Source organism: Carassius carassius, chromosome 14, assembly GCF_963082965.1.
Source record: "Carassius carassius chromosome 14, fCarCar2.1, whole genome shotgun sequence".
Taxonomy (NCBI): domain Eukaryota; kingdom Metazoa; phylum Chordata; class Actinopteri; order Cypriniformes; family Cyprinidae; genus Carassius; species Carassius carassius.
The window spans coordinates 3,884,325-4,028,503 of record NC_081768.1 but is presented as its reverse complement, the minus strand read 5'-3'; the positions used below and the strand labels follow the sequence as shown (position 1 = coordinate 4,028,503).

The 144,179-nt window shown below is 35.4% G+C and overlaps 8 protein-coding genes across 14 annotated transcripts; 6 read left to right on the top strand and 2 right to left on the bottom strand.

The window, feature by feature from the left end:
- Positions 1 to 29,262: 29,262 nt before the first annotated feature.
- Positions 29,263 to 32,284, top strand: LOC132156474 (pre-mRNA-splicing factor syf2-like). Of its 2 annotated transcripts, XM_059565459.1 has the most exons (3): positions 29,263 to 29,583; positions 31,037 to 31,135; positions 31,983 to 32,284. In XM_059565459.1, exons 1-3 carry the CDS (start codon positions 29,537 to 29,539, stop codon positions 32,161 to 32,163), a joined length of 327 nt encoding a protein of 108 aa, XP_059421442.1. In that variant the 5' UTR covers positions 29,263 to 29,536; the 3' UTR covers positions 32,164 to 32,284. The 2 variants fall into 2 exon arrangements, 1 of the variants encoding a protein (XP_059421442.1); XR_009437431.1 differs by lacking the exons at positions 29,263 to 29,583; positions 31,037 to 31,135 and adding an exon at positions 31,239 to 31,665 and having other exon boundaries at positions 31,983 to 32,065.
- Positions 32,285 to 41,716: 9,432 nt separating this feature from the next.
- On the bottom strand, positions 41,717 to 47,430 carry LOC132156751 (arginine/serine-rich protein 1-like). Of its 2 annotated transcripts, XM_059565754.1 has the most exons (5): positions 47,143 to 47,430; positions 45,471 to 46,040; positions 44,478 to 44,647; positions 42,496 to 42,576; positions 41,717 to 42,069 (listed from the first exon to the last, which is right to left on the bottom strand). In XM_059565754.1, the coding sequence occupies exons 2-5, from the start codon at positions 46,030 to 46,032 to the stop codon at positions 41,938 to 41,940; spliced, it is 945 nt and encodes a 314-aa protein (XP_059421737.1). In that variant the 5' UTR covers positions 46,033 to 46,040; positions 47,143 to 47,430; the 3' UTR covers positions 41,717 to 41,937. The 2 variants fall into 2 exon arrangements, 1 of the variants encoding a protein (XP_059421737.1); XR_009437494.1 differs by lacking the exons at positions 41,717 to 42,069; positions 42,496 to 42,576 and adding an exon at positions 43,681 to 44,041 and having other exon boundaries at positions 44,202 to 44,647.
- A 338-nt stretch (positions 47,431 to 47,768) lies between these two features.
- LOC132156473 (glutathione S-transferase 3, mitochondrial-like) lies at positions 47,769 to 51,043 on the top strand. The gene is made up of 4 exons (XM_059565458.1): positions 47,769 to 48,058; positions 48,179 to 48,301; positions 48,991 to 49,063; positions 50,929 to 51,043. The coding sequence occupies exons 1-4, from the start codon at positions 47,933 to 47,935 to the stop codon at positions 51,027 to 51,029; spliced, it is 423 nt and encodes a 140-aa protein (XP_059421441.1). The 5' UTR covers positions 47,769 to 47,932; the 3' UTR covers positions 51,030 to 51,043.
- A 1,640-nt stretch (positions 51,044 to 52,683) lies between these two features.
- LOC132156747 (transmembrane protein 50A-like) lies at positions 52,684 to 57,772 on the top strand. Its single transcript, XM_059565745.1, has 7 exons — positions 52,684 to 52,838; positions 53,865 to 53,981; positions 54,054 to 54,166; positions 55,917 to 55,984; positions 56,082 to 56,174; positions 56,287 to 56,353; positions 56,687 to 57,772. The coding sequence occupies exons 2-7, from the start codon at positions 53,880 to 53,882 to the stop codon at positions 56,730 to 56,732; spliced, it is 489 nt and encodes a 162-aa protein (XP_059421728.1). The 5' UTR covers positions 52,684 to 52,838; positions 53,865 to 53,879; the 3' UTR covers positions 56,733 to 57,772.
- A 545-nt stretch (positions 57,773 to 58,317) lies between these two features.
- LOC132156665 (ammonium transporter Rh type B-like) lies at positions 58,318 to 68,120 on the bottom strand. The gene is given in 7 exon segments (XM_059565595.1): positions 58,318 to 58,410; positions 58,676 to 58,738; positions 62,828 to 62,965; positions 63,161 to 63,369; positions 64,678 to 64,835; positions 66,929 to 67,121; positions 68,117 to 68,120. Coding segments are annotated over 7 exon segments (858 nt in total).
- Positions 68,121 to 68,383: 263 nt separating this feature from the next.
- LOC132156746 (macoilin-2) lies at positions 68,384 to 84,495 on the top strand. 3 transcript variants are annotated; one of them, XM_059565743.1, is made up of 11 exons: positions 68,384 to 68,650; positions 72,475 to 72,616; positions 73,862 to 73,988; positions 74,610 to 74,733; positions 75,505 to 75,683; positions 76,450 to 77,029; positions 78,122 to 78,280; positions 78,376 to 78,558; positions 80,792 to 80,912; positions 81,019 to 81,193; positions 82,176 to 84,495. In XM_059565743.1, exons 1-11 carry the CDS (start codon positions 68,571 to 68,573, stop codon positions 82,376 to 82,378), a joined length of 2,073 nt encoding a protein of 690 aa, XP_059421726.1. In that variant the 5' UTR covers positions 68,384 to 68,570; the 3' UTR covers positions 82,379 to 84,495. The 3 variants fall into 3 exon arrangements, with proteins under 3 accessions (XP_059421726.1, XP_059421725.1, XP_059421727.1); XM_059565742.1 differs by having other exon boundaries at positions 76,447 to 77,029; XM_059565744.1 differs by lacking the exon at positions 68,384 to 68,650 and adding an exon at positions 69,085 to 69,275 and having other exon boundaries at positions 76,447 to 77,029.
- A 2,164-nt stretch (positions 84,496 to 86,659) lies between these two features.
- Positions 86,660 to 129,433, top strand: LOC132156744 (low density lipoprotein receptor adapter protein 1-B-like). 3 transcript variants are annotated; one of them, XM_059565741.1, is made up of 10 exons: positions 86,660 to 86,929; positions 114,773 to 114,915; positions 116,342 to 116,454; positions 118,753 to 118,867; positions 119,032 to 119,104; positions 121,718 to 121,813; positions 123,800 to 123,912; positions 124,121 to 124,155; positions 127,789 to 127,820; positions 128,840 to 129,433. In XM_059565741.1, exons 1-10 carry the CDS (start codon positions 86,845 to 86,847, stop codon positions 128,884 to 128,886), a joined length of 852 nt encoding a protein of 283 aa, XP_059421724.1. In that variant the 5' UTR covers positions 86,660 to 86,844; the 3' UTR covers positions 128,887 to 129,433. The 3 variants fall into 3 exon arrangements, with proteins under 3 accessions (XP_059421724.1, XP_059421722.1, XP_059421723.1); XM_059565739.1 differs by lacking the exons at positions 127,789 to 127,820; positions 128,840 to 129,433 and adding exons at positions 124,228 to 124,346; positions 124,507 to 124,744; XM_059565740.1 differs by lacking the exon at positions 127,789 to 127,820.
- A 1,619-nt stretch (positions 129,434 to 131,052) lies between these two features.
- LOC132156743 (uncharacterized) lies at positions 131,053 to 136,762 on the top strand. The gene is made up of 5 exons (XM_059565738.1): positions 131,053 to 131,206; positions 131,575 to 132,425; positions 133,024 to 133,165; positions 134,168 to 134,267; positions 135,846 to 136,762. Exons 2-5 carry the CDS (start codon positions 131,694 to 131,696, stop codon positions 135,970 to 135,972), a joined length of 1,101 nt encoding a protein of 366 aa, XP_059421721.1. The 5' UTR covers positions 131,053 to 131,206; positions 131,575 to 131,693; the 3' UTR covers positions 135,973 to 136,762.
- The last annotated feature ends 7,417 nt before the right edge of the window (positions 136,763 to 144,179 follow it).

The window sequence follows — 144,179 nt, the reverse complement described above, 5'->3', positions numbered from 1 at the left end:
ATAATCATAATCTGTGTGAAAATTAGTTTTAAGTGATTGGTGTTTTACAGCCACTAGAGTTTATTTCAACTGGAAAATACACTGCGTTGTATGTATAGGCAAGTTTTTAGAAATTTGCAAAAACATAGGTAGAGGCATGTTTTTCCAACTAGCCAGGGTTGAAAGAAAAGTCTTCTCTCATTCATTGAGCCTTGCTCTCTCTTGAGGATGGTTTACTCTGTGACTGGGCCGCCACCATACAAGTGTTAAATTCAAACGGCTAATTAGAGGAGATGTGCAGATCGATGAGATGTATTGTAACTGGAATCTGAAATTAATCTGTTTTGGATCAATGTGAAGGAGTGCTGGAAAAATGGGAATAGAGGAGTTGGGAGTTGGGAGTTTGACCTTTTCCATGAGTAAATAAAAAAGAATACACATTTAGTTACTAATAAGTGGCTTAATATATTTTTTAAGATATTGCCATTAGTGAAAACAAGGGTGCCGTCCCAAAACCTAGTTACCTGCCATAGCTTACATAGTCAGCTGCCTTCTTAGGCAGCGTCCAAACTGAAATGGAACTTCGTAAGTGAGCAGAATTAAAATTGACGTCAACATGAAACATTAGCATATTGCCCGCCCACTTGTGGTCTGAATTTACCTTTTGTAAAAGCCTTTTTCACGCAGCACGTCTATGATGCCTTCATGCTTGTGCAGTCAGTTGACTAAATTTTGAAACAGAGAAAATATTCTAATATTATATAAGAACAATCCAAAAAGGCAACATGGAAAACCTGACTGCAAGAGGCCTAATAGCTGCACCATATGCTAGTTATAAGTGTTTCTAATATATTTTTAATGATAGTGAGCCATTTCGTTCTAATTTCCTTGAAATTCCTGTGTACATATCACTTTGATGTCACATATGAGCCTCATGCACACGCCTGCTTCAGTAGAGTTTGTATGTGTGGTTCTCTCTTTTCTTTATAGTTAATAAAATGAGCATATTGAACATGTTAGAGGTCGAACCCTGTTTTCCTCTAGCCTAAAAAAAGGGTAGTTGACAGACCAAAACATATTTTTGAAATTAAGTGCTAATTATGTGGGTCAGTTCAATATGGCTCTTATTTGAATGAGGAGTTTGGGTTTTTTGGTTTTGGTTTATATGAGTGCAGTAATCTCAGCTCCACTTAAATCCACAGTCAAACAGACAAAAATACTTTTATTCAGCAAGGATACATTAAATTCATCAATAGTGACAGTAAATGCACTTCAAATGTTATAAAAGGTTACTATTTCAAATAAAGTTTTTTTTTTGTTTGTTTGTTTTTCTTCTATTCACCAAAGAATCCTGAAAAATAAAATGCACTACAGTTGGTTTCCACAAAAATATTAAGCAACTGTTTTAAACAATGATAATAATAATGTTCCTCGAGCAGCAATCAGTATATTAGAATGATTTCTGAAGGATCATTTGATCTTTGAAAAGATCCTGAAAATTCAGCTTTGCTTCACAGGAATAAATTACATTTTTTTATATGTTAAAACAGAAAACAAACAGTTATGGTCAATTGTAATACTATCTCACAACAGTATGTGTTTTTTGATCAAATCATGTGTGTGTATAAATATATATATATATATATATATATATATATATATATATATATATATATATATATAAATAAATATATATAGTCAATCACTTTTCCTACATCCTGCGCTACAGCACGGCTCAAATCCAAGAGTCAAACGGCCACTGTAACCATAATGAACCCAAACATCAAGATGTGGTAGAGTCGCTTTTTCCCCCTGCATATCCTTTCATGCTTTAGGTTAACCATGATCTCACATCAGGTTATTATTGCAGTCTCAGACTAAAGGCAGGCCAGAAATGAATGGCTCGTTTGAGATGTGGTGCGATAGTTTAATTGGCTCAGGCTGAATTGTGTTAGCAGGCATGTAGACCAGAGTGTGAAAATATATATGAACAAAGACAATAAATGCCCTTGTTAGGAGCCACCGACCACCCAGTGACCACAGACAGGATCCCTTCAGATATGTGGGCACATCTGATGTTGAGATACTGTATATAACAACACAGCTTTGCCATCGATGCACAAGATTATGGGGAAGTCGTGGCTTAGTGGTTAGAGAGTTTGACTTCTAACCCTAAGGTTGTGGGTTCGAGTCTCAGCCTGGCAATAATACTTGCCCTTGAGCAAGGCACCAAACCCCCAACTGCTCCCCGGGCGCCGCAGAATAAATGGCTGTCCACTGCTGTGTGTGTTCACTGCTGTGTGTGTGCACTTTGGATGGGTTAAATGCAGAGCATGAATTCTGAGTATGGGTCACCATACTTGGCTGTATGTCACATCACTTTCACAAGATAATTCTAAAACTACACAGACACATGCACACTAACCTTTGCTTCTCTGTAATATTTCGGTGCAAATGAATACATATTTTATAAGAAACACAAAGTAAACACACATTTTAGAACTGTTGCAGTAAATCAGTTCTTCAGAATATCAGCAACACTCTATAAATGACTTTTCAAAGTTGTCAATAAAACAAAGTTTACTTGAGTATGTAATACTTTTTCAGTTTCTGTACTTCCGAATTTCACTTTAAGCAACTGTATGTAAGTTTACCTTGAGATATCAGTTTCAATATAATTTTGATGACATACTGCTTGTTTCTTTCTAAAACATGTACAAACAAATAAATTATTGTGTAAAAAACTAACATTCTTCAAAATATGTTCTTTTATTTTCCAATGTACTTATGGGGTAGTAAATGCATGACAGAATTTCCATTTTTGAAAAAACTATTTATGTAAAGTAATGCAAATAAACCTTGTAGTAAAATTGATAGCAATGCCACATGTACCCATGTCAAATAAATAAATAAATAAAAGCATATAAAGCATACATTACAATAAAATAAATATCATATAGTCACACGTAAGCACCCCCTTTTATAAATCCACAACAGAAATGAACATTAAACACAAACATGGCTTTATCTTTACTAAAAACCTCTAAAACAATACTTTCCCAATCCAGGCCAGTGCAAAGCACGCAGAGCTTCAGAGGTCAACAAAAATTTGTATTGCCCCAAAAAAAAAAAAAAACTATTAAGTAAACTTCAGCTTTCCAAATGAAGATGAAATTGGGTTGCCCATCTCTTTAACCTGGCTTACACATAACATACTAATATGTTTTTAATATCCAAATCCGTTAAAGGATTTTTAGGCTGCATTAATTAGGTAAACCAGAACCAGGAACACTTCCCATAACACCCTATGTACTTGCTACATCATTAGAAGAATGGCATCTACGCTAATATTTGTCTGTTTCTCTCTTATTCCAAGGTCACCGTAGCCACCAGATCCAGTCTCTATCCAGATCAGAGGGTCACTGCAGTCACCCGGATCCAGTACGTATCCAGACCAGATGGTGGATCAGCACCTAGAAAGGACCTCTACTGCCCTGAAAGACAGCCGAGACCATGACAACTAGAGCCCCAGATACAGATCCCCTGTAAAGACCTTGTCTCAGAGGACCACCAGGACAAGACCACAGGAACCAGATGATTCTTCTGCACAATCTGACTTTGCTGCAGCCTGGAATTGAACTACTGGTTTCGTCTGGTCAGAGGAGAACTGGCCCCCCAACTGAGCCTGGTTTCTCCCAAGATTTTTTTCTCCATTCTGTCACCGATGGAGTTTCGGTTCCTTGCCGCTGTCGCCTCTGGCTTGCTTAGTTGGGGTCACTTCATCTACAGCGATATCATTGACTTGATTGCAAATGAATGCACAGACATTATTTAAACTGAACAGAGATGATATCACTGAATTCAATGATGAACTGCCTTTAACTATCATTTTTGCATTATTGACACTGTTTTCCTAATGAATGTTGTTCAGTTGCTTTGACGCAATGTATTTTGTTTAAAGCGCTATATAAATAAAGGTGACTTGACTTGACTTTAGCTGATTTTAAAACAGTTAACCTGAACAAATGGCAAAAAAAATGCCCTTGATTTTCATGCAAACATCACATGGAAATGCTCAGTATTGCAGTCATTATAATTTAAAGGCTACATAGCATTAACAATTTCCTCCAAATGAGAAATGCTGACTTTTACAGCAAAACATTATGAAAATGACATTGAATATAAAGCCAACCTGGCACACAATAATCTACTTCCATAAGCTCCATTTGTAAGTAAATATCCCTATTTATAACCTTAAATGGTGTTCGTGGAAGCAGACTTTTATAGTATCCAATTTTACTTGTAATGAGATCAACTTGTAATGCTTCCTCCATTTTTCAGATTCACAGATTGAGGCGATTTACGTCTTCTTTGTAATGAAGATACAGTTTTCAAGCTCTAATTTTGCCCATTAATAATTAACCGTCTTTTAGTGTATGTATGTGCGTTTGAAGTATACGGTGACGCTGCACATGGCTGCCTGTCACAGAGGAGAGGGTTCTGGCCCATATTAAGATCCGAGGTGCGGTTGAACCACACGTCGTTCTGTAGACATTTTATCCCGGCCACCTGTAGCCCAGCGAGGGGAGCAACAGTAAATCATGTGACCGCTTCCCCGAGACGAAACCCTAATCCAGAGCCTGAATCGGCCGATCCAGGGATGGAGGGCATGGTGAAACTCGAGGCGACAGCTTCACCAATGAAGAGGCGTAAAAGTGGTCCCTGCGCTCGCCTTGTTGTGTCAGCATGGCCCCATTAATGTCACTTTAGTGCCAGTGGCCCCTCCCGCCGCACGTGCTGTAAGTGTGTGTGAGCGAGAGGACAGGAGCGGGAATGAGCGGGAATATGGGGTGTGTTCCGGCCCCTGTGGATACTCTACACCCTCTTCACGCCTGACGGGCTGTCAGAGGTTATTAGTGTGACCCGGTGGCCATCCTCGGGGAGAATACGAGATCTCGCTGATGCGCTCGGATCTGATCTGTGCTGAAAGAAGCAGGTGAACAACATGGGCACGAATGCATATTTCCCTGCTAATTTACACAATATATTTATATTTCATTAGCTCTATAACCAAAAACTAAAAGATGCATGCATGCATTTAAATGCATCACACGACCCAAAGCCCAGAATGCATTGCACCACGTTCCCAGAATGCACTGCGAGTGAAAAAGAGTAGCATACTACTTTTCAAAAGTTTTTAATAAATTAATAATGTTATCCAGCAAGGATGCATTATATTGATCAATAGTGACTGTAAAGACATTATTTGAAAATATTTCTATTTCAAATAAATGCTGTTATTTTTAACTTATATAAATATATATATATAAATTGTTTCCACAAAAATGTACATTGATAATAATAATAAATGTTTCTTGGGCAGAAAATCTGCATATAAGAATTATTTATGAAGGATCATGTGACTGAAGGCTTGATGTATCTTGATGGCTGCTGAAAATTCAACTTTGCATCACAGGACTAAACTACATTTTAAATTGCTATAGAAAACACTTGTTTTAAATTGCAAAAAAAATTCAGAATATTAGTGTTTTTACTGTATTTTTCAATAAATAAATGCAGCCCTGGTGAGCAAAAAAGAGATTTCTTTCTAAAACATAAAAAAATCTTAATAATTACAAACTATATTTTGAATTTCAATTTAAAAAGTGAATCAAATTATAACATGACTGTAACCTGATATTGAAAATTTTACAAATAATAATTAAATAATTAAATTAAATTTTATTTTTTTAATGTGGATACTGCGTTCAATCACAACTAGATGTCTAATCTAGTTCTTGAAGCAAAATCAGTTGAAAACAACCTTATAACAAAAAAGCATGAATTTCAGATGTGATTTTTATGTGGTCTTGGGTCTCTCAATATGTTCCCAATGTGATAAAGTCCCAGATGTGCAAATTTCAAGCCACAAAACCATTTTCACAAAAACACATGAATTTAACATGCTTCCACAAGTGCTCATATGACTAACGTGTTCACATGTAAAATCCATGTGCATTTTCCATAAGGATGTACCATACAAAATATACATAAACATTTTTGTGAAAGCAAGACTGACAGTAATTCTCTCTTTCGTTGTGTCTGTGTGTTGTTGATGTGTGGCCTGGTCAGATGGTCTACCGAGTGCCCACATTTGCCACAGATCTATACCCTCTCTCCCAGTGCAGAACCACCCTCTCCAGCTGATCTCTGATGTTAACCACCAGTTAAACCCGACTTATCTCATTACTGGGCCAGAATCGCTGGGGTATTTGGGATCTGGTGAATTACAGTTCACACAAGCCATTCCAGTTTATTCTCAACCTCTTACCCTTAAAGTGTCCCTATTATGGGTAATGTATATGGTACATATTTTGGTTTTGGGAGTCCGCAACAACAGGTTGACATGCATGTAAGGTCAACAAATACTTTCATTGTCTTGTGATATAAATTTATTTTTATCTTACTTGCTCTAGGACTCCCAAAATATTTGCTCAACCATTCATTTTTCCAAACCCCTCCTTTGCGTGACGCTAATCTGCGGTAATTTATCCAATTGGTCTCATTTTCATTTCATCATGCCTGTAATGCATGATAAAGCAGCGTTTGTGAGCACAGTGCTGATTTGTGTACAGCGTTACAGGGGAAATCGCTATTTTTCCGCTCCAAAAGCAGCACCTAGTGGCAAAGAATTAATTAGCATTTTTATTTTCAGACCAACCATGAAAAGACCAAAAAGTGGGCGGGTAATTTGCTAATATTTTCATGTTGACATCAACATGAAATGGATTCATCTGTTTTAAAAATGACTCGTTTCAGTGATTCAGAATCAACTCTTTTTTTTTAAAGAGACATTAACTTTATACACGGTGCACTTTCAGATTTAAAACTCTGCAGGATGTTTTCATTAACTTAGAGCTGTTACACAATGCATGAAAGGTCATTAAAAAAATCCATAATGGGGCACTGATATTAAACGTCAGTAATTAATTCAGTCTCAACAGCTTGCAGAGTACATTTAAACTCAACAGATGTTTAAATAGCATCTTTGATTTTTATTGAGCAGCAAAAATGTTGGTAATTGGTAAGATCTATTCATATTTTGTGCATAATATGAAATCATCTTATTAGTAGATTAGATGATCTTTTAAATAACTAATAGATGATCTTAACTTGCATAATGACTGAAAAAGTGATCATAAAAGTGTTAAAACTGTTTTAACTTGTTTATCTTCAATTTAAAAAGCTATTTTAATATATTTTTTAAAATGTAATTTATTCCTTATTAAGCTGAATTTTCTCCAGTCTTCAGTGTCACATGATCCTCCAGAAATCCCTCTAATATGCTGATTTGCTGCTCAAGAAACATTTCTTATTATTATCATCAGTGAAAACAGTTGTGCTGCTTATTTTTTTTGTGGAGACTGTGATTAAATTTTGTATATAAATCTTCTGTAATATTATGAATGTCTTTATTGTCACTTTTGATTAATCTAATGTTTTCTTCCTTACTAAAAGTATAAATTTCTTGAAAAAAAAAGAATCTTACTGACTGAAATTATTTGAAATCATTCTTGTGTTCATTAAGTGAAAACAGTGTGAAAAGTTAAGAGTTTACTGTAATTGAGTTAAATTAAACATCCTGAATCTAATTGGAAGCATTGACTAATTGAAATTGTGGCTCCTAAGAAAAGAAAGTTTAAAGCAAACAAATAAATACTGAGAAAATATTACCATAAGGCTGAAAAATTAGATAATACATTTTTCCCATTGCTGATATTTGCAGCAGTGCCATTACGCCAGATTTTCACTATAAAAAACACATCTACTAACAGTCACACATTTAACACTTATCTATTCATCAGATAAAGCACACTCACATGCAACACAGACAGTTATTCTTGGATACAAAACACTGGAGGACATGCAAAGCCCTTTGAGTCTCTCTGCCTCCCTCAGTGCATCAATAAATAAAGCAAACAACATTAAGCATAACTTGAACTATATGAATGAGGCTCTAATTTAATAGCAATAGTATTAGTGTTTTAAGGTTTGGCCATTTAGGTGAAACTCTAAGCCGATGTGGGAGTAATTTGGCCGTAAGGAAATTGATTCTGACCATCAGGCAGTTTCTCATGTTCAAACAGAGGCTGCAGTTAAACAGGATCATTGCTGTTAAACACATTACCCAGGTATCCCCTCTGCTCACAGCCAATGATTATATGTCCACGCTGAGGGATTGAAATTCTGTGCAAATATAAAAATGATCACGGAGCATGACTGGAAAGGAGAATTAAAGCCGTCCATTACGCCGTAGGAGACTGTGACGCAGATGTTTCTTATGTCAGGGATTATTAATGGATCTATACTGTAACATAAGAGTCAGTTTTGATGTATGTACACACTTGTCAATGGAGACTCACCTGCTGCCTGTTGCTTTAAAGAAATAGAATGAGAAACAGCTACTGACCCCTGACCCTAAAAAACACAAACATAGATCTGAGGCAGAAAACACAAGATTTGTTCTCTATACAAGAGTAGATGGTTATTTATACTGACAAGCTCCAGAAAGAAGATGAAGAAAAGAAAAAAACTAGAAGAAGAAGAAGAAAAACACCTTTTAAATTAGCTCTTAATTGATTCAAGCCCTATATTTTAAGTCTATAAACTAGTTTTTGTGGGAGGAACAGACTACGGCCCATAATCTTCAGCTCTTCAACTGTTAAAAATATAATTTTAAATTTTCCACAAGAAGTGCAGGCTGCTGTAGTTGCTAGATATCAAGTAAAATAATTAAATAAACAATACTGTGATAAATATATGATAAATACTGTATAAATATTTAATAAAAAATAATTATATCAAAATTATTAATTAAATAACAGAAAATAAAACACTAAACACTAAACTGTACATTTGGATTGATAAAAAGAAAAAGACACAAAACTTAAATCAAATATGTCAAGTGACATACAGGGACTGGAAATGTAATTTTACTGTTTCTCACTATAAATTATATGGTAATTATTAGTTAAAAACCATACATTTGACAATATTTTACATGTAAAATTACATGTAATATGATGTACAAACAATTATACATTTTTGCATATAAACTTATTATTAAACTTATTACATATTAACATGCATTTAAACAATTAACAGTTTTTATTGTAGAATTTGTACAGGTTTGTTCTGTAAAAATTGCTAATATTTTCAGATATTAAATTAATTTTAGAGTTTAAAAGGCACCTCTGGATATGTCCTTTTACCATTCTTTACTGTAAATTATATGGTAATTCATAGTGTTTACTTGCAATCACCATAAATTTGACAGTATTTTACAGTAAAATTACATGATGTACAAACGTATGTATGTATATATATATATATATATATATATATATATATATATATATATATATATATATATATTATAATTATTATTATTCTTATTATTACTGTATATAGGGTAACTTGAAACAGGTTTTACTGTATATTTTTTACAGTTTTGTTCTTCAAAAATTACAAACGTTTTTAGATATTTAGATATTGAATCTCAGTTGGTGACATGATGAATTTTGTGAATAACACTGAATTGTTGTATGGCTTCAGAAAGCATAGAATATAGTGCAAGAATCACATGAAAAAGTATATTGTTATGAAACTCACAAAGGATCAAGGGAATGTGCTTTTATCCATTATGCAAGAAAAATCTAAATATCCAATCCAGAACAGAGGCCATTTAGATACATTTAACGTCTTAATAGTATGGCAACAAAAACAGTCAGATTAACGTTGAAACAGAGGGTGAAAAAACTCCATTATGACTGTTTTTGGAGCAAAAAGACATTCTAAATTGAAAAAAATAATGCACTTCAAAAGTATACGATATTACTTTTGCCGGGCATACATACTCTTTTAATGATGCACAACACCCATACACATTCTCAAATGCATCCTCTCTCTAAAACAGATTGAAACACACCTCATCTTGACTTGCACATCTCCAGGGTTTCTGTGGCCAGCGCTCCCTGCAGTGTGGCTGGCCAACAGGAGGCATTTACCGTACACTCCACCCTTCTCTAAGTACAAACAATCACAAAAGCACTGATGGCAGTAAACAGAACCAAAGCCACAAACCCACTTCCAGCTCCTTCAGTAATGCAGCCGACCACAGTCACAGAAATTCAGAGTGCTCCGGCGTCCCGTGCTGTGTCAGGTACATCTGTACACACAATTCACTCCACCAGACTACAGGAAAGTTGTTTTGCTTTTTTTTTACCTCAGTTTTGTTCAAAGTTATGTGTCATTTCAAATGTTTATTCTAAAATTATTTTGGAGAAATAACAACAGACACAAGTGAGCAAATTGTTAACATACAAAGCTGGCACACAAAGGTGGCATTTATTTGATCAAAATGCAGTAAAAAGCAGAAATATAATTGCAATTTAAAATACCTTCAAACAGTCATTTATCCCTGTGATGCAAAGCTGAATTTTCAGCATCATTACTCCAGTCTTTAGTGTCACATGATCCTTCAGAAATCATTCTAATATACTGATTTGCTGCTCGAGAAACATTTATCATCATTATCAATGTTGAAATCGGTTGTGGCTGTAAAAAGATTTTTGTGGAAACTGGATATATATTTTTTTCAGGATTCTTTGCTGAATAGAAGGTTCAAAAGAACAGCATTTATTTCTAATAGAAACCTTAACATTATACTGTATTGTCTTTGCTGTCACTTTCGATCAATTTAATGCATCCTTGCTGAATAAAGGTATTTATTTCTTTTAAAATATCTTACTGACCCCAACTTTTGAATGGTAGAGTAACTGTGAAGAAGTTTTCTCCTGCTCATCTTGTGTGTATTTAGGTCTATATTTGTGCAGCTCTGGTACTCACACACTCCACTTACCCATTTTCTGTCTGTCTCTTTTCCGTTCCTCGAGTCATTCATGGGTAACGTTGGCATCGCTACAGAGGGCTGACATTAAAGTGACTGACTGTAATAAGATATAAAGACTGAAATTATTAGTTTTTACTGAAACCGCAGTTACTGGCGCAGTAACGCAGTGCTATTCAACTGTGAACGCACAAGGAAAGAGCCAAGACGGCAAAAAATGGCCCTGATTATACTGCTCCAATCTACCACAAATACATAACATCCCTACACAGACCTACAGCTTTGCCTTCAAACTGAGAGGTATTAAGATTTCAAATACATAAAGTGAAACCATGCCAAGTACAGGGGTGAGGGTAGGGGGTCTGAGACCACCAAACGTAGTCAAAACAAGAAGTTTGGAGACTTTAATTCTACACATTACATTAGGAATGCATTGCAATAGGCAAGTTAGATATAACCATTCTTTAATTCACAAAAAGTACTAATTAAAACAACTAAATCTCATTTGAAATTGATTATTAAATTAAATTATTGTTCAGTATTTGTGTGTTTTTGCATTTTGGGCAAAAAGACTGTACCCTAAATATCTACAATAATTATATGTTATGATAAAACGTAAGGATATTGGACATATATTTAGTGTTATAGATAAAGCAATGCATTCATCAAATGCACAGTATGTTTAGACTTGACAGACAAGCATTTCAGTGAATGGATGTCCCTGTCTCTTCCTGTGTGTGGTGTGTGTAGACTGTTTCTCCACTACCTCATTGGCTTTGGGTTTCAAACTCAGTGGCCGCAGCAGTGGTCTGCGCGAGACTCCTTTACCCATCTGGTCTGGAGTGATCTGTAGCTGGGCTCATTGTATCTGGGCAGGAAAATACCACACAAGCCGACAGCGGCCGCAGTCATCCAGACCTGCACATGGTCACTGAATTAAAATAACCATGACAGGAGGCCACACATGGATCCTCAGGTGGGTATGAGGTTGGGCTCTGTATAAACTGTAAAAAAAGAAACTGGCTTCTGGATGGTATTGTTTAGCCAATCTGAAGATTTTGAGACACTTTTTCTAGTGGAAATTACTTACAGCACGTTTAAAGCAGCATTTAAAGGAACAGTTCACCCAAAAATAAAATGTGCTGAAAATTTACTCAACCTTAGGCCATCCAATATGTAGATACATTTGTTTCTTAATGAGAACAGATTTAGAGAAATTAAGCATTACATGACTTGCTCACCATTGTATCCTCTGCAATGAATGGGTGCCGTCACAATGAGATTGCTGATAAAAACAACACAACAAATCATCCATGCAACTCCAGTCCATAAGTTAATGTCTTATGAAAAGCTACATATTTGTAAGAAACAAATCTATCATTAGCGCTTTTTGTATTATTTTAAATGATTGCAAATTGTCATTTTTGGGTGAACTATTCCTTTAAATCACTTTAATTTTATGAGGTAAGTTAATTTTATGAGGTAAGGTGAGTTTTTGGATTTCAGATTGTCAGTCTGTCATTTCTATTCCATGTTTCTCTCAACAGCATCCATGGAAAGAGACTGTAAATAAAAGGTCATAAGTTTGTTCCTTGTCTTAATTAATCTGGAACGACAGTAAAAAGAAAAAAGGAGGAAAATACTGGGCAGGGTCTTCTGGATCAGATCACTTTATTAGTGGATTTGGAAAGCATGCTAGTGCAATAATTCTGTCACATCAGCACTATTCTGAAGTTTCCTAAAAGCCGTTCCATTATGTGATTCTACTAAAATGATCCAATTTTGCAGTAAAGATCAATTTTCAACAAATGAAAGATCTGTCGATTGTGGTTATTGTTCAGATTGTGCCATATTTGGCCAGATTCATAATCCAGGAACATATTTTTTTACATGTGCATGCATTACATTTTGTCATCAATTCTGGTTGATGTCAGAGACTCTAGAGCAGTGGTCTCTATCACGGTGCCCGTGGGAACCTGGTTGCCCACATGGAGCCTGTGAGTCCCCCACAGATCATATTCTACAAATAGACTGTAACTGAACTTTAATTTTCTTATTTTAATAATTCTTGCATGAAAGGATGATGGATTCCATACACTCTTTCACATAATATATATGAAACGATATATTAAAATAGTTTTAAAATTGTGTTCAACATTTATAATTATAATACAAAACAAATATTTCTTGAATAAAAAATCAGCATATTACAATGAAGGATCATTTGACACTGAAAACTGGAGTACTGATGCAGAAATTCAGCTTTGCATCACAGGAATAAATTACATTTTAAAATATATTAAAGGAGAAAACCTTATTTTAGATTGTAGATATACTTTAATCTTTTCCGTATTTTTGTGCATGCTGAAGTACTGATCTAAAAAGAAACAAAATAATCACAGAAAATGAGTGATGTACAGTATAACCAGAACCAGTATAACCAGAATAGATCTGTACACCCAACATATGACAGCAAGAGAACATGAGCTGATGAGAAACTAGTGTAGATGATCGCTTCTGATGCACCAATCAATAACTATTGAAATAATAATTAATCTTATGTGAGACGGAATATTAATTACAAGCTTCTAAATCAAAGGATCCTGTCAAAGCTCAAAACCCTGTAATTCTGAACAGGACACACACACAGCACAGGGCAAACACACACTCTTAGTATTGGCTGCAGATGAGAGCTGGTTTGGTTAGCAGGTGTGTGTGAGCCAGACAAAACTCTTCTGGCGCCACTCACGCATTTCCAGTGTGTGACTGCCAACCTCGCTCCTACTTCCTCTGCTGTCAATCATCAACCACCACACACTAGTTCATACTCATAAATAGACACACACACACATTCTCTGATCCAACAAAAATGCTGTGAGCTTGAGTGTGTGTGTGTGTGTGTGTGTGTGTGTGTGTGTGTGTGTGTGTGTGTGTGTGTGTGTGTGTGTGTGTGTGTGTGTGTGTGCGTGTGTGTGTGTGTGTGTGTGTGTGTATAGTCTGTGGAACTAGCAAGGCCAGGTATGCATCAAATGTCAATAACTTAATTAAAACTATCAGCATTATTTTTAAATACTTTTCTATATTCACTGCTGATAGATAGATAGATAGATAGATAGATAGATAGATAGATAGATAGATAGATAGATAGATAGATAGATAGATAGATAGATAGATAGATAGATAGATAGATAGATAGATAGATAGATAGATCTATTCTGAAGCTTGTGCGTGTGTTTGTGTGTGTGTGTGTGTGTGTGTGTGTGTGTGTGTGTGTGTGTGTGTGTGTGTGTGTGTGTGTGTGTGTGTGTGTGTGTGTGTGTGTGTGTGTGTGTGTGTGTGTGTGTGTGTGTGTGTGTGTGTGTGTGTGTGTGTGTGTGTGTGTGTGTGCGAGAGAGAGAGAGAGAGAGAGAGAGAGAGAGAGTTTGGAAATGTACTCTATCAATCCATGTGTTAAAGGAGAACAGGAAAAAAGGGATAGAGGCTGGAGAAGTTTCTGACCGCAGGCAGCCGTCTGGCTTCCTGCTTAGACACAGTGTTTAAACCATCGCTCCATAAAAAACAGAGGCCTGCAAAGTCCCTGGCTTCCCACTGGGCCACAAATCGTCACAACGACCGGTGGCCAATCTAAAACCACTATAACCGAGAAGGGAAGTGAGATCATACGGCACGAGTTGGCACAGGGGCATCCAACTACCCCTCGCCATGCACAATCGAGCCTGTTAAACATGGTAGGCGGGACAGAGTCATTCAGCGAACCACAGAGCTGCTTAATGCGACCCAGAAAGCCCTCGTATATGTAGCCCTTTAAAAACTCCCGTCTCTCTTCGTTACGGCTGCTTACTTACTGCGGTTAAATACTCCCATCAAACTCCAGCAAGCTCTGATTCAGCTCTCAGAAGCTTGATTTTCCGTGCCGCTTCATCCTCCCGGTCAGGCTGATTCGGGATGTTTCCACACAGATGAAAGAGCATCAGCAGAGATGATATAATCGTTTCCAGTCTCTGCTGCAAGGATATCCTATGATCACACACAGACATAATAGAGAGAAGGAAGAAAGACATGACAAGTGAGCATTAAGACAAACAGACGCACGGTTCATTGACAAGCTGAGCTCTTCTCTGGCAGCATGCAGTGAGTTCACTCATTTACATCATCTGTGAAGGTGAACAAAAGTCTTAAGTCAAATTTAGAAATATGATGCACTGGGTCAAAGAGTTTGAGGTGGAGTAAAAGGTCAAATTTGTGTCAGTTTGTCTGACAATGATGCTCTACATAAACAGCAACTGTGTGCTACCCAAGACTTGACTCACAATTGATTTCCTTAGAGTGGGTTTCTAACCTAAATATGTAATGTTCTAAAAGCATAAAAATACATTCACACTGTGTATTGTACATTATATATATATATATATATATATATATATAATTATTGTTTTCAAACAGGTTTCCCAAACACTCATGCCCTTTTTAAGAAATTAACAACTTTATTCAACAATGGTGCATTAAATTGATCACAAGTAACAGTAATATTTAGAATTTTGCAAAAGATTTCCACAAAATATAAAACAGTACTGTTTTCAAAATTGCTAATAACAATAAACGTTTCTTAATGAGCAAATCAGCATACTAGCTTATCATTTTATATATATATATTAGATATATTGATATGTAGCTATTTTTCTATATTTCACTTCACATTATATTACATGTTTGCATGTGTGGCATAAATGTGAATTTACACAGAAGTATAAGTAAAACAGTTTATTTGAATGTTTTGGAGGTTCAATTAATTATAACTGTTAAAATTTACATTAAATATTAAATGATGTACATTTCTTTCACTTCATCAACCAACTTGGACAATCTCATCTTAATGCTCTATGGGATTACAATTAACAAGGAAGATATACAAATAATACACATAATACAAACGTCCAGTGTCTGTTGGAAAATTGTTTATTTTAATTGTTTAATTGTTAGCTACAGTTTGGTTTAGGTGGTTAACCTGGTTGAGATGGTTGTCAAGCAGATTAGTTAGGGGGGTGTCAGCAAAACAAACAGACAAACAAACAGCTGGTATGACATAACTGATTTTATTATTATTCTTTTAAAAGTGTAATCTGTACCCATAAAAAATTACACAAGGCCAGTTTGTTTAATGGGCCCAAGGCGGGATCATAAAAATTGTGTTAAAATGGTCATGCATAAAACTCCAAAAAATAATATCCATTACAGTAAAATGCAGCAACAAGATAAAATGGTTTCTTTCTTCTCTAGAAATATTAATGTGTATAATGTTATTTAGAGCAGTAGATTTAATGCAAACAAAAAAGAATTGGGGCAGAATTTGGGTAAATTCCTTGAGCTACATGTTGGCTCGATAGGGAGGTCTGTTTGCACACAGCTGTGTGTCCAGAGGCTGTCGGCACGACCTGAGAACCCACAGTGACTTACTGTGTAAAAACAGCAGTACAGGAAGGTCAAACGGGAAGGAGCATATGTTCATCATTCTGTCAAGAACATCTTTGCAGCATTTGGAGAAGAACGGGACAGGGTGTTGAGTTCACTTATGGGAAATTCTATAATTACATGCACTTAGAAATCTTGGTAAATTATTCTTTAGCTATTTTATCATGATTAAATTATTTAACAGTCAAATATATTTAACAAAATATTTATAAATGTTAATATAAAATAAATCAACCTTCAAAGCGGGCCGTGCAGAGACCTTTGGAGGGGCAGGTGCTCAAAGCTGTCCTCCTTGCATATACGTGTATTGAAACGGATGCTTCTGTATTGAAGGCAGCAAATGCCGTGACGCAGTTTTGAAAAAGAAACACGGAACAGAAAAGACCATTTTAAGTTTAAAATATAAATAAATTTTTCTTTGCACCTCTTAATCACTCTGGAATTAACAATTATATTAGGCCTTTTATTATTATTATTATTATTGAGTTTACAGGGTGTGGTGTTAGCAGTCAAACAGCAAGAATGAGAGAGAACTGTGTTCCTGTAGCTCAGTTGGTAGATCACTGCACTATCAAGCGCAAGGTTGGGGGTTCCATTCCCCAGGAACGCATGATAGGTAAACATTTTGTTCACATAGAGCTTTCTACATTTAAATTTAAAGAGACAGTATGGATAGTCTGTGCATGACCTGACAATTTCTTCGTATCCAATATCTCATGCAGTGTATGTTCAATTCATATTCGAAGACGAAGGGCGCTCTCGTGCAGAAAAGTCCAAAAAAATTTGAATAAAAAGCAAAAACAACGTGAAGACTTTAAACACACGATTGCGAAAATATAGGTTTATGTGTGTTTTTCAAGTTATCTACAGGTAATAAATAAACTATATTAATAATTCAGTGCTGACTGCTGTATCGTTTAGTGGGCTATAAAAACGACAAAATATGTATTCAAGGAATATATCAGGGAAGACCAATCAACAGAAAATGTTACAAATCTGCCTGTAAGAGGGAGTGAGTCTATATCATCCTGCATGGAGAGGAGGAGACTTTGAGCGGGCAAAGATTCTCCAAGGATCACAGCTGGAGAATTGCAGAGAGTAATTGAGTCTTGAAAAAAAAATTTAAAATTGTTGTTTGGGAGGGTTTCCAAAAACAATTCTCCTTGCTCATCCAAAAACAAACTGCATCATATTCAGACACGACTGGAAATTCAAACAAACATTGAAATCAACACAAAAATGTGTCACTGAACACAGAATGAAGATTCTGCCATGCTGTGCCAGTCCTCTGACCTGAATCCTATAGAAAATGAGTTGGAGAGAGAAGAAGCACCAGCATGGAGCTGGGAATCTGAAGGATCTGGAGAGACTCTGTATGAAGGAATGGACTCTGATCTCTTGACAGATGTTCTCCAATCTTAACAGGCATTGTAGGAGAAGACTCAAGAGCTGTTATCTTGGCAAATGGAGGATGCAAAAAGTGCTGAATAAAGGGTATGATTAATAGTGGCCAATGTGTATTAGAGAAAAATCATTTATTTCATAATAAGATCCCCCCCATTTTAAATTCTTCATTTCCAGTTAAAGGTTGGTCTTTTGTGCAATTTTAAATAAAAGATCAAAAAGATTAATCATGCAGATTTATTTTCACAGCCTTTTTTGATGATATTTACCATAATTTTGAGCACGACTGTATATTTTAGAATTTAGACCTTTAAAAAAACACCCAAAATTATAACATTTTAGTATTAATATTAATAAAAGGTCGTCTGTATAACCAAATCAATACTTTTAAATGGATGTGTGTGTGTGTGTGTGTGTGTGTGTGTGTGTGTGTGTGTGTGTGTGTGTGTGTGTGTGTGTGTGTGTGTGTGTGTGTGTGCGTGCGTGTGTGTGTGTGTATACTGTATATATAAATATATATATATACAGTACAGACCAAAAGTTTGGAAACATTACTATTTTTAATGTTTTTGAAAGAAGTTTCTTCTGCTCATCAAGCCTGCATTTATTTAATCAAAAATACAGAAAAAACAGTAATATTGTGAAATATTATTACAACTTAAAATAATAGTTTTCTGTTTGAATATACTTTAAAAAAATAATTATTCCTGTGATGCAAAGCTGAATTTTCAGCATCATTCCTCCAGCCTTCAGTGTCTCATGTAACATCAGTCTATCACATGATCATTTAGAAATCATTCTAATATTCTGATTTATTATGAGTGTTGGAAACAGTTCTGCTGTCTAATATATTTGATGAATAAAAGGTTAAAAAGAACTGCCTTTATTCAAAATAAAAAAATTCTAATAATCTAATAATATCACTTTTTATCAATTTAACACATCCTTGCTGAATAAAACTATTGATATTATTTAAAAAAAGAAAGAAAAAAAAATCACTGACCCCAAATTACTGACCAGTAGTGTATATTGTTATTACAAAATATTTATATTTTAAAAACATATCTTCTTCTTCTTTTTTTTTTTTTTTTTTTTACTTTTTATTCATCAAAGTATCCTAAAAAAGTATCACATGTTCTGAAAAAATATTAAGCAGCAGAACTGTTTCCAACTTTGATAATGAATCATCATATTAGAATGATTTCTAAAGGATCATGTGATACTAATCCTAAAAATTCAGCTTTGCATCACAGAAATAAATGATAATTTAAAGTATAATACATTTTAAAACAATTATTTTAAATTGTAATAATATATCACAATATTAAAAATGTTTCTGTTTTTTTGATCAAATAAATGCAGGCTTGATGAGCAGGAGAAACTTCTTTCAAAAACATAAAAAAAAGTAATGTTTCCAAACTTTTGGTCTGTACTATATATATATATATGTGTGTGTGTGTGTGTGTGTGTGTGTGTGTGTGTGTGTGTGTGTGTGTGTGTGTGTGTGTGTGTGTGTGTGTGTGTGTGTGTGTGTGTGTGTGTGTGTGTGTGTGTGTGTAATTTATTTTTTTCATTATAAGCTTTTCATATTTACAGCCAAGCTTGCTGATACGGTTGCTAGGAACTACCAGCACTGAGATATTTGGTACTCAAAAGCAAGCATTTATGAACATGCACAAACAGGTAAGTTCACACACCACAATCTTGGCAGGTAGATACATAATTAACTACTGTTTTTACAGGAACTTAAGGAAGGAGACAACGAGGGAGACTGATGATGGAGATCAAAGAAGAAGATCAGGTAAGTAGTTCAGTTCAGTTAAACACACTGTTTGCCTGTTTGTAAAGCTGCTTTGTCACAATTACATATGGCATAAAGCACTATACAAAAATAAATATGAACTGACTTGGCAAGAGGCCCATTGCAATGTTCTCCCATATATATATATATATATATATAGAGAGAGAGAGAGAGAGAGAGAGAGAGAGAGAGAGAGAGAGAGAGAGAGAGAGAGCGCTTTTTTTATTTTTTATTTTTTTATGTATGATGCCAATAAATAGGAATTGACAGCACATTCACACACAATACAGAAACATATACTAGATAGAAATGTTTTATATTTATTTGAATTCATATTTCATTGATGGCCAAAGCCATCAAACCTTCAAATCTATCCTGTGATCAATACCTAAATATATAATAAACATTATAATGTGATAAAAATGGGCTATTAGTTCAGCATCAGTCTGTTAAATGTTAGGACCTGCCAGTATAAGAAACAAAGTGGGAAAAGAATCCAAAAGTGAGTCTGTTTGTCTAAAACTGTTATTGCAATAAGTTCAATCATCAATATCCAGATACTACTCAAATTTGAATCTGATTATCAAGTGATTTTTTCATTAAACCATAATAATTATGAAAGCTAATGATGTAGTTGAATCATAGGTAAAAGTACCATTTATCCTCAAAAGCATAAAAGGTCTATATTATATATTATACAATCGATCTGTGTGTGTGTGTGTGTATTTATATATATATATATATATATATATAATGCCAATAAACTATTTTAAAGTGAGATTGAGAAGCACACACAAGAAAAATAAACTTGTTAGTTAGAATTACATTGTACATTTATTTAAATTCATATTTCATACATATACAGCTCAGTCAGCCTTCCAAATCTTCAAATCGATCCTGTGATCATTACCTAAAATTATAGTAAATATTATGAGATGACAAAAAGATAAGCGGAAACAATGGGCTTCTAGTGGCTTTGAAGCAGCCTTCCATTTGAGAAACGTGTCGTGAGGGATCGTCCCAGATGAAATCGTCAGGTGAAAGGTCATCATCATGTGGATCATTTTATTACATAAAATTAAATATTAAATAAAATAAAAAATGTAAATAAAATTGCATTAACAAAAGGGGAAAGGTGCCCAACGCACCCCACTCTGCACTTGTCTGCTTCAAAGTTTTAAAGTGCATCAGCAAAAAAAACTATTATTTTCAAATACAGTATTTTTCTCAAATACTCGTACCTCAACTGGGCATTTTTTTCAAAGCAAGGATGCATGAAAATGATCAGAAATGACAGTGAAGATATTTATAATGTTACAAAAGATAAATGAGCAAATCAGATTATTGTAAAATGGTTTCTGAAAGAGCATGTGACACTGAAGACTGAAGTAATGATGCTGCAATTTCAGCTTTACATCAAAGGAATAAACATTTTAAAATACTGTATATAAAACTACACTATATTGCTGTTTATATTGCTTTTTGGATTACATAAATGCAGGCTTAATGGGCATAACATTTTAAAAACCTTTTGAAAACACATGGCAACCGCAAACTCCTGAGTAGTAGTGTTCATCTTGTTTTTTTGTTTGTTTGTTTTTACCTAAAGTAGTGTTTTGCAGGCCTTTAGCTAAAGTTAGCTGTATATTTGACTAACACAGCCTCTGCTCCCTCTTGTTCTTTGGCTTTTCTGTTTTGAAATCTAAGACAGAGCCTCATGCCTGTTTCATTAAAGATTAAGGGATCTGAGAATGTAAATATTTCCGGCCGATGAGATGAGATGAATGAAACAGGCTGAAATCAAAGCCCATGGTGATGCCATCACAACTGTCCTTATGAGAGAAAAAACAGCAGTAAACACACACACACACAGAGAGAGAGAGAGAGAGAGAGCGAGAGAAAGAGAGAGAGAGACATGATCAGACATATCAAGTATCAGAAGCTCAGTTTTCTGCATTATTCAAAGACAGTTGCTATTGGTGTTACATGGTGCCCCCTATTGACAAGCAGCTTGAGTTCCACTTGTTTTCGGAGTAATTAAGAAAAAAAACATTCGCAGTTTTTTCACAGCTATGAACAAAAATCAGGGTCTAAGCATCACAGACTGACCTCATGCCTCAAAATAAAAACAGTACTTTAGAAGTAACTTTTGCAGCTTGTAGTTCAAGCTGCAAAAGTTAAAGGGTTGTAAACGATAAATAAATGCAATTTACATTCATTTTAATATTCATATTTATTATTCATATTGTACATTTTGTATGTATATGATGTATTTATATTGTTATATCATTTATATTTGAAAATACTTTCACATTGTATTTTTTACATTTAGGATTTGCAAGATTTGTTCCATATGATTTGTACATAACAAATACACATACATCATAAACATATATCCGTTATTTATATTATGTAATTTCTATGACATTTATTATGTCATTTACAATTACATATTTTTTCACATGTGTGATCTGCATTTATGAAATAATTTTTTTCATGATTTGTACATATGGAACGGCATAATACATAAACCTATCATTTATTTATTTTATATAAATACACTTTTACATTGTATTTTTCATATTTATAATTGTTATATAATTTATACTATAGTATAAACATATTGCTTTCAATGTATTTCACAATTTACATTTTATAGTTTAAAATTTACAATTTTTATTATTTGTATAAAATTTTTTTTTGTATGATTTGTATGAAATGTATTAATAATAATAGCATAAAACATATCTGAGTAAACATGCTATTTTGCCGATATTTCTGTATTTATGTGTTTGTAGGCTTACTGGGGCCTTATTAAGCTTAACAAACTTTTTTAGGCACACAGACTTGCTGCCTAGAAAGAGAAAGCATCATGTAAATTGAAAAAGAAAACAAGTCACATAAACAGTCACTTATAAGGTTTTAGATGGCATGCAACCTTAGAAAGTATCGTACTAGGCTGTGTTCCCCAAAAGCATTGTAAACCTAAGTTAATCCTAGGTCCACTTCTGTGATCAACTTTGGCTCACAATGCTTTTGGGAAAAGGAGACCTAGACAGTAGATGCTGAAAGCTTATATGTACATTTGTCTCCCTTTTCACGTCTCACTTTGTCTTTCTGGCTCTCTAAACATCTAAACACATCAATAAAGTCAGAAGATCTGTCAATGTTCCTCGAGGAGACAGAAAGTTGTTTACTCACAATGCTCTGGATCTCTTTATGTGTGCTTTCTTTATGTGTTATTTAGCATTTAATTGGTAATTTAATGAGGATGAGAGCCTGAATACTTCTCTCTATGGACTTCTTTTAGAAATACACAGACAAACTGATATTTCATATTAACTTTGACAGCGAAAATATCCCATGTAACAAAGTTGGTGGCACTGCACATATATATGGCCTAGTGTTCAAATACAAAAGCGTTTTGGAGTTACTCATTTTATAGGCATAATTATAAGAACATTTATCATCCTGTTGTGCTCATAAAAACCCCTGGGATACAAGTGATGATCACTTACTTCCAAAGCATAAAATCAGTCCTGAGAATTATGTGTGATCAGATGAGTTGTGTATGATTCCTGGTGCTCAACATGGCCTTGAGTTACCGGACTGCTGAGATGAAATGTGCGTGATTCGCATTGAACACGGGATCCTGTCTTGATGTGAGGTACGTGTTTTTATCTAATGCTGCATTCAACATTGTTTTGTAATGTATTTTGAAACATTATAATGTCTCTGCTGCCAGTTTTGATGAATTTAATGCATCCTTAATCAATAATGGTATTAATTTCTTTAAAGAATAATCATAATAAAAATAAATAAAACTACTGCCCCCAAACTTTTGAACAATGGTGTATAAAAAAATAAACACAAAGTGTAAAAATATTTATACATCTGCAAGGCGTATGAACCTTCAAAAACTTATGAACTTTCAAAAATAAATAAATAAATTTGTTTTATGAACCCCAGATTCAACATTTTCTTAAAATGAAAGTTTTGAAAAATGTTGAAAATGAAAATTTCCTTTGAAATTCAAATGTGAACTGGAATCCTGTTTTCTACCTTCATTCAAATTCAGGTTAAATGAATGATTTTAAGTTCAGTTTTTAGTTCAAAGTAAGAAATAAGACATTCAATTCACAGAAAAAAAAAAGTCTTTTGTACATTTTATCCTGAGAGCGCAGTTTGCCACACAACTCTGCCCTCGTGAAAGAAGTGTATTATATTGTCTATTTTCCCATTTACATATTCTGTCAATGTTGATTTCTATTGCAGTAGCTGTTTCAGATATTACTTTCATAATCATGCACAAATGGGATCATCAGAATTGGGTTTGACACTCCATAATCAGCCCACCTAACAATACTCTGTGTGTCCGTGTTTGGACCCTCCGTCGGGGGTAACTGAGCTGGCATGCTGCAGTCAGAGCTTTGTTTGGTTTGGCCTGTCCAAGTTTTGCTCATTGGCAGTGGAAACGAAAGAAATAGTAATTAGGGAAACGGCATGATTTTATTGGCTGTGTTTTCTCTAGCAGTTACAACCCAGATGTCAGGCAGCTGAACACTGTGAACATCATCTGAGCCATGATTCAAAATAGAGGATGCATCCATTAATCAAACAACACAATAGTTTATGTAGTTTGTAATGGAATGCAGCTGAATGTTCTGCCAGGAGCTTACTATATTCTCTCAATACTGTCAATATACACAGCAGGCCACACACACAATCTTTTTTTAATATAGTTAGTGAAACAGCAAGCATTATTGCACTGTACATGTTTCAAGCTTGACCTCATGTGAGTGCCATCCATTTGTTCTGCCTTCTGAACTATCTGACGCTGTTCCTTCCTGGATGTGCATGACTTGAAATACTCATGACTCAGACACCTGAGCTGTACATGCCATGTGCCTAATGAATCTAAAGGTTAGCTGAGTTAGCCTCTGCTGGAAAATGCTAGAACTACACCACATGACTGCAAAGAGAATCTTTCTCCATTTACTGGCAAATGATTTATTGATTAATATATATACATATAATGAAATAAAAAAGCACAGTTACGAGTGATAACATATCTACTATAATATAATGACAAATTATCACTGTATATATTCACTCACACACATATGTGACCCTGGACCATAAAACAAGTCATAAGGGTCAATGTTCTGAAATTGAGATTTATACATCCTCTGAAAACTTTCTAGTGATTTATGGTTTGTTATGATAGGACACTATTTGGCTGAGATAAAACTATTTGAAATCTGGAATCTGAGAGTGCAAGAAAATCTAAATATTAAGAAAATCACCTTAAAAGTTATCCAAATAAAGTTGCAATGCATTTTACTAATCAAAAAATTCAGTTTTGATATATTTATGGTAGGAAATTTATAAAATATCTTCATGGAACATGATCTTTATTAAATATCCTAATGATTTTTGGCATAAAAGAAAAATCTATAATTTTGACCCATACAATGTTTTTTTGGCTATTGCTACAAATATACCCCAGTGACTTAAGACTGCTTTTGTGGTGCAGAATCCAGGGTTTTATACTACAGTATACACACACACACACACACACATACATTATATATATATAATATAAATATATCATAATATATATATATATATATATATATATATATATATATATATATATATATATATATATATATATATTGATATATATATTGATATATTGATATATTGATTTATTGATTTATTTTTAATATTCCTATAGATTTCCAGAAAATATTTACCATATTATACTAAGTTTCTACCAAATGAAATTGTTATGAAAAATATATTTAAAAAAAAAGGCACTCTATAGCCGTTAGGTCTTGTGTGTTTGAGGGTGGTTTGGTCTTCGTTCCATCTGGATTGCAGAACAAGCACATCAGTTCATTAGTGTGGCTTCTGATCTAGAGGCTGCTTTAATCTGAATCTGTAAACTTTGGTTAATTACATCCTCTTAAAAAGAACTTAATTATTATAATCAGACCAGAGGAGCAGCAGAGTTCATGTTAATGACACATAGCAGATGAGGTGAGAGCCATTGTGTTTGAACCACCGCAACTTTATATTATTATATCAATATATAAATAAATACAAAAACATAGGGATTAGAGGATTATTAGTATACTTTATTCAAAAATGTGTACCTGTTTTATTTTTTATTTACTTTTTCCCATTATTATTATTATTATTATTATTATTAAAAACATAAATTATACTATACAAACTTTTTCAGGACAGCATTAAAGAGTATCTACAGAAAATTTCACAAAGAGAAAAAAACGTAGGCCTACACACACACAAAATGGCAGACAAGCAAAATAAACGAATAAATTAAATAAATACGATTATATATGTAAATGTATTAATACATATAATAACACATTTTGTGTGTGTTTGTATAATTTAATAATAAATTGAAAAACAAAGTTTATGATTAAACAGAAATATTGATAAGCAGATGAAAGCAAAATAGAACTCATCAACGGAATAATAATTAAAAACTGTTTTTAAATCACATTTATGGCCAAGCGGAACTACATATTAGGTAAGTAGACCTCAGTCGAACTGAAAAGCGTGACGTACTTCCTTTTTGCAATGGCGTCTAGCCCAGAGGTAAACAAACATTTTCAAAATTCGTTCAAAATTATTTAATAGTTAACCTAACATGTATCTTTATTGTTTATATATTATATATTATTTCTGATAAGCAGGCTTTAACGTACTCGTGAAATAATCGTTTAGCGTGTAGGTTATCAGAACGCTGTCATAGCTAAAGATGCTAACATTAGTTAGCAACAGTCACCCTTATGACTTGTTTTGTGCTCCGGGGTCACATTTATTGAAACTAACAACCCGTTTATTAATGCTCTTGTATTAACATCTGTCCTAAGCGATGTGATTTTTCCAGATGTCCTGGTTTTGGCTTCATTTTCACATAGACGTGCTCTCTACAGTCCTCATACATTATATGCATTTGTATTTACATTGCTTTCACTGTACTCTGTAGATTCCACTTTCTCACAATCACCACGATTGGTTATGTACAATGTACAATGAAGCATGCTATTGGTCAGATTACAGAAGACATTACCTTCAGCAAGAATGAAAGCAATAGGAAAACTGAGCCAAAACCCAGACATTTCAGGCCATTTAGGAAACCTGGCCAGGACATATCTGGGGAAAAAAAGAGGATGTATCACAAATTGTAAGATGAGATCAGCTTTTCTACCTGGTAGCAACATTTAACTCCTGTGGCCGCTTGTGTTTGGATTTTAAGACAAGACCCGGTCAAGCAATCCATAGTTTTTTTTTTATCTATTAAAAGGATTGCACTTTGAGATCATCCCTCTCATTTTCAAGGGGGTCACTCAAAGACATTTGCAGACATATTTTTTTTTTTTATTAGTCCTACACTGCTCAGATTTGAGATTTTAGGCTGTTGCTTTACCCTATTCCCCTGTGGTATCTTGCCTTAAGAGGAAGATATGACACTTGTGGTGAGCCATGTGTTGAATTCTTGACGTATTTCATGTGAAAGGAGCTTTAGTGTAGTTGGTGAAGACTAAAACGTTACATTGCAAGCCACTGACACACAGCACAACATAATTGGCTCTATTGTCGTGTATGAAATGTGATTGCGTTCCGTTGACAGAATGAGGCTCGTAAGCTGAATCATCATGAGGTGGTGGAGGAGGACAAGAGGCTGAAGCTGCTGGCTAACTGGGAGGCCAAGAAAACCCATCTGGAGTACGAACTCATGGTGGACCAAAAGAAGAAGGTGCAGAGTTGCAAAAATAATGGTAACACAAACACTACATGCTGTTTGTGAATGGTCACACATAGTGACCAAACTCACAAAGCTAGTGAAGCCCAAGCTTTTAAATGTTTTGTTATAGATTTACATGTTTTCTGATGTTAGTAGATGATAAATGATATGCTTTATCTGAGGGAAAAAAAATAATTCTGTAAGCACTTTCTGATATTCAGAGTTGGGTAGTAACGAGTTACATTTACTTCGTTACATTTACTTGAGTAATTTTTTGGGGTAACATACTTTTCGGAGTATATTTAAAGATGGGTACTTTATACTCTTACTTGAGTAAATTTTTTGGGGAAAATCTCTACTTTTACTCCGTTACTGTGGGCGACGCTCCTCTCGTTACTTTATCTTAATGCAATAAATGTTATAAATGCTTCAGTTTATTCCAAACGCGCCGTCTACTTTTCTCTGGGCAATGAGCGATGCCCATTCGCGAATGATTCATTCTTTTGAGTCAATTCTGTTCAAAGGCTTGATCAAACCAATTGGCAAACGAGTGAATTGGTTCATGAATCAGTTTGAATGAGTCGTTCAGTTCCCTGCCGCACGCGCTGAGCGTCTGAAGTGGTTCACTCGGAGTTGTAACGTTTAAGAACATCAGCAGCATTGAAAACGTGGCTGGAACTGCACTGAATTGAAATCTGCAAAGGCTATTATTTGCTAGCGATGGAGATCTTTATTAGATGAACACCGCGTGTGCTTTCTACTGTTTAACAGGTAATAACTTGGGCTACATTCGATTACAGTACACGATACCACTGTGACATTAGTTTGTTGTACGTGTGTGGCTTATAACAGAGGGGAGTCAAGTTGAATGCAGCTTCCAAAAGACAAAAAATAGCCGATTAAGATTTTATTAATTTTAATAAAATCACTCCGGCGTGAGTACGTTATATCATCAGCTGCTAAATTCAGATCTGTGATTGCTTGCTGGTGCTGAGCCAGAGATAGATGCGTTTATACAGCGCTGCGCATTATAACCAATCACACATGATTCTATTGAGCTTATTAAAGCATTGGCCAATCAGAGGCGTTCAGATGAGTCATCGCTAAAATACCGGTGCTTCCTTCACTCGCTCACTGACTGAATACCTCTTTCTGGCGAATTCTCTCGTCAGAAACAACAAAGTGCAGATGTGTGTACGAATCTTTAATTAAGATATTGATTTCACAGTGTTAACAGTTTCAGTGATTTTAATGGGAGTTTCTGAGAGTGATTGAAATCTAGACTGTCAGTGAAAATTATCTTTAATGTAAATGTTATTTGCTCTCTTTCTGAACAATGAAAGATTAGTAGCAATATTTTATCACATTAACTTTCAATGTTAAATTCACATTTAATATAAAGTCAGTCGTATTAAAAATATGTTATGGCATAACACCTATATCTGTTACTTAAGTAAACAGACAGGGTTTTATAATAAATTACATAAATTGGAGTAAAGGCTGATGAAATATATACATTTATACACGCACACATACATTACATACATTTTATCTATATATCTAAATAAAAATAGGCTCAGTATATATGACCCAAAGTAACTAGTAACTAACTACTTGAGTAGATTTTTTATCCGATACTCTTTTACTCTTACTCAAGTAACTATTCAAGACTAGTACTTTTACTTTTACTTGAGTAAATATTTCTAGAAGTACTTTTACTTGAGTACAGTTTTTGGGTACTCTACCCACTTCATCATTTTTTTGTTATAACAGTCACGCTGCTTGTATTTTTTGAAACCTTTTTTTAAGGATTCTTTGATGAATAGAACGCTCAAAAGAACAGCATTAATTTGAAAGTTATTATTTCCAAAAATGGCTCTCGCTTTTGATCAATTTAGTGCATCTTTGCTGAATAGAAGTACTATTTAAATACTATTTAATAAAAAAAACTTACTGAGCCCAAGGGTTTGAACGGTAGTGTATTTGCTGTTATTTGTCCTCTCTGCTCTCTATGTGCCAGTATCGGCCATTAAATCAATCGATATTAATCAAGCACTCATTCTGATTATGTGGCATGTGGGGAGGAGTCTGTAAAGCTGTTAATTGTGTTTGTTTGTCAGGAGTGCGCGGAGTAAGGTGAGAACTACGACCGTGTAAAGCTCCTGGAGATCAGTGCTGAAGATGCAGAGAGATGGGAGAGAAAGAAAAAGAAGAAAAACCCAGATCCAGGATTCTCAGGTATGAAATGCTCGTCAGGTTGATGAGGAGCCTCACTGATTGGCTGAGAGGGAGAGGGAATGTGGCTACCATGTGTGACGCTAAATATGTGAAAATGAAAACAGGCAGAGTTTGTGTTTCACGCCTGGGTAACATTGGTTCTGGTAATTATTATCAGAAGAGCCCCTTTCCACTCTCAGACCCCCACAGCTGTGTGTGTGTGTGTGTGTGTGTGTGTGTGTGTGTGTGTGTGTGTGTGTGTGTGTGTGTGTGTGTGTGTGTGTGTGTGTGTGTGTGTGTGTGTGTGTGTGTGTGTGTGTGTGTGTGTGTGTGACGATTATAACGTTACCAGTGAAGATAGATATTCACAGGGAAAATGAAAATAGAGACCAATTTTGGTCCCCAGTGATAATTTTTGAATTTGAGACTGAGGTTTGAACAAATATTGTACAAAATTTAATTTTTATCTTTAAAAAATAAAAATAACCTCGTTTACCAAGGCTATATTTCTTTGATCCAAAAAACAGTAATGTATTGTGAAATATTATTATAATTTTAAATAACTTAATCTGTCATTTATTCCTGTGTTCAAAGCTGAAAAGCATCATTCCTCCAGTCTTCAGTGTAACATGATCTTCAGAAATCATTCTGATATACTGATTTGCTGCTCAAGAAACATTTCTTATCATTATCAATTGAGCTGCTTCATATTCTTGATAAAACTGTAATTGATTTTCTGGATACTTTAAAGAATGGAAAGCATTTATTTGAAATTCTTTTGTGACTTTTGATCAAATTAATGCATAATTTATGAATAAAAGTATTAATGACTTAATTGTATTAGTATTGTATAATTGTAAACTTTTGAACAATAGTGTACATAAAATAAACACAAAATGTAACAAAATTTGACCCATCTATCTGTAAGCCATAAAAAACTTCTCACACCCAAAAAAAATATATGTTTTCCAAAACTCTTGAACAAGTTTTTGTCAAGCCAACATTGTTTCACTTAAACTTCATGTTTTAAAAGTTTTAAGTGACTGTTGAAGTTCCTTCAATTCACATTAGACCTGGAATTCTGCATCCTGTTTGCTGTCTCAAATTCATTCAGAAGCAATCCTTATTATAAATGTTGAAAATATTTGTGAAAACCTTTTTTTGGGAGGGGGGGGGAGTTCTCTGATAAATAGAATGTAAAAAAAAACAGCATTCATTTGAAACAGAAACACATTAACTCACATTAACAACAACCTTGTAAGATATTTTCTGTGATTGTGTGCAATCGCTGCTTGAAAAATAACAAAATGCTGTAACAGGAAAAACTATTTGCTTCCAAAATCAGTGTTTTTATGATTATGATAAGAAATAAAGCCTAAATGAAGCGCAAAAGTCCAATTTTATTGCTGTTCTACTTGTGTAATGATAAAGAAATGAAACCCTGATGATTTGCACGTGTCTCTTTTGCTCCTAGTGGAGAAGATTTCCACCCCACCTCCAACAGTCTGATTCACGGGACTCACATCCCGTCTAAGAAGAGCATCGAGCGCATGGTGGACGGCGTGGAGAAGCAGTAAGAATCTGTGTTAACTTTGTGTTCGTGGCACGCTGCAGGGAATCAGTTAGATTTCAGATCTTACACACTGCAGAATCACCTGGCGAGCACAGAGTTGAATGTGATGTTGAAGCCAATTTTAGAGCTCTCTGAGAGCACGGCCTCCTGTGTTTGTTCCTCGCTCCAGATGTGTTTGTGCCGTTGCGTGCTTGTTGCACATGGATGTGTGCGCCGGCGAGGGTTTGTTTATGTGCTAAACGGCTTTCTTCTATTTTGGAGGAGCTGCTTTTAGCTTCTGAGAGACATTAGACAGGGCTATGACTGCCAGATTGTGACGCACACACATGCTTTGAAGATTTGTGAAGAACCGTCTGTGTGTTTGTGGGGGGCATGTGAGTCTCTTTGATGGGCTTTGAAAACTGACATTGTCTGTTGAAGCATCAAACTGGGAAATGAATGGCCGAGGAGTACAGCTGGGTAATCTAGCTGATGTGTGGTGTTTGCGTGATGATTTTGCTGTGTTGTTTTTGACCATTATGTTTCCTAAAGTCAGTAACATTTTAGTGTCATTTATCATATTTATTAATTATTTGAAATAACTTTTATATTTAAATTCTAGTTTAAATAATTGTTTTAGTTTGTCATTTTATTAGTTTTGTTTTTTATTGAAATAAAAAATATATATAAATGTTAAAAATAGCTTTAATCTACTCGATAATTTTTTTTTATTATTATAATTTTTTTTTTTTTTTTTGTGAAAAACTGTTTCCAGGATTATTTTGAACTAGTTTTTTACTGTGTTTTCTTGCATTAATCATTCTTTCTTGCATGTGTAATCGCCATAAATGTCTCTTTGTGTGTTTAGGATTGAAAAGCGCTTAAAATACAGTCGCCGCAGGGCTTACAACGATGATGCTGACATCGATTTTATCAATGAAAGAAATGCTAAATTCAACAAGAAGGCTAAACGTTTCTACGGCAAATACACAGAGATCAAACAGAACATGGAACAGCCATGTAACTATGGACACTGTTACTATGGATAACCCTCCCCAATCGCCAAGCAACAAGAAGTCATGTACAAATATTTCTAAGAAATGCTTCTTTGAGATTTGTCGTCTCTGTAGTGGTCTTGTGAATTATTATTATTATTATTATTATTATTATTATTTTATTCTTTAAAAATGAAATTTGTATTTTTAGGTAAAAATATTTGCCTGCAGTGTCAATGTTTTACTGTGTAAATTAATTCGTTTCCTCAGCAGTTGACATCAACTCCAATAAAAAAATCTTTTTTAAAAAGTTTATGAAAACCTTTGATGCCTCATGATGTAGCCTAAGCAAGATGATGCCACAGCATTGGTGAAATGTTGATTCTGGTTGGTTGACAGATGTGACTGGAAAGTGTTTTGTTGATGTTAAATGCAAAATCAAATTTAAAATGGAAAAACATTTTTATTTTCAAGATGGTATCTGGACAGCACTCTCATGCAAAGTAATGGTCATGTGAAAATATACTGTTTGAAACATTTGTGATGAAACAATGCCTCACAGTTTAACTTATTGGTTACAGTTGTAATCACAGTACTTGGCAGTATACAGTATGGTATTTAGTTAGAAGTAATAGTAGACAATATTTAGTTTAGTAGACTTGAAGGAATTAGAGTTCAGTAATGTTTACCAAAACTATCAAAAATGTGTTTAATAATGGAAATTAAGATGAAATAAAATCTAAGTACTACAATGTAAAAATAAATGGTGTGGTACTAAGAAATAGATTTCACAAATAATAACAAAGAAATGACTAGTAACATGACATTAACTAAAATGTTGAAGTAGACAAAAAATGAAAATAGAAATGATTAAGATACTCAAATTACTAAAACAAAAATGTAAACAAAATTTGAAGCAATATAGATAAATAAAAATAAAAACACTAATTAAACAAAACTAAAGCACATTAAAACACATTATTAGTAAAAAAATAAAATTATTACAGAAATATAAATTAAAAATAAAAAAGCTAATGCAAAACTATAATAATTTACTTATAATACCAAAAACTAAAAACACTGTGCCATCATCTTTCTGAAATAGTTATGGTGGCTAATTCTACAGTGATTAATTAATTACTGTCTAATTTTTGTTAAAAATGAGCACATTCATGTGTCAAGTTATGTATGAATTGAAAGTAATTGACTCCAGACAGTTTTATTTAGCATTACTGGAATATAATAAAATATACCTGAGGTGTAATGGCTACATTAACTGCCTTTATTATAGCATATATTGAGAAGATAATGCGCGATTAAGCGACTGCATTAGTGACTGTGAGAACTCTGTGTGATCATTTATCTTTTGCATGAAGACTCGTGCAACATCAAAGTGTCAAAAGGCTCAATTAATGCTTTATCTCCATCATCTGCTGTCGAGCCTTGTTGCCCTCAAGCGTCAGGAGTAAAGAGAAAAGGCTTGTGACCTGAACCAACTTCAAAGTGAATCAGAAATCTTCCCAGACTGCCACAATTCAACTTTTCCTGTAAAAAAATTTGCAGCACTTTGTAGTATGATTTATTCTGCTGTTTGAGCATTCCTGTGGCTACGCCCATATCATGGATTCGATTTCCAGGGAAATGTATAACGTGAGTGCAGTGTAAGTTGCTTTTTTCACATTCATTAAGACCTCATAAATGAGACTTTGTTTAAATCTACAAGCTAATATAATCTTCTGAGGACTACAGAAGCCCATTTTCGCAATACAATAAAAAATAATAAAAGTACAACTTCAATAATGTTAATTGTGTAGAAAATTTACTTTCTCGTTTTTTCTAGTTTTTGATTTTTTTATTGTTTTTTCTCTGAATTCTGTTTACATCTCGCAGTTGCCGCCACAAAATACAAATTTAAAAAGCACATGCAACTTTTTCTCACAGTTCTTATTATTCAATTCTTTATATATATATTTTTTTTAGTTTATCTCTCACAGCTTTGCATTCGTGTATTTGATATCTCACATTTCTGACTTTTTTTCTCAGAATTGCAAGAAAAATCGGAATTGTGAGAAAGTTGCAGTTACCTTTTTAAATAGTTTTATCCCATTCCAGAAACAAGCTTCTACAGTATAAATGCCCGTATAGGACTGAACATGTATCAGAGATCTCTGGCATCTGCATAAATGAATATGTTATGAATTATCATGGTGGGGGGAGCAGGGGTAATTGGCTTTGGGCCGCTGCTTTCAAAGCTTGATGTGTTGAGAATTAGAGCCATGCCGTGTTTATGATTTCCTGCTTTTGTTCTCAGTGGCAGTATTGGCTGTGGGTGATTAGACAGAGGGGGCCACACAAATCAAACCCTTTGATATCTGAGCTGCTCATTGGAAACTTTGACTTCATATAGAGCCCATTTTTCAAATATGGAGAAATAAGCTTCCATTGAGAGCTGAAGAATGCGATTCAACAGTTTCTCCTCAAATCCTTGTGCCACAATCCACTAGAGCCACAGTCATGAATGAAACACTGCTGGAGGTGTTTTTACTGGTTACCTCAGAGTGACAAACATCTGTCATGTCTGACTAGTGCCTGCTTATGATCCCATTGGCCATTTAAATCACTGGAAGGAATGTCTTGATCTGTTTACTAGCAGATGAGGATTCATGGAGAATTGTGTTACTTAACCTTAGGCTTTTCTGTCTCTCTGTTTTTGCTTATCTTGGATATGAAGTCAAATATAATTTCTTGGTTCAAGAAACACATGTATATTTAGCATACTGCTTATACAATATATGTGATATGCAAAAATGTATGAAGATGCACTACTGTTTAAATGTAGGGCATCTGTAAGATTTTGTATGTTTTTGTAAGAAGTGTCTTCTGCTCACCAAGGCTGCATTTGTTTGATCAAAAACAGCAATATTGTGAAATATGATTACAATTCAAAGAACTGTTTTAATTTAGCTAAAAACTCTTGTTTTCTTGAAAAAGTATTGTGTTCTCATTAGAAACTTTGCTTTCTCCTGCAAAAGTATTGTGTGCCCCCAGAAGTATTGTTCTTCTAATAAACCTACTGCATTCTTTAATGAAAGTATTGTTATCCAGAGAAACTTTGCATTCTCTTGCTAAAGTACTGCATTCTTGCCATGAAACATAGCATTTTCTATCAAAAGTATTGCATTCTCCTTTGAAACTTTTTATTCTCTCTCAAAAATATTACACCCCCCCCCCCCACACACAAAGTATCGAGGTCTCCTATTGCATTTTTCTGAGAAACTTTGTGTTCTTGTGCAAAAGTATTGCGTTATACCATAGAAGTATTGTGTTCTCTCAGTAAAGTTTCTCTTGCAAAAGTATTGCCTTCTCCTGAGAAACTTTGCTGAAGTATTCTGATCTTCTGCAAAACTTTGCGTTCTTTTGCTAAAGTATTGTGTTCTCTCGAGAAACTGCATTCTCTTGCAAAGGTATTGTGATCCTCTGAGAAACTTAGCATTCTCCCATAAACTTTATGATCTCTTGCAAAAGTATTGCATTCTCCTGCAAAACTTTGCATTCTCTTGCAAAAGTATTACATTCCCCCAAAAGTATTAAGGCCTCCTAAGAAATGTTGCATTCTCTCACAAAAGTATTGCATTTGTGTTCTTGTGCAAAAGTATTGCGTTATACCTAATAATATAGTTTTCTCAGAAAAGTTTCTCTTGCAAAAGTTTTGCTTTCTTCTTAAAAACTTTGCAAAAGTATTATGATCTCCTGCTAAACTTTGCGTTCTTTTGCATAAGTATTGTGTTCTCTCGAGAAACTTTGTATTCTCTTGCAAAAGTATTGTAATCTGAAAAACTTTGCATTCTTTTGCAAAAGTATGGCAATCTCCTAAGAAACTGCATTCACTTGCAAAAGTATTGTGTTCTCCCGAGAAACTTTGTGTTCTTTTGCAAAAGTATTGCATTCTCCTGGGAAACATTCCATTCTCTCACAAATGTATTCTATTCTCCTGTGAAAACTGCATTCTTTCGCAAAACTTTTGTATGCTCCCAAAAAGCTTTGCATTCTCTCACAAAAGTATTGCAGTCTCCTGGGAAACTTTGCATTCTCTTGCAAAAGTATTGCATTCTCCCAAGAAATTTTGCTTTCTTTTGCAAAAGTATTGCATTCTCCCAAAGTTCTTTACATTCTCTCACAAAAGTATTGCGATCTTCTGGGAAACTTTGTATTCTCTTGCAAAAGTAGGCTATTGCATTCTCCTGTGAAACATTGCACTCATTCGCAAAAGTACTGCATTCTCTCAAAAAGCTTTTCATTCTCTAACAAAAGTTTTGTGATCTCCAGGGAAACTTTGCATTCTCTTGCGAAAGTATTGCTTTCTCCTTAAAAGCTTCACTTTCTCGCAAAAGAATTGTGATCTGCTGGGAAACTTTGCATTGTCTCACAAAAGTATTGCATTCTCTTTTGTGTTCTCGCGTAAAAGTATTCCATTCTCCTTTGAAACTTTGCATTGGTTCAGAAAAGTATGTATTTTCCCTCAAAAACCTGCATTCTATTGCAAAAGTATTGCATTCTCCCGAGAAATTTTGCATTCTCTTTCAAAAGTATTGCGTTCTACTGCGAAACTTTGCATTCTTCCGCAAAGTATTGCATCCTCCCGATAAACTTTGCATTCTCTTTCAAAAGTATTGCATTCTCCTGTGAAACTTTGCATTCTCCCGATAAAGTTTCTATTCTTTCGCAAAAGTATTGCATTCTCCCAAAATTATTTGCATTCTCTCACAAAAGTATTGCAATTTCCTGGGAAACGTTGCATTCTCTTACAAAAGTATTGCTTTCTTTGTGTTCTCTTGCAAATATATTGTGATCTCCTTGGAAACTTTGCATTCTCTTGCAAAAGTAGGCTATTGCATTCTCCAGTGAAACATTTGGATTCTTTCGCAAAAGTACTGCATTCTCTTAAAAAGCTTTGTATTCTCTCACAAAAGTATTGTGATCTCCTGGGAAACTTTGCATTCTCTTGCAAAAGTATTGTGACCTCCCAAGAAACTTTACATTCTTTTGCAAAAGTATTGTGATCTCCCGAGAAACTTTGCATTCTCCGGCAAAAGTATTGTATTCTCCTGCAAAACTTTCCATTCTCTCACAAAAGTATTGCGTTCTTCTGGGAAACGTTGCATTCTCTCGCATAAGTATTGCATTCTCCTGAGAAACTTTGTATTCTCTCGCAAAAGTATTCCTTTCTCCTGTGAAACTTTGCATTAATTTGGAAAAGTACTGCATTCTCTCAAAAAGCTTTGCATTCTCTCACAAAAGTATTGCGATCTCCTGGGAAACTTGGCATTTTCTCATGAAAGATGCTTTTCTCTTAAATGCATTACATTCTCCCAAGAAACTTTGCGATATCTAACAAAAGTATTGTGGGCTCTGTGGGTTTGAGACTGTGCGCTGATTAGTCATATTACCTTTACAGCTTACATGATTGGTTCACAAATCCCCGCTCTGTACTTCCCCAGGTATTATAGACTGCATAGTCCTTCTTGGTTACACATCTTTTATAGTGCCATTACAGTTTCATAAAAGCATAAATCAAATGATTCTTTTAAATATAGACAGATGCAATTATTTCATTCATTTTCAGACCTGTGTCCTGAAGATCGATGGATAGCCTATTGAATGAGGTTCATTTACAGACTTCTGTGATAGCGATATATGTTTTTAGAGAGAATCCGGGTGTAGGCGCAGAAAGATTACACTCATGTGATGAGCGCAAATAACCGCCTGGCATCCGTGGCATAACAGAAAGCGAATTAAACATCAAATACAGTTTGCCTGTGAGGACTTACATGTACCATTTTCTCAAACTCAAAGGCGTCTTGTGTGTGGCTAACAATGGCTTCCTTTATCTGCATATACACTTTTATTTTTTTCCAAACTGGATTCCTCTGTGGCTTTGCCAGGGCTTTCCAGACTTGAGGCCTGTGGTGTTTCCCTTTGGCAAATTCCAAGTGCACATCAGTTTGGAGTGAGGAATAGCAGAACATGTGTAAATAGAAAAGAGATACAGACCTTGATCTGAAAGTGTGTGTGTGGGTGTGTGCGCACACCTTTGATATTAGTGCATCTCTTATAAAGTGATCCATATCCAAAGTGACCGTATCCATCCCTGAGGCTGGGACATCTGATCTGTGATCAGAAACAGCTGTAGGATCGTCAGCACAGCTGACAGTACTGAGGTGAATAAGCCTTATTCTAGATTACATCATCTGGCAAATGCCAATTCTGCTTTGAAAATCTGATTAAGTTTGATTTTAAAGTGTGTAATTGTTTTGATGTTAAAATACTTTATTCTATGACAGTTTGATATACAGTGACAGCTATAAATAAGCCATTTGTAGCTTGTAGATGTGATTCCCACAAACACTGTGGTGCTATCAACACACTGATCAGTGAGTTTGATCATAAGGTACTACAGACCTCATTGACAAGAGACACTTTGCATAAGCCAATCAATTCCTGATTCAATCAGTTCTCACCCTCCATACCTTATCACTCAGAAATACATCATAACAGGGATTGTAATACATGGAAGAAATACATCACGCTATAAATGTCTTAAAGGTCTTTCTATAATGTCTTCAAATGTTAAGTAAGTTAGTGCTAACTAAATAGTTGACAACCTAGCAATAACGATATCCAGCGACACTTAATTTCAAGTTATGGCTGATAACCAATAAATGGCTGATACTGAAATTCTATTATGTCACAATGAATTAAAAATAAAATACTAAAAAATAAAATTAATCACAATAGACAAAAAACATTATGGATTTGACAGTATCATTTTAAGTGTTACTGAAGTGTTTTTAAATTCACTATTAGCCTATATATGGATTTATTACACACTACCGTTCAGATGTTTGGGGTAGGTAAAGAAATACATATTTTTATTAAGTAAGGATGCATTCAATTGATGAAAAGTGACTGAACAGATATTTATAATCTTACAAAAGGTTTTGATTTTAAATAAATGTTGTTCTTAATTTCTATTCATCAAATAATCCTAAAACTGTTTCCACAGAAAAATCTTAGTAACTTTTTTCAATATTAATAATAATATCAAACGCTTATTGAGCAGCAAATCAGCATATTGATTTCTAAAGGATCATATGATTCTGAATATTGGAGTAATGATACTGAAAATAAATGCAGCCCTTGGTGAGCATGAGACTTATCTTAAAAAAAATTATAATAATCTTACAGACCACAAACTGTGTTAGATGATTTTTAGAAGATAATCTAAATGTTAAAACAGTGTTTAATTATCCAGTATAAACCAGTACAATCCATTCAAAATGATTTCCAATATTGGCCAAAGAAAAAAAGATATATGTCCATCTCTAAATATTAGGCCTATTTTAGTTTAAAACGAATGTACTCAGTCTGAAATTAGTTCACAAACCACTTTACATCTGTGTTACAGTGTGTTTTCCAGCGAAGCAGGGCATTTGAAGAAAAAAATGTAACTTGGGACTTGATTGTATCCATCAGGCATTGAATTAATCAGAATGAATTCAGGTGGTTGGATGAAAGGGACTGAAATTAAGAGGTTAAGATAGATAAAAATGAAGATAAACGTCTTTTAGTTGAGAATAATGTGCACTGATAAATTGTGCACAATAAAATACATTGAAAAAGTTAAATGCACTTTTATGTTGACTCTAAATGGTTTCCAAATGGCCCTAAATCTTCTCGCAAAGATTCAACTATTCCCAAGCAGTCTGTTTTCTGTTATTTGCATATATATTGGCTAGACACACCTGTGGAATGCTGTGTAATAGTGAATGTCTGAGAGATGCTTCATTCCGATCTTATCAACAAACAGCAAAAACAAAAGACACAGATCCTTCAGAACGATAATGTCTCTTCCTGTGCTCCAAAACAAGCTTCATCAGATTCTGCGGTGAGTTGCATAACACTGATTTTGCTTTATTCGTGCACAAACGAATGTCACATAATCCCTGCCAGCGAGTTTATGAAATGTTTTAGATTCTCTTCTTTAAGGGTGGAGAGTAAACAGTCATGCTCATATAAACTGGTCACAGTAGAGACCAGAGGAGACTTGAAGGTGGGCTAATGTGTAACCTCTATCATCAACACTTTAGGCACTAGATAAAAGGTGTGTGATATTTCCAATTCTCCATTTTTCTTCCAAGCTATGACAAATGCACAAAAATCATCAGGTCTTCGGTGCCAGGTGGAGTCAAGAGCGAACATGTTGAAAAGAGCAGCACAAGCTCTTAAAACACACATATACAGACGGCGGGAGAAAGAAAGTCTTTGTCTTGCGCCCGTGCCAAACCAGCCTTAATGCTGAATATAACGAGTGGATCATGTACAGAAGACTTATTACACAATAATTTATCAGACTAAAATCATTAATTAAAACCACCAATCACCTGAGGGAATCGTGTGGGTGGGAATGAGCAAGAAAACATTCCAGCTCATTGACTTATGTTGAGAAGGACTATTGCCCAGTCTCAAAACAACATGTCGGCACACATCAAATGCTGCTCCATTCGTGCCAGTGAATGACATTTTGATTGAATGACTTGATTTGTCAGTTTAGGAATAAAAACAAAAGGCCACTGTTTTCTGTGCTACTAGTGTCACCAATTGGTGAATGTTTTCATTTTGTCAAAAGTTGGTGTTGTGTTGGGATGCACAACTCTAGAGGACTGTTCACTGCAGCTTATCTTTACCCATAGGTAAAGGTGCATTTTCACACATGCAATTTAAATGCCGGATTAGCACCATCTTCACAGCGTTGATCCTGCATTGCAGTGCTAAAAGTACAGTGTGAAATGATGCTAATATTACACGGTTGAAAATGAGGCTGTGAGGTATTTATTTAGTCTTTACAATGGCACTGTATACATTTTTTATTTTTACAAATCACGACTTTCAGAACTGTTTTGTAAAGTTGTCTACTTAGTTTTTTTTTTTCTTCTGAAAAACATTTAGTCAACAGAACAGCCGAAAGTCCCTCGAAATTTCATTTTCGACTAGGGTTAACTATTTTTAGTGAGAAAGGTCCTTCTGTTATGCATGTGTAGCTATCATTGTTGTCTACTGGTAAGTTTCTCTGATATCAGCAGCGATTATGGAAGGTTAATCTGGTTTATAATAACTAATGTAAAACATTTTCCTCGGAAAGCTTGTAATGTTTTGATATGTGCCAGACTCAACAACTACTGTCCACAGTGCAACAGCGCCACCCAGAGTCCTGGACATGAAGCTCAGGGTGTTCTCATCAGGTTTTTAATAATTAAAATATAAATTAAATATTTTCTTTAATTCGGAGGAATAGCTGAATATCTTTAGATTTAATCACACTAAAAACGTGTACAGGTCACATATCATCCCAGAATCAAATTTATATCCTCCATGTATTTATAAATTGTGTGTAAATATGGCTCTGACATGTTCTTGGCAGGTTTTGTGCCATCAACTCACTGAACTTTTTTTTTTTAAGTTTAATCTAAATTGGAAATATTAATTCATCACCTTAAGAATTTAAAATGTTAGAATTTCTGAAAAAAAAGCACACTTTTTTTGTTTTGCATTTTTATTTTGATCTACTGAACAAAACACACACAAAAAACCCACAAATGTACACAATATTTCCCACCTGTCTGACATCCTCTTGCCTTCTTCAACAAAACCCACTTTATATCTGAAAGAAAACATTCATGATGAATTCAGGTGTCCCCTACCCTAAGTGATCACTACACAAACTATTTACACTATATACAGTCTTTTTACATCAATGTTGAATCTCAGTGTTTATTTTTTAGAAGAGGATCTGCTGATGGGGACCCACTGTCCATATGGCTTCCTGTCGGCTACACTGTCGGCTCTTGATGTTACCTTACTGTCATGGACCGTTGGGCTGTTTGATGGTCTGACGATGGTATTCTGTCAATATAAAAAGGTAAGATCAACTTTAATATTTCAATATACCGTATTTTCCGGACTATAAGTCGCACTTTTTTTCATAGTTTGGCTGGTCCTGCCACTTATAGTCAGGTGCGACTTACCAAAATTAATTTGACATGAACCAAGAGAAATGAACTAAGAGAAATGAACCAAGAGAAAACATTACCATCTACAGCCGCGAGAGGGTGCTCTAGCCCTTCACTGAGCAGCACAGAGCTCCCCCTCGCGGCTGTAGATGGTAATGTTTTCTCTTGGCTCTTGGTTCTAAATAAATGCGACTTAAAGTCCAGTGCGACTTGTGTTTTTTTCCTCATCATGACATATTTTTGGACTGATGTGACTTATAATCCGAAAAATACAATACTCTTACAGTCAGTATATGTGAGTAAGCTTTAATGAACTTACACTGATGCTGAAGTTAATTGGCCTTCTCTTGGGAGACGTCGGGGAAGCCTCTGCCTCGCCATCATCATTGGCAACGTTTACCTAAAGACAGAGAAAAGGGGAATAGGATAATGAAATCACTGTCTGTTTGATGTAAACCTAGAAACATCAGTACCACATGATTTTCATTTTTAAGTGAGGATGCCCTCAGTTCGGTTTTTAAGAAATCCAAAAAGGCAAATTGAAGGGACTCTGACCTGTGTAATGCCAGTGCTGCCTTTTAAATCAGTCTGACATCAAAAACACCATTTGGATTAAACTTATTTACTACTGATAGTACAAAAAGCAGTTCTTTTACAAGCAAAAATTTTAATTTATATACAAAGGCTTTGTTCACACTGTACATATTTCCAATTTGTTTTTCAAATGTCCAGTAATTTTAAACAACTCCTGATGTGTAGCTATTTACAAATTCAAGCATATGCAGTGTCTGAAATTAATCCAAATGTGAAAAAAAAAACCACTAAAACAAATGCAGTGTCTAAAAATTACATTTTAATTCGATTTCAAATGAATGTGATTTTGTAAAATATAGATTTAGCATGTTTGCATCTTATAATTTAGAAGAAAAGTCTGAATTGCCAGGAAAAACCATTGTGAAAGTAAAATGACGTTTATTTACTTTTAATTCTGTGGCGTAAACAGGCTTCCATACTAAACAAATCTAAAATGGTCCAAAATAATGTATATATTAAAAAAAAAAGATTTTGAACAAAATATATGAACAAAGCCCAAAAAAAAAAGCAAACAAATAAAACTAATTAGTGAGACTATATTTTCCAAACCCCATCAGTCACCGTAGAGCGAGCCCTCTCTGGTCTTCACACACGATGAATAGAGGAAGACTCTGGTAAATGACAACGCAACCCAGTTCAACCATCAGCAAACATAAGACATTTTCTGTAGTTCTAACGGCTGTAAAGAGACACTAACATTCAAAGGTTTGGGGTCAGTATAATTTTGTTTTATTTATAGTTTTTGAAAAGTATCATATACTAACTCAGGCTGCATTTATTTGATCAAAAAAAAAAAAAAACTAAGAAATATTTTACATTTTAACTTATTCCTGTGATCAAAGCTGAAGTGGTTTAATATTTTTTGTGGAAACCATGATCCATTTTTTTTTAGGATTATTTCAGTTGAGTTCAAAAGAACGGCATTTATTTTTAACATTATAAATACATTTACTGCCACTTTTGATCAATTTAATGCATGCTTGCTGAAAGTATTGATTTAAAAAATTAAAAAAACACCTGAAAATCTACTGACCCCAAACTTTTCCGCATATGTGATGTTGTGTGGTGTCTCAAAGTGTTGAGGTTGAAGTGCGAGGTGAATCACACAGATGCATGTGGTCTGTTTTTGTTCGACACAAGGCTACCGCTGACATCATACACAATTACTTAACCTTTGCAGTTGTGCACATAAGACTTAAAGCTGGTGTCATTCAAGTCAAGTGACCTCCCCCTCTCTCCCTCTTTGTCCAAAGGGTGGAGGAGTTTCAGCTCTACAGGAACAGAAATGATACAAAAAAAAAACAAAGCAATTGAAGCTAAATGCCACTCCTCAATACAGTGAGAGGAATAATAGGCATGTGCTCATTCATTCATTCACACACATACACACACACTACACAGCAGTACATAATCTTTAACATGTACCATTACCTAATCCGGACAAGTGCTGTTCATCATTCCATTAAATCCATCAGGTAAAATCATTCATGTCTGAGGAGACAGATTACATGGTGACCCAGGTTGGGTAAGTACAGCGCGCAATCACATTTTAAATAGACGTGTTTCAACGGGTTAGTCAATGTCCCGAGATCACAGATATAATTGTCAAATGTCTAACACTCAGGACGTTCATGCAACATTACAGAAGTCAAACTAATACTGTGTGTGTGTTAGTGGCACGTCTGTATGCATGTTTGTGAGGCTCACCTGTGCTGGTGTCTTCTGTGGTGCCCTGCTTGGGCTCACCCATTCTTCTTTATCTGATGACGATCTCTTCTTCTCCTCCAGCTCCTTCAGGCTAGCTGGCAGCTCCAAGTTCTGCACTCCCAGAATCCTGGCAGCATTTTCTTTGGCCACATTTAACAGATACTTCTTCTCTGTGGAAGATTTTAAAGTTTAGATTAAAATTATGTAATTTACCTCCATAGTCAGCATTATCAACTAGTCACCCAACAACTAACTGCAGCAAAAAAAGAAAAGGAAAAAAAAAATTCCCCATTCATTTTTGTCAGTATATTTACTTGCTCACATTTACTTTAGAAGTAAAACTGCATAAGATAAAGACTATTTAAAAAGTTTCAAATACTTTAACAAATTTTAAACATTTTGAAAGCATTCAGAAGTACTAAAATATGCATCTTAATTTTTTAGAAAAAATATTAGATAATTTATTATATAAGACACCAATTATGTATTAAAGATATGATTAATGTTAATGTAAGCTATATACACTAAATATTTTAAATAATTACATTAAATTATTTAAATCTCTGTAATATTACATTTACATGCTTTTAAACTTGTAATTTATCAAATATTCTTATTACAATTTTTATTTTACTTACTAGCATCAAAATCTGAGAAAGAATAGAGCTTTTTCTGTAACTTACAATCATAAAACCTAGTGATGAAAAAATATATATTGCTTTTATTTTTTGCATAGGGCACAGTAATTACAAAATAAAGCATCAAAAGTCATCCATATTACTCATGCAGTGTATTAAACTTCTAAAGCTAAATGATAACCTGAGACGTGAGGAACAGACTGAAATTAAGGTTATTAACAGCTGTGGTTTTTTGTAAAAAAAAAAAAAGAATTTTTCTTTTTTTTTTTTTACACATCTCCTTTTGGTCTTGTAGCATATATAATATTTGTATAGTAACGTAGCAATATTTAATTAAAAGTGAAACTGATCTTACCCTCGAGGCTGAGGCGGACCGCAGAGCGATCACGGCTGCGAGACCGGCTTCTGTAATCTCTGGATCTCCTGGGTGAGCGGGAGAAACGGCACCGGTACCTCCCCACAAACCTGCTTCCCCTCCAGTAGACAGGGGAGCGACTGCGAGAGCGGGATCGGGACCGAGAACGCCTGTAACGTCTGGAGTAGCCGTAGGGGGATGGAGAGTGCTGGTATCGCCTGCGGTGGGAGGAACGCTCAGGAGAAGGGCTGTAAGAGCGGGAGCGAGCCCGGTAGCGGCGAGGAGGAGAATGGTGCCTGTGACGGCAGCGTGAGCGGCCTGAGCAGCGTGGATGGGAGCGGGAACGTGAGCGAGAGCGTGAGGGTGAGGAAGAGTCACTGTCGGAGGATGAGCTCCGTGAAGAGCTTGGTGACCTGTGGGAGGAGCGGCTCCCCCTGCTGCTGGAGAACGAGCTGTCACTGCTGCTGCTGCTGGAGCGAGAGGACCTACGACCAGACGGAGCCTTCTGATCAAAGATGAGCTTCACACCCTCACTGAGACGTCCAGGGCTGGCCTCCTTCATGATCAAACCTACAACCAAAGCATCAGATGTTACTAGTGAACTAACAGTTTAATCAATCAAGAAATTGTATTATTTAATATCCATCTATCCTATATATATATATTCTGCAGGTCTTAACAGAGGCCAGTGTTTTGTTTACATATTTAAAAAAAAAATTATTGGCTGACTAATTCCTACTTTATGGAGTTATAAATACAAAAAAATACAAACTAATTTCTAAACATGTCAGATTTTTGATACTGGCTTTAACCATATTTTGGAAATATATTCAACATTTTTTAAATAAAGATTTGTGTATTAAAACAACATTTCAGAGAACTTGTATTACAAAACAAATGTCTTAAGGTAAAGCTGCTGTGATGAATACACCGAGTATGTTGATATTTGTTAAATTTATAACGTTGTGAAAGCTTTTTTTTATATGGACATTAATTTATAGGTTGAGATTTTATTTTGTCTTTAAATTAATAATATGAGCCATATTTTCAAATATTACGACAACAACAACACTACAGATGGTAGTAATGGGGAACAAAGGAGAACGTTCTCGAACTAAAAGTAGGTCAGGTGACGTAGGGCTGTAACAAAGCCCCGCCCCGCCCCTCCTGTCGATCAAATTACACAACAGACTCGGATCTAGAAAATTCCACAAGGAACACTATAGTAATTAACCAACGTTATCATAAAACCACTGTAACACAATCCTCATTTCACCACCCATAGATTAATAAATATATTCCGGTTGTATGAATAAATTTAAATGTTGTTCGCCTTCCTGTATATAAGCCCCGCTTCTCCTGTCGATCAAATTACACAACAGACTCGGATCTAGAACATTCCGCAAGAAACACTATAGTAATTAACCAACGTTATAATAAAATCACTGTAACAAAATCCTTATTTCACCATCCATAGATTAATAAATATATTCCGGGTGTTTTTAAGTGTTGTTCGCCTTTCTGTATTTACTTCTAGATTTGCTAACTAACGGTTAGTTTTATGTTGCTATTTTAGTGAGGATTGCAAGTAACTCATTGAACAACGTTAAAATGCTCACTTAAAAATCAAGTATATAAATATTAACTATAAATAGTATTTAACTTAACTTACCGTCAAAAGGAACTCGATCCAACAGCAAGATAACCGCCTTTGAGGAAAACGCTCTAACGTTACGCTCTATCACTCGGTAACGTTACTCCTCGAGCGAGTTCAAAACAGAAACTATCGGAATTCAACGATTGTCAAATAACTGTATTTTAATTTCAAAGTAACGTCAAAATTGTGGAGAAATTATTGAAAGAAAACGTTTTTTTTTAGTAGTCAGCGCCTGTTTTCAGTAAACGTCGTCGTTTTCTCGCGAGCGGTTGGCGGATTCAGCGTGAAGTGGCTCGTGTGCAGCTTGTTCCTCTTCTTGACTGAAACCCAATGACGTCACCCGGTGGGGGAAGGGGGGTTCTAGAAAATTCGTCAACGCAACAGTGTTTGATCAACATTTTTTTAAATTCACATTATTGTATTTTTTATAACTGATTTATTTCATATTAACTATAAAAATCGACCTCTAAGGTTTTACATGCTGAAGACTTAACGTATGTTAATTACTGAAAATACCGTCACATAATTACGCAATGTTTACATATTGTTTACTTTATTTATATATCGTTGTTTCTTTGGGTTGTCTAACACTAATCAATGCGTAAGTACTGTTTAACACTACAGTCTCTCGAGAGATCGTGTTATATCGCGAGATATCTGTGTCTGGGGGAGTGAATGAACTCGTCTTTAGAAAAAAAACACACTGTGCTTGAGTTGAATGATTGTGCATTTCTTTCCTACAAAGAAAAGTAGAACAGCTCGTGCTTAATACAGATAACAGATCCTGAACTTTTCATCTGAACAAATGGCGATCGAAAACCTGCTTCCAGCCAACTTTGGCTATGCAATTTTTACGTATTTGTACAGTTTTGTCATGTTGATGTATCTCGGGGTCCAAGTTGGAAGTGCACGGAAGAAGTATGGAGTAAAGGTACGATAAAGCTTCATATGCAATGCATGCTGTTGCATTGCCTGAAATTATACTGATGCATATTAAATTTTGATTTCCGATTTGGAACCAGTGCAGATGTTCTCGTGTTTTTGTGTGTAGTATCCCACCATGTACAGTGATAAGGAGCAAGTGTTCAACTGTATCCAGAGAGCTCATCAGAACACACTGGAGGTGTATCCACAGTGGCTGGTGTTCCAGACTATTGCTGCATTGGAGTATCCTGTGAGTATCACAGTTGTGTGCCATTAAAAAATGAACAACAATTCCGAGAAACCCATGTAACTGCTGTAAGGGGAATATAGAATTCCCTGGAATGCCCAAAATATTGATGTTATCTCAAACATTGTGGTCCGCATTTTGTCAAGACTTGGTGTAAACCAATTATGTTTTATAGATAGATTTTTGTTTGTGATTTTATAAAATGTATTTTAATTGCAATTCAGCACATTCTTCTTCCTGCTGTTCCAATTTAAATTACAGTTTAATGTGGACGTAGGCAATTCCAGCTAATTAATTGAAATGGAGCCAGTTCTGCCCAGTCCAAAACCCTCCTGTGCATTGCTGTACCTCAATTTGTACCATCTTCCATCCTATTTAGTGACAACTAGAAGTAATATATTTAGAAATGTGACACAAGCATTTATCAAACTAAAGTGTTTGGCTAGTAACAGTAATGCTGTTTGTATAAACCTTACAAAGGTTCCTATTAAACTGAATCATTATTCTTTTGATCAAATTGGTTCCACTTGATCATTTAGCAGAGGGACGTTTCCTTGTAATGCGTGTTCTATAAATCTCTTGTTAAATATTTTAATTCATTCTCTTTTCATGTGCTATCCTTATCTCACATATGTACACCCTTTCACCCAGTTCACCTTTGTTTATCTTGCATTTTTTATCTCCCATATCAGATTGCTGCCTCTGTGTTAGGAGTCATCTGGGTTACGAGCAAGTTCTCTTATGCCTGGGGTTATTACACTGGTGGTAAGTCTTAATAAATGAACGTGTAGCAATTTTAGATTGTTCTCAGATGCAAAAGCACATTCACATCTGTTTCTGAATCAGAGTGCAAATGCAAAAAGGTTTGCATTTACAACCCGAATTCCGGAAAAGTTGGGACGTTTTTTAAATTTTAATAAAATGAAAACTAAAAGACTTTCAAATCACATGAGCCAATATTTTATTCACAATAGAACATAGATAACATAGCAAATTTTTAAACTGAGAAAGTTTACAATTTTATGCACAAAATGAGCTCATTTCAATTTTGATTTCTGCTACAGGTCTCAAAATAGTTGGGACGGGGCATGTTTACCATGGTGTAGCATCTCCTTTTCTTTTCAAAACAGTTTGAAGACGTCTGGGCATTGAGGCTATGAGTTGCTGGAGTTTTGCTGTTGGAATTTGGTCCCATTCTTGCCTTATATAGATTTCCAGCTGCTGAAGAGTTCGTGGTCGTCTTTGACGTATTTTTCGTTTAATGATGCGCCAAATGTTCTCTATAGGTGAAAGATCTGGACTGCAGGCAGGCCAGGTTAGCACCCGGACTCTTCTACGACGAAGCCATGCTGTTGTTATAGCTGCAGTATGTGGTTTTGCATTGTCCTCCTGAAATAAACAAGGCCTTCCCTGAAATAGACGTTGTTTGGAGGGAAGCATATGTTGCTCTAAAACCTTTATATACCTTTCAGCATTCACAGAGCCTTCCAAAACATGCAAGCTGCCCATACCGTATGCACTTATGCACCCCCATACCATCAGAGATGCTGGCTTTTGAACTGAACGCTGATAACATGCTGGAAGGTCTCCCTCCTCTTTAGCCCGGAGGACACGGCGTCCGTGATTTCCAACAAGAATGTCAAATTTGGACTCGTCTGACCATAAAACACTATTCCACTTTGAAATAGTCCATTTTAAATGAGCCTTGGCCCACAGGACAGGACGGCGCTTCTGGACCATGTTCACATATTGCTTCCTTTTTGCATGATAGAGCTTTAGTTGGCATCTGCTGATGGCACGGCGGATTGTGTTTACCGACAGTGGTTTCTGAAAGTATTCCTGGGCCCATTTAGTAATGTCATTGACACAATCATGCCGATGAGTGATGCAGTGTCGTCTGAGAGCCCGAAGACCACGGGCATCCAATAAAGGTCTCCGGCCTTGTCCCTTACGCACAGAGATTTCTCCAGTTTCTCTGAATCTTTTGATGATGTTATGCACTGTAGATGATGAGATTTGCAAAGCCTTTGCAATTTGACGTTGAGGAACATTGTTTTTAAAGTTTTCCACAATTTTTTTACGCAGTCTTTCACAGATTGGAGAGCCTCTGCCCATCTTTACTTCTGAGAGACTCTGCTTCTCTAAGACAAAGCTTTTATAGCTAATCATGTTACAGACCTGATATCAATTAACTTAATTAATCACTAGATGTTCTCCCAGCTGAATCTTTTCAAAACTGCTTGCTTTTTTAGCCATTTGTTGCCCCCGTGCCAACTTTTTTGAGACCTGTAGCAGGCATTAAATTTTAAATGAGCTAATTAAGTGGATAAAAGTGTAAAATTTCTCAGTTTAAACATTTGCTACGTTATCTATGTTCTATTGTGAATAAAATATTGGCTCATGTGATTTGAAATTCCTTTAGTTTTCATTTTATTAAAATTTAAAAAACGTCCTAACTTTTCCGGAATTCGGGTTGTATTTTGCATTAAATTATTTAAATGACACATGTATGTTTGTGGATTATATTGTGTGCTTTCAAAACAAAGTATATTTATGCATAATATTTTTGTAAATTGCAGTGTACATTTTCAAGCTACTGTTAACTTTTTTAAGTTGTTTGTCTGTTTTAGATCCTGCTAAGAGGATGCGTGGTGTATATGGATATATCGGCCTTTTTGGAGTCATTCTGCTTTCCATCTCTGTTGCTCTCAAACTGCTTGGAGTCCTTTAAGGGAAACACCAACTAAAGTAGTTGTCAGTGATTTTCAAGTTTTTACTCTCTTGTTTTAATTACAGTACTCCATCCTGAAACTTTTATATAGTATGAACTATTTCATCAAATGTAATCAACTTGTTAGCCTTTTATACACATTCTTTACACAGCTTTCCTTACATTTCAATTAGGGTGACCACATTATCATTGCATGGTCGTGTTTATGATCAGATGACCTGGGTTTAAGTACAGCTTTTGTACAGAGCACTTCAGGTGTAAAACTGTGACCGGGAACATTTCAAATACTGTGCTGATTTGATTAGGATGTATAGTCACCCTATGTTATTTCATTAAATTCAGACGAATTAATAAAATGTCTTTAAGATTCAATCAAACCATGTGTGAGTACTGAGTGCTTCAAACTGCAAGAAAATATTGTAGTCCTGCATAATTTATACTCATTTTAGTCATTTCTGAAATCACTTTCATGCCTGTAAAGGAGATTAAAGGTCTTGTGTTTGTGAAAGTTACAGTAATTATATGATTCTGATCTCCCAGATACTATTTAAAATGGCACATGGCAGGGCTTTAGGACAACTGGAGTGTTAAATCATTTATAAACAGGTGGTTACACTGAAATTCTTATCTTTCCAGGTGGCTCTTTCCTTAATGAGATAGTTTACACAAAAATGAAAATTCTGTCTACATTTATTTATTTATGTTATTCCAAACCTGTATTAAGTTTTGATTAACACAAAATACTGTGAGTAACTTTTAGAAGCTTTTTTGTTTTAGATCAACATCTGAGAAAGTCTGGAAGAATAGAAAAGCATTAGGATTCATACATCAAGCAGTGTGGTACAATCTACTGTATGTTGCCAAGTTTAATATATAGGGTTTTCATCACAACACTAAGAATGAACAATAGTAACGCAAATACCACTAATAAACTTTTCTTTAGTTTGAAAAGCCTAGGTGTCTTTATAGTCTTTTTAAGACCCAATAGACTTAGCAGTTTTAGAAGTTCAGTTTTTGCAGGTTTGAAAATGATTTCTTACAAAATACAGTAGCCTGTATAGAAGCTTTTATATTAACATTGTCTCAAGACATTGCAAAATATGTGTGCCTATGTGCTAGATTGAGACATCGTTTACTAAAATTAACTATGGTTTTAATAGTGTGGTTTAAAGTGTAATAACGTGTGTGTGTGTGTGTGTGTGTGTGTGTGTGTGTGTGTGTGTTTGTATTGATTACCATTTGTATAACCACAGTTTTACTACAAATACCATGGTTAAACTATGGCTAATGTAGCAAACCTATGGTTAGCTTGTAGTTTCCATGGCTTAACTATAGTAACAATAGTTTGGTTTCATTTGTAGTAAAAGCATGGTTAATTTGTCAGGGATATAAAGGTCTACTGTTATAATTTTTGGGTTTGCTTGTTTTTTTAGATGTACTTTTATGTTTATGCTGTGTAAACCACCTTAGTAACAGTAATAACTATATTTAAAAAATATTAATTTTACCAAACAGCTGATCACGTGATGCCAACAAAGCCGTCCATGAGGAACCGACCAGTTCCATGGAGAATAAAACAGATTTTTCTAAAACATATTTCAGAATTTCTCTTATCTCGTGATTTTATCAGACGTGCTGTTAATCTATGTACGTGTTACCCCTGTAATAGGTGCACATCTTGGTTTCTAGGATGTTCTGAGCTAATAGACTGATGCAGAGCGCACTGCGCATGCGCGACTCGAGCACTGTTTGAGACGGAAGACGGCTGAGTGTCCTGCGATCCACAAGAAAAACTCAAGAAAAGTGCAGGTAAGAATTCCCTTTGCTGTAAAGATTAAGTCCTAGCAATCATTCGTTAAATATTCACCGTTATTTTGGTTTTATTTATCCGCCATGCTTTATAGAAAGAGTGATGTAGCAAAATTTTCAACCGGACATGAGAGATCAAAAATGTTTACGGCATTAACACTCGACGTTTTTGTCCGATATTGCGCGGAAATGTAGTTCTGAACTATTATGTTAAAGCTCGCATATGTTAATATTCAGATATTGGTCGCAAACATGACAGAAGGAAATCCTTTGTGTGTTATTTGTGTTTGGTTCAGGATGATCATGTGTGATCTGCGTGTGCGCAGTCAGTGACGATGCGTCGCTCCTGCGCAGGAACGGCTGAATTTATTAACTTCTAAATAGAAACTAAAATTAGTTGACGAACACTAATTTTCCCTCGTCACTTTTTCAAGATTATGTAATGTCAAAAAAAAAAAAATCCATAGAACAGCATTTTATTCGAAATAGAACTATTCTGTAACATTATAATTGACTTTACTGACACTTTTGATTAGTTTAATGCATAGATAGATCGATAGTGCCGTCAAACGATTAATCCCATTAAAAAAAATTTGTTTACATATTATGTGTGTGTGTGTTGTGTATATTTGTTATGCATATTTAAATACACATACATGCATGTATATATTTAAGAAAAAATGTATGTTTATATATCAAATATATTTATATATTAATTTAAAATTATAAATGTCAGTATTTTAAATAAGTGTGTATTTGTATATACATAAATATACACAGTACACACATATTATGTAAAAAAAGAAAAAAAACTTTTTGGGATGCGATTCATTGATAGATAGATAGATAGATAGATAGATAGAGGGGAAGGTGTTTTTAAATTAAATATTTGAAATGAAATATCAATTTCTCTGCCCAAAATTTGTCACTGTATGATAATTGACTTCATCACACAATGTGAATAAGTCTTTTTTTTATTATGAAAACCAGCAGAACATCTCAAGAGTAACATATGTTTCTCTGAAGGGTCAGATCAGAAGCATGTCAGGGTTTCTGGACGGGATCAGATGTGGCGATTGCGAGTGTAATGTGGACTGGGGTGAGAAGAGGAACACCATCGCCTCCATCGCAGCCGGAGTTCTGGTATGTCGATAAATCCTGTGTTCTTTAAAATATCCAGTGAGTCCCAAACTAACAGTGTTTCTTCTTGTGCAGTTTTTCACAGGCTGGTGGATCATCATCGATGCTGCGATAATGTACCCTAAAGAGGAACAGTTCCACCATGCATATCACACCTGTGGGGTTATAGCAACTATAGCCTTCCTCATGTGAGTTACACCTGTAACATTCTCGCTGGCACTCCCTATAATGAAGAGAACTAAGTCTATGACATCATTTGATCTGTCCCTGATCTTACTTCCTGTTGTTAAGCACTGATTTCACTACAGGGTTGTGCCGTGACTACTGAACAATGACTGCATTGATAAAGCACCATGGATTTGAATCAGGGTTTTTATAGTTAAGTAAAACTAAACCATAACTTATATTTAACTGTAACTTACAACTTATTATAAAATGTTTTTAATTATTTCAGCTACATTTATCATTTAGTTTAATTTGATGTACTGAAAGAACTAAAACTGAAATAAAAATGAATAAAAACTATAGACATTTGAAAGAAATAATAAAAGTTACAAGAACACAACAAAAATTGCAGAAGTTTTATCTCAAATATGTAAACAGAATCTAAAACAACTTTAAAAAAACTACACTGTAAAACAAAGTTGGCAAAACTAAGTTTCAAATTTCTTTACTTAATCAAAATGTTTAAGTTGGGAAATTCAAAGTTAAGCAAGCAGAACAGACCAATTCTATTTTATTTGAATTGCTCCTAATTTGAAATATTTGAGTCAGCTACCTTAAAATTATCATGAAATATCAATAAATAAAAAAAATCAGTATTGGAATCTTAACTAGCTGATTCAGTAAATGCTAACTTGCTAATTGACAACACAATGCTTTGATAATGATAGTAATTGCTGAATGAGGAAGGCTGTATGGAATATTTCACATATTTCTCTTCTGAAACCAGCATGAGGCTCCACTCGTCACAATGAGAAACCCAACATAACAGAAACTCTTCTAAGGGGCTGGTTATACGACAAAGTTTTCATCCAAAAACGTGTAATTTTCAATGCTTTTTGCCTGTTTGTTTACACAACAACAGTGTTTTCAAAATTCATATTTTTGAAAATGGTTTCAAATGCACCATTTTCGTTTCCGTTTAAACACCCAAAATGGGAATCTGTGAAAACGGTGACGTCATGCACATGCATAGTACATGTTAGTTATGCAGACATGCACAGTATGTGTCGATTTCAAAGGCAAGCGGGGACAAACATGCACAACAATGGCAGAGTATATGGTACTGTTGTTGCTGCTCAAGAGTTTGTTAACGCTTCTTCCGCAAAGTGTGGATTTACTTCACCAATATTACAACCAACAACGGAGACGCATCATACACAACATGTAATCGTCACTTCCCTAAAGGTACTGTTTACTTACGGTACAAGGTGACAGCACAAACTATTTGCCTGGCATACATAATACAGCATTTTTGGCCATTTTCCAAAATATGTGTATTAATGAGAATAGTTTTGAAAACATTTTTGTGTAAAAGTTAAACTTCTTGAAAATGCAAACTACATCGTTGTCACGTAAACCTAGCCTAAATTAACATAGCAAAACAATACTAATCCTCCCAATTATTTTACATTAATCTAGCAAAAAAAAAAACAGTATGTAACACTTAACTTTAGTTTTTACTCTACCTTTCAAATGCCATGGCAAAGCATGCTGGGAAATAGAAATTGCAGCCAGGTTCAGTTAAATCTTAAGTGCATCTGATTTAAAAGAAACAAGTTCATTAAGCTCAAATAAAGTGAAACCATTCAGATGACTTAGAATGAGTCAGTTTCATGAACTCAAAAGATAGAGAATACTCAGAAAGGTTACTTGGATTGAAATCATTTGTTTTTGCTCAAGCTTAAGAGTAAAATAAGACTGATCTGAATGCAGGATCAATGCGGTGTCAAATGGCCAGGTGAGGGGTGACAGCTACAGCGATGGCTGCTTGGGACAGACAGGTACGTCCTGCATACGCAACGAGACAGCATTAACTTTATGCATTTCTTGTATATATTGAAATACTACATGACTGAAATGTGCTTTGAATGTGTTTAGGTGCCAGAGTTTGGCTCTTCATCGGGTTCATGTTGGCGTTCGGGTCTCTCATCGCCTCTATGTGGATCCTGTTTGGTGGTTTTGTTGTGACTGGTGAGAGAATAAGATTTTGCCCTTCTAGAATAAGATGATTCAGGTTTCTATCTGTTTACAGTTGCTGATTGTGTTTTTTCCATTTATTTATTTTTTCTTTATGATTGAACAGACCACAAGGATTTGTCAGTGTATCCTGGTATTGCGGTTTTCTTCCAAAATGCTTTCATCTTCTTTGGGTAAGTTTTTAAATACAGTAAAAACAGTAATATTGTGAAGTATTATTATAATTTAAAAGAAGTGTTTTCTACTTATTCTAAAATGTAATTTATGTCTGTGATGGTGAAGCTGAATTTTCAGCATCATTACTGACATCAAATAATCATCCAGATACTTTTCAGAAATCTTAATAAAATTAGTTTTGAATGAATCATGAGTATACAAGTATTGCCCTAACTGCATTAGTGGTCTGAGATTTTGAGTATTCATGATAAATAATTTGGCAAATTCAGATTTATTTAATTATTTTCCAAGTGAAACTATGCTAGTTTGATTCTCCTTCTCTCTTGTAGTGGTCTGGTGTTCAAGTTTGGCCGAACCGAGGACCTCTGGCAGTAAAGATCCCTTTCCTTCAATCAAATACCACAGTCCATCAACACAAAATTCCTCTGTACTTATTGCTGCTTATTTGCACTCTCTATTTCTTTCTTTCCCCTTTTCAATTCCCCAGCTGACCCCCGTTTTTAAATATGTTCCTTCTTCCTTTCTTTGCCATGTTTCCTGTGTGGCCATAGTAGGCGCCCGCAGTGAGATAAAATGCAAATCAAATCTGGTCTATCAAAAACATAATTGATTCACAAAATAGTTACGTGTTTATCGTGCAGAGGCAGCAGGGAGTTTTTGAGTAGAATCTTCAATAAAGAAAAAAGAGTACGACTGACTTTCAGTCTTTCAGCTTCAATGTTAATTGAAAAATAAATAAATGTATCTTTTGGAAAACTTTTATTTATAATCTTTTGAAATTTTGTGCAATGTGCAGATTTGAGAACATACTTCTTTTATATTTGCGGCTTAAGCTTCGGTCAGCTGATATCACTACAACAAGTGCTTTATTTTTACGGCTTATCTTTGGAATTTTTTTTTATATTGAGTTATATGGGTTCCCATGCTTTTCCCAGACATTCAGTTGTTTAATTTGAAAATATCAAACAGATTGCACTGAGCACAAGCAGTTTCTTATAGCTGAGCATAACTAGAAATATGTACATTCATTGTCAATATTATTAATTTCTGTGCAACTAGTAAAACCAAACAGCCTATTTCTCTGAGTTTTTCCTTGACTGTGGGAAGCCTGGTTACATATTTTGGAGCTTTAAGTTCACTCTCTGTGTATATTTGGGCATGTGGGAGATGTATAAAAATGTTCATGTTTTTAAAAAGCACAATTTCTTATTATTTCAGTGGTTATGGGAGAATAAGATGAGATGCGATTCAGAGAATTCGACTTGTCTGTCAACTAACAAATTATAAATTCTTCTGATTTCTACATGCTAAAAGAATGTAACATTTTAATGTAACCATGTCTCTCTTTCTGACAAAAAGTAGCTGAACTTAATTCAACTGTGGGTTTAAATGAATAAAATTATTGTAAATATGTACAGAGCCAGTGTTTTTTTTTTTTTTTTTTTGGAAAGTGCAATCTTTTATTACATTCAAAAGCAGATGAATAACATGGGATTGTAGATTAAAGCCACTAAGGTTATTTTTATATATTGCATTAGGCGGTGGTGTGGTGTATCAGTTTGCCATTGTCAGGCTGAACAAACTCTTCTCTGTTTTTCTTGCTTCCACTAAAGTAATTTAATTCAGCCGTAATTTCCAGGGGCTTGGACATTTCTTTTGAGATGTCGTTTTGTATGATCTGTCTCTTAGAAACCACAGTGCTTTCCATTCAAGGACATTTTATCTTGTAAATTGTTTACTTAAGCAATGTCCAACCTCTTTAACACACACACACACACACACACAAATACATTCATGCATAACTACAGTCCTCTTATTAATGTGTCCACAAGTTATTCATTTGTGTACCACCAAATTTGGAAACTACAAGACAACAAATATATAATTAGCAATTAATGCAAATAATTCTACTTTTAAATGATAAAAGATAAATGAATATATATTGAGATTAAGGAATGATCTATTTAAACTGATGCAAATTAACAAATTCGTTCACCTCCCAGAATGCCTGGTCATCAAAGCACTTCCTGTTCTGCTGGAGTCTCCATATACTCTATTAAGAAAACGTACTGCAAATTTTCATTTCAGTTGTAATTATAATTTGCCTCATTGTACCAAAACACAAAACTAACTGGTCCGTTTTTTTTTTTTTTTTTTAACTTAAGAATCAGAATTGAGTCAATGCAAAAAACAGCAAACATGAGAGTGGGGACGGTTGCAACATGGCTTATTTCTTTATTTAGGAATGAGCTACAGTGTTGATATTCATACTGCACATGCTCAATTAGCCCCCCCATCCTTCCTAGAAGAAATGTTACCATTCCTCCTAAAAAAATTTTTTTGGTGGTGTCATGACACTCAAAAGCAAACAGCATGTGATTCTGAATTTTAAAAAAAAAAGAAAAACATAAAATCAGCCCTGACAGTTTGTTATATAAAGTAAAGACTTTTCTGAATTAAAAATCTGAGATTTAAAACTTTGTAGAAATAATAAATGTAAAGCATTAAACATTTATCACGTCAGCTCGAGCTTGAGCAGCATGGGCTTCTTTGTTATTTTTAGAGCACTTTTTTATCTCTGACAATTGGGTAATACGTGTTATTGAGAGCTTTTAGTCGAAATACTGATGGAAAATGTTGATTGTTGAATGAGTGTCACTACTGAGTAACTATATACATTAAGAGTGTGGATTGAAAGTTTAGTTGATTTTTGTTTATTATTAAAGGGAGAAAGGCTTTTTCCTTTGGCCTCTAGGTTTTTGAAAACCTAGTTAATCATGCGTATTTGTAAAGAAAGACTCTCTACTAGCGGGCAGTTTTAGTGTTGTGTGGCTCTCCTTAAAGTCTGGGTTTAAAGGCTGAAACACTGATTTTTATTGTTATTCAAAACACATTTGACCTTACCAGAGGCTTCACCAAAAAATCCATCCTGACAGCCAAACCAGTGTCTGATATAGACCTTATCCACCAGAGAAACAAGCACGCAGCCATCTTTAGAATGTTGTCTTTGAACATTTTTTTGCCATAGCACTGTATGTTTCAATGGCATCACTGGTGAAGTGGATTCATTATTGTAGAGTTGATGAAAGTTATCATGTGCTTTGTAATGTTTGAAACAGATGTCATGAATGTCAGTAGACCGGGAAGATTTTAAAACAAGAGGTCATTCATTAAGAGAGAGTGTGTGTGTGTGTGTGTGTGTGTGTGTGTGTGTGCGCGTGTGTGTGTGTGTGTGTGTGTGTGTGTGTGTGTGAGAGAGAGAGAGAGAGAGAGAGAGAGAGAGACAGACCCTGGAGCACAAAACCTTAAGTCGCTGGGGTATATTGGTAGCAATAGCCAAAAAATACATTGTATGGATCATAATTATAGATTTTTCTTTTATGCCAAAAATCATTAGGACATTGAGTAAAGATCATGTTCCATGAAGATATTTTGTAAATTTCCAACGGTAAATATATCAAAACTACATTTTTGATTAGTAATATGCATTGCTAAGAACTTCATTTGGACAACTCTAAAAGCGATTTTCTCAGTATTTAGATTTTTTTTTGAACCCTCAGATTCCAGATTTTCAAATAGTTGTATCTCAGCCAAATGTTGTCCCATCATAACAAAGCTTATTTATTTAGCTTTGAGATGGTGTATAAATCTCAATTTTAAAAAAAATGACCCTTATGACTGGTTCTGTGGTCCAGGGTCACATATATAAATTATGTAAAAAAAAAAAAAAAAAAAACGTTTTCGACGTGCCTAATCGCGATTAATCATTTGACAGCACTAATATACACACACACACACACACACAGTGGGTACGGAAAGTATTCAGACCCCCTTAAATTTTTCACTCTGTTATATTGCAGCCATTTGCTAAAATCATTTAAGTTCTTTTTTTTCTCATTAAATGTACACACACAGCACCCCATATTGACAGAAAAACACAGAATTGTTGACATTTTTGTACACCAAAAAAGAAAAACCTGAAATAAATCACATGGTCCTAAGTATTCAGACCATTTGCTCAGTATTTAGCAGAAGCACCCTTTTGATCGAATACAGCCTTTTTGGGAAAAATGCAACAAGTTTTTCACATCTGGATTTGGGGATCCTCTGCCATTCCTCCTTGCAGATCCTCTCCAGTTCTGTCAGGTTGGATGGTAAACGTCACCAAGAGCCATTTTCAGGTCTCTCCAGAGATGCTTGTTGTGTAGCCACTCCTTCGTTATTTAAGCTGTGTGCTTAGGGTCAATGTCTTGTTGGAAGGTGAACCTTCGGCACAGTCTGAGGTCCTGAGCACTCTGGAGAAGGTTTTTTCCAGTATATCCCTGTACTTGCATTCCTCTTTCCCTCGATTGCAACCAGTCGTCCTGTCCCTGCAGCTGAAAAACACCCCCACAGCATGATGCTGCCACTACCATGCTTCACCGTTGGGACTGTACAGGTGATGAGCAGTGCCTGGTTTTCTCCACACATACCACTTAGAATTAAGGCCAAAAAGTTATATTTTGGTCTCATCAGACCAGAATTTTTTTTTTTTTGCAAACTCCATGCGGGCTTTCGTGTGTCTTGCACTGAGGAGAGGCTTCCGTCTAGCCACTCTGCTATAAAGCCCCGACTGGTGGAGGGCTGCAGTGATGGTTGACTTCAGGCAGTTCCCTTGACCTCATGATTCTCATTTGCTCTGACATGCACTGTGAGCTGTAAGGTCTTATATAGACAGGTGTGTGGCTTTCCTAATCAAGTCCAATCAATATAATCAAACAGAGCTGGACTCAAATGAAGGTGTAGAACCATCTCAAGGATGATCAGAAGAAATGGACAGCACTGGAGTTAAATAAATATGAGTGTCACAGCAAAGGGTCTGGGACCATGTGATCAGTTTTTCTTTTTTTAAAAATCTGCAAAAATGTCAACAATTCTGTGTTTTTCTGTCAATATGGGGTGCTGTGCGTACACTAATGAGGAGAGAAAAAAAGAACAAATGATTTTAGCAAATGGCTGCAATATAACAAAGAGTGAAAAATTTAAGGGGGTCTGAATACTTTCCGTACCCACTGTATATATATATATATATATCACACACAATACAGACCAAAAGTTTGGACACACCTTCTCATTCAAAGAGTTTTTTTTATTTTCATGACTATGAAAACTGTAGATTCACACTGAAGGCATCAAAACTATGAATTAATATTATATATGGAATTATATACATAACAAAAAAGTGTGAAACAACTGAAAATGTCATATTGTAGGTTCTTCAAAGTAGCCACCTTTTGCTTTGATTACTGCTTTGCACACTCTTGGCATTCTCTTGATGAGCTTCAAGAGGTAGTCACCTGAAATGGTCTTCCAACAGTCTTGAAGGAGTTCCCCGAGAGATGCTTAGCACTTGTTGGCCCTTTTGCCTTCTGTCTGCGGTCCAGCTCACCCCAAACCATCTCAATTGGGTTCAGGTCCGGTGACTGTGGAGGCCAGGTCACTCTCCTTCTTGGTCAAATAGCCTTTACACAGCCTGGAGGTGCGTTTGGGGTCATTGTCCTGTTGAAAAATAAATGGTCCAACTAAACACAAACCGGATGGAATAGCATGTTCAATTTTGAAGGCATACTGAAGCGCTTGATGGTTTTTGTGACTGTTTTTGTGACTGATGGTTTGTAGCGCTTGATGGTTTTTGTGTCTGCACTTGGGGACACTTTCAAAGTTTTCCCAATTTTTCGGACTGACTGACCTTCTTTTCTTAAAGTAATGATGGCCACTCGTTTTCCTGTACTTAGCTGCTTTTTTTCTTGCCATAATACACATTCTAACAGTCTATTCAGTAGGACTATCAGCTGTGTATCCCACTGATTTCTGCACAACACAACTGATGGTCCCAACCCCATTTATAAGGCAAGAAATCACACTTATTAAACCTGACAGGGCACACCTGTGAAGTGAAAACCATTTCAGGTGACTACCTCTTGAAGCTCATCAAGAGAACGCCAAGAGTGTGCAAAGCAGTAATCAAAGCAAAAGGTGGCTACTTTGAAGAACCTACAATATGACATATTTTCAGTTGTTTCACACTTTTTTGTTATATGTGTTAATATAATTCCATATATAATTCCACATGTGTTAATTCATAGTTTTGATGCCTTCAGTGTGACTCTACAATTTTCATAGTCATGAAAATAAAGAAAACTCTTTGAATGAGAAGGTGTGTCCAAACTTTTGGTCTGTACTGTATATATGAGAAATGATACATTGACAGTTGGATTGAAAAATAACTTTAGAAATAGTATTTATAGAAATAGCAGTTAATTGTTAATGTTTGCTTTATTTCAAGTAATGAAAATGTTTTTTTGTTATGGTTTTAGTTTTAAGATACAAGATAAACATTACACTTCAATGCTCTTAGTTCTTAATTAGACTATACAGTAGTTAAGACAGCAGGGTGGGGAATTTGAATTTAGAGATGGATGTTTCTTTACCTTCATGTACCAGCATCCCAAGGCTGATAAGAGAGATGCACAGAATCCAATCGTCATGGCAATCCACGGTGCGTGGACTGCTGTCATTGCAACTCCAATGGCAACACCACCAGACAGGGCAGAGCTCTGGATGTGAACCTGTGCAGACATGCTGCTCATCTCATGATGCCCATCATCTGAAAATCTGCCTAACATTCCTAGATCCCAACTAAATCAACATGCAATGGTGTTCACAACCCGTTTTACTTTAACAATGTTACAAAGTATTGTATTACATAACAGTATTCTACTAAGTGAGGGAGTTGCTAGATTATTGTTCCTACAGCCGCTCACCATGTTCATCTTTCCTTTGGAGCTAGTGAGCATAGAGACACACATCGCCATGATAAAACTGACAGCCAGTGACAGATATGTCCCGTAAATGACAGTAAGCTTTAGTCCTCTCTCCCTCCTGTTAGCTCCCACCAGTGCAGAGTTAAAACTGGGCCAGAACATCCACAGGAATAGTGTTCCTGTGAGGAAAAGAGAAAGGGAGGATATTCCTGTGTTTAATATAGACATAAAATAATTACACTTCAGTCCTCGAATCTCACTGGACAAGCATCAATCCAAGAAGGATGATATCCCTGTTTGTAAAAATTCATGGAATTGATTCATTCAAAAAGGGTGATTCATTTCATTTAGAAAAATAGCACTGGGTAATTCACTGAATCTTTCATTCAAATGATTCAATGAAAAACACTAATTTATTTAGAAAAAAAATAACTGTCCTTAGTACTGAATCTTTGATTGAATCATTCAACCGATTAAAAAAAAATGCTGATTAACTAAACTAATAACTGTCTTTGAGTAAATAACTGAATCTTTTATGTAACTGATTGATATAAAATGCTAATTTGTTCAGGAACAAGAACAAATAATTGTATTTATGATTGGATTATTGAATGATTCATTCAACTGAGTCATTGAAAATGATGATTAATGCTGCATTAATTAATTAATTCAGGAACAAAATTGGTTACTGTCTTTAAGAATGAGTAACCAAATAATTTTTTCAAGCTATTCATTGTTGAAACATTCATTAAGTGGTTGTGCTCACAGGGTGACACTTTACAATATCAGTGCAAGAATAATCATACTAATACTTGAATTAAATCCTATTACTTTAATATGAACTAATGATGTGTAAAGGCATTCACTGATCATGAACTAGCCTTAGCTATGACATGAGTCAAATTACTTAATTCATGTATGAATAACAACCACTTTGACTTCATGTGAGTTAGTTCATGTATTAATTAAAACTTTTGGGTACATTTTCACACCTTAATTCACATGATTTATGTTTAGTTGAGCTTATTAGTTCATATTAAAGTAATATTTAAATTAGGTTGGCCTATTTGATTACTCATGTACTGTTATTGTAAAGTTTTATCCAGTTGGGGCTATTAAACAGCAATTCAATCATTATAAATAATCTGAGTTCATAACACACTCTAGCTCATATGGTATTGCTCTATACTTTTCACAGTGCTTAATGCATTGTTAAAAACCATTTTAAATGGCATTGAAATGTTTCTACCATCTGAATTTGCCAGATATTGCAGAAAAAATTATGGAAAAAAATCTACTGAAACTGGCTTGCATTGTACTTAGAGATAAGGATATGGGAAATTTTAAATGTTTCTTTATATATTTTGGAAATGAATACTTTTCTTACACAGAGCAGAGTTTGCAGGACCCAGTGATTTAGGAACAAAACAAATATAGCTGAATCTCTAAATCGAACAATTTATTCTACATTGAAATTCTTTTTATCTGTGATGAGGATCATACAATAAAAATAATGCTTCTTGCATTGAGCAGAGCCCGCAGGATCCACTGAGTGACCACAAATCCTGTGACCTCAACCAGAGCCATCAGTAAAAGCTGGACAGGATTTGTCTTCCCATGGACCGCTCCCATGGCAACCAGAGCGGATGCTGCAAAGAGCTCCGCCTCAATCACACTATATGAGGAGTACAAATAATATTTGATATCACGTGATGCTGTAAAACCTCTTTAAAAAAGAATAATTCACCCAAAAATGAAAAATTGCTTAAAATTTACTCATCTTCAGGCCCTCCAAGACGTAGAACAGATTTGGAGACTTGGAGACATTTATCATTCCATCACTTGCTCGCCCATGGATCCTCTACAGTGAATGGGTGCCGTCAGAATGAGAGTCCAAACAGCTGAAAAAAAATAATCCACAAGTAATCTACACCATTCCAGTCCATCAGTTAATGTCTTGTGAAGTGGAAAGATGCACCCATTCACTGCAGAGGATCTGTTGGTGAGCAAGTGGTGTAATGCTACTGTACAGGTCCTTCTCAAAAAATTAGCATATTGTGATAAAGTTCATTATTTTCCATAATGTAATGATAAAAATTAAACTTTCATATATTTTAGATTCATTGCACACCAACTGAAATATTTCTGGTCTTTTATTGTTTTAATACTGATGATTTTGGCATACAGCTCATGAAAACCCAAAATTCCTATCTCAAAAAATTAGCATATCATGAAAAGGTTCTCTAAACAAGCTATTAACCTAATCATCTGAATCAACGAATTAACTCTAAACACCTGCAAAAGATTCCTGAGGCTTTTAAAAACTCTCAGCCTGGTTCATAACTCAAAACCGCAATCATGGGTAAGACTGCCGACCTGACTGCTGTCCAGAAGGCCATCATTGACACCCTCAAGCAAGAGGGTAAGACACAGAAAGAAATTTCTGAACGTTGTATCAGCTGTATCAAGGCACCTCAGTGGGAAGTCTGTGGGAAGGAAAAAGTGTGGCAAAAAACGCTGCACAACGAGAAGAGGTGACCGGACCCTGAGGAAGATTGTGGAGAAGGACCGATTCCAGACCTTGGGGGACGTGCGGAAGCAGTGGACTGAGTCTGGAGTAGAAACATCCAGAGCCACCGTGCACAGGCGTGTGCAGGAAATGGGCTACAGGTGCCGCATTCCCCAGGTCAAGCCACTTTTGAACCAGAAACAGCGGCAGAAGCGCCTGACCTGGGCTACAGAGAAGCAGCACTGGACTTTTGGACAAATTTTGCATGTCATTCGGAAATTCAGGTGCCAGAGTCTGGAGGAAGACTGGGGAGAGGGAAATGCCAAAATGCCTGAAGTCCAGTGTCAAGTACCCACAGTCAGTGATGGTCTGGGGTGCCATTTCAGCTGCTGGTGTTGGTCCACTGTGTTTTATCAAGGGCAGGGTCAATGCAGCTAGCTATCAGGAGATTTTGGAGCACTTCATGCTTCCATCTGCTGAAAAGCTTTATGGCGATGAAGATTTCATTTTTCAGCACGACCTGGCACCTGCTCACAGTGCCAAAACCACTGGTAAATGGTTTACTGACCATGGTATTACTGTGCTCAATTGGCCTGCCAACTCTCCTGACCTGAACCCCATGGAGAATCTGTGGGATATTGTGAAGAGAAAGTTGAGAGACGCAAGACCCAACACTCTGGATGAGCTTAAGGCCGCTATCGAAGCATCCTGGGCCTCCATAACACCTCAGCAGTGCCACAGGCTGATTGCCTCCATGCCACGCCGCATTGAAGCAGTCATTTCTGCAAAAGGATTCCCGACCAAGTATTGAGTGCATAACTGAACATAATTATTTGAAGGTTGACTTTTTTTTGTATTAAAAACACTTTTCTTTTATTGGTCGGATGAAATATGCTAATTTTTTGAGACAGGCATTTTGGGTTTTCATGAGCTGTATGCCAAAATCATCAGTATTAAAACAATAAAAGACCTGAAATATTTCAGTTGGTGTGCAATGAATCTAAAATATATGAAAGTTTAATTTTTATCATTACATTATGGAAAATAATGAACTTTATCACAATATGCTAATTTTTTGAGAAGGACCTGTATATTTATCCAAATCTGATGGAGAAACAAACTCATCTACATCTTGGATGTTTTTCGTTTTTGGGTGAACAATTACTTTAATAGTTTTCCATCTGTCACTGAAAATTGCCTGTTCTGGTTTTGCCATCAACATGTCAAGGCATGTCTGCTAAGAGCTGTAACACATGCACCTCTTCATACTGATGAGGATCTCTCTCCTGTGTTGTCGTTGTGGCAGCAGGAAGCCATTTATCAAGACGGCCCACTGGATGGCCATGGCTGTCAACAGCACGTTAAACCCTTATCCACTGAAACCATATCATACAAAGAACATGGCCAGGAAACCAAACACTATGAATATAATAACATGAACATCTTGGAGTTCTGTAAAAAGGATTACATTTACAATACGTATTTTTATACACTGGCAATGTGTACATTTATAAAAACAAAAATAAGTGAAATAAACTTGGTGGTCAGTCTTTAATACTGCTCGTGGTAGGTAGAGAAATGCTTCTTATCATCCAAACCAGAGATGTTGTGGCTCCACACCCCAACTGCAACATGACCACAGTAAAGTCATAATCATTTTGGGTATGAATTATGCTCATGTGTATTTTGAGTCATGATTCTTTATCCATATCCAAAATAAATAAATAAATCATATATTTTATAGATGTTGTAAACAGTTAAACTCAATAATGTATATTTTTGAAATGGACAATATATTTAGTTTCAAATTACATACCAAAATATATTTCATGGCATTAAGGTTAAAAGCAGATGTGGAGGAATAGCCTACTGGAGATCAAAACTAAATTTAGAATTATTTAAAATTTTAATGAAAACTATTTTCATAAATTGCAATTGTTTATATATTTTTGGAACATTGTAAAGTACGTTTAAAAGACAACAAAAGTTCTTCAAGTCTTCATTTATATATATACACATATATATTTTTTTGGCCTTAAAAGAAAAAATAATATATATATATATATATATATATATATATATATATATATATATATATATATATATTTGAAAATATAATTTTATGTTGTTGTTGTTGTATGGGGTAGGTTTGATTCTATATGTTACATTTGCTTTAGTTTCTTAGCAGTATATGCGATTGACAGCCAGTCTTTTGTTGCATTTATTCAATTATTTTATTTTATTCGGTAAATTAAAAATATGTGGGGGAATTAAATGTAGTTAATAGTACAATTAAGCTATTGATCATTAAATTAATAATGCATTATACCTTATTAGGTGGGCCTTGTTTATGCCATTGTAGCGTTTGACAGTCACACAATGTAAAAACACTTAGCAATGAAAGAAACGCGCAACGTACCAACGAAAATTACGTTTATGTGGAATACGCATCTCTCATAAATCTTACGCAAAAAACGTATAGGGAGTCCCGCCCAAATCAATCCCATTGGTCATGGAGCACTACCTGATTTGTCCACAAAGACAGCGATTGGTAGGAAGAAGAAAGCCTGTCAGCCGCCCCATTTACCTTTCTTGGTACCACTACAAAACAGACCGCTGCTTATTGGCTGTTTGTCTTGTCATTCAAAATGACAACTGACACGCGAAATTCCCATTGGCTTAGCGGCCTGTCAGTCACACCTGTCTAGGCCCGTGTCTGTGCGTCTGCGCCAAGAAAAGGAGGAGGGTCTTCCACTCAGTCTTTTTATTTATTTCTTTGTTTCCAGGAGAAAAAAACAAAAACAACCACAGCGGTATATTCCTTTGCGGGACTGCCGAGTAAGAGAGAACCCTGGACCATACTGCTGTACGTATTAAAAAGCCCGATTTAAGGGGGCGAGGATGAAGCGGCGCAATGCGGACTGCAGCAAGCTTCGACGGCCCTTAAAACGGAACCGAATCACCGAGGGGATCTACGGCAGGTACGATCCAGACCTTCCGAGCAAACCGTTATCATTCACGAGCTTTAGAAAAGACAAAGATTTCGTTTCTATTATGATCTAAGATCTCATAGAGAGACTGTAAATCATCTAGTCGAGCTGAGCTACCGACACCAAAGCTGGCTGAAGGTAAAAAGACAGCCGTCTCCACAGAAATGAATAAGCTGCCGAAGGCCTCATTACAGCGGTGCGCTTTAAAAGAAAGAAACCCGCGAAACCCACCGCTGTGCGCTCGAGACCCGACGGTTAGACTCGGTAACTGTCAATCATCAGAATGATTGACGTGACGGTACCGTTAGTCTGTCAGAAACCGCACCGAAGAGATGGATTGATTGTGATTGCATCTTACAAGACCGTAAGACGAATAACCGTAATTTAATTAGCGAATCGCATATGTAAATGCGTGAACGTTATTCAAATACAGATTTCTAAGAGACAGCTGGAGGGGTTTAAATTCCTCAGTGAGACGCCAAATAACTAAAGTTGGTTGTGCTTTTCCTCAGAAGTTGGGGAGAACGAGGGCAGTTGTATACTTTTTTTTTATTTTACGTTTTCCTTGAGAACTCACTACCTAATGTGTGCCAGAAATGACAGTGTGTCTTTGGCAGTAAGTATTTGTTTGTATGCTACCAGGACTAATGTTTAGGTTAAAATGATCATTATTTGAAACATTGTTAAAAGCTGTTCTAAAATCTGACTTTTTTTTGTATGTGAAACACAAAAGATTCTAACATTACTAACATTAACCATTCACTTTCGTTGCTTTTTTGCATAAAATGAAAGCAAATAACTGAAACTGACATTCTGAGTGACTAACATCTCCTTTTGTGTTTCACGGAAGAAAGACGATGATTCTTTTGTAAGGGTAATAATCTTAATTACACCTACATATTTCATGTAAGTTATAGGATCTTTTTTTTTAGCACAATTCATTCTTTCAATGAGAGCTGTAGTTTTTTAGTCTCCGTTTTTGTTTTGTATTGTAAGCTTTGTCATGGAGCATCTAACGTTAACTCATCAATCAAAAGTGATGTTGTGAAAGGGTTGTATGCAGCAGTATTGCATATTTCACATTTTAGCAGATGGCATAACCTCTCATATAATAGCATTAAGTTCTATACTTGGGATGCCAGTCATACTGCTGATCTGTTGCCTGAGTGCCAGTGTTTGGGTATGTTCATTGTGTTCATTCATATATATAGTATGTTTACTATAAACAGACTTAATTTCAAATGTTTAAAGCAAGATGTCAATGAATGCTGTACCAAATTTACACTGGCACAGATGCACTTCTGAAGTGGCTTTTAGGTGTCTTTACGCAGACTGTTTAATGCTACTCAGAAATGGCATAAATGCATTTACACCATATATACATAATGAAAACCATATACTTTGATACACGGTTTAGTCAGGCTTTTATGTTGCATTATGTAAAAGCAGCCTTAAAATCAGCTGTATAAAGATGCCTATAGATGGTACCAACTTATAGGTAATTATGTTGTGAATATTTTTTTTGAAATGGTCAAAATTTTGATTTTCTTCAGTCAGAGAAATCATAATTTCAACCGAGCAGTCATTAAGGTCAAGCTGATTCATAATGCAAGCAGTAAAATACAGTAAGAAGCTAGTTAGAAATAAACAAAATATGTTTTCCATACAAGGACATAATTATAAACAATTAAATAAATAATTCCTTGTGTAAACAAGCACAAATAATAATTATATTTTATATAATGCACTATGTACATAACACAAAAATGCATTAATAAACAGCAATATTTACCTACATTTAACATAGCATTTTTATACTTGCAAGAAAACATAGCATATTTAATTTCATTTATCGTTAAGTGCGCTCATTCCTGTTGGTGTCGTCAGTCTGGCAACCTGCATGCGCTGGGTGAAAAAAACCCTCTCCAATATTTTTAAATTGGACTGCAAGATCTAGTTCAACCACTAGGTGTCAATCCTACATACAGCACCTTTAATGCAAATTCCTGGCCAATAATTGCATATATATATATATATATATATATATATATATATATATATATATGCTGAATATTCTATATTTTGCACACCGCTGCTTGCATTTGTTAGTACTTCTGCTGTAAAAGTGTTATCACTGTAGATGGCTGACACAGTTAAACAACACTACGATTTGCTCACAGTGGGTAAATAACTGGCAACTTGTTTCTGCCATTAAAGTGGGTTGCCAGACTTCACCCATTATCAGTCATTTGCCATTCTGCTTGATGTTCAGCATGTTTTACTATTTAATGTAGTGGCTCTAGAGCTTACATTCAGTCATGTCAGATGTTAACATAATGTTGCATGTGATTTCAAGTCTGCATCTGGGAAATAACTCTGTGGGGTTTCATTTGGAATCATTTTTTACACCAATCTGTAAAACCAGATTTCATTTAGATGTCTTAAGTAATAGATTTGGTCCTAACTGTGTGATACTAAAATATGAAGCTAATGTTTATGTGAAGATCATTGGAGGCTTTATTTAAAATCAGAATGAAATCAGATTTTAATCTCTTCACATGATTTTGTTTTGTTCCAAAAGAAACATTTCTCAAATCTTTCATCAATGTATTTTAACCTCTGTTTTCATGTGTAATATCATGTGTTGCATTTGGAGTTTTTGTTTTAGATGCATCCACCCATGCTGTCAACTTTGATGATATAATCTGTGAAGATGCATCTGTAACACCTGTTATCTGATTTGTTATATTGCTTTCCTCAGTGAGGTGGAATTGAGCAAGTATGTCATCAGCCCAGACCTACCGGTCCAGTGACTGCTTTTTTTTTTTACCTTGTGTTAACACGATCATTTCTGTCATCAGAACACTATTAATAGTGTCTTCAGCACCTGTACGAGCAGCGGAGAAATATGTAGAAGATGCTATTAGATGAATCATAATCATTAAAGACAAAAAATTTTTTTCAACAAAACGGGAAGTAGTTTGTTTTGAAGTGTATGCTTTTACAGTCTCTTCCAAATGGCATTTTCTTGAATATTCTTTGAAATTAATTGATTTTACCAACACCAACCACTTGTTTAGGCTCTGTTAAAATATCTAAATTTCTTTTTCTTGTTTTTATTATTTTTAAATATTATTATTATTATCGTCATTAATTTTAACTTTAAGATTTTATAATTTTTATTTTATTTATTTAGCTTTGTTCTGTTTTTAGCCATTTATGCATGTTTAAACACTTTAAGCTGCATTTCATATATGTCAATAATTTTTAAAAATAATATATTGTTAGCTGTCTTAAAGCTCCTATTTTTGTGAAACAAAGAATGATCACAAAATCGGTCTGGTGACACAGTCTTTAGGACCATTTAATGGCCCAAAAACTCATTAAACTCATGATATTCACAATGTAGCTTAATTTCACATTGACAGCACAATATGTGGAAAATTTTTAATATCTCACAGCAGATTAATTATAGACTAATTAAAGAATATTTCTGTTATCTGGTGGTTTGAGTACACCTTATCTAAATTGTTACATCTGGAAATGCAGCTCTTGGCCTCTTCTCATCTCTACATAAAACATAATCGACTTCATTCAGTGCACTACATTGGAGAAAGCCAAACAGTGATTACGTCCTCCCCCACCTACCCATGATTCATTGGTTTGGATTTAATGCTGGAGATCATGATTGAGATGCTTGTATGTGTCGCTAAATGTTCATTGGCTCAAGGCCACATGTGGGGTCTTATTCAAAGAGATGAAATCTTGAATTGATGATTGAATGGTTGGGTAAGATTAACATTTCTTTGTCTCAGTACGTTCCTGTACCTGAAGTTTCTGGTGGTCTGGGCTCTGGTGCTGCTGGCAGACTTTGTGCTGGAGTTTCGCTTTGAGTACCTCTGGCCTTTCTGGCTCTTCATTCGCAGTGTTTACGACTCCTTCAGATACCAGGGACTGGTGAGTGTGTGTGTGTGAGAGAGAGAGAGAGAGACAAGCTTTTCATCCAGATAATGGTACTAAATAATTAAAGAAATCGATTGCTGACGCTCATGTCATCCCAGCAAAAAATCGAATCTTTATCAAAATGTCTGAGCTTCTGTTCTCCATACAACAAAACTGCATGGTGATTTATACTTCTTATAAGCTTCAAAGCAGACAAAAGAACACTAGAAGCCAGAATCGTAATTTTCAAATGAACTGATTCTTAAAATGAGCTGTGACATATATTTTAATCACATGGCCTTTTTATAATGTGTATATATTATATTCTGTAAATGCCTAAATATTATGACTATATTTTCTATCAAATAAATGCAGCCTTGGAAAGCCTAAGAGGCTTCTTACAAAAGCATTAAAATGTCATAGCTCTTATACTGTATGATGAATTTATTCATCTCTTTATGGGTTTGATGTTATCAATAATCCTGTGAGGGACATAAACTGCAGTTTATACTCTTATCTAGTCTTATCTGAGATTAAGAGATTTCTTCTTGGTCAGAAGGTCAGTCGTCAGTATTTAAGTATTATTTGCACTTTATATGAACTAGTGGTTGACCGATATTGTTTTTTTTTTTGACAACGATGCCAATATCTTGGAAAGCAGGGGGCCGATAGCAGATATAAAGGCTATTATCTTTTTTTTTTTTTTTTTTTTTTTATGAATATTTAAGAAATGTTTAATCATTTGACAATGTATTAAAAAAATAAAATAAAAGTGTAAAATCAACATATTTATACTTTAGATGGCAATGTATTTTTCACAAATAAATATGTAATAAAAATATAATTAAAAAGGGAGTAAACACTGTGACCAACAGGGCACTCTGTATTCTGGGAAGTTTGTGTGCGTTGGGAATCATATTTTTCAAATAAAGCAGGGGTAACACTCATTTCACATACAGTACACAGAGAAAATGACATGAATATGACACTTGGCAAAGGCATTAAGCACAGCATAATTTGAAATCTCAAGTTTAAAGCATTCAATTCACACGGACTGACCACCACACAGAGAACACGCGATCATGCAGGTCACATGCACACTTCACAAGATCTCACAGCTGATAGTTAAAAAATGCTGTTTAGGGTTGGTTTTATATGATGTTTCACAGCAGGACGCTGAAGTTATATTTTACTGAGGAGCATGAAACGACATGCCATTTGCACATGTGGTGATCTGATGTGTCTCTCTGTGTATTGCAGGCTTTCTCAGTGTTTTTTGTGTGTGTGGCATTCACATCAGATATTATATGTCTGCTGTTCATCCCAGTGCAGTGGCTGTTCTTCGCAGCCAGCACATATGTGTGGGTGCAGTACGTCTGGCACACAGGTAAGAGCCGCATATTGTTGTGGATCACATGTTCTTCATTGTTGATCTAGTATTCTTTTTTTTACTGTTACTGAAGTCTAACCTCAAGCTTACAGCTGGTTGGTCAGTACATTGTGAACATTGATGACTTGAAGCTTTGACACTTCCAGTATAGATAACCTCAAACTGACATGTCTGTCAGTCCCAGTGTCAGTCTGGTTTTGGTGTAGATTGTCATTCTCGAATTCTCTGTATAAAGATGATGGATTAAAAATATATTTTACAAGTGTGTGTACAACTGACACCTTGGAACTCCCATGCTGCTGTGAGCTTTTGTTGTCGTTACATATTTTATTCTCTCTTTATAATATGCACACACACACACACACTGTGACCTTGGTTATTTCTGCCGGTGTGACTGAGCAGCTCTGTATTTTGATGTCAACAATAGGATTTGCGTCAAATGACTCACTCGCTTTGTTTAGCACTGATGCTTGAATCAGATGTGTGCTTGAATCATTGTGGGTTTGTTTAGATTAATTTTAAGTTACTGTTTTGATTATGACATTCCCTCACTTTTGTCAGGCGAAGTGTTTTAAGCACATGTTGAATTGACTGTTCTCTTCTCACGTCTCTCCACAGAACGAGGGGTCTGCCTCCCCACTGTGTCGCTATGGATACTTTTTGTTTATATCGAGGCAGCTATCAGATTTAAAGATTTGAAACACTTCCACGTGGACCTGTGTCGTCCGTTTGCAGCGCACTGGTATGTCATTTTCCACAATCCTCGCTTACATCAATGAGTCAAACACTGGCACCGATTGTGAGCAAGTTACAGCTTGATCTGTCTGCTTTCCTCTAAACCATTTCAGAGAGTGTTAGTCATGCTTTTAGTATTGTAAGTGACGATATGTGACCTGCTTCACTACTGCTGTAAGCAGATCGTCTGGGAGCTGAGGTTACATTAGTAATTGTCCAGGGACTGTGTATTTGTTACAATCAGCAGTAGTGATAAAATATTATTTGGCACTTCTCTCACGGTGCCTTTTTACTTTATTTATTTCTTGCACACATTGTGGATAAACTACAACAAGGAAACATGTCAACAGTGTGGACAACACTTCATTGTAACCAAAAATAATTGGACAATGGAAAATTGTGTAAAACGAGTGCAGAATGAGTTATCACCTTGGAACATCACACATATAATTACCAAAGACTAGTTTTTGGGCTAAATTAAATTAATATTTTGATTAAATATTAATTTTGGTGCCTCACTAATAAGAAGACTAAATACCATCAAACACAACGCCACCACGTTTTCTAGTCAGTGTACAATGGTATAGCAGTACACAGTAATAATCCACAACATTTGAAGTGGTGCAGAAAACAATGCCTCAAGTTTTTCCCATGAAAGTGTAAAACAGGTTACTTGGACCAAAAATGTGAAGTTACAGTTCTTACTTGTGTCTTAAGTGTAGCTTTTTCCTCCAACATTGCTAATCATATGACATCCTATTTCTTTTTGTGTTCACAGTATTGGGTACCCGGTGGTGACGCTGGGCTTTGGTTTTAAGAGTTATGTAAGTTATAAGATGCGTTTGCGGAAACAGAAGGAAGTACAGAAAGAGAACGAATTTTACATGGAGCTGCTGCAGCAAGCACTACCTCCAGAACAACAGCTCATACAGAGACAAGAGAGAGAAGCTGAGGAGGGTAAGGACTTTGCACAATGCCTCCTAACAGAATAGTTCACTCAACCATATGCTGGTTTTTGGTTTCTATACAACTCTTTATTGACCACAGCTATCAAGCTCCAAAAAAGAGGGAAACACAACCTACATTTAATGTGTTCCGTATGACTTGGAACAAAGTGCATGAGTTTGAAGGAATACTTCGAATGCATTTTTAATGGGTTTTTGTCCTTTTTGGGCATGAAAGCTTTGAACTGACATTGTATATACAGAGCTATGGAAGCCCGTTTCTGCCACTAAATGAAACAAGGTTATTGCGACTTTTTATCTCACAATTCTGACATTTTTTTTTCAGAATTGTGTGATATAAACTCGCAATTCTGACTTTTTTTTCTCACTATTGCGAGTATCTCGCAGTTCTGACTCAAGATATTATATACATTTTTAGATATATATAGTCAGAATTGCGAGATATAAACTCGCAAATGTGAGAAAAAAAAACCGCTTTATTAAAAAAAATCTTTTCTCAGAATTGCAAGTTTCTAAAGTCACAATTGCGAGATATATACTTGCAATTCCGAGAAAAAAAGTCAGAATTGTGAGATAAAAAGTCACAATTACCTTGTTTTATTTTTTATTCAGTGGGGGAAACGGCCTTCCATACGGAGCTGTATGAAGATACTTCAAAAAATGTTTCCTAGCAGTTGTGACATGAGGATGAGCAAATATTTTCTATTTTTTATAAACTATTATTTTTAAGTCTCTTTTTCTTTCATAAACAACAACAGCAGCAGCAGCAGCATCTAAATGCATTCAAGATATAGACTCTCCAGTTGTGGCACAGAACGGCTCGGCAGGCGTTAAAAAGCCCTCATCCAACACATTACCAGAGCTGGAATACAGAGAGAAAGAACGAGGCAAGAACGAGTCCAAAAAGCAAAGCAACCACAGCCAGAACCATCACAGCAGCAGCAGCAGCAGCAGCATCTTACCGTCAGTGGACAGTAAAGCTCAGGAGATGGAATACATGGAGAACCACGTGAACAGTAAGAGACTGAGCAGCTCAGACCTGCTGGGCAGCACTGAGAACCTGCTGAAAGAGGAACACTCTTCATCTTCCTCCAACTCCAACAAAAATTACAAAAATGCCAGCGGAGGAGGAGGGGGAGGGAGCTCCTCGCCGCGGGGGCACGGAACGGCCAATGGCAGCGTGCTGTCTTCCTCTGGGCCTTCGTCGTCCACCTCTTCCTCCGGTAAGGGGGACCGGAAACAGAAGTGTGGAGGAGGGAAGAACTCGGCGTCAAACAGAGACCCTGTGGAAAACTGCATTCCCAACAATCAGCTGAGCAAACCCGAAGCCCTCGTCAGGTTAGACTCACACGCATCATCGTTCTCAAAATCTGGGCTTCATGTTAAAAACTGCAGCTCTAATGTTTAAAAGGGTGTGCAAAAACACTACACATATAAGAAAACAGTCATTTTTGTTAAGTTTTTCCTGACACAGAAAGCATTAAGAAACGTACTTTGATTTTTTTCAGTAGTAAAAAAGAAATCTGTTCTTGTAGAGTTCACACTGACAATGAACTTTAAATTTAAAGTTTAAACATTTAAATTGTTGTTGCAAATTTTCATGGTCGAGAGTCATTTCAGTTGAAATCCATGCAATCTGGATTTCGCATCAGGTTCATGTTGGTAATGTGAATTTGCTGCACTGACCAGCAAAAAGATGTTTGATGTGTAATTTACTATGTCCACATAAATTCATAGAAATTTAACTGTGAGTAACAAGCTGCATCTGAAATTTTGTAGAATTGCCAAAATAGGTACTGCATCTTATAAAGAACATAAAAAGTTGTGTGTATATTTGTGTAGTATGGATGCAATCTGGACATATTTTCTGTGTTGTCATGACCATGAAGCACTTTCCCATCATTATAACTTCTCCCCCTGTAGCCTCATGGGATAATAAAGTGCCCATCAGATGTACACTTTGACATCATAATAGAAATATTAGGCCATCCGGGTTCTACTGTTTTTCATAAACTGTATTTAGACTTACTTTTCTTTCGGTATACTATTTTTCACTTACTATATAGTAGGAAATAGACTTATTCAGATGGGGTTAGTTCTTCTTCAGACAGCTATACCTACACCTATATATTATTAAAATAAAGTGGTACACAAATAATTTACATGATTGTAAAACAGAAGTTGCAGACCACCAAATACCTCAAATCTGGGAGAAACCACCAGTTACCTCAAAATATATATCATCTACTTTCTGCTTAGACAGAATTTTGTGCAACACTGGTGTTTATATCATGCCTTGAGCAAGTTTAGATGCCCCTGGAAATGCTGTCTAGATAGGTACTCTTTTAGGTTTTAGGAAGTGCAGTCCTTTCCCTGATTCACGTTTATCATGACTCATTATGACCTGGAGTGAATGTTTGCATGTTTTAGGCTGGAGCAGGATGTTAAGAAGCTGAAGGCAGACCTGCAGGCTAGCAGACAGACCGAACAGGATCTGCGCAGTCAGCTGGGCTCACTAGGCAGCTCTGAACGCACCATACGCTCTGAGCTCGGACAGCTGCGGCAGGAGAACGAACTACTGCAAAACAAGTAAGGCATCCCACCTTCAGTTTGCTCCTTAAGAGACCGCAGAGCAGACATGGGACTGTACTTGTAGTAATGCAAAGTCTTGTTTGTGTCTTCAGACTTCATAACGCCGTTCAAGCGAAGCAGAAGGACAAGCAGACAGTGGGGCAGCTGGAAAAGCGTCTGAAGGCAGAACAGGAGGCTCGTGCAGTGGCAGAAAAACTGTTAGCAGAGGAAAAGAAACGCAAGAAGCTAGAGGAGGCCACAGCAGCCCGTGCAGTTGCTCTCGCTGCGGCAACCAGGTGCTCATGACACACCTTCCCATCATTCCATTGCATTTAATTTGCTAACATCCATTGCATTATATATTGTGCATTCCATTCTCTTCCTTTCCATTTCATTATGCCATTCAACATTTTTTTTTTTTCCTAAATTGTTTTTATACTTTTTCAGAGTCAGCATGGATTCATTAAATTGATCAAAAGTGACAGTGTAGACTTTCATTATTACAAAAAATATATATTTCAAATAAATGCTGTTCTTCAAAAATGTCTGTTTATCAAAGAATCCTGGTAGACACACTACCGTTCAAAAGTTTGCGATCAGTAAGATTTTTCAAGAATTCTTTCATGCTCACCAAGGCTTAATTTATTTGATTTAAAAATGCAGTAAAAACATTAATATTTTGAAATATTATTACAAATAGAAATAACGGTTTTATTTTTTATTTTTTGTATATTGTAAAATTTAATTTATTCCTGTAGTGCAAAAGCTGAATTTTCAGAAGCCAATACTCCAGTCTTTGATTATACAGTTTGAAAGAACAGCATTTATTTGAAATATAATCTTTTATAACATTATAAATGTCTTTATTGTCACTTTAAATTAATTTAATGTGTCCTTGCTACATAAAAGTATTTGCTTGTGGAAAAAAAATTACTGACCACAAACTTTAGAACAGAAACATACATAACATGAATTCCATACTATTTTGTAATATCTTTTTAATTTTCTTTTTGGACTGCTTTTTTAAAATAATTTTCCCTTCATCATCCGTTTCTCACATGAATCTTTTTTTTTTTTTTTTTCTTCTCAGTTATATCTTCCCTTTCTTGAGATATGTTTCAGTCTATTTTCTTTCCATTCAATTGTGAACTATAGGGCTGGACCAGAATATTAGATTATTCCAATATTTATTCGGTGGGTTGACATTCGATTTTAAATTTTGAGATTTGAATACATTTTGAGATCCCTGTGAAACTGTTCTCATTCACGCTTGAATATGAATCGCTGATAAGTGAACGTCATGAACGTCATTAATAATTTCATCTGGAAGAGAAGACAAAAATGCAGACGACCTCAGCTGTGTGGGAGCACTTTAAATTGAGAGAGAACAAGACAAAGGCAGTGTGCCAAATATGTGATTTGAAACTGGCCTACCACAACAACACATCAAGTTTGAAAAAGTTCTGTAAGTAGTGCGTCTATAGTAAATTGGTGATGTAAAAAACAAAAACAAAAAAAAACAAGCTGCTTTTATCTGCCATGTTAATCAGTTATTTTACACGTGATAAAAATGTGCAAAATATGCTTGAAAAATACTTGAGAATAAGGTTAGAAAAAAACATACAGTAGTGCCGGCCTAATAATATTTTTTTTCTACATTAAAAGTATTGCTCTTAACAGACCTGTGAGTTTTGTATCACTAGTGCAGTGTCCGTTCTCTGAGCATATAAGCCCTGCCCATGTGAAGCGCGTCACTTTTTGATCGCGCTGTTCTGTAGTTTTTAAAATGTATTCATTCTGAACATGTCGCGTGTACATATTGCACCAAAATGCGATACTGTACTCCCTCGGATCCATGGCAACACACCCGCCATACATGAAGTCGACTGGATGAACTGTTCTTGACATAATAACAATGCAAACAGACAGACAGACACAGGGATTCCTGCCTTTAGTACACTGTGTCTACACTGGATGCAACAGCTTAAGACTGTCTACACTGGATGTGACAGAGCGACTGTTGAAAATCATTCGAAGATTGTGTCAGTACATCATAAGCAGTTTACTGTTGGGAATTTATTGCGCCACGCCGCATCCAGTGTAGACAGCATGATAAGTTCTATTGTATTTTGTCGCACCATGCCACTCGCGTCCGGTGTTGAGAGTGACATGACATACAGCAAAGTACTCAGAATACTCAGAATTCGTGCTCTGCTTTTAACCCATCCAAAGTGCACACACACAGCAGGGAACACACTACCGTGAACACACACCCGGAGCAGTGGGCAGCCATTTATGCTGCAGCATCCAGGGAGCAGTGCCTTGCTCAAGGGCACCTAAGTCATTGTGGTATTGCCGGCCCAAGACTCGAACCCACAACCTTAGGGTTAGGAGTAATACCACATCTAACCACTAAGCCACAACTTCCCCGTAACAGAGAGAAGAATATGTTCAGCCCCCTCCCTCTGAAAAAAAAATGGTATTCGGACCAGCCCTAGTGAACTAACATGTGTCATTTGTTTGTGTCAGAGGTGAATGCACAGAGTCTCTGAGGAGGAGGATTTCTGAGCTGGAGACGGAGTGTAAGAAACTCACACTTGACATAAAGGTGAAAGAAGATCAAATCAGAGAGCTGGAACTCAAAGTTCAAGTGAGGAGATGTTCATATGGCATATAAGCTCTGAATCTTTTTCAGAATCTTCTGATTCTTCTGTAAATGGAGAAAAAGTATAAAAATATCTATCATGTCTTTCTAGGAGCTGCATAAATATAAGGAAAATGAGAAGGACACCGAGGTTCTGATGTCAGCGCTGTCAGCAATGCAGGATAAAACCCAGCACCTTGAAAACAGCCTCAGCGCTGAGACCCGAATCAAGTTGGACCTCTTCTCTGCCCTCGGAGATGCTAAGAGACAGCTGGAGATCGCACAAGGTCTTCCATCACAATCTTTTGTTCAGATTACCCACACTTCTTTACTATCTGAAAAACTTTTTTTTGCTAATGTTTGAAATATTTTTAATTACATTACAGGAAATCAAACTCAAAAATGTAGGGTCTCTTTTTTTATGTTATTTTTACGTAATATTAAAACAAAAAATAAAATGAATACTTTTATTCAGCAGACATATTAAATTGAACATTCTATTACCGTATTTTCCGGACTATAAGTCGCACCTTTTTTCATAGTTTGGCTGGTCCTGCGACTTATAGTCAGGTGCGACTTATTTATAAAAATTAATTTGACATGAACCAAGAGAAATGAACCAAGAAAAATGAACCAAGAGAAATGAACCAAGAGAAAACATTACCGTCTCCAGCCGTCAGAGGGCACTCTATGCTGCTCAGTGCTCCTGTAGTCTACACTTGATATCATAGAGCGCCCTCTCGCGGCTGTAGACGGTAATGTTTTCTCTTGGTTCTTGGTTCTAAATAAATGCGACTTATAGTCCAGTGCGACTTATATATTTTTTTCCCTCATCATTACGTATTTTTGGACTGATGCGACTTATACTCAGACTTATAGTCCGAAAAATACGGTAATCAAAGAATCCTCAAAAAATAAAAAAGTACGTTTCCAGAAAATGTGAAGCAGCACAAATGTTCTTAACATTGATAATAACAAGAAATGTTTATTGAGCAGCAAATCAGTATATTAGAAGGATTTCTGAAGGATCATGTGACACTGAAGACTGCATTAATGATGCTGACAATTCATGTTTACCATAACAGCAATAAATTAAAACGTAAAATATATTCAAATAGAAATTAGTTTTTTGAGCAGAAGAGACTACTTTTAAACTGTTCAAATCAATCACAAACTTTTAAACTAGTTTATGTATTTACTGAAAACATCCCCAAATGTGGAAAAACAATTAGTTGTTTCTATCTGGATATGTTTTTTATTTTTTTTTAGGTCAAATTCTGCAGAAAGACCAGGAGATTAAAGACCTGAAGCAGAAGATAGCAGAGGTCATGGCTGTCATGCCCAGCATGGTGTATTCCGCAGATACGGGCAGCATGACCCCAGTCACGCCCCATTACTCCTCCAAGTTCATGGACACCAGTCCATCAGGACTGGACCCCAACGCATCTGTTTACCAGCCCCTGAAAAAATGAATGCTTGTTTCCCACCACAACAGACTCATTCTCACACACACACACACACACACACACACACACACACACACACACACACACACACACACATGGTCTACTCTGGTTGTTTTTTTTCCTCCATAGGCCCAGATTCAGATTCATCTTTGGCATGTCTGTGGCTCAGATTGCTTTTTTGTTTTTGTTTTTTGTTTTGTCTTCTATTTCTACAGCTTCTTGCCTGGTCAAAAGGATGTTGTATTGTGTGACTGTATTTGTTGTAGTAAAAAAAAAAAAAGACTTAAAAAGGAGGACTTTTAAGGGACGTCACACGTTGAGTAGGAAACTGCTGTTTGTTTTCTCTTGTAAATGTCTAGAAACCTCACAGAAGTTGGTGAGTATCTTCCCTCAGTCCATTCAGAGACCGCTCGCATCAATTTTTTATCCCTCTTCTTTGGATTTCGGCCTTGATTTTACTGTTGTTTTGTTTTGTTGTTGTTTTTTTCGGGGGATGCAAAGCAGGGCAAATTTGAGATCCGTTGTCCCAGGTGCTCTACCCCATATCAGAAGATGATTTTTTACTCAAGAATGTCACCATCTAAGATGACAAGAATGTAACGCAAAAAAATAAAACGTCCCAGAAACAATGCGATAAAATTATCTCTCTTGGATCAGTATGTCAGGATCGGACGACTCCCAATCTCTAAGGACTCGTTTGACGAACCGAAGCTTCATCTGTGGATTGCTGTTCTTCCTCCTGGTACCAAAAGACAAACTGTGCGCCACAAACACAGTCCAGCAGCGTAATTCACCAGTTACAGATAATTAGTGCCTTCATGTGGGACCTCATTGGTGGAACTGAAAGATCTCTTCCCACCCTTCACCACATCATGCCTCAACCATATCCTTTTTGGTCCTATACGGCAAACGGATCGCCAGCCCATTGGCGTGATGACTCTGCTCCTGTTTTGGTCCACGCTTGTGAATTCGGTCATTTGTTTACATTATTATTTATTTATCCAGCATTGCACTATTGCACTGTTGACAAGCTCGCAAGGGAATATCTTAAGTATGAAAACACAGAATACTTTTCTCTTGTTTTCTTTATTGTGTTGACCATGTTTCAGTATCAGACAGAAGCTAGTGTAGTCCAGTGCCAACTAAAACTGTAAATTTGTTGAAAAAGAAGTGTTTCAGTTCCATCCGGTTACTGGCTGGCCCAATGATCAGAAGCTAGAGGAGAGTATTATTGCTATTATTATATAGTTTGTGTCTTGTTTTCTGAGAAATACTTGGTTGTACCACTTGATGGCGCCGTTGTGTTCAGAAAGTGTTGCTACTTTAACCCTGTTAGAGTCTTGGAAGGGTTTTCATCTGACCATCATCACACAGGCTGTGTAGATGAATCTAGATCCAGACGTCTGCTAAGCATGAAGTATTACTGGTTTAAAGGGAGAATGTCCCAAGCTGACACACTTTTTGGAAAAACACTCAGATTTTGCCAGCCAGAGGAAGTCTGTTCCTTTAAACGAGTTCCGGGGAGGTTAATTTCAGAAGGGGAGATGGTTACTGTGTTAGTATTCCATTGGTGAATGATTGGCGGGAGGGGGGCGGGGTTTAGCCAGAGTCAGTCCTATGTGGTATTGTAGTGCTCTGAGATGGTTGTTGTTTTTGGTGTCTGTGTTTTTTAAAACTATGATGTGATGGGGGTATTGGGAAAGTTTGCAAAGTCCAAGTGGTTTAAATGAGGGGGGGGGGGGGGGGTGCAGATGTTTTGTTTTCTTTGCCCGCTGTCACTTCTAGCTTTCTGTCTGTTTTTCAGCCAGACCACGGCTGCACTTTCTGTGAGGTCTCTGTGAGGTTTCAAGTAATAAAACATTTTTTTTTCTTTTCTTTCTTTTTTTTTTCCTGGCATTTAAAATTCTTTTGTGGTTTGTCCATTGCTTGTTGTGGTTTCTAAATGTTTGCGTGCAAAATCATAGGTGGGTCACAATACAAAGTGTTTTGAGAGCAAGGAAAAACATTGCTAAATGCAAATAATAAAACCGAACTAACCTTATAATTATGGTTTATTTGGTCTGAGCGAAGGGTTAATTTATGATGAAGAATAACAATAAAACCATACATTTCCCCTAAAAGTAGACACAGTATTTTTTTATCTGATTTTTCATTGACCGAAATGTCAAGAGTACATATCAACATGTCAGTGATATATAGCCAAAAAAATAAACATTATGTTTTTAGATCTCATTTTTGCTTTTAAATGTAATTTCCAAATGTTTAATGTTAGTTTTAAATGGTGTAAACAGGCATATTTCATCCAATTAGACTTTATGAATATAACTGGCAATTATGCAAGATTTTGATCGAGATCTAATCATAAACACATTTTCATCACACCAGCTTCTGCAAAATTAACAACCTAGCCTCTTTTTCTAATTTATATACAGTACTGTGCAAAAGTCAAAGGCCTTCAGTATTTTCAACAACAAAAAATTAAAGCCAGTTTTTTCTGTCTTTTGCTGTAGTGTGTCAGTAGGAAATATCAGGTTTACAAAGATTCATTTAGATTAATTTATATATATAAATAAAGATAGGTTTCATTTTTTTTTTGTAGGTAACAGTTACTAGTTTGTAAACTATTGCAGCATCTCGTGCTGACAGATTCTCTGAGCATTAAGTGTGACGCCTTCATCTCTCATTCATAAGAGGTTATTACGTGCATGAATAAATAACCAGAGCATTCATATTAAACATCTCTTTTTATAACCATGCAGACAGGCTCACAGTTCCACACTTGATCTTTCTTCAGTGCATCACTGGCATGATGCGCATGTAAAAACAATTGACACAAGGACACACTTTCACATTAATGGGCTCCACTGTTCAATTTTTACTTAAAGATGCCACAATTATCTTCAACCTGGAAGCTATTTAGTGTGAATGTACAGAAGAAGGGCTGATTTTGTACAGGTAAAGTATCTGGAAGTGGAAGCCTCGCAAGTTCAAGTTGAAATTGCCATGCCAAACCGCTTTAGAAATAATGTGGATAGTGATAGTTCACTCTTATGCCGTTGCAGACCTGTATGTATAGCCTATATCTATCTTTTCACCAGTTAAAGCTGTTATATTCTCATATGAGCTGCAGAATGTTGCTCTAATCAGCATATGGACACATTAATAATGTACAGGAGGCATTTAGTATGTCAGCCACGTTTCTCAAGCTTCCAGTTCCAGTAATATAGGATGAACTGGGAGATTGAATGACTCCCATGGGATGCACTGTTTTACATTCAGCCTTATCTAACTTCCAGCTTTAACAGGTGCATTAGTTTCTGCGATAATCTGAATGAATCTGTCATAGTCACTAAAGAATGCTGAAGATCTGGATTCTTTTTTGTGTTAATCACCTGAACTGAGTGACTCACCTGTTGTTCTGCTGCGAGACCCTGGTCAATTCTATTTATTCTTCATCTTCACATGAAACTAAACAGGTTTTGGTGGGTCACGGTAGGGGTCAGAAGAACCTGATGCCCCAGTCTCTATTTGCTCTTTGAGTCATACATTGGGGTTGTAAAAAACCCAATGACAAACAAAATGACCTATTTCTCACGCATAAAAAGAACCACATGCTACATGGAGGCATTGTGTGACAGTGGAAAGAAATTAAGGTTTTGTAAATTAATTTTGATAAATTTAGTCATAGTGTTCTGAAATATTAGCTGAAATATTGTGTAACATATCCACTTCTACATAATTGACACTACTAACTTTTTTTTCTTCTACTTTTTTTCAGTAGTGCAGCTGTGCAATTTACTTATATCAGAATACTAATGTTTTTAAAATAAAACTTTTTTTTCTGTAAACATTAGTGTAAAACCCCTTTACTGTTACATGACAGAATCCAATAGAATTGACTACTATTGTAATAAATGTATAATAACAAAGTTTATACATAAACACTAGATCTAAATAAAAAAAGAACACCTTATATCTGCAATATTCTTTATTAGTATTAGTATTTTCCTCTGTTCTCTTCTATAATGTTGTTTTATTTAGTTATTTCATTTTGACCATTATCCATATTATTCTAAACCGTAGTATTATACGTGTTTTAAATCGTCCGAATACTAAAAAATGAATGTTTAACCATTAATAATAATTGTTTGTATTAATCACACGAGTCAAAAGGCATATTGTTTAAAGACACACGCCCACTGAATATAATCTGACTACTTTACATACTCGAACCCCGCCCACTCACGGCAGCGTCATGACGGAACATTATCCGATTAATTTACATACTAAGCCCCGCCCGCCGTGGCGAGCATGTTCGTGCATCCACACGGGATCATCCGCGGAAAAGGAAGATAATCACAGGCTGTCAGAAAAGTTTTCCTGCGGGGAAAGGATAGGGCTCGATCGGGCAGAGGACCGCCGGAGGATCGCACTCTAAGGATTATTAATTATCACAATAAACTGTATTCATCATGGACGCGCTTAAATCCGCCGGGCGCGCGATCATTCGCAGTCCCAGTCTGGCTAAACAGTCGTGGACCTCTGGAAAACATAAAAGTGAGTTTTACAGCTGTTGGAAACGGTCGCTATAGGTCTTGTTTATATCTGTTGATCTGTTATGTAGTTCACAGTCAAAGTTGCTTTTAACTTGTGTTTTAATTTGATCATTTACATGACATTTCATAACAAACCATCGAACTGTTCAAGTTTTCAAAACCGCTGTTTGTAAGTCAACTATATGTTAGTGCAATTTAAAAGCCGTTTTCAGGAAATTGCGCATATTGTCATGACTGCTTTGTGTATATTGTATAAATGATATAGATTTGTTTCCAAAAAGGGTTGATAACCGAGAACCGTTTCCGATTCCGATTTTAAATCACAAAACCGAGTGATTGTTTTCGGTTTTTGACAGCCGGTGTTCTGACAAATAATGCTACCTATCAGATTATGCTACCAACACTGTATTTATCATACTGTAAGGGTAGGTTTAGGGTTGGGGTAGGTGTACATGTTAATAAAGCCTCACACCTTATTAATATCATGCATGAAGCAAAATCTGATAGGTAACACTTTTCGCTATCGAATTATGCTACCATTGGTTTTAATGGGAGGTAGCATTTTTCGACAAGGCAGCACAAATCGACAGAACACCTGTCCTGCGCTGATATTCACTGAATCTACAGTTGATCAGTGTTAGTTCGATTCACGAACGAATGATTCTTCTGAAACGGTTCCATGTAGTGAATCAAAAAGCAAAACCCCGTTTCACGATCAAAATACTTTTTTTTTTGGTATAACATACTTCGAAATTAATGTCGTGTCGAATTCCAAATGATTCTTAAGAACTGGTTGTTTAAAGTGAATCAAAAACAAACGATCGATGTACCCCGATTCGCGACTCAATGATTCTTATGAGTCGGCTCTTTTCTGGGGAGTCGTAAACACACGTCGAGATCACTGTCGCACGATTCACGAACAAATGATTCGTATGAACCGACTCTTTTAAGCCAATAGAAAACACAGCGCGACCGGATCGATATGAATCAGATGAATATGATTCAGCTTCTGGTGTTTTATCTTGCTGTGGAGAGCATGGCACTGGAATAGGTCTGGTCCTGGCAACCCAGTGTTGCTAGGCAGTGCTTTTTAGATGTACATGGACCTGCTTTATTTGGGGAAAAAAGCAAGAAAAACTGAAGGAAGATACCAGTCTCTGACATTCTCTATTTTTCTGTGGTTCATTTGGCCGTTTCATTGCAATGTTGTCTCAGCTGCAATAAAACGCACCCTCAAAGGAATTATTCCAAACCTGGCTCTCTTTTTGTTTTTTTGTTTTTTTGGAGGACTATAAAAAGTGAAGAATGTTGGCTGCTGTTTTCGATATTTAATGAAAGTGAATAGAGGCTGGAGCTACCAAGCTCCAAAATGATAAAACTAACCATAAAAGCAGTCCATACTATTATTACACATTACATTACAAGTCTCCTGAAACCATTTAAAAATATAGTTAGAGAGGCAAAGAAATTCAAGTCTAGATCATTTAAAAAAACGTGATGTTTGGACACCAGAGTGGCATCAAAATGCAATTTTGTATAGCTTTTTAAAGTGAATAAGGACTCAAATTTAGGCCTGTTTCTCACACACAGTTTTCCTGTGGCTTTAAGATGTGATATGATATTATAAATTATGTATGCACATTTTATAATGCTTCTTTTGAAGCCTTAAAGCCCTAGTCCCCATTCACTTTTCATATAAAAAATGCCAGGCAATATGTTTAAAGACATTTCAAGATCTTGTTCAATTTCTGGTTCCTGTAGAGAGGCAGTCATGCGGTTTAGAACAATACAAGAATGAGTCAATTCAGGCCTTTTTGTCTTTTGGGTGAAGTATTTCTTTAAATCTCTGAGCACGTGCACTGCTGGTCTCAGCTGCTCGTGTTCTCCTGGATCCAGAGGTGTGTTTGATCTCAGATGCGCTGTGTAAGTCTCACAGACAGCAGAGTTCAGTCCATCTGCTGCACGGTGGCGTTCACAATAACAAGCTTAACTGCCTGGTGACCTTTTTGTTTGCTTTTATGGGAAAACCCTCCACAAACATGCTTAGCTGTCAGACTGATCTCACCACACTGTCATGTTTGGGTTTTGGCATGCATGATATATCGGCGACCATGCTAGTACGATCAGTATTGACATGGTTTAAATTAACCACATGTCAGTCAATTATCATGTTCTGCTGTTTTCAAAGCCATGCATGAAGGAAGCACACCATCCATAAAATGTATGTATTATTTATAAAATATATGATAAATATTTAATATAAATATAAATGGCATATAAATAAAATATATTTCATAAATAAATAGACTAGATATATAGATTGTGAATTATATGAAAGTTATTAAATATGTTTAATATGTATATATATTTATTTGTATTATATTTTACAAATATTCTAAATAATATGCTGAAAAATGTTATAGTAAATAAAATACATTATATAAATAGGAAATTATAAAATATTTAAAATACTTAAAAACAAAATATTAAAGCTTGAACAGTTTATATATATATATATATATATATATAATGTATTTATAATTAATCAATTATAATAATAAACATATGTGTGTGTATATATATATATATATATATATATATATATATATATATATATATATATATATATATATTTATGTATCAGTATAAATTATGTAAAATCTATCTACCTACACATTGTAAAAAATCTAAAAATGTTTGTAAAATACATTTAATATTAACATTTATTATAAAGTAAACATAAAAGCAATATATAGAAGTAATATAATAAGTCATATATGTCCAGTCCTAGAAATATATCTGAAATATCCTGTTGTTTTCTTTGTTGGGGTGTTTTTTGTGTGCTTATCTCGTGATCATTCCAACATGAACCGAAGGCAGCATCATACCCGAGACAGATTGTCTTTTGGTATCCATGGTGACTTTTATAGTGGACTGGGTCAGGGTTTGTTACTAATGGTCCGTGTCCTCATCCTGCACAAGACGGACACATTTTTCTGCACACATGATTCCAGCTCACCTGCTCTGAGGACACTTACTCGTATCAGTCTCTGCAGTAATGGTGCAGCAGACAGAAGTTGTTATTTTTGAGCCTGTTTTAACAGGAAACGTGTCTCACCACAGCAGATTCACAGCATGATGCCTGAAAGCCACAGTCAGTTCTACACCCTATGCACCCAATCATGATGCATTTCTAGATAGCAGCAGTGCACTGTAAATTAGAACTGTATCATGAGATTATGTGGCCACTTTTGGCGCCTGGAGCTTGAATTTAGGATTTCTAATCAAAAGTTCTAGAATATAATTTTTGAAAGTAAATGTTCTGATTTTGAGTTCAGATTAGAAGAGTCATATTCAAACCAAAAGTATAAAAACAGCCTAAAGCTAAGCTAATGAACTATTACTTAGCAGAAACCCATTTGTTCTGATTATTGTGACTAATAAATGTAGTATTTATAGAACATCTGTGATAAGCGGCAACATTCAGCCTACCCGGAAGTGCGAAAAACTGCAATACATCGAAAATCCGCCAGGGGAAGGTCCCAAAAGGAAGCAAATGTCCATAGCCCCCATGTTAAAATGTCCGTTTTCACAGCATAAATTCATGTTTTTACAAGTTGGTCCCATGGACTTTTATTGTATTTTTCGATAGCTTCCGAGTGCCTGACAACTGTGAGGGGGGTGATTTTTTTTTCTAACTCGTTAGTTTAGATCGTATTTAGATATAAAATATATGACAATAAGGGTGTGGTTAACTTTGAGTGACAGCTTGATTGACAGCTGACAAGGCAGCGCCACGGAGAATGACAACAAGAAGCGCCATTTTTTAATTTTAATAAAAATTAAAAATTAAAATGAAAAGAGGCAGGTTTGTGTTTTATATTTTGTTTTTTCATAAATAGGCAAACGTTATGTGTAGTTGAATATAATCAATATGCGTTGCCTGAACCACATTTGTGTGGCTATAATGTTTAAGATTTCTTTTAATGAAAACGAAAATAGTTAGTATGGTGTTTTATAACATATTTCGTTGCCTAAAATATACACAGAGATAACCGAATTTGCAGAGCGATCTGAGTGAAGAGCGCTGCGTCAGAAGGTGGGCGGGGTTAGGATTTCCCAAGATTTTCCAAGATGGCACAGCCCATACCCCCCATAAACGTCTTCAAACCCGTTCTTCAGAAAGTCTATGGGTGACGTCACAGACGCTTTGTCCATATTTTTTACAGTCTATGATCTGTGATATCAATAGTTGTGTGGTGATACTTTGATACAGGACTACTTTTATGATGCTTTTTATGGAGCTTGATAGATATTTTGTCACATACACATAATATTTAAAAAATTTTTTTTTTTTTTTTTTGCAATATGCTCTTAGTTGATCGTAGAAAATATTTTTTTATATGTTTAAGTTTTGGTGTAGAAATGATTTATTTTAAGGTTTATAATTTTTAAAACGAGTAATATACATTAAGCAATTTAATTAATTTCAGATCATGATAATAAATATATTATTATGGTTATGGAGTATCAACTCTTTTTATTGGTCACAAAAAATATACAATATTGTTGATTGTTGATGACTATTTTATGTTTAACTGTGGATTAAGTGATATGTAGAACTAAATCATTTTATTAAATCATAAAAAAAATATTCATTGTTATACATCAAGTTATTAATTAATTTAATTTTGAATTTTGGCACTTGCTAGACATTAATATGGTTATGGATTTTTTTTTATGTTTCAGGGTGAATTAAGTGATATTTAGAATTGTTAAAACATAATATGCATGGTTATTACATACACTAATTTATAATTAATTTAGGCACTTGATTATTGAGGCATTAATATTTATGGGTATGCAAGTTTTGTTTGAATGTGGATTAAGTGATATGCAGAACTGATTTATCTTATTAAAGTGTTTTTTATCAAACAATTAAAACATAATATGCATTATCGTCTTTAACAGTAATAAAAAATGCAATATCAGAAGTAGATTATTGTTGTTTTGAGTGCCATTTAAGTGATGTACTTTTATTAAATTTAACCATTTTATCCACTAATTTATTGTGTGAATGTCAGTATTTTATGCAAAATAGTTTTGCAACCTTTGTTTTGGGCTTTGTCTGTTTGTTAAACTACACATTTCTCATTTTGCAATGACAAGCTGTTTACTAAACGTTAAGTAACAGATGAAACAAGTTGCTTTTACCTGGGAGTGTCTGTGTTTCTGTTATTTTTTTGTTTGAATTGAAAATTGAGTAAATGACAGAATTTCATCTGTGGGCTGAACTATCACTTCAATGAGAGCTGCTTCTTTTGACAAGTGGAATGAATCCAGTGATGTTTTTAGAAATCAGAGACGATAGTGAGTCAAAACAATGATTTACGTTGAATTATTTGAGTCATTTGAGCAGAGCTTCTGACTTTGCCTGCTGGAACTGTCATGTCAATAGAGCATTATGTTTGGAAGGCCAGATTTTGAAGAGTTTTTGAAGGCTGTATTGCATTCATGTCTGTGGACAGAGTCTCATTCAGGCTAGTGGCAGTTGGTTTCAATAATCTTGTGCAAGCTTATCGTTGAGTAAATGAAAAGCTCTGTCATTTCCGGTGCCGTTAACCATCTTCCCACAATGCTGTATGTTTGTCTGATCATCTCAAGACAGCAGATTTGAATAGCAGAGTTTTCTCTTGTGGTCGGCTGAGCGTCTGCAAATGAACACGAAAGGGCAGATGAAACTCAGTTATCATGAGTTTCAGACAGACTTCCAGCCAACTCAAACTCTTAAATATAAAGGTGCTTCAAAGCGATGCCATAGAAGAACCATTTTTGCTTCCACAAAGAACCATCTCTTTCTTACGTTTATTATAATCTGAAGAACCTTGTTTTGTGAAACAGAAAGGTTCTTCAGATGTTAAAGATTCTTAGAAGAACCTTTTTGTCTAAATGGTTCCATTATGGAATCTTTAAGTAGAGTGCATTAATTCCCACTCACTTTTTTTTCAGCTGTGTTGGTTGGGGAATTATTTCTTCCATTATTTTTTCCCATAGGGATTTTAAGTCTTTGTTAAAGCATCAAGCTAACCAGCTTGGAGGTGACATTACACACACTACATTACAAACCTTTATTTAAAGCAAAAAAGTATCAGAAAATTCTCTGATTCTCATCCCAACCGCTTCACGCTCGGCTGCAAACCGTCCCAGTGCATGCTGAAGGTCCTGGCTTGATGAGGCCAACACGACAACATCATCCGCAAAGAGCAGAGACGAAATCGTGTTGTCACCAAACCTGACCCCCTCCGGCCCCTGGCTGCGCCTAGAAATTCTGTCCATAAAAATCATGAACAGAACCGGCGACAAAGGGCAGCCCTGCCGGAGTCCAACACGCACCGGGAACAAGTCTGACTTACTGCTGGCAATACGAACCAAGCTCCTGCTCCGGTCGTACAGGGACCGGATAGCCCTTAGCAAAGGGCCCCGGACCCCATACTCCCGGAGCACCCTTGACTACCTCGAGTCTACAAGGAGTTTCTTGACTACCTCGGTGACTTCAGCTTGGGTGATGGACGAGTCCACATCTGAGCCCTCAGCCTCTGCTTCCTCAATGGAAGACGTGACAGCGGGATTGAGGAGATCCTCGAAGTATTCCTTCCACCGTCAAACGACATCCCCAGTTGAGGTCAACAGCTCCCCACCTCTACTGTAAACAGCGTTGGTAGGGCACTGCTTCCCTCTCCTGAGGCGCCGGACGGTTTGCCAGAATCTCTTCGAGGCTGACCGATAGTCCTTCTCCATGGCCTCACCGAACTCCTCCCAGGCCCGAGTTTTTGCCTCCACAACCACCCGGGCTGTAGTCCGCTTGGCCTGCCGGTACCTGTCAGCTGCCTCAGGAGTCCCACAAGCCAACCAGGCCCGATAGGACTCCTTCTTCAGCTTGACGGCATCCCTTACTTCCGGTGTCCACCACCGGGTTCGGGGATTGCCGCCTCGACAGGCACCGGAAACCTTACGGCCACAGCTCCGAGCGGCCGCTTCGACAATGGAGGTGGAGAACATGGTCCACTCGGACTCAATATCTCCAGCCTCCCTCGGGATCCGGTCGAAGCTTTGCCGGAGGTGGGAGTTGAAGATCTCTCTGACAGGAGACTCGGCCAAACGTTCCCAGCAGACCCTCACAGTACGTTTGGGTCTGCCGAGTCTGTCCAGCTTCCTCCCCCGCCATCGGATCCAACTCACCACCAGGTGGTGATCGGTTGACAGCTCCGCCCCTCTCTTCACCCGAGTGTCCAAGACATACGGCCGGAGGTCGGATGAAACGACCACAAAGTCGATCATCGACCTACGGCCTAGGGTGTCCTGGTGCCACGTGTACTGATGGACACTCTTATGCTTGAACATGGTGTTCGTTATGGACAAGCTGTAACTAGCACAGAAGTCCAATAACTGAATACCGCATATACAGTACAGACCAAAAGTTTGGACACACCTTCTCATTCAAAGAGTTTTCTTTATTTTCATGACTATGAAAATTGTAGAGTCACACTGAAGGCATCAAAACTATGAATTAACACATGTGGAATTATATATGGAATTACATACATAACAAAAAAGTGTGAAACAACTGAAAATGTCATATTCTAGGTTCTTCAAAGTAGCCACCTTTTGCTTTGATTACTGCTTTGCACACTCTTGGCATTCTCTTGATGAGCTTCAAGAGGTAGTCACCTGAAATGGTCTTCCAACAGTCTTGAAGGAGTTCCCCGAGAGATGCTTAGCACTTGTTGGCCCTTTTGCCTTCTGTCTGCGGTCTAGCTCACCCCTAAACCATCTCGATTGGGTTCAGGTCCGGTGACTGTGGAGGCCAGGTCATCTGGCGCAGCACCCCATCACTCTCCTTCTTGGTCAAATAGCCCTTGATGCCTTCAGTGTGACTCTACAATAGAGCCCGACCGATATGGATTTTTGGGGGCCGATGCCGATATTAACTCGAAAAGAGCCGATTTATAAGACGATATTTTGATTTTAAAAATAATCTGGATATTAGACCCATTTCCTATAAACTGCACTTACACAACATTCAATAGCAAAATATCTGCCTGTTCTATGTATGTGGGCTGTATAAACCATTTTCCAGAATGGTCTATGTTAAAAAAAAAGCCTTAGATTACAATCTCAATGACTAAACAATTGCACATCAAAAGTATATATTTTTTAATGATCAAAAAACAGTCTGGTTTTAAACATTTAACACTTTTACTTTCTTCCAGTTGAAGCTGGTTTTAACAGTCTGTGTGTGTACTGTAAATAAATTATAATACTAAAGTTAAAGTATTTGCAGAAGTAGTCCCACAGTTTGCTGCTACTGCATTCACCTTTTTCAGCCATCTGTAGGCAGAAAGAGAGACAGAGAAAGATTAAGCATGTGTATTAATAATATCACCATGTATCATTACTCATGTCATCATTAGAATTATAATAATAATAAACTGGGATCTCCTACATAGGCAAAAATGAGAAATATATATATATTTTTTATTTGTCAAGCAATAGGTATTACCTACTTATATTTAACAATATTATTTCAACATTTTCCTGTTATGTCTGTAAAGCTGCTTTGAAACAATATGTAAAAAAAAAAAAAAAAAAAAAGCGCTTGTTCAGCTCACATTTATTTACATGTCCCCTCTGGTTTAATCATTTCTGACGCACCTACTGTAGTTACTGTAACTACACTATATTTGCTCTCACAGAACATCGTCTTGCCTACTATTACCGGAAGATTACGGAATCAATTCGAAGTTGAATGGTTAACGTTAGTGTCATGAACACACCGCTGTCAATTTTGATAAGAACCACCTTCAAACAAGTTAATAGCAAGCATTTAAGGGGCCTGCTAAAAAGGAAGCTATTAGCGTTAGAGTTTGTGTTTGCTGCTGACCGAAAGGAGGAGGAACAGACTATGAAAGAGCTCCCGCTAAACGTTTTTAAAACTCCGCCTACGCCATAGCGCAGCGCAGCGCAAATCGCGTTGTATCTGAAGGGCAACGCTGAACCCAGCGGCAAGCGGCGTGCATACCGCGTCCTGTGTGAAAGGCCCAATTACGCGGTCATTATGTGGTAAACGCACCGCAATAGAATAAGAATAAGTTAAACGCTAACGTTATAGTTTGACCTCCTATTAACGTTCGCGCTCTTCCACTGATAAACATGGTATTAGCTTTGTGGCTAATCTAATATAGCAATGCATTAGCGGCTGTAAGTGATGTTACAGAATATTTAGAAGTGATGATAGGACCGTTAGCTAGAACTACCACACAGTTTTTATATACAGGGTATGAACTAAATCTACAATCATTTCACATGACGAACGACAGACTCACCGTCAAAACAGTAATTACATCTCCGTGGCTTGGCTGATCGCTTTCTTCTGTAGTGGACTTCTGGCGCTGTTGTTAACTCTGGAGCTGCAGAGCTCCCTCTGGTGGGCACACTATGCAACACTCATAACATGAGTGAAGCATGAGACTCTGTTTCTCATGTTTCATCGGCCGTTATAAATGCAATTAGCTTATATCGGCCGATAATATCGGCCGGCCGATATATCGGTCGGGCTCTACTCTACAATTTTCATAGTCATGAAAATAAAGAAAACTCTTTGAATGAGAAGGTGTGTCCAAACTTTTGGTCTGTACTGTATATTTATATATATATATTTAATGTGTTTGTAGGCCAGTTGCAGATGCCAACAAATCAGCACATTTTGGATATTTGGACAATACTTTACTGCAGAACAGCACTTGCATTGCATCTGATTGCTTTTAACTGTAGAACAGCATTTTTTTCTTTTTTATGATGTGTCAATACTAAATTAAACTAAATACTAAAAACTATTCTCTTATTAAAGTATTTTTAGTAGTTCATATTGGCTGCAAAATTATTGGATGGTTAATATGAAAATATGAATATTAAATGAAATCAGACAACTGGAAATCTGTGTATTTACAACATTTGGTTTGATGTTTACAGGTATCTCAATGACTTTCAAATAGAGTGCCTTTATATATATATATATATATATATATATATTATATAAAGATTTACCACCTCAGACATCTTCAGTATCTGTGTTCACACACACACACACTCATATTCACGCTTGTGTGGCCGGAGATTGGAAGCAGATCAGGGTCAGTAAGAGATTAAGAAAGTGATTTTGTAAGGAAGTAGTTTGAAATTGATGGGTATTTAAACTTCTCATGATTAAGTGATGTTATGACAGGACTGTGTGTATGGCTGGGTGATGTATTGAGCATTCATTATATATTCGTGATTTTTTATTTTTTATTTTTGGTGGTGATGTGAGTATCCTCCTGATGATTTCAATGTGCTTTCAATTGGATCATTAGAGAAGTTTCATGATCATTTATTTGTCTCCTGTCATAAGTTACATTTTACAATATAACCAAATAGAAAACCGCTATTTTAAATTGTAATAATATTTACAATATTACTGTTGACATTAAAAAATAAATGCAGCCTTGGTGAACATAAGAGACTTCTTATTACAATTTATGTATTGTTTAACATTTATGTATTGATACATTGTGTGGAATTTAAACATAATTCTTCATAATGTTCATAGTAAGAAAGTGTTGAAAAAATACATTTGATCGTTTTTAACATAGTTTTTTTGATGGGAAATAATGACATTTTCAGAACAAGTACGTAAATATTGAGATTGGAAATGGTCAGGAGGCTGGAAAATACTGCAATATAATGTTTTTAGATATTGTTCATTCCTCTGAGTGAGTAATGAGGATTTGTCAACATCTTGTAATAGCCACAAGTGTATTTGCCAATGTGTAGTTTAGAAATTCAGAAAAGAAGCAGCAGGTCTTTCACAATCCTCAGAAAGCCTGTTGATTGTGTCCTTCTGCAACCTGTAGATGTGTGTGTGTGTGTGTGTGTGTGTGTGTGTGTGTAACCTGAGGCTAAATACAGCAGCGCCAAGCCCTTCAAATCTCTTTAAAGCTTGGTGTTATTTATGGGGTCTCACGACACACACACACACACACACACACACATACACACCTCGTCTCCGCTGATCCTCTTGGCTTCATCCGCTTCACAATTACCTTTTAAAGTTGAATTTGCATATACATATTCAAGTCATTATAATGGACTTTTTCAGCATAAATACACATTTGTGTGTGTGTGTGTGTGACAGGCTGAGATCTCTCTCCTCCTCCCCCTCTGCAGCTCTGTCATCTCTTGTTTTATCTGCTGACTGAACAATGCCTCCTATTCTGCCATCCCCATCTCTCCTGTCCCAGACGGCATGATCTGTGCTACTTGAGTTCACACAGATCTGTCCCAGCAGCCTCTGTGTTCCTCAGTAGAGCGTAACGCTCCAGTCCCATTCATTTTCTCAACAGAGAAATGGATTTGAACAAAACAGCCTTGCATGAGGTTATGATGATACTGTAGAATCCACAAGTCTGTGTGGTTTTGTTAACGTGTTTAATTGCCAAAGCTGATCAAATTGTCTTTTTTTGCCTTGTTGTTAGTGTTGTTTTGCTTCTTGAGTTGTGCTGTACTATAGGAATCTCTTGTGGCTGTTTCTGCTGATAAATACAGTGATCATGTGATGTGACGGTCTGGACTGAGTCAGCAGTGATCAGCACTAATGTGAATCTAATACTGCGTCAATGAGCACCTACACATCAGTCTGTGTGAGAGAGTGACTCTCCTCGAGAAAATATCCAACCTCAAATCAACAGAAGAAATGAAAAATAAGAAAGAAATTCAGGCTTTTTCATTGGACTGTTAAATTTAAAAATTAAAAAATTAAAGACAATTAAGCATGTTTCCTCAAATTTTGATTGCCATAATGTAACTAAATATTTGTACTTTATTTAAAAAAGTGATTAAATTCAGTAACTCAGAATAGTGCTTTTATTTACTGTAAAACTATAAAGTTGACTATTTTTGATGTAATTATGGAATTATGATTTGTAAAAAAAATAAAATCAGGATTTGAATAAAATATTACTAACTATAAATAAATAATAAATATCTTAAAATACATAATTTGCACTAAATAATTTTTTTTTGATGTATGAATATTATTTGAATATATTACTATTACTATTTCATTTTATTAATGTTTTAAATTTAGTTAATATGTTTAAAAATTAATTTGCATTTGAATAGAGAATTATTCTGAAAATAATGTCACACTAATAATATCTTAGTTGATTAAAAATGCTGCACTAAATCACATTTTATAATTTCTTTATTTTGATTTATAAATATTATTTAAATAATAATATTATTATTTTATATTAATAGTAGCCTATTGTTTATATATTTAACATGATTTAAGAATATATCTTGCATTTGAATAGAGAATGCTTAATTATTTTGAAGATAATGTTACAGATAATACAGATCTTAACGGCCCTAAAATATAAAATGTTTTTATTTTATTTTTATTTTTTTGTCATAAAAATATCACACAGTAATTATTAAAAAAAAATCAAAAAGGCCCATGCTCATTTTCCCTAAATGGATTTTCCTAGACATTTTTTGGCAGGTTTTGTGAAAGCAGGACACTAACTGGTGTTGGTGATTTGAAGGGTTAATCTTCTGATTCTGGTGGGTTTGGATTGTAGCTTTTTGGTTGTATTTTTTGTGTCAGTTGTTTCGATGAACAGCAGCATTGTGTTTCACATGGTATGATGAGAGAGAGAGTGTTTGTGTGTGTGTGTGTGTGTGTGTGTGTGTGTGAGTGAGTTAAACATTCTTTGTGTTTGTGTACAGTGAACGGGAGATTGTTTTAGTTGGGCTCATAGACAATAACTCGGTTCTCTACAGTTACTGTCATTTGCTCTCAAAATTCAGAGTTTCATCACAAAATTATAATTACATTTTAGGAACTCTTTGAGTTTTATAATGGACAATGCTGACAGAGAACTAGAATGTTATTTTGATCAGACATGTTCATTTTATAATACACATTAGCCCTTGTGCATCTGACTGTGTTTGGGTAATCATATACCCCCCATTTTCATCTATTTGTTGTTCAAAGAAATCTTCCTTTCTTTGAAAAGCAAAATGGGAAAAAAAAATAAAAAAAATAAATAAAAAGATTTAGATTTAAAGGCACTTACATTGGATGTAAATTAGGCCAATCTGTAAAAAATACCCACTGTTTCGATAGTAAAGCCACAAGATGTTCAATATATGCTTGCTAACATGATTTTAAGGTGAAATAAATCACTTCCTAACAATTCCTGTGTAAAGTTTTATCCACTTTTACAACTTTGTTGCCATGATAGCAGAACCCAAACTCTCCAAAAAAAAGATTTATTTAGAATTATTTTAAATAATTAAATTAAAGGTTTGACCAGTGTATTTGGTTTTGCCGATTAATGTGACACCTCGTGGTGTTTGTTTTGACACGTGAGGCTTCACGCTGCACAGCTCGGGAAACTTCAGACGCTGATTTAAATTCAGCCAACAGAAAATCCTGCCACGCCACAGAGCACCATTCACATAGCTTTCCATTAAATGACATTATATTTGTCTCAAATATTTGTTAATGTTCACTTGCTCTCTCATGCTCTCTCATTGGTTGTAGGTCATCGCTGATGAATTTTTTTAGAACTCATACAGCAAAATTTTTAATTGCCAACAGATCCAGATGTTTAGCATGCCAAATATTTCATGGGCTTTGGGCAACGCATCTGCAATTCTCTCAGACTGCGTCTGATAACTCACACTGCATGATTTTTACTCTTATGAATGAGCACTGATTTGCCTCCAATTTCGGGCATTTGTCAGCAGTTTCGTGTGGAAGCCCGTTTGATTGACTTTATCTCACAATTCTGACTTTATATCTTGCAATTCTGTAAAAAAACAATTGTGAGATAAAAAGTTGCAATTACCTTTTTTTAAAACACATTTATTCAGTGGCAGAAACAGGTTTCTCCATAGTTTCGCAAAAACTGTTGGCGAGTGAAAATAGGGGCTAAAAACGTACAGTGAACTCGGCATAACATATTTTGTTATTTTAATTAGATACCGTATTTTCCGGACTATAAGTCACACTTTTTTTTCATAGTTTGGCTGGTCCTGCGACTTATAGTCCAGTGTGACTTATATATGTTTTTTTCCTCATCATGACGTATTTTTGGACTGATGCGACTTATACTCAGGTGTGACTTATAGTCCGAAAAATACGGTAATCATAGTTTTAGAATAGAAGCAGTTGAAGTGTGAGACTGCACATAAAATATTACAATATTACAATCCTACAGTCTTTGTGTAGATATTTAAAGATGGCCATCTGTAAGCCTGACTGTTGAAATGAAATGGTACCACTTTACAATAAGACTCCATTTGTAACATTAAAATTAATGAAAGTTGTGTAAGTATTGTTCCTTGTTAGAGTGTGTTAATAAACATTTACTATTAATAATACATTTTTACATTTGAAAGTTTCTTCTGTTAACATTAGTTAATAAAATACCAACTAACTTTAATGATTAATATAATAATTAGTATTAATGTTTTTATTCATGTACAAAGTATGGGTCAGTTTTTTTTTTTTTTTTTTTTTAATAGTAAAGCAATATTTTAGTTTTCATTCAGTATCCATTTTAATCTTTATCGGCCAGTATGGACTAATCTAGCTATCGGTCGACCTCTAGAATAAATGTATAATATATAAGTGTAGAAGTGTGTTTATTAAATTAAAAGCTTTCAATTTTTGCCTTTAAATCCTCCTCATATTGACCACATTTACTTACATTGTTAGTTCCCCACTGTAACCTCAATCTTTCTCTCTCTCTCTCTCTCTCTCTCTCTCTTTTTTTCTCCAGATTGCGCATATTGACTTTAAATTGAAGCCAAAAAATATTTCTTAACTTTCTTATGGCACGCCTAAACTGGAAAAAAATAAAAAATAAAAAATGTTTAAAAAAAAAAATATTTTTTTTTAGAACTTGTGAAACCGCATGTAACACATTCAATTTAATGTGAAAAAGACTAAAATAGTATTATTCACTTCATTAATCTTTTTTATTTCCACCTTTGAAAAATCATCTTTAGTATTTTAGTAGTCAGATTTGTGTAGAAGCGTGTAATTTTTGCACCAAGTGTCACATTGTAAATTTAATAACCAGTGAATTTTCACCACAGGTTTTCCCAAATCAACCCTTGAGGGTGTATACATCTCTTTTTACAGTCTGGAGCGTGTCTCCATCTAAGTGCTATTTTCAGCTGTCCTTCAGGAGACGGCAGATCCACGTTTGGAAAGCCTGAGCTCACGCAGCGAGAGCTATAATCAGAGCAAACCTCAGACAGTCAGGATGTTGATTCAGCAGCTCTGTGACTTACATTGAGGCCGTATCCTCAAGAAGCTGCTGGTGGCTCTTTATGGATGGGTCGGCGCAGACAGTAGGGAACGTGATTACAGGTCAGTGATTACAGTGTCATCTGAGACACTCACAGGAAACTGACTCAGAGCTTTATGTAAACATCGGCCTTGAATTAAATGTCTTGTCTGTGCATTCGAGAAATGGCCTGACCCTGGAAATGAGATCCAGGAAATTGGATCGGAATTTAATGTTTGAAGTGTGGAAGTGGAGAACATTAAGGGCTCTGTTTCATAACCTAGTGAGCTGCCTATGTAGGGAGAATTTTAAGGCATTGTAGACAAAGGCTGTTCCCTTTAAGCTGCCTTCTTCTGGACAAAATACATACAGAAACACAAAGGTCTTCACAACAACCCATCAAAAAAAAAACAGAAAAAAAAATTACTATTGTACCATAGAATGTGCTTCTCAAAGTGATAATAATAAAAATAATAAATGACAAAATTGTTAATGTTTTATGCCTTAATTTGCTTACTGACATTTTTCATAAAAAATGTGTATGAAATCATAAATCCAGAACAATTAACACACAATTTCTAAAATACATACAAACATACATGCATACATAAGATGCAAACGTTAATAAATTATTTAATTGTTTAAATATTTAAATGTTTTATGAATTGAATTGATTGGACAATTTTTTTTGATTCATTAAAATTTGATTAAACCCTTGAAATTATCCATAAAAAAAGTATCCATAAAAATTCAAAATGGAAATCACAGAATTTAGCATACCGTAAAAGTGTGTGAGGAATGGAATGAAACTTATGGAATGATTACAAATTATTTTCGTTTAATTAAAATAAAGCTGAAATAAAATATAAATATTTGATTTTTTTTATTTTTTTTTTATATATAATTAATCTGAAATACAATAAGGTTTAGGGTGAAGTACTAATATAGTGCTAAAATAATAGAGTATTAAATAAAAATAAAGCTTTTAAAGAAATTTTATTAAACCATAAAAAAAACAATAAAAATGACAAAACCACATAACAAAATGATCAAAACTTGAATCTAACAATAAATTCTAATTTAAGATGAATCAATACTATAAAATAATGCTATATAAAATAATACTAAAATTACTCTCCTAAAATCTAGTCTTAAAATGCTTTGGCGAAATGCAGCCCTGAACAATTTGTTCACGAATCAGGCGTTGCTTTCCCAGTGCAACCTGATTTGAATTGTCTATTGTGTGTCCCACATGGCGCCTGAGATGCTCCCGCTAACAACATCTCCAGCAAACCCCTCATTTAGAGATCCAAATCCAATCTAGTGAACAGGGCAGGAGGAGTTTTCCTAGAGAGATGTGGAATAGCTCCAGGGTTTCTCTGGGGTCTCTGTGACTGACAGCCTCTGATCGCTGGGCTTTCTGTTGGTTTCATCAGCTAGTTCCTGCTGAACGTGGACTCACACGTGATGTACCTGCACACGCTTACGAGCGGCTTCATTCTGCCAGCTATAAAACAAAACGAAAAGGGCGAGTGCAGACATATTTCAGATGTAATTTTTTTTAAACCTTCTGTATTTGGTCTTCTTTTTCTTTTGACTTCCAGGTAAGCAACAGCACTCTTCGTGCCAAGAGTGTAAGAGATGCAGTCATATTGTATTGATTATTTGATAGCACTACATTAACACCAGAGATAGTGCCAACTGGATTGGAGTTTAATGGCCTTCCTGAGGTGCCTGACAATGACTGATACATTGGGAGGCTGTAATTAGAAATGTTAGGACACTTTCAGAAGGTGTGCCAGCCAAGCAGCCGTTTGTCCACGTTGATTGCAGCCTGGCTTTCATTTAAATGTTGAAGCCTAGGCCTATGTAGTAAGTTTGTGTCATTGCATCTCAACCTACTAAAATCCGAGATATCTGTTTCTAAATCTGACTGCTAACGGCCAGATTTACTAAACCGGATAAATCCGCGTTAGAGCGCAATTCCAGAAAAGCAGAAAATTCTGCATGTGATTTACTAACAAACACATTAAAGAATACAGATCGTATCTATAATGACCAGTGCAATCTATCAAGAGCAGCGCAAATTATGGCCTGCTTTAAGATAAAGGGCGCAAATACCAGATATTTGACAAAAACCAACATTAGTAAATTGAGTTGCATGATTCATTTTAATACTGTCCTCCCATAAATTTTGAGTCTGAAAGGGAAACTCTTACAAAAGCATATTCAATAAGGTCAGGCACAAAACTAACTGTGTCCACACATTTTCAGGGCTAATTCTTCTCTGCACGTCTTTAGTAAATCCTGACAGTGAAAGTGAAAGTGAAGTGACATTCAGCCAAGTATGGTGACCCATACTCAGAATTTGTGCTCTGCATTTAACCCATCCGAAATGCACACACACAGAGCAGTGAACACACACACACACTGTGAGCACACACCCGGAGCAGTGGGCAGCCATTTATGCTGCGGCGTCCGGGGAGCAGTTGGGGGTTCGATGCCTTGCTCAAGGGCACCTAAGTCGTGGTATTGAAGGTGGAGAGAGAACTGTACATGCACTCCCCCCACCCACAATTCCTGTCGGCCCGGGACTCGAACTCACAACCTTTCGATTGGGAGTCCGACTCTCTAACCATTAGGCCACGACTTCCCCATAAACAGTACTATTTTAACGCCAAAAGACAGTTTGCGCTAACGCAAGCGGTTAGTAAATCTGGCTCTAAATCTTTCTCAGGTGTTCTGGAATTGAATTATATTCCAATATATTGAAAGACATGGTCATTAGTTGAAAAAACAAAAAACAAAAAATTCATTTTTAGTTGAATTACTACAATAATTAATACCAAATAAACTAGAAATTAATAACTTAAAATAAATTACATTGGCAGCCGAAACTTTAAAATAATTATGATTCTTAGTTTTATTTTTAAATTCCGCATAATTTAAAAATTCCAGTGGTAGAGTTTCATGATTTCCATAAAAAAATTAAGCATTAACTGTTTTCAACGTTGATAATAATCAGAAATGTTTCTTGAGCAGCAGATCATCATATTAGAATGATTTCTGAAGGATAATGTGACACTGAAGACTGGAGTAATGATGCTGAAAATTCAGCTTTGAATCACAGGAATAAATTACATTTTAAAATAAATTCAAATAGAAAACTGTTATTTTAAATTGAAATAATATTTCTGTATATTTCTGTATATTTGATCAAATAAATGCTGTCTTCTTTCAAAAACATTAAATATTTCTTTCAAACTTTTATCTGTAGAATGAAGTCACATGTTCTGACCTGTTTTGTGCAGAGGTTTATTTTGTGATAAGGAGGGGCTGATAACGTAACTTGAGCACTGTTTCAAGCTTTCAGTGTTTCAGTGTCGAACTTCAGCTGCTGGTTTGAGGATGGGAGTGAAATTCTTGTGTAGATGTTATCTAGTACTGACCCACATTTCCACCAGTATTTACACCCTGCACAGATACAGTAACTACATCTGTCATGCTCAGCTGTTTCAGAGCTCTTCTTTGAAACCGTAGCATTGCAGGCTACAAACTGCATAATTTACAGTATAAACTTCAGTCAAGCTACTCGTTTGAAAAAGCAGTAGTTCACGAAACAGCTAATTACACCAAAATGAGGGGCAATATATATAATACAAAGTATATTATTATTATTATTATTTTTAAAGTAAATTAAAAAAAATTCAATATTAAAAAGCGCATATTTATTTATTTAATATAACAATAAAAAAGCACATTTTTATTTATTTAAATTTGAGATTCAAATTTATTCACTGAACGGTTTTAGACGAATTACAAAAATGAAATGGATTTTGAAAAACGTATGACATCTAATAATGTTTTTGTTATTGATGGAATTTAAAACCCGACTAATAACACACTCTTTAGGAAACTTGAAAGGCCAAATGAAAAGGTCTTTTTAAAATATTGTAAATATTACCCTAGATACCCCTGTTAATGTGAAACATTTCTCTCTCATTCCTCCGATGTGTCTGCGGTTCATCCGACCGATGTGTATGGGTATAAGGGAATATTTGAGATGATGCTTTATGAAATATTAGTCAGTTTCTCTAGCAGATGCATCCGAACACAAACATGCAGTGGATCCCCTTTGAAGGTTGTTTATGATTGGAGCCGTAAACATGGCAGACTTGATTTCTTTAATCTCACTTCTGTTTCCTCCCTACTCCACCTGTCAAGTTTCTCTCTTTCTCCTCTTCATCTCTCTTTCCTTGCTCTCTTCTGCCTCTCCTCTTTCCTATCAACAGTTGGAGGGTTTCTGCTGTTCATTTTCTTTAATTATGTCATATCACCGCTGTCCTGTCCTGCTCTGGATATCACAGCACTGGTTAGATTTATTTAGAGCTCTGTCAGTCTGTTGATTTAATGAGTACTGATTAAAATATATATATATATATATTGTTTTTTTTATTCATGAAAAAACAATCACTGTCATCCTTTCTTGCCCTCTTTGCAAAAAAAAGCTGTGATTTTTCAGCCACTGGCTTTCATAGTTTAGAAAGATAAAATCCTTTTGTGATAGACCTGATAATTATTTTTGTATAATCATATCAATTAAAAAGTAGCAATAAAAACACAGCGTTAAAAGGTGTAATAGTGTAATTTTTTAGCATATAAAATTTTATAAAATTAGCAGCTAGCTAGCAACAGCTTACTTTGTGCTTTGATCTAGTTTAATCTCACTCCAGTCAAACTTTAAACTAAATGATTTTATAGGTAAGAAAAAAGGGGTCCAGGGTGCTCAAGGAGTTAAAAAAAAGGGTTTTGTTGAAGGTGCTCTTTGGGGTCGGGAATTCAGTAAAAATGTAGTAGAAGGAAATCCATGGCACTCTTCTTTAGAAAATTATAAAAAGCCTTTATTGGACTGGCTATTTCATGTTAGAAAATAAAAGACATTGGGGAAAAACAACAAAAAATGTTTTTCCCCAATGATTTTATAGGTAATTTACTACACATTGTAATAGGCCTATACATACTGTGGATTATTAAGGCTAAATTTTACTAAAAACTCTTTCTAAATGGGGTAAGCACACTTACTTTCTCATTTCAGATGTGTATGTTCTTCTAAGAAGTAATGATTTGTTATACACCGATTCAGACACTGATGGGCAGACGAATTGCTTTAACCATTCATTATAATGCATCGCCTCAAAGGAGTCATTAGGTTGCGAATCGGATTTTAGCGGACGTGTTGTGTGGGAATCCTGGCTGTTAGGACACCGCGAAAGATTTGTCAAATCACACACACACACACACACACACACACACAAAACACTTCATAACTGGATAGATTTTTTTTTTTTGCGTTTATTTAAAGTTATGTCAGCTGCATGTGCGGAATGCTTGTCACAAGTTGTAAGAGAAGAGACAACTTTTTTTTGACTGCAATTCACACCCAGCGGTAATTCAGCAAAAATATTTTCTGAATGCACCACGTGAAACATGGATTCGATCTTCAGACCTTTAGGATCAGTTGAGTTTGATGCGAGGGAGAGAGGAAAGACAGAACTCAAGATGGAAAGTGCCCGCGCGGGGGAGGGGCGCTGTGCTCGTTTTCTCTGTCACTCCATTAGTAGGCTGCTTCACTCACAAAACAGATCAAATAAGGATTTGGCAAGACGAAAAAATTATTTTGGCGGCCGCCAAAATATTTTCAATGTAGGAAAAACCCTTTATATATTAGGGGTGTAACGGTACGTGTATTCGTACCGGACCGTTTCGGTACAGGGCTTTCGGTAACGGTGCACGTGTACCGAATGACGGAATGCAATATTTTGTATGCGGAACATAGGTACATTTTCGTGTTTCCAAACGAACATATTAAGTGGCGGAAGTCTCCACGTTCAGCGCAAATCCCGCACTGCAGCTGATTCTAAGGCCGGCGACACACTGGCTGCGTGGCGTGTGCGTGGTGTTTCTGCTGCGTGTCAGTTGCGTGACGGCTGCTTCGCGTTTTCTGTGTCTTTACACACCAGAATCGTGCCTGATGCGGCGCTGGCGCGCTGCTGCTACTGTAGGTGACATAGAAGGAGACTGCCGACAGACCAGGATTTTGTCTTCACGACAACGATATCTATACTTCATGTTGAGCATAAATATAAAGCCTACTTATAAAGGACACCGTCAACAGTATTGACGGCAAAATAGACTATGTTTGACAGGTGCAATATTTGAAAATCGATAATTAATTTTTTTAATTACATTTATATCTGAATTTATGTCAACCTATAAACTTTCAAACATCAAAATGTCATGAATTAATATGTATTTGTATAATGTTTTCAAAAGGCATCACACGAGTGTGAGCATCACTACAACTAGGAAAAAAACAATTGTAATTCAAACGCAGCTCCCGTCGGCATTTAAACAGACCTTTGCTCTTAATTCTGATCGGTCCAATGCAATAACGAAATCTGAGCAGGTCTAAAAACTGAAATGGTTGATGCTGCACTTTACACTTTGGAAAGGTTATATATATATATTTTAAATATAAGCAGGCCTACAAGCTGTGATTGGTAATGCTGCACTGTAATCATAGTTATTTATTAATATTTTTCATTATATTTTATTATATGATATTGGTTTGAGACTGAGAGTATTTTATTTAGTGGAGAACTTTTCAGCAGTATTTTATTTCTTATTCTTTTTTTATTTTATATATTATATTAAAAAGTATTTTAAAAAAGTGTAAACAAATTGTTAAAAATAAGTTTATAGTAATAAACAGCCTGCAGTTTAATGTTTGCATTTCTTTCCCTTACTGTACCGAAAATAAACCGAACCGTGACATTAAAACCGAGGTACATACCGAAACGTGATTTTTGCGTACCGTTACACCCCTAGTATATATACTATATATATATATATATATACACACACACACACACACACACACACACACACACACACACACACACACACATACACACACACACACACACACATATATATATATATATATATATATATATTTATTTATTATATAAAATAATATTTTATATTTATATATAAAACAATTAACATTTGATGTTTATAAAATTGCATATATTTTTTTATCACATTTTAAACATTTAAGAATGATTTATGGACCCTCCTGTAGTCAGTGGTTTAAAGAAATGACCTGCAACCTTGCATTGGAAAAACTGACTTAGGTCGTTAAAGGGAAACTAAAAGACTTTTACAAAATTTGGGCTCCCTTTTTGCACTACTGTAACCAAGTTGATCAGACAACATGGGATGACTGAAATAGCAAAGTAAACTACACAATGTAAAGCTGTGAACTGTGATACCGAGTGTCTTTATTTATTATTTATTATTATTTTTTTTTTATTTATTTATTTTTTTTTTTGTAATTTTTTTTTTGTCTTTGTTTATATTGTTTTAATGTACAAACAAAAGCCAATAAACATTTTTTTGAAAAAAAAAAAAGAATGATTTATGATCTAACATCTGTGTGTATATGTACAGTGTATACTACTATATATAGATAAAACAATAATTATTTTAAAGAATTTATTTTAAAATAAATTAAAATTAAAATTAAACCTTTCACTCTCTGTCTCTCTCTCGCTCGCACACACACACACACACTTGCGGTTTGCTGCTGGGTGTGTCTGTGTTTCTGTGTGAGATATGCTCTGTTTCCTGCCACTCTGTGAAGTTCAGTGGAGCAGGACGACCCTCACCAATCACAGCATCCCTGTGTCCTCCAGCAGGCATCCCAGCATGCTACAGGCCGCACTTCTTTACACATAGGGCTGGTGGATCACTGTTCACTGTGTGTGTGTGTGTGTGTGTGTGTGTGTGTATGTGTGTGTGTGTAACTCTGCACTGTGTGATGCAGAATAATTCAGCTTTACAGCTTTACAGACTTAGTCTGTCTAAAATGTGTTCTTTTATAAGTTTCTGACTGTTGTCCCTTTGGTCTTCACTTGTTTATGCCACTAAAGTCAACAGAGAGGAGTACAGCAAGGGTTGAGTCGGCAAAATTAAAACAGGAACGAAAGTAGGTCTCACTTAGTCAAGTCAAGCCATTTTTACATAGAGCACTTTGTACAAGATAGAAAAATAGGAGTTTAAATGTTGCAATTCATCAATTATGAAACCCACACACACATATAGGAGGAAAGATGAAAAAAAAAAAAAATGAAGAGATTGATTATGTTGGTCAAAAGACAGAAAAATATCAAATTTGCCATCACTCCCTTCACCTTTGGATTAGAAACCATCCTGCAGCAGCGCCAACTAGTTTTATGTACTTTAATGTTATTGTTAAGTATAAGAAAACAAAATAAAGTGTAATTGTACATAAAAAATAAAAAAATGAATATGTTAAGACTTTGGTGGATTCATGGTATTAATAAACGCATAATCACAGTCTGTTAAAAGGGTCCAAATGTAATACAATAGCGTCAGCACAGTTTAATCAATAATATTACTGAATATTAATATTCTTTTAGGAATTATTTGGCTTAGTCAGGCTTTTTACTACTTATTATAGTCTGGTCTTTATTTTGGCTTAAAACGCCTACTTCGACAGGACGAGATTGTCTGATTGGTGTGTGAAGTGACCATCTGGTTTGTTCTGTTTAGACAGACCGTCTATAGAAGCAGACCTATCCTAAATAAATTATACCACAATAATAGATGACCTGGGGGGAAGAAATATTAAAATGAAAAACAGAGAACAGAAATGATTAAACGTGTTTGTTGTTTGAATTTTTGTCTTTGGCAAATCTGGCTCAACAATCAAAAATAAAGCAGAACTACAAGAATGAACTTGAAGCTATTTTCACTCAGGAATTGCTAGTAAATTTCACAAATAATTAGACAAATGGCAAATTAAGCACAGAGTTAAACTTGAAATTTAGTAGAAATGTATAAAGACAAAAATACTATCTTCTTGAAGAGCTTACTTATGTTATCATATGTCAGTCATTCAGATTGTGACTGGCAGTTTCAGTCATCTCATGCCATTTTGTGTACAAAATACTTCACAGTGTCAGGGAACAGACTGAAATGAACCCTTTCAGTTCTCAGTGAGGCATGAAATACCATCAACAGAATGCATGTCCCTTAGTTATTTTATATAATGCAGGTTAATTGAGGGTTAAAGTAAGCGTCTGTCACACAATGAGAGCGTCAGTCTGTGTCTGTGATAGAGACGGATGGCACTCATGCTCAAACAGACGCTCTTAATGAGCTTCATCGTTTTCTTTACTCCATTACAAACCCCAGTTTAGCACATGATCAGCAGCGGTCTGATGAGACCTGCTATAACCGTGCTGTTTTGATCATTGATCTGTCACAGTGGGGAAGAGCGATTATGAAGGACTCGTGGAGTCAAGTGAACTCTCATAGGGGTGACGTTGTCACTTGATCTCTGAGGGGGGGTTTCAGAGACCCCCCTCAGAGACAAAGACCCATGAATGATTCATAAAATCAGCGATAATCAATATCTATTTTAGTTTCAGGCATACTTAAACCCTTGACTAACATATTCACAATGCAAGCATATACATTGCTGATGGAATCTGAATTATGAACTTGATTTAATTTACAAACATGAAGCATTTTCACACAGAATTGAATTAACCACATTATTGCTTTCTTTTCAGTTCGTTTGTTTGTTTCTTTTGTTCTTCCTTTTGTTTGTTTTTGCTGGTTTGTTTGATTCATTCTTTGTTTCTTTTCTTTTTCTTCTGTTTCTTGACTTTTTATTAATTTGTCTCTTTTTTTGTTCTGAACGTTTGTTTTTTATTTCATTGTTTTATTGTTCAAAGTCGTGACTTTTTCATTTTGTTTATTTTTGTCCTTTTTTTTTATTCTTTAATTAAAAAAATAATAATTTGATTGGTTTCCTGCTATCTTTCTTTCTTGACTTTTTTCCTTTTTTTGGGCTGGCTCTGTCATGCTGAGATGGTTTAAGCAAGGTTGTAATATAATGGATTCGGTGTAGAGAGAAGCAGATAACTGTCTATTAGATGTGTGTCCTTGACCCCATCCTTGACCTCTGTCTCAGGCCAGCGCTTGTCTGGGATTAAACACACATTTATTCATTGCTTTGTCTGAGATCAGGGCAGTATGGGGGTTTATGTGTGGGTTCAGTGACATATACACCAGTAGTCTGATTATTGTGAATAACAGTATTGAGCTAAATTTTACAGTATTCTCTCTTCTGTCCCATTCACATGCCATTTGCCATTGTTTTGATTATGTGTTGAGAAATGCGATTCTTTTACTGTCGTTTTGTCACTTGTTTGTTAAACTACAACACAAAATGCTCTTGTTAAATGTAGTATGTAGGTCTGTTTGTTTCTTCCTCTTTTTTTAGTTTTCTCTTTGTCAGAAGTGTTTCTGACCAATCCGATCAATAATGTGCATGATGTCTGTGTTGAATAAAGCTGTAAGCATACTTGGCTGTGCAGCATTTATTTATTTATTTTTTTATTTTTTTATTTTTTTTTTTAAAGCAACTTGTACTGACATTTTCTAAAAAAAAAAAAAAAAAAAAAAAAAAAAATACCTTATATGTCCTATATTAACTAAGGTATAATCCTGGCTTAATCTAAACCCTGTCTGTGAAAGCAGGCCCAAGTGATTTTCTCTTCTGCCATGTTTTTTAACCAATACATGCAACACTAGCACATGCGCACCTAAGGCACAGTGATATAAATAGTTACTGTTATTATGGACATAAACACGGTTTTGTGTTGACATGAGCATGAATGAGTTCCTGTCCTGTGCAGGTGTTGATCAAAGAGCAGTGAATGAAAGACCTGTGTTTTAATGGAGGATTGTGTGATGTGTGTCATATGTTGCTTTAGTATTTAATACGTTTATTTGTTCAGATAGTGAGCATGTTCAGTGTTTTACATGTTCTTTTGCCACGCAAATCTGTCGATTACATGTTTGAGAGTTGACGAGTTTATGCAAACAACAAAATCTGTTCAAAGAACTTAATTTACCTGTAAACATGGTTGTTTACATTTAAAATGTGCATGTTTTTAAAGTGTATTGTATACACTGATATTGTATAATAAATACTAAGTTATAAAGTAGTAAATACTGGTCAATACACCCGTATTCAAAGTGTTATTAAAGCGTTAGTTCACCCAAAAATGAAAATTAGGCTGTGTTTTACTCACCCCCGAGGCATCCTAGGTGTATATGACTTTCAGACGAATCCAATCTGAGATATATTAAAAGTGGTCTTTGATCTTTCAAGCTGTTTCATGGCACACAACAGGTGTTGCAGTGCATCAGTCCAAGAAATGTGAAATAAAAAGCGCCTTCCATATAAAAAAAAAAATTCTCACACGGCTCTGGAGGGTGAACAAAGGCCTCCTGTAGCGAATCGATTCCTTTTTGTAAGAAAAATATACATATTTAAAATGTAATAATCACTTTAATCTAGTTTGTGCTCACTTTTGTAAACTAAGCAGTTCCTGGGAGCATGATGTATGAGGTCAGCATTGTGCATTTTATTTCACGTCTTGTGTACTGAAGGAATACAACACTCGTTGAGTGCCATGAAACAACTTGAAAGATCAAAGACCATTTTTAATATAACTCTGACTGGATTCGTCTGAAAGAAGAAAGTCATATACACCTAGGATGCCTTGGGTTTGAGTAAAACACACCCTTATTTTCATTTTTGGGTGAACTAACCCTTTAATGTATTTAGTTTACTCAAACGGATATAAATTAATCAAAAAGTAAATTTACATTTGCAGTAAATTTATTCAACATTATATTATATTATATTATATTAAACCTTATTTATTATTAACATTTATTTTAAAAAGCTTTATTTTCTGTATGTAAAATTGTAATTAAATTTATCATGCTTTTTGCATTAATTAACGTATTTTCCGGACTATAAGTGGCACTTTTTTTCATAGTTTGGCTGGTCCTGCGACTTATAGTCAGGCGCGACTTATTTATCAAAATTAATTTGACATGAACCAAGAGAAAACAGTACCGTCTCCAGCCGCGAGAGGTCACTCTATTCTGCTCACTGCTCCTGTAGTCTACACTGAGCAGCATAGAGCGCCCTCTCGCGGCTGTAGATGGTAATTTTTTCTCTAGGTTCTTGGTTCTAAATGAATGCGACTTATAGTCCAGTGCGACTTATATGTTTTTTCCCTCTTCATGGCGTATTTTTAAACTGATGCGACTTATACACAGGTGCGGCTTATAGTCCAAAAAATACGGTACTTGTCTCTAAAGCATATTCTTGACATAGTTGGCCTGATACAGCACAGAAACACACACACGTTTTTGTGAGATTTACCCTTCTGCATGAGTGTGTTTGTGTGGGCAGCAGGTATTGCCATATTTTTGGTCATGCTTGCATCATATGCATACATGTTAATCCTGTGTGTGTCCTTGTTCAGAGCTGCCGGAGAACTGGACAGACACGCGGGAGACGCTGCTGGAGGGGATGGTCTTCCAGCTGAAGTATCTGGGCGTGACGCTGGTGGAGGAACCCAAAGGAGAAGAGCTCTCAGCCGCTGCTGTCAAGAGAATCGTTGCCACAGTAAGACAAACATACATCCCCAGACAATGAAAGACTGAAATGAATAACAGGGCACAGGTCATGTACACTGTTTAAATGTAGTCATTATGCTTTCTTCTGAGGCCTGAAATATGCTTTATTGTCCTCAAGTAGGATGAGTTTCACTTCCTGTCATCTTAAACAGACTACCATACACTCTGAAAAATAAAGGTTCTAAAAGGCCAAAAAAGTGAACAGTTCTTAAAAGAACCCTTTTCTGCTATAAAACCCTTTTGTGCAATTGAAAGGTTCCATGAATTTGAAAGGTTCCTCATGGAAAAATCAGTGTAAGATCAAAATGCACCAAACGTGTGGAGTTTGATGCCTTTAAGTAACATGGCTAGCTCTATTATGTCTCTTATGTGTTCTAAGTGGTGCTAATGGGAGTGTGTGTGTGTGTCTCAGGGGATTTCTGGGTGTGGTTCAACAGGCTAGATCCTGTCATGACATAATGTTGTTTTGAGGTTATGAAACACTCCACATTGTTGCGATTCAGCAGTAAAAATCAGTTGCATACTGAATGGACTTCTCAAGCCTATGTGTGAGTCAGTGCCTTCGAAACCAGAAGTGGAATATTCTTACTTAATAGCTCTTTATTTTTGACTATAAATGTGATTGATTGTTTGACTTACTGAAGATGATATATAAGAAGACAAATGACAGTGCTACTTTTAGTTTAGCAGTTTGATTGTCAACAGCGAAGCCTCCTAGCAGCCAAATTGTGTTCTTCAATGTACAGTTATCAATAATTGTGACTTATCAGGGTATGACTTTCTGAATACCCTTAAAACATTAGGTGATAATAAAAAAATTCAATGTATAAAAATGTATTTTTATCATTCTGAAATAAAAAAATCCTATCAGATCATTGGGATGTAGTTTAGTGCATTTCAGTTACCATATCAATAGCTCATACATTCTGTTGTGGTTATTAAAGATTCAAAATCATTTTTAATGCATTCCATATTTTATATAACCAATGCTTTAATTTTATTTATAATATAATAAATTGTTAACTTTTTTTGTTTTTTAAACATTTCTTTCCATTAGAATAACTTTTATACTTTTATTGTATGAATAATTTTTTTTAATTATTTTGACATTTTTAATTTTCATTTGAATTTAAAGTTTGTGCTTGTGTCATTTTTATTATAATTTTGTTATTTATATTTTGCTTTAAATTATTATTATTTTTATTGTTTATTTTATTTTATATCAGCCTTATTGTAGTTAAAGAAATCTTTTTAAATATATTTAGTAAACAATATCAATAATATGCTCATCTTCTAAGATGCTGAAAAAAACAAAAATCTAATTTCTAAAACTTCCAAACCCTGATGGAAAATGGAAAATCTCTGATGAATAAAAAACATTTGTTAAAGCTGTGTCTTCTGTCTTTCTCTCGCAGGCTAAAGCTGGTGGGAAGAAGCTTCAGAAGGTGACGCTGAAGGTTTCTCCTCGAGGGATTATTCTCTATGACAGTGTATCAAACCAGCTAATAGAGAATGTGTCCATATACAGGTGAGTAACCTGCGGCCGTTTGGCATGTTGCCCTGTGCTTTCTGTCTCTAGGGATGAAAATCATCAGCAATGTAGTGATTCTGCTTCAGGTTTCAATGTCATATAATGGCTCCCTTTACAACTAGGGCCCCTAATTGGTCCCAAATCATTGTGGTATTTATGACATTGCATATATATGGTTTACCCCTTCTCTCTTGCAATAAAAAAGAAAGGATTTGTTGTTGCCTGCTGAAATCCTGCCATCCATCATTTAGGACGGTGTGACCTCAGATTGCTGAGTGAGAGAGAGAGAGATGTTTGTGTCAGGATCCTCTATCGATCTGTTTTAGTGTCTCTGAGGCTCAGACAGACACTCTCTGACCCTCACCTGGGACCGCAGCTATTATTGGAAGCTCGCACATGCTCAGTGCGCTCAGACGCCGGCTGTGGTGTGTGTAATGAATAAACATGAGCGAGGTGTCGCCCAGCCGCTCTCTCCACTCTAATTACACCTGCGATACTCCAATCATGTGGCTAATTTTCATCAAAACATGCCAAGGTTTCAGTTCACCCTAAAATCAAAAATTATGTTCTAAAAATGAAGAAACAAAAATGAAGCCTAGATTTAGATCCATTAAGATGGTTTGCATTGTGATATTATTTTCATGAAAAATATGCACATATATATATATACACATATATATATATATATATAGTATATTAAATTATTGTTATACACACACAGCACCAGTTTTCTACATTTGATAATATGAAGAAATGTTTCTTGCACAGCGAATAAGTATATTAAAATTCAGTTTTGCATCACAGAAATAAATTTCATTTGAACATATTTTCAAATATAAAAGTTATCTTAAATTGCAGTAATATTTCACAGTATATATACAGTATGTGAAAGGTTTTCTAAGTGTCTGTAAGTACAGTGTGTGTGTGAATTTTTAAATGTGAAACCGGACAGATGGCGCTCGTCCATCATTAGTCCCGCCCCTGCTGCTGTGGGGCCGCCCTGTGATAGGCTGAGCCAGCTGTCACTCAGGGCCGAGGGGAGAAATCAGCACTGGAGGAGTTCATGAGTTTACTTGCACATTACAAATAGATGACAACAGGAAACCAGAGACGATGCAGTCACAGACCAGCTATCTTGTGTGTTTGTGTGTGTGGGTGGATTTGGTGTGTGTGTGTGGGTGTGTGTTATGGTTTGGTGGGTCAGCTTTCTGTCAAAGTTCTGATGGAGTGTTGAACATGGAGAGCTCAGCACTGTTTGTACACTTTTTTTAAATCTCAGAGGAGGTGACGTGATGGTCTGCTATATACAAGTGTCTGTGCAAGTCATTTAGTGGTGGATAATGGACAGTGGGTGTGTTTTTCTGGATGGAGACCAATCTGAGACCATCTGGAATGATTTCCCCTAGATTCGTTTAAACTGGAGGAGATAAACAGAGTTTTAGGATTTAGATCACTGACCAAATGAAAGGTTATACGTGTTATTGATTATGTGAACTACTTTATTTAAAGCTCATGCTTCTGATAAAGCTCAAGGTGCTCTTTGAAAAATCTTAGAGCATGGTGGAGAACATTATCAGCAGGTTTTGATCATGTGATGCTGTCATTAAAAAAAGAAAAGAAAATTCATTATGCTAGTTAATTTTGCAATGAAAAATTGCATCTTGACTAGTGGTCTCAAATATTTGAAACAACTTATGTATGCTAAAAAGGTTCAAAAAGGTTCTGAAATTTATTTGATATATGGTAAAGAAAAATTGTGAAATACTATAACAATTCAACAGACTTCTATTTTAATATTCTATATTCTTTTAATAATCTTTTCTATATTTATACTATTTTAATCTAAATTTAAAATAGAATTTGTTTCTGTGATGAAAAGCTGAATTTTCAGCATCATTACTCCAGTTTTCAGTGTCACATGATCCTTCAGAAATCATTCTGATTTGCCAATTTGCTGTTCAAGAAACATTTCTTATCATAAGCAACTTTGAAAACAGTTGTGGTGCTTCATATTTTTGTATAAACCATGGTTAATTTTATTTCCAGGATGCTTAGATGAATATGATGTCCCAAAGAGCAGCACTTATTTGAAATATGGTCTTTTGTAGCATTAGCAATTGTTTTTAGCAGTTAAATGCGTCTTTGTGGAATAAAAGTATACATTTTTTTAAAAAAGAAAAAAAAACTTTTGAATGTTAGTCTAAGAAAGTATATTATACAGGAACTATTTACTGTACTTAGGTTGTCTTCTTCAGATTGACTTTGCTCATACAGTATGTTGTTTGTTGTCTGCAGGATATCATACTGCACGGCTGATAAGATGCATGATAAAGTGTTCGCCTACATCGCTCAGAGTCAGCGCAACGAAACGCTGGAGTGTCACGCGTACCTCTGCACCAAGAGGAAAGTGGTGAGTGTGTGTGTTCATATGAGACACTCCCTTCCTTCAGTCTATAAATAACGTTATACATTAAGACCACACTTCCTCTGAGAGAGACAGAAACCAATGTCTTTCTATTCATGACAAGAAATGTGGCGTTGACACCTCTCTTCCCTTTTCCCCGTCTGTCTCAGGCTCAGGCGGTGACGTTAACGGTGGCTCAGGCTTTCCGTGTGGCATTTGAGTTTTGGCAGGCTGCTAAAGAAGGTATCTCTTGTTTATCTTTCTTTCTGATTCTTGCTGTCTTTGTTATGGGCTGTGAGGCACAAATTCACGCGTGTCCTACTTAAAGCTGGAGTGGATGATTTCCACACCACTAGCTACACCAAACACAATGACTGTTTTCAAACAGGTTTCTCAAATGCTTCCTCCGTCTGCTATTGGTCGTTTATACTAGTAGCCCCGCCCAAAAGTTTCTCTATTGATTTTTTAAAAATTAGTTTTGCAATATGTCTATGTATCTTTTGTTAATTTAATTTTAGTTTTTGTACAAAGAAATGAGTCAACTAAAAAAATATATATAAATAAGAATCAGTGCAACTAACTGAAATTAAATAAGTTTATTTTTTATGGTTTATTTTGTTTCAGTTAAAGGAGCTATGTGGAGGTTTTTACTTAAAAAAAATCTTTAAGATAGAGTTTTCATTTGTACATGTATGAGCCAACCATGATGTAAAAAAAGAATGACACCTCGACTGTCCACCACGGTTGCCTCTATCAGCCTGTAGGCTCAATTGTGTTTGAAGGAGTCGGCCCAGAATTGGCGCGAAAATGCACAAAATGTGACGTCATGCGCGTTCTCGTCTACTTGGGCTTACAATCGTATGGCATGCCAGCCATTATAGTAAGAAGCGGCAATAGTGTTTTCAAATGGACTCTGCGGATGGAAAGAAGCGACCAGCCTCCAGCACAATTCAGACACCCACGGACACTCATCGTAAGTAAAAACAAAAAAAAGAGCGTGCGCACTGAGAACGAGCATGAGACTGGCTGCAGTTCCTCTAACGGCCACCGGTGTCAGTAACGGTTAGAAATTTCAGAACCTACGCAATGCTCCTTTATATTAGTTTATATCAAGTAAAAAAAAAAAAGAAAAAATTGTTAGCATTCATATATATTTAACCCAAATGATACATTAGAAAAAAGTCAATTGTCATTTAAAGTAAAAAAAAAAAAAAAACATTTTAAAATGATTTAGTATTGTTTCTATATTGCTATATTTATGCATATACATTTATTGTATATACATAATAAAATGTATTAATGTATTAATTTTGAAATATTTTAGTGGAAAACTGTGGAAAATGCACCTTTATTAGTTTTTGAACTAGATTTTTAATATGTTGCATCATAAATTTGTAATTTAATTGGCTACAACAATAAAAAAAAACACTTTTTAAAGCGGTTTTAGACCAAGTGTTTTTTTTGGGGAATTTTTAATATATATATAATCCCATCACTGTGTATATATGACTTTAAAAAAGGCATTGTCTTGTAGACCAGTGAAGTTTAAGGAACTATACATTTTCTTTATTTCATAAAGGGGTGGAGGACAAAAGAAATTTTACTGCAGAGAAAGTAGCTCCAGTCGTTTAGATCAGAAGAACATATATGCAATTTACTGCATGTTTGAACATGCCTGCGTGTGTGTGTGTGTGTGTGTGTATGTGTGTGTCCTGAGGCCTGTAGAGATTTACTCATTTCATCTCTCTGCACCTGGCAGTTCCTGCAGGCAGAACTCAGACTCTTCTCTCCATTTCATTGTGTTTTACTGCAGGGTTCAAAATATACACAAATGACACACCATTGTGAAATAAAGAAATAGTTCACCCAAGAATGCTAACTATTACCAAATCTGTTCCCATGAAGAAACAAACTGTGTAACAGTTCTCTTCTTGTGTGAGAACAGTTTCTTTAAACACATTCATTGTAATGGTTTATCACTGCGGTAACCTCAAAGAGAAGAACCAGAAACACCATTATGATCCTGCAGGAACCAGATCTGAGCACTTCACCTCCCTCCACACTTCCCTCTTTAGTCATAGAGCTCTAGACAGTATATAAGTGTTGTGTATATATACACTTCCTCATGAAGAAGGCTGTTTAATGTTTTAGTTTCATTTCCATTTTTATTAATTCAGACTGAGATCAAGGCCACTGCACTGTTTTATGCTACATGTGTTAAATATTCATATGTACATTTAAGGCTGGTTTCTCATTGCCCTGGTGCACATTTATACTCACTGACCTCAATCTTTATAAAAATGTTCATTAATGCATATTTATAAATATGAATATATATAAAAGAATATGAATTAAAGTCTTGAGAGGAATATGATGTGGTGATAATATATAATGTTTGTTTAGAGGCCAGTGACTAATAATAAGGATGCCAAAGATGATGAAAATTACATTTTTGTCTCTGTTTTATTCTTGTTGGTTTTATATATATCCATAATTTTCAAGTAAAAGTAAAAACGATTTTTAAAAAGTAGTGAATTAGTTACTTCCAAGTATATTTTAACCTAAAATGTTGAAAAAAGTACATTAAAAAATAGGCTACATAATTAGATTTGTGATTTTTTTTTATGAATGGTAAAGTGGTAATCATGATTATTTTGCTAAAAAAAAGAAGAATAAAACACTTTCAAATAAGAAAAGTATTCCCACCTTAAAAAGAATGAAGAAGGAATGATTAGACTGAGAGAAGTTTTAAACTTCACAGCTCAAATAAAGAACATTCTTTTAGTGACTGTTTAAGGTAAGCATACTAACAACAATAGAGGCTTTATATTTCTGCTTTTAAACCTTTGTTTTCAGAGAAAGAGAAGCAGGTGAAGTGTGGATCTGATGGAGAGGCGGCCAGCAGCTCTCAGTCGGAGAGTTCAGTCAGTCTGGGCAGCACCAAAGGAGGAGGTGAGCACACCTTTTTATGCTTTGTCGGGACTTTCTGTAGACATAATGAGATTTATACTGTTCAATATGTTCTGCATGATGATTTATGAGCTACTTTCATCATAGGGCCCTAAAATGTTTACACAGAGTCAAAAAATTCAGCTATTACAATCCTTGTGTGGACATTTGGTTTCCTCTAAGTAGATTTTACCTGGACCCCACACACACACACACAACTTCCATCTCCACACAAGTGTGTATTAAATATCAAACTTGTTCTTATTGGACGTGATTGTGTTCTGTCACACAGTGCTTTTGGTTTCAGTGTGGATAGACAAATTACTAGTTGCTAGAGACATGATAATATGAGGGTATTCTTTATAGGTTTGGGGCAGTAAGATTTATTATTATTTATTTTTGTAATAGAAAGTAATGCTTTTATTAAGCAATGGTGCATTAAATTGACCAAAGTGCCAGTGAAGACATTTATAATGTTACAAAAGGACTTTCTGTTAATCAAAAATATGCTTTTCACAAAAATAAAAGTGACAAAAAAAAAAAAAACTTTAAGCAACACTGTTTTCAACATTGATAACAATCATGCATGTTTCTTGAGCAGCAGATCAGAAAATTAGAATGACTTCTGACATTCATGTAAAACTGAAGACTGGAGTAATGCTGAAAATTCAGCTTTGCATCACAGACATAAATTACATCTGAAAATAAATTCAAATAGAAGACAACTATTTTAAATATTAAAAATATATCACAATTTATACTGCATTTTTCATCAATACATGCAGCCTTGGTGCACATAAGAAAGAGAAAAAGTCTTGCCGACCTGAACATTTGACTGAGAAGTGTATATGAACATAAGATACGAAAAAACACAATAAATGATGTCAGTTTTAAGATTTTTTGTTGCTTCCAGGCACTGATTAAATTTGCATGGGTTTTTTTGGTCACAACATGCCTAAGCTTCTTTGACCCATCCAGCAATGGCAATGATAATACCATGGTATGCTTCAAAGTACCTTACAGTACCACTTAAAGACCCCGGTATTATCATCTGATACCATCACTGGACCATGCTACTTTTTTGTAAGTGTGCCACAGGATCCTGGATGGATCTCAGGTTACAGAAATAAACCTGGACGGCAGAGTTTAGTGAACGAATGAACCCTTGAGGACCAGCATGAGCCAGACGTGTGTGTGCATGAATAAAGCTCTGTGTGTTCCTAAATCCAATCAGATATCAGAAACATGAGTCTTTTTAGCGGCTGATCTCATCTCGTGAAATATGAGTCCAGGACAGAGATGGACAGGTTTAACGGCTCAGGATCAGAGAAAGATGTGATTGTGCTTTTGTTTGACTGGAGTCTGTGAGCGTGTCGCGGCTTGATGTTGATTCATTCTCTACATGCACAGATCTGTATGATCACTTCAGGTGTGGAGATATGAAAATATTCTGTTTAAAGGTTGACTTATGTGTCTATGATCGCCTCATGTTGATCCAGGAGGCCTGAACCTGTAATAATTGTAATGTACATTTAGAAATAAATCTGCCATGTTATATAGTTCATTAGCCTAACTGCTGGTGATGGTTTCCAAAAAACTGAATTGAGAATCAGAACAAGCTGTTTTATGGACTTTCAAATAAAAAACATCCACATGTTTATTTATTTATTTTGTATTCGTTTTTTGCATGATTTGTTTTTACTTATTCATTTAATTTATATTTTTTAATTTATTCATCTTTTTGCATTTATTTATTTACTTGTTTCATTTATTTATTATTATTACTTATTTTTTACTTAATTTCATTTCTTTAAAAATATTCAAATTTTTGCTTTTATTTTTTACATTATTTTACTTATTTTCTCACATATTGTTATGCATTTAATTACTTTATTATTTATTCATGTATTTTAATTATTTATATATATAAAAAAATATATATTCATACTTTATTTATTTGCATTTATTTATTTAAATTTGTGTGCGTAGAGGTGGCCACTGGGGATCTACTGGACCTTGAAATTGGAGTAAAAGATCACTCAGGAAAAGACGCCACACACCCGGCACAGAATCTCAGCACAGAGAACAACAACACTGTCTGGGTAAACACACACACACACACACACACACACACACACACACACACACACACACACAAATGCTTTAGACGTATTAAAATATCTAAAGTCAAAATACTTCACCAGCTGATTTGAATAATTACTTAATACTTATCAGAGTTAATTAAAATGATTTTTCAGTAATGCTGTTTATGTCAGCAATTCTGAGAAATCTTTGTGGTGTCTTTTGCAGGAACTTGAGGATGGTCTAGATGAGGCTTTCTCAAGGTTAGTAAAATTATATTTGGTGCTATATCTGTCGCTTTTGCACTATAAACCCAGCACAGTGAACTTTAACAGGTCATGCTATAACTTCAGCGCAGATGTGGAGTATAGGCCACGACTATTCCTGGCGCTCCATTATATGACCACAGCGGTATTTGTGATGGACATATTCGGCTCTGAGAATAAACTCTATGGTTGATCTTATATAATTACATAACTCTGACTATTTTTGGACCCCACTCACAGTTTCTATTTTCATAGAAAAGAAAAAGACATCTGGAGTATACACAGAAATCTGTGTAACAATTTCAAACTGTTGAAACTGTGTAACAAAGTCAAACTGTTTTCCAAAAGGCTTTTACTGGTTGATGTCTGAATGCTGCCAAAGTGCTGCTCCTGAAAACTAAAATGCCACATTTAAAGGCTTGAGTTTCGGAAATTTAAGGGGAGAAATTAACAACAGTACTTTGCTGAGCTTATTTGCCAGATGCTGTATCAATCTTTGTTTCTAGACACTTGACCTTGATGTAAGATAATACAGAATGAGATACCATATAGCCCCCTCTGTCATTCAAGGTTGCATCAAATTGGAGACTGTAATGCAGTCCAATTTTTTTTTTTTTAAATTACTTTGCACCTTCTGCCCAATTCGGGGAGGCCTTCCTCAGCTGTATTAAAAGCTTCATCAAATTTGACAATTAACAATGAAAGACAGTCTAAGACTGTAATGAAATCTGAATTTTGAACATTTTTACTGTATCTGTCTTTTTTTTTATGGACCTTTAAACTTTACATATGACACAGTACAGAATGAGCCATCATACTGCAACCTAATTTGTATCAGTGTTTCTCTGCTGCTTTCAAGACTCACAATGTGGTGTGATTAAATATCCCAAGGCTCAAACTAATTCCAAAGTTAGAAGTCAGTTTTTTACTGTATCATTTTTTTTATTTATGAACCCTTGAACTTCACATCGAGATAATGCAGAATGAGATATTATATTGCACCCTCTGCCCAATTTGCTGATGCATTTCTCAGCTATCTTCAATGTTGCATGAAATTTGACAGTTAACAGTGATAAACAGTCTCAGACAGTTAAGAAATCCACATTTAAATTTTTTTTTTTATGTATAAATCTTGTTTTTATGAACCATTAAACATTACATGTTAGACAGTACAGAATGAGCCGTGATATTGCACCCTTGGCCAAATTTGTAGCGGTGTTTCTCTGCTACTTTCAAGGCTATATTAGGTCTGACAATGAGTCTTGATAAATAGTCTAATTCGCTAACAATATCCTAAGTTAAAACATTTTTAACTTTACCAACCTTTTTTTTATGGACCATTGAATTTTACATAAAGCACAAGATAGAATGAGACGTCATTTTGCACCTTCTGCCCAGTTCAGGGTGGGCTTTCTCAGCTATTTTTAAGGGTGCATTAAATATGATAATTTCAAATGATATACAATTTAGGCCTTGAACAACACCCAAAGTTTGAACAATTTTCAAAATACCAATAATATTTTATGGACCTTTGAAATTGACATATGCTTTGATAACACCATAGAATGTAAGTCGTTTGTCTCTACACATTAAGACAGACAAGACAATATATTTTATCATTTGGAAACTACACACTTTAGCATTGATTTAAAAAATATCAAGGAAAAATGGACCCCTCATAATAAGAGCGCTTTAATATAATATTTTTATTGAGATAATATGCCCATTCCTGCCAAAAAATCTAACAATTGTGATGCCAAAAGATTAGGTCATGTTTTAAATGGCTATTATTTGCATACTATGGAATGGTAATGGCACTAATTAACAGCCATTTTATTCTGCAAACCAAACAACAGCTGTTTAACGATTTGTAATGATAGTCATTAATCATCCAGACACACAGAGTGCCGTTCCCGAGAGATGAACAGACATGAGATGAGCTGTTTTACAGCAGCGGGGGTTCAGTCCATCTCCGCTTCATGCTGATTATTTGTCGTTTGCAGTAATTAAAAGCGTTGGCTTTTAATCAAACACAGTACTTTGTTAATCTCCATTTAACATGCTTTCACCTTGTGAGTGTGAGGAGAGACGCTCTAGATCTCTGACATGCAAGAACTTTTCCAATCAAAGATGAACTGGCATTGACTTAATCTCTGATTAAAGACCATTGAAGTGTTTTCCACTGCAAACTGAAGCTGTTTAACATTTGAGAAGGTTAACTCTCAAAAACACAAATGAAATGAAATGGCTGGTTGCACCGAACTTCAAGTTAATCCAGTAGAAAATCAAAATGTCAGATTGACCTCATGACTAAATCTGAAAAAAAAAATATTTTAAATTGTACATTATTTTCAGAGTATACAATGCTTATGCTATCATTTAGTTACTTTATGTATTCAAAATTTTGTATTCTGTTTATACTATTTATAGTATTTATTAATATTTTGAATTGGCTTTAATTGTTATATTTTCAATGATTTTTATTTAAGTTTGTTTTGTAATTTTGCACTAATTTTTTTTTTTAGATAAAAAAAAGGAAAAAAATTATTGTCATTTTAATACTTCAACACTGCCAAAATAAAATGTCTAAGAAAATACCATGCAAGTGTTTCTGTTGAAAATTGCACATTTGATTTAATGTGTTAGTAGCCGTTTTTTTTTTTACTTGTCCAATTTACTAGCAATTTGAGTGAAAATGTTTTGTATGTAAATATTACGACATTTTTTTAAAGAACTAAAATGTATTTAATTACCGTATTTTCCGGACTATAAGTCGCGCTTTTTTTCATAGTTTGGCTGTTCCTGCGATTTATAGTCAGGTGCGACTTATTTATCAAAATTATTTTGACATGAACCAAGAGAAATGAACCAATAGAAAACATTACCGTCTACAGCCGCGAGAGGGCGCTCTATTCTGCTCAGTGCTCCTGTAGTCTACAATGAAGACATAGAGCGCCCTCTCGCGGCTGTAGACGGTAATGTTTTCTCTTGGTTCTTGGTTCTAAATAAATGCGACTTATAGTCCAGTGCGACTTATATATGTTTTTTTCCTCATCATGACGTATTTTTGGACTGATGCGACTTATACTCAGGTGCAACTTATAGTCCGAAAATACAGTAGTTGCTAAGCCAACATTTCTCGTTTTCATTTAAGTTTAGGTTTTTCATCTAATATTTATTTTTTTATTTTATATTATATTATATTTTTTATTTTATTTTATTTATAGTTGCAGTTTTAGTTACAAATAACAACACTGGTAAAGTTTAATACTTGGGAATTTGTTCACATCTTTAAAGTGTGTAGTAGTCATGCTTACCTTAGCAAACAACATTAATAAGAAATGGATCGTACAGTGGTTTAGTCTTTACAGTCAATAGGTCAGCTTTAGTTATCTGTATCTCTGACCTCATTTCCTCATCATTAGCCCAACGGTTACCTTTGACTTCACTAGCTGCTCAGTAAACCCCATCATGACATTTAAAAAAAGCTGATAAAAATATCACAATGTGGAAGTTCTACTACAGCAACAGCGAACCAAGACATGCTGACTAAAGATGCAGCTTGCACTGAGTCACTGTTGCCGTTTGCTGCTTCTGTTTTCTCATGCTGATATTGTTTACTTCCTTCAGCCGCAGTCTGGATAGTTTTGAGTCCAACACAGGTAAAGATGTCGTTCACCTGAGCTGTAGTGACATGTGCCTGTGCTATAGTCCTCATCCGTCATAATTCACTCCGTCACAACACCATGACCATCTACGACTGTAGTCCAGTTCTCCATCTGTAGCAGGTCACGAATGTTCACTCTTACGGCTCAAAACCCTGTCCGCTTCTCACAACTGTTATCATAGTTTACTTCATGACAGGGTTCTTTGCCAAGAGTTGTAGAAACATCACTTGGATTCATCTTCATATTTTCCTAGTTTAGCCACAAAGTCTGTACTATGAACCTTATTCTGGGTAAACGCTGTATTTAAAGGAACTGTCCCTTTAAATACAGCGTTTACCCAGAATAAGGTTCATAGTATGAAATATATATCATATATATATATATATATAAATATATATATATATATATGAAATATATATCATATATATATATATATATATATATATATATATATATGAAATATATATCATATATATATATATATATATATATATATATATATATATATATATATATATATATATATACATCTTTAAAATTATTAAAATATTTTTTCATTATTTGAAGTGGTTATTTAAACATTAAATTAAATGTATAAATACGTTTTATATTTTATATAGACCTGTTTTACTATATATATATATGTGTGTATATATATATATATATATATGTATACATGTGTGTGTGTGTGTTTATTATGTCATATGTGTCATGTGTGTGTGTGTGTGTGTGTTTATTATGTCATTTGTGTGTGTGTGTGTGTGTGTGTGTGTTTTATTATGTCATGTGAGAGTACAAAATAAACGCTTATTTTATCATGTCTTTAAATTGTAACATAGAGCTCCAGATCAGCGAGAAGATTCATATGCATATTTAAAGGGTTGTTTTCTGGTGTTTTGTCCATGTACAGTATTCCCAGCGCTCTATGATCTGAAGCGCTACTGATGTTGTGAAGATGCTTGAAGATGCCCGTGTTTTTCGGTTTAACTCATCCTCTTTGTGTTTCTCCCAAGACTCGCTGAGTCTCGCACTAACCCCCAGATGCTGGACATTGGGGTAAACCCTCAGGACTACAACCCTGAAGAGTGCCTGTCGCCTAGCAACTGGGACAGAGCTGATGCTGAGGCTGCTGATGCTGAGGACCCGTTCGGATTCTGATCGGAGGAGCGCGGAGGAACCACACTAAAGCGATCGTGCTCGTCTCAGCGGCGCCCTCTGGCGGCCTCAGAGCAATCCGCAGCCGGCTTTGAGTTGACATGAGGGTCGGCAAACCCAACGAGATGACTTCAACAAAATCACAGACCAAAGCAATACCACCCCACCCCTCTCCCCAAATTATGTTTAAGTATATTGAGATTTTAAGTTTTCTGTTAGTATACTTCCCATACCCCCCCCCCCTTTTGTTGTATGAATATAAAATGTATGTGCACAACAATAACAATAACTAATTTTTGCTGATTTGTTATTATTATTATTATTATTATTATTAATGGGTTTAATTGCTGAGGCTAGCTTTGCAATTCTATGCAGTCGAATTTCTGAATATATAGTGCGATTTATTTTAGATCGCGGGGCAATGCTTACTAAATTACATGATGTTTGACGTTTGTGTGGAGTTGGATTGTGTTTTTTTAAGTGGTGAAGGTGTCGTATATGTGAGTCTTCTGCCCTCCGATGTGTGCAAATGAATGATAAGCAGACACAAAGCATGGACAAAAAATGTATAAAAAAAAAAAAAAAAAAAAAGAGTAGGCAGGGTATTTAAACGAGACAATCTTATTTTTTTTCTATCAAAATGTATTTTTACACTTCTATCTGTCTCTCTCTAAAGCTTATGGTATCATTTCTTTAATTTCTGTCTGCTTATACCATGCTTATTGTTCATTCTTCATCCGGTTACTATACACATCCAGTAAAGCACTATTGATGTCACAGTACCAGATGGTATTAGGGACTTCATGGTATCATGGTACTACTATATGTGAGTGTTTAAAAATCAAAAACATTGTATTACCATGGATGTCCATGGTATGTTTTTATGGAAATGCCAATATATTTTTTTTGCAATATTACATGTATTCCTTTGCCCAAAAATATGTCTAAAAAATTTTCATGTTGATTTATATATATATATATATATATATATATATATATATATATATATATATATATATATATATATATATATATATATATATATATATATATATATATATATATATATATATATATATATATATATATATGAGATCATCATAAGCAATGAACTGACTGTGGTTTTAATTGAACATAATGCAGACAGTTATTTTGTGGTTTACACTGACGCTCTGTTTTCAGGTTTTATTACACTTCATGAGTAGAATTTATAACACCTCAGTGTTAGTTTCAGTTTGCATTATTAATTTCATGTTCATAAATTAAAACTGTCATGAAAATGCTTTGCGTTGATTACTATTTTGAGTTGACATGACTCTCTAGTTGTGAAACTATTGCAGTGCCAATATGATTCTGGCCATTTGCTCTCTGACGAAAATAAGGTTAGTACTGGAATTAGTTTGAGTCCAAATAATGTTTTTTTTTATATTTAGATATTCTTTGTAAGGTTTCATTTCAGTGGCTATACAAGTCATCATTCAGGTGTTAATCATTAGGCGGCACTGTCACGCACTTTCATGAGTTTTATTAATATTAGTTTTTTATTTAAATTTATTAATATTCATAATGATACGTGACATGTAACAAACACCTGTTATTTTCCAGTAACAGGTTACTTTTTCAGTACTTAAAAAAAAAATTCAGCGCTGGTCAGAATAGACCTACGATAGTTGTTTGATAATATTTTTATAAAAGTGTGCTAAGGAGGGTATAGTTTGTATGTTATGGAGTCACGTAACTCATTTTATACATAGTTTTAGTCGTAATCGTCTCTACATTAGGGATATCCCGAATTTTAACGTAAAAAATGATACAAGACACCTTTAATTCTTGTTAAACAACCACCTTACGAACGTCTGCCTTCAAGCCAATCAGTTGAGAGAACTGACAGACCTTCGCGTTACGTAATTAATATTCATGGGGTCCACGTTTTCACCAGCAGGTTTCAAAAATGCCCTTATTATCTATATTTTTATATTATAAAGTCAGTTATCTTCCCTGGCCTATTTTTAAAACTATTTAAATAATGTGAATAAAATGTACGTTTTATTTTTTTCAAATCACATGTTCAGGTTTCCAGCCAATCAGACGACGAAGTGTGGTTGAGAAGTTAAATATCAGGTGTAATAATCCGCTCCATCAAAGTTGAGGATGGATGTGAAAAACTGAAGTTTATGGAAGATTAAGTATCTCTTCAAAAGGGAACCTCTTATTGTACCCGACAGGTAAATTTAAAAAAAAGTTTTAATCGACACTTAACGTTAATTCTCCCATTACCATAATTGCCAATTTAGAAAATGGTAAATTTGACGGTTTTTACAAAATCCTAGCACGTGCACGTCTCACGTTTGACCAAAACCCACTTTTATGTTGTTTAAAACGACGATCGATTGTTTGCGAGTCACTCGTGCAAGTATTTACTTGAACCAATTAGTTTAAGCTAGCTATGTCAACAAAATAAGCATCGGTTTGACCTGATACATTTCTTTAAATGTGCATCAAAATGTTTTTGGGCGATAAATTAGAATGAATGAGATCGTGCAATTAAAATGAACGTTTGTCTTATCTACTGATAAACAATATTCTTTCTCAGGTTCATGCACTTTGGCCAAGGCCTCACTTTATGTGTCCTGCTTGGATAAAACTGACCAGACACTGCTTTTTCCTCTTCCGTTTCCAGTCCTGATCGACTCCAGTTTGAGTAACGTAACAATGTCCGGTGATTCATCTTATCATTTAAAACCACTATCAGTGTACTCACACATGGTGAGCTCCAAGCAACAGTACAATGCCAACAGACCAGTTTACAACATTCAAGTACACATTTCCAATAAAGAACCCAGAGCACATAAAAGACGGCTGGAAGATTCATGTTTCGATGAGAGCTACGAAACCCCCCTTAAAAGACAATGCATCACTAGAACGTTTTCCCCGGATCAGGGATACTTCTCCGTGGACTTTCTAAGCAGAGTCCAGGGATCGACACCTATACAGCCATTAATGATATCAAAAGACATCACACCGCCTCGGTCAAAGGTCAATCAGCCTGTGACCCCTGTCGTGTCCACCCCTCTGTCCAACTGCAAACAGAACTGGATAGATCGAGACCGGGAGAGCCTTCCCTCCCCAATACCGGTTTTAAAATGGGACAGAGAGATTGCGGTGGCTAAAATATCATTGTGTTCATCTCTAAACTTTGATTTGTGCAGTTCTGTTTCTTTAGTTGGTGATCAGGGACCTGTGACAGGTGAAGTCAAGGATGTCTCCCATGATCATATCCCAATCCATGAATCAAAATCCCACATCACGCCCCCAGAAACTGTTGTCCCAGTTAAAGAGGAAAAAGTAGTGTCTGTCAGTCAACAGCCAGAGCCTGAGGTGACTCTGGGACATGAAGAAACCACCGCGGAGAGCTTTGAGAGCACACTCCCACTTCAGGTCCAGGTTTGAGCTCCATCCTTTATGTATTTGTGACATTTATGCCAGTTTCTCTCGTTATTTACTCTTCCTGATGTTGTCTTATACCTGTTCATGTGTGTTTTGTCCATAATGGAATTCAAAAGGAGGACACTTGAAGCTATATATTCTTATAAAGGCATATGATGTCCTCATGTGGGAATTTTAAATTTGGAGACCAAATCTAAACTGGTGAAGCATGCTGCAAGTGACATCTTTTGTAGGCCAATACCTGGAAACTTGTTAACATTTTAGTTTTAGCCAACCTTTAGTTTTTTTTTTTTTTTTTTTTTTTTTACCCCTGGTGAATTTATTTAATTCATAAAGATATGTTCATAAAGATTTTTACTTCTCAGTTAATTGCAAAAACCAACATAAGTGTTTTTCTTCGATATTAATGTGTTTGACATGATACTGTTTTTATTAAGTGAAATGCTATAGGATACCATTTTGTTATACTGCAAATTACCTTTTAATGACTGGATTCCATGATTCTCTCTGCATTTTTCTGCATTCAGCTTGTGTGTCTTGGCACTCATCAGACAAGTGTCTGCATCATTAAGCTGTCGCTTTGCCCACTGAGCAGGTGAAGTCCAAGGTGGTGGTTCCAGACAACACCAAGTCCACCAGCAAACCTGCAGTGTTTTCTGAAGAGGAGTGGGAGAGACGGAAGAAGACGTATGTCGAGTCCGTAAAAAGACATATGAAAGAGAAAGGAGCAGCAAATGGTACTGTACTTTACAATACACTGATCGTTCAAGGTGCGAATTTTGTGTGTGCCAAACCTGTAAAAAGAAGATTCCCCTGTCTGCCACTGGTTGGTGAAAAAGAACTCCTGTGATTGGTTGATTCCATGTTGCCGAACTGGCCATGATGCCTGAGCAGATTATGATTTGGTAGTCATAGTGGTCATGCCTTAAGTAAATCTACCAGTGAGCACTTACAATTTACTCTACATTTTAAAGGAATACTTCACCTAAAAATGTGAATTTGCTGAACATTGACTCCTCAGGTCATCTAAGATGTAGATCAATTTGTTTCTTCATCAGAACAGATTTGGAGAAATGTAGCATTCCATCACTTGCTCACCAGTGGATGCTCTGCAGTGAATGGGTGCCGTCAGAATGAGAGTCCAAACAGCTGATAAAAACATCACAGTAATCCAAACATGACTTCAGTCCATCAGTTAATGTCTAGCGAAGTGCAAAGCTGTGTGTTTTTTAGAAACAAACCCATCAAGGCGTTTTAATTTCAAACCATTGATTCCAGCTAATATATGAGTCCTCTATCCACAGTATTGCTCTCTCCAGTGAAAAAGTACATTTCGTCTGAACCCGGAGAGAAACGTCTAGTTCAGATGAAGTGCTGTTTACAAGCAAAGCAGTCTAAAACACGTGTGTTCAGAATTTAATGCGAGTCGTTAAAATTTCCTAATGGATTTGTTTCTTAAAAACACAGCTTTTTGCTTCACAAGACATTATCTTGTGAGTCATGTGTGGATTATTGTGATGTTTTTATCAGCTGTTTGGACTCTCATTCTGACGGCACCCATTCACTGCAGGGGATCCACTGGTGAGCAAGTGATGGAATGCTATTGTTCCCATGAAGAAACAAACTAAACTCATCTACATCTTGGTGTTTCGACAAACATTCTAGCATCAGTTAGGAAATTTAGCATGAGTGTGATTTATGTAGGATATTGTTTGAGGTTGTGATGTCTGTGTTGGCAGGTGTCATCACTGAGCTCCATACTTTGATGAACACTGTGGCCAGTCATCAAACTGGAAGGACCGGGCCACACTGGCAACACCCCTCAGACCTCACACGGAGGTAAATCTCATGAGAATCAAGAAAACCTTTTACCCCCAATTTTAAGAAAAAATGTTTAGGAAATTAAGCCTGTTTTTAGACTCATTAAGACTTTTTTTTTTTGCACTGTGAAATTGTTTGTATGACAGTTCCTGCACATTTCTTCACCCAGTTATCATTATCATAATGTGTCTGGATGTTTAATGAGGGGGTAAATATAATACAAGCAGGTAATTACCCTATATAGATTTAAAGTCGCATGAGAAGTGACTGTTTAGCCTCTTGATCTCTTTTTTTGTTGGCCATTGTTTCTTATCATTAAGTCTGGTTCACTTACCATCATGCAAACTGATCGCCGTTCATCGCACCATTTATGTAATACGTCAAAGCCCCCTCCAAAAAATATTTGTAAAACTTATTAAAAAAATTTCTTGAGCAGCAAATCATCATATTAGAATGATCTCTGAAGGATCACGTGACACTGAAGACTATAGTAAAGATGCTGAAAATTCAGCTTTGCACTACTACAGGAATAAATTATATTACAGTTTTATTGTATTTTGATCAAATAAATAAGGTCTTGGTAAAATAAGACTTCTTTCAAAAACATAAAAAATCCTTAGGATGACCCGTACTGTACATATGTAAAAGTGACCTGATTTTTGTGTGTGTTAATGGAGTCTGTCCTCTAGAGGGAGCCTTCGGTCTCCGCTAAAGATGTGTAACACTGTAAGATCCCCATCCAGGAGAGCAGATGCTCATAACTGTAAATAGCAGACCTGTTGTGTACACAATCATCTAATTGATCGTTTAACCTTTTTAGCACAGTAGAAGTCTGTTAGTATAATTTATCCCCCTTCAGGTTCATGTAACCACATGTCGTCTTGCTGTGAAATCTTTAATTATTTTTATAAAAATGTAATTTATATTTTAATGTTTCAAGATGAACACTGGACTTCGGATTGACCGAACTTACATTTACTTGATTATCAATGTATACGTTTTTTTTTTATTTTTTGAAAAACCATGTTTAAATGCATCAAATATGATCATATAATATAATCATTTAGCAGACGCTTTTTTCCAAAGCGACTTACAAGTGAGAACAATAGAAGCAGTCAGGTCAACAAGAGAACAACAACAGTATACAAGTGCCATGACAAGTCTCAGGTAGTCTCAGAATGCATGGCCAGCTTTTTTTTTTTTTTTTTTTTTAATAAATGAAAAGAAGGATAAAGTGCTAGTATTAGACATATTATTTGGAGATATAAAGTGCATTTTACAATTTACATGTACTGTTTGTAGGTAGTATGTTATAATGTTAGAAAAATCCCAATGATTTACATTACAAGCTATCAAAATTGCATCTTTTTGGCCAAATAAAAAACATCTGAACCAAAAAGTATCTTTTTGCTGAGCTTGTCAATATCCTGCTATATGAGCCATGATGTATCTTGTCACCGAAATGTCACGAAACTTTGTGAAAGCAGCAGTTGCAGTTCTGTTCATGAATATTTATTAGTTCTCAAAGGAGTGCTGCTTTCTCAGTTCTACAGTCTTCCTTCAGTCATGTTTTCCCACTCTTCTCCTTGTTTGTAGGAATTATCTTCAGTCCCATCCCAGATGTCAGTTAGTCTCCCTTGACGAGTGGCAGAAAAGATGCCATCTTTCCTATCGACGCTTTGCTAAAGTGCCAGATATTTTCCACAGGAGCCCAGTGCTCTGATTTATTTATGATTTTTACTTCATTGTTCTGTATATATGTTGTCGTTTCATATCTTTTCTCTCTGTCATCGTTATAAAGGTGAGGATCATTGATTCGTGCTGCTGGTTAGTTGCTCGCTGAGAAATCTAATCTGGTTTGCGTGCGTTTTTTTTTTTTTTTTTTTTTTTTTTTTTTTTGTGTGTGTGATTTCACGGTGTGTTTGTACTGCATGTTTCATCCTCGTGGTGTTGGGCGTCATGTAAAGAGATTTATATATAAATAGACAATGTATAGTATATTTGTCTTTTGATGCTTGTAGAATTCAAAGATGTAAATAGATGTGTGGTTTGATATTTATTTGTGTGTAATTTAGCATGATTAATATTCTCAGTAGAGTTTAGTCCTTTACCCCAACCAGTGCTTATTCACCTTTACAGCTGCTGTGTAGTTTTAGGTTAAATCGCCAGACAAATTTGTCCAATTTACTGTATATTTGATTTGTTAGTCACTTTTCTTTCTTTGTTGTACATTGTTGCGTAGTACTGTTTGCTTTTTTGAGGACAAACGTTGCACTGTTTCTTTAGCTATTTTGTAAACTAATTACAGTTACATTTTTAACATTAAATGCATATAAAGGGAAATGGGTAAAAGATTTTATATTTTGTGAGTAGAAAAATATTCTGTTGAACATCATTGTTACTTTTAGGAAGAGCATGCATGTTGTGTCCTCTTGGTTGATTTTGTTCATTTGTTACATTTGCTTAAAGCAGTTTTATAAACTTTATACATTTAAATTAAACGATTTACTGTATTTGTCTGTCTCTGGTCATGTTATTTTTTTTTTTTTTTTTCATAGACTGGTAATTTTATCAAATGAAAAAAAGTTTTGGGAAATGGGAAATTTTCATTTTGGTTACAATATCAGTTTAATATGCCATGGATGATCAAAATAAAAACAGGAACATAATCTAAAGGGAAATCATTTAGGCTAAATAAGTTCAAACGTTTTGTACACGTGTAAATGTTTCGATATGTCAAGTATTTATGGAAAAAGTCTGTTATTCTGTCAATGATTTACATTACTACATATGTGCCCATCTTCAAATGAAAGAAACCAATCACTGATTGATAAAGCCATTGCGTCACTGCAGCAGCTGTTAGAAGTTACTATTATTATTAGTTTTTGCAAGTAACATTTAAAATAAGAAAACATACTGTTAAGGTACAGTGATTAGTGGATTTTAACAGTGGCCACAGAAAAAAAAAAAAAACATTTAAGTTGGCCATAATCAGTGTTGGGAAGGTTACTTTGGAAATGTAATAGGTTACAGATTACAAGTTACCCTGTTTAAAATGTAATAGTAGTGTAACTTTTTCAATTACTTTATTAAAGTAATGTAACTAATTACTTTTGAGTACTTTTTGATTACTTTTCTAAATTTGTGAAAATTAAAGAATAATAAATAAAAGCATATACATCAACTTAAATACAGTTATCTAATAAGCATGTGACGTATTCTGTGTAACAAACTCCTGAAACATTGGTGTTTTTTTTAAACTGCTGTCTCTTTGTATATGATGATAGTTTTCTCAAAATAAGTAAAAAGCACATTAAGTGACACAAAGCAGTTCTAGAAATTATGTGCTCGTGTACTCCTATATTGAGATGGCAGAGGTTGAAAACACTGCAAGCTTCAGTCCTATGTGTAGCAGTGGCGGATCTAGAAAATGTTGCATGGGGGGGCAAAGGGGTGGCAAGAGGTCTTGGCAGGGTGGCAGGGGTACATGGAATCCCTATATATGAATTGCTTTAAAAAAAAAACACACAAAAACACTTTTAAACTACAGTAGTTATTGTTTAATCATGCCCTTACACACTACAACGTTTTTTAATTCACAACACACACACCAGTTATGTTTAGACTACTTAATTCTATTGTATTTGTTATTTCCCCAGTTGTAACCTGGTTTCATTGCTGTGATATCTGAGAGGAATTGGATTTAATAGGACTGCTTAGGCTTAGCTAATCAAATGATCGATCTCCTAACTGGCACTGTATTGTGTGTTGTAACGTAACAGCCCAAACTAAAATTGAGTATTTTTATTTAAAGTAATTAATTAATTATTAAAGCGATTTAAGGGAATAAAGAAAAAGAAAGGCTTGTTGTATTAGTGAAATAATTGTAACTATTTGCAACTAATATTTTATTTTTAATTTACATAAATGAATCAAGGAAATTATAGCATATTTTCAATTCAAAAAGGCAAAATTTAATAAATAAATAAAAAAAGTTGAACTTTTCTATTGTAAAACAGTCAAATAATAAATTATCTACTTACATTTTACCAGGCATTTGTTAACTTATTTAATAATTTTGACATTGATGAGCTAGACTGCTGAACTTTTAGTCTTCCTAACAACAAACAGAGCGTTGCGTAATGTAGTGCATCAGAGCAGCATCAATAATAATATCAAGTGAATCTCTTATCTGCATCTTAAGTTTATTGCCAATAATAATGACAGGTTTGCGAACGTGAACTCGGTGAGCTCGCGCAAAACACATCTTCAGCACAGCGACTCATTTAAACGCCTCTGATTGGCCGATGTGATCAACAGACATGTCTGTGATTGGCTACAATGCTCAACGTTGCAAAAGCACGTCAAAAGTACCTTTAATGCAAAGGGAAAATATAAATAAAAATGTAATATGCACTGTTCATGATTAGTTAATCGCGGCCGCTGTAATCTTATTCACATTTGTTTTTCTGATGAATTGTTTTGCTCTGTGAGAAAGACAATTTAACAAAATATTCGTGGCTTTACTAAAAACTTTCGGGGCTTAAGCCCCATTAGCCCAGCCCTAGCGCTTGCCCCTCAATATTTTATATTTTTTATTAAGCTGTTCTTGTCTTTACTAAAATCAAAATCAGGCTAATCAAAGAGAAGAGTGCTCTTACAAATCACGAGGGAGCGATTTGACCGCTGATTTTGTCTAACGTAATAGACTCGCTGTTTTTGCTGATGCTGAATCGTCTTTAGCATACAATACATTCATTACAAATGTAACTTTAAGTTAAACGTGTGTTTAAACTACACCTGGGGAAACTCACTTCACCTTCAGAGGATCTGTCCGGGGCAGCTCAGTCTCTGGCACCGAAGCAGACTCGCTGCGTGTATGAGCCAGACTGAGCGAACGCCGCTCTGCACGTTTGAATCAGGGACGTAACTAAGTATTTGAGGGGCAAGGGGGAAGGGCGAATAATACATTTAAAATTAAAAATTAAATTGTTCACTTTTGGTAAATGTATTGGACATAGTGGTGGGTTGTTTTTGTAAGTACAGTTTTTGGATCATTAAAGTTAGGGGGGCAGCTGGGGGGGCAAGGCTCTAGAGTGGGGGGGCACCTGCCCCCCCTTGCCCCCCTGTAAAACTATACTTTACAATACAATACTCTACAATACTACAATATCTTTATAGAAAAATCCTAATACTGTACATGAGTCATGTTTTTCCCTTACAAAAATTAACCTTGCTTTTATTAGCCTATATAAAATTAAAATAACCTTGTTTTGTTTTTGTTTTTTTGCAAATGGATTTGTATTTATTTTTAAATAAATACATTTGTAAAATAATTTTACATTTTTGGTTACCACATTTAAACAATAGTAACCATTTTCTCTGGATTTATAGTTAAATATTAAAATGTAAATTTTCGTAAGGGTTGTGTTGTTGTCTGTCGTAGCTCCCCCTAAACCTATAAAAAAATCGGAATTTTTTTCAGATAAATTCCTACTGTAACATTACAACTGATAATAATGATGTCCTTTATATAGTATTTTGAGTGATGACTGATGAGCAACGTGCTGCTGCTTGATTAAATAAATAAAAAAACAAAGACAAAAAAAGCATCTTTACAGATGAAACTGACCTGAAACCATGAACAGTAGTTCTGCTTCTCTGCTCCAGCAATTCACTCTATTCTCTCTCTCTCTCTCTCTCTCTCTCTCTCTCTCTCTCTCTCTCTCTCTGACTCTCTCTCTCTCTCTCTTGCATTGATTACTCTGAGTCTGATCCAAACCGTTTGGCGGAGGCGCGGAGAGCGCGCGAGTCATGACTAACACTTAATGACTTATTAGAGATTTAATTATCAAATGGCGGATTCGCAAATGATCGCTTTAGTACATTCGGCATGCAATTATACAATAATGACATTAAATAGTGGGGCAAAATCGGCTGCCAGGCCACCGGGAATTGTCCCGGTTCTCCCGGTGTCCAGTCCGCGCCTGATTTCCACAGACACGCAGAATGTGCAAGTCATATATTGCATTTTTGGGGCTTAATATTCACAGACACTAGTCCATGTCATGTTTTGATTCAAGTGTACTGACCTACTTTTGATTTAGTCATCCAAAATGTGGCATATTCCGTCCGCGTTAGGCATTTTGTTTTTATGACTGGATCTACGAACCAGACTGTATTTCCGCATCCCGGAAATTATTAGGGCGGTATGTCTCAGAATAGTCAGTGCAATTTGGGAAAGAAATCAGTTAAATCTGTATGTGGATGTGTGTAAATATTCAAATGTAATCCCCTTTGTAATCGTTAAAAATTTCATAAGTAACTGTAATTTAATTACTCATTTTTTCGTAGTAACTGTAACTAATTACAGTTACAATAATTTTGTAATTAAATTACGTAACTGCGTTACATGTAACTAGTTACTCCCCAACACTGGCCATAATGTTAGCAAGCACAGAAGTGAGGAGCCATTACTTCAAAGGTATCAATACTGTTACACACTTTATTAACTGTCACCCCCTTTTTGAGTTCAGACTTGAAAAGCTGATATCCATATTATTTTATGGTAAAATATATAATACAGAGGAGGTTTCACCCTAAAAAAATAGCAAATTATAACATGAAGTAATGAAATTTGAATTGATATCTTTGAATTGATATGAGACTTTTAGCTGCTGTACCAACAAAGGACACTGGGTGTCATTTTTCTTCACTGGGGATTCTTATGCCCTATTAGTGACACTTTAGTTTACCACTCAAAACACAAAATTTGATTTTTATTTATTTTTTTATTTAATAAAATGTACTCATAATATTTTTATAGCATGACCTGTTAAAGTTCGCTGTGCAGGGTGTTACTGTGCAAAAGTGACAGATATAGCTCCAAATATAATTTTACTAACCTTGAGAAAGCCTCATCTAGACCATCCTCAAGTTCCTGCAAAAGACACCACAGAGATTACTGGAAGTTAAATTAAGCATCTTCATTCGGAGTCCATAGGGTTCTAATAGCAGTAACTAAGGTGCTTTTAAACTCTTATTTAAAAGTTACATTTCAATATAAAATAATTTAAAAATATAAATGTAAAACATTACATGTACAGTTAAATAATCACTGCTGTCATTTTAATAATTAAGATTAAAATAAGACTAGTGAGTGGCTTTCTCAGAATTGCAAAAATCATTTTAATTAACTTTGATTAGTATTAAGTAATTATTCAGCTCTACCGGTGAAGTACTTTTAGTTTAGATATTTTAATACATCTAAAGCATTTGTGTGTGTGTGTATAAAGAAGCTCTACAAAAGCAGGGGCGCCCCCTAGGGGGTGGCCAGGGGTGGCCACGGCCACCCCTGTATAAACTCTGGCCACCCCTGTGGCCACCCCTAGGATTATTTGCATTGGGTACTATTAATTTATTTAAATGCAGAATGAAAATTCACAATAGTTTAAGAAGTGAAAAAAAGTGCAGCACCTGCTGTAGCCACAGTTTTGCGTCTCTGAGCAACATTAAAGTGTTTCGTTCCTGAATGAATCAACCGTTTAAATGATTCGGTTCAATCGCAATGACTCACTTATTAACAGTGACTCGCTGCCACCTATTGGTGGTTTTAGTTTCACATTTTATGGAACCTTTTCATTTTTTTAATAATTTCAAACATCAGTTTTCAATGTTTTATCTTTAAAATATCAAAACATTATTTATTCATTTGTAACTGCAGGTTAAAGTATTCCATGTTCCACGGAGCTGCATTAAACAGTGTGTAAAAACATCTGAATAACACTTCAGATGCAGCTTCTGTTTTATCTGCATTGCAAAGATCAATTTTGTTGATACTGATTGCATTTGTGAGGTAACAGCCCAAATGCAAGTATTTGACCTAAAATATGGTGCACACTTTTAGAAACAATGTTGTAAAGGTAAAAAAAAAAAAAAAAAAAAAAAAATCAGGTGTCAGCACAATTAAAAATAAGATATCAGCACAATAACACTCAGCAAAATAGTGTAATTATCGTTATCGATAAAATCCTATAACTCACAGATATAACTTTTTGTCTATATTGCAAAACCTTAATTTTTGTTTTTCTTTATTTTAATGTGCCACCCCAAAATTTACTGTGGCCTCATTTGGCCACCCCTGTTAACATTTTCTGGGGGCGCCACTGTACAAAAGTCAGTAGTCTCTTTTTGTTCAGCTCCTGTCAGTTCAGTGTGGATTCAGTTCACTTTAGATCAGTTGTGTGCATCAATTATGAAACTAATTTGAAATCCTCATTAGTGATTTGTAATGACAGAATCAGGACTATCCTCTTTTAGGTAGCTAAAAGCACCATCAAAATATATATATTTTTTATTAATAAATTACAATTATAATGCATTATAAATTAGTAGCATATGTTAGTTGCATTTAAACCAAAAATTTTTTTGGTTTTAATATTTGTATTGTGTGGTAACTATTTTATAAAATATATAATGCTTTATAAAATAGGAATTCAACCATTTATAGTAATTTACTTATTGCCTTTTTTTAAACCACTAAACATTTAGTGATTGAGAGAAAAAACATTATACTGTAGGTTAGGTATCTTGACAAAATGATAACACATTTGATAGTCTGATCTGCTGTTGCATGTATTTTTTTAGGGTTATGATGCATGCCAGAAGAGGGCGCTTTCTCATAAAGTGTGTTTTTTCAATGTTCAAAATGCATTCTCTGTTCCTCAGTTTAAAGGAGCAGTTCACCCAAAAATTAAAAATGTGCTTAAATGTACTTGCTCTCAATCCATTTAAGTATATTGGAGAAATGTAACGCTAAATCACTTGCTCATCAATGGATCCTCGCAGGAGAGAAATGTGCAGTTTAAAGTTAAAAACATCTCAATGGATTTGTTTCTTAAAACACAAGATACTAACTGATTGACTGGAGTGGTGTGGATTACAATGATGTTTTTATCAGCTGTTTGGACTCTCATTCTGACGGCACCCATTCACTGCAGAGGATCAATTGGTGAGCAAGTAATGCAATGCTACATTTCTCCAAATCTGTTCCTATGGGAAAACATCTGCTGGCCTGAGGGTCAGTAAATTGTCCACAAATTTTCATCTTTGAGTGAACTATTCCAATATGCAGAAACGGCTATAAGCAAAACATTTAAAGGTTGATTAACCCATTACTATGAGTTTAGGATGGGAATATTGATTTGTTTAATAAACTGTCATTACTTTTGCTATTCTGTATTCAGCTTTAGGAAGTGTGGCAGTCACATCACAACAGATTTTTCAGTTCCATTCATTAGATTTAATGACAATTAATGCATCCAGGATAGTGTGGTAAAAGCACAGTAAAATTGAGAGCATAGTTACAGTGACTTCAGTCTTGCAATTCCTTTATTGTTATCGACCACTGTTGATGGTCCCGCCGGTTTAAGTGCAATCCTGGAGGCCGGTCAGAATTCCCCGTGGTTATTATTGCCTATGTGAAGCATGTTCAGCCCTTGTTTAGAGAGGAGGATAGTCTTCCTCAGAGATGATATTGAGAAAGCACAGGGGAATGTCCTTTAGAGAAACATTATTAGCACTAAAGAGAAGTTCTCTGATCGGCAGTCCAGTGAATACTGAAAATGTCCTTTATCATTCATCTTGTCTTGCAGGCAACCACAAAATTCTCTCACCCCATTTAAAATAACTGAAACCAGACTTGACATTATAAAGAGAACATGTAGAACTAACAGAAGCACTATTAGAATGTTTAAATTACTCAGTTCTACTACAAATCCATTTGTTAAGGAAAAAACACTATGTACTAAATAATGAAATATACACAACCACTCATAAGTATAACAGTAATATAGTATCTAACAGTGTTGGGGGTGGGGTTGGGGGGTTATAGTTGCTTTTTTGTCAATAAATCTTTTTTTTTCAGGCCCG

Coding starts and splice junctions, on each gene's coding strand:
- LOC132156474 (XM_059565459.1), top strand. CDS start 29,537: ATGGGAGAGAAAGAAAAAGAAGAAAAACCCAGATCCAGGATTCTCAG. Junction 29,584..31,036: donor CCCAGATCCAGGATTCTCAG/GTATGAAATGCT, acceptor TTTTGCTCCTAG/TGGAGAAGATTTCCACCCCA. Junction 31,136..31,982: donor GTGGACGGCGTGGAGAAGCA/GTAAGAATCTGT, acceptor TTGTGTGTTTAG/GATTGAAAAGCGCTTAAAAT.
- LOC132156751 (XM_059565754.1), bottom strand. CDS start 46,032: ATGAAGGAGGCCAGCCCTGGACGTCTCAGTGAGGGTGTGAAGCTCATC. Junction 44,648..45,470: donor GGTCCGCCTCAGCCTCGAGG/GTAAGATCAGTT, acceptor AATCTTCCACAG/AGAAGAAGTATCTGTTAAAT. Junction 42,577..44,477: donor CACAGAAGACACCAGCACAG/GTGAGCCTCACA, acceptor CTCTGTCTTTAG/GTAAACGTTGCCAATGATGA.
- LOC132156473 (XM_059565458.1), top strand. CDS start 47,933: ATGGCGATCGAAAACCTGCTTCCAGCCAACTTTGGCTATGCAATTTTT. Junction 48,302..48,990: donor TTGCTGCATTGGAGTATCCT/GTGAGTATCACA, acceptor CTCCCATATCAG/ATTGCTGCCTCTGTGTTAGG. Junction 49,064..50,928: donor CTGGGGTTATTACACTGGTG/GTAAGTCTTAAT, acceptor TGTCTGTTTTAG/ATCCTGCTAAGAGGATGCGT.
- LOC132156747 (XM_059565745.1), top strand. CDS start 53,880: ATGTCAGGGTTTCTGGACGGGATCAGATGTGGCGATTGCGAGTGTAAT. Junction 53,982..54,053: donor CCATCGCAGCCGGAGTTCTG/GTATGTCGATAA, acceptor CTTCTTGTGCAG/TTTTTCACAGGCTGGTGGAT. Junction 55,985..56,081: donor TGGCTGCTTGGGACAGACAG/GTACGTCCTGCA, acceptor GAATGTGTTTAG/GTGCCAGAGTTTGGCTCTTC.
- LOC132156746 (XM_059565742.1), top strand. CDS start 68,571: ATGAAGCGGCGCAATGCGGACTGCAGCAAGCTTCGACGGCCCTTAAAA. Junction 78,281..78,375: donor AACGAACTACTGCAAAACAA/GTAAGGCATCCC, acceptor TTGTGTCTTCAG/ACTTCATAACGCCGTTCAAG. Junction 81,194..82,175: donor ACAGCTGGAGATCGCACAAG/GTCTTCCATCAC, acceptor ATTTTTTTTTAG/GTCAAATTCTGCAGAAAGAC.
- LOC132156744 (XM_059565739.1), top strand. CDS start 86,845: ATGGACGCGCTTAAATCCGCCGGGCGCGCGATCATTCGCAGTCCCAGT. Junction 86,930..114,772: donor GACCTCTGGAAAACATAAAA/GTGAGTTTTACA, acceptor GTCCTTGTTCAG/AGCTGCCGGAGAACTGGACA. Junction 121,814..123,799: donor GGGCAGCACCAAAGGAGGAG/GTGAGCACACCT, acceptor TTGTGTGCGTAG/AGGTGGCCACTGGGGATCTA.
- LOC132156743 (XM_059565738.1), top strand. CDS start 131,694: ATGTCCGGTGATTCATCTTATCATTTAAAACCACTATCAGTGTACTCA. Junction 132,426..133,023: donor CACTCCCACTTCAGGTCCAG/GTTTGAGCTCCA, acceptor CCCACTGAGCAG/GTGAAGTCCAAGGTGGTGGT. Junction 133,166..134,167: donor AGAGAAAGGAGCAGCAAATG/GTACTGTACTTT, acceptor CTGTGTTGGCAG/GTGTCATCACTGAGCTCCAT.